Raw genomic sequence first — 144,179 nt, 5'->3', positions numbered from 1 at the left:
GGAGCAAATTACCCTCTGAAAATCCTTAACAAGGGCTAGTGTAAACCACTAGTGCAAGAACACCAAAAAGATTTCTCTCTTGTCTATAAATTATCCCTGTTTTGTAAGGCAGTTTCAGTGTCTGCATGGGCACATCTGCATCTTTCCCCTTTGAAAAGCTGTTGAACTCCTTTGCCAAAAAAGCCAAATATCTCAAAGTTACCAGCATTTTTAAAAGTCCCATGAAAATAATTAGCCAAACAGAAGAGAGCCAAACAGAAACACAAGCTCTACAAGCACTCAGGCTGAAAGTGGAGCTGTGGTATGAACCTTCATGTTATCATGTCCCCTGACACCCACTGTAGGGGTAAGAAGCTTTGACACTTCAGTAGGGAGAATGGCTTCAACACCACTTTGTGCTCACCTGTTAAACAAATCCACAAAGTTTCAGTAGTCCCGATGTTTGAAGGATTCCTTGCGGACATTAAGGGCATGGTCATTTTCAGGGCATGTGGCTACACCTGTGGCTTTGCTGGGGGCCTCTCAGCTTCACCCCATTGAGTCAGCAGCCACCTAATCACTCTCTACTGACTCCCTGACCTCAAACAACCACTGTCAATCCCACCAGGCAACTGCAGGCAGAAGATATGTGGAGGTCACCCAAGTGTTGGGCTGGTGAGAGGGGCTAAAAAGTAAGAAAAGTGCAGAAGAGGGAAGGGCAGCAGCATAAACAAGGCAGAAGAGAAGGTGGGGGGATGCAGAAGGACAAAACTTTGGTCTCACTCTGCAAAACTTGTAAGAACTTCTTGGTGTCGAGTCATACGAAGGGAAAGTGGGTGGCTCTAGAGACACAGTTAAAATGAGATTAACTCACCTACTAAATTCTCAGTCATCCTCCTCTTCTAACCACTGCCAGGAAGTATGAATAACAATCTAAATTTAAATAGAACAAAAAAGAAAATACTATACAGCATGACTAGTCCACAAAGAAACCATGAATTTGCTCTTTTAATAATTAAAAGTGATCCAACAAGTTTTCCAAAGCAATCATCTCTTGTTCATGAAATAAAAGACTATCTTCACTGCCTGTGTATGCCAAGTGTGCTGCATTATCTGCCCAGATAATTGCATTATTTTGCCCATTTGGAAGAAATTACATTTTGTGAGAGTGACAAAGCAATTCCCCAAGTGCCAGTTATTTCTCTGCTTAGAAAATACCATGTCAAATTATTCCATTCATGGAAGAATTTAAATGTTTTAACTACCTACTTGCTCATATTTTGTAAATTATGGGAAGAAAAAAATGTTCATTGCCACTACCAGCATGAGATGAATGTTTTACTGCATATGACCAGGCTTGACAAAATTTCCACTCCAAGCCCATGAGAGTTCAACTTGGGACATGCCTTACAGACTCTTTTTTTTTTTCACTTTTCACTGTGCAGAATCAGTATACTCCTACAGCTCAGCTAATGCTCAACATGCTTTGACCTTCAAGACCATATTTCTAGATTATCTTCACTCTTGTATCTTCCTAATGTGTTTACTTCACTGAATATTACAAATATCATTAATATCTGTGTCTGAAAAGCTCTTCACATGATACTGTCTGAAATGCAGCTCTCTCCAGGACAGGCACTTCATTTTTAATCCCTTTCAGCACAACTTCTTCACACAAGTCAGTGAATGTAAATACTATGAAAAATAAGTAAAGGTGGTAGGAGTGAGTTTGCAGACAAAACCCTCCATGAGTCAAACTGTGCCCCAGCTTCCACATTAAATCGCACTGATAGAGGTGAGACTGCGTGAATGCCACGGAGAGGGCTTTGGCTCATTAACATCTGAGAGAGGTTTTCTCAGACACGAGAAAAAGATCTGAAGTCCATTAGAGCCTTTCAAACACTTTGGACTTGGCTTTAAGAAAGAAGGGCAGTTGCTGGTGTTGAGTTTGACTGTGTGTATTGAAACAACCCAAGTCACTGAATGCTCAGTGCTGCTGCAATGGAAACAAAGGAGGAAGCAGAGCTGACGGGACTTCTGAGAAACATCGCAAAACAGTTAACCTGACAGGAATTGAACAACCTACCAAGCCATATGGAAAGAGGCTCATTTCTAGAGATATGCCGCCTACAGCCATCTTATCTTTCAGTGCTCCAGTAATCAGATCCATACATATGGATTATGCTACTGGGCAAGAAAAAATATATCCTTTAACAATGTCCATAAATTACAAGCAAGAAAAAATATATCCTTTAACAATGTCCATAAATTACAGACATAATCAAAGTTTAAAAATGCATCTGTTTCTCTACCACTAAGCACAGCAGCTCTTGAGTAAAACTTCATAGTGTATTGCTTATTGTGCATCATACTGAGCCTCAACAAGTCTAATTTCATGTTAAAATCATGAGCTTTTGCCTTTTATCAGAGAGAAAAAAGGGAAATTAGCACTCTCTTTTTCATGTTTCAGAACAAAAGTATAAGCTTTGAACTGCTACATTTGTGAAAGAAACAATCATAGCCTGTTAAAACAAGTTTTCGGTACTGAAAAGGTTAACTAATTTGGTTTCCCCGATAAGTTTATCTATGATCAGAACTGAGTCATACAGAAAACTCCTACAAGATTTGACCTTTTACTTGTATCCCACACTGAGATAATATTATACTTAAAATGGATATCAATAAGAACTTTGTTTTAAAAAGTATATTTAAAATAAATTACTTTTAAATAACAGAAACTGTTTTCAATTAGCCCTGTTAAAGGAAATCAACTAGAAAGTTATGTATGCTTTTTTATTTTCTTTATATAAATTATACCCAGGAGTCCTATGATAGCAGCACTGTACAAACTATGCACTACCTTTATATTTATTTCTTATCAAAATAAACTTAACAAATTAGATTTGTTTTTACAGCACTTTATATCCAATAATGACAATGTTGTATTGGTCCCAGGACAAAAACAATGAAAGTAGCAGCTGAATGGTATTTTTATTAAGAGTTAACAAAAATGTCTTGTGCAAACAGAGAATATAAAGAAAATTAATTCCATAATTCCTCATGATGAAGGCGTCCTTCTCTTTTTTCTTTTTTTTTTTTCTCACAATATCAATCTCATTTGGAAAGATCATTTTGAGGGGAAAACTTTAAATTTTAGCATATCTTACTCAGCAAAATGATATGGCTGAACTTAAACACTGCTGACTGCTAGGATTTAATATTAGAACCTGGCAAATGTTTTGATAACTTAATACTTTTTAAAAGAAAACTCGTTTGTTAATGAAGATTTTGGGAGTTCAGAAGAAATATAATCTAAAAAATAACAGAGTTAAAGATCAAAGAGATGTTTCTTCTTTTTCCCATTTTTTCCATTTCCTCTACCTTAAATGGGTTCCTCCATGCTAGCATTTTAGAGGCCTTTTTATTGCTAGTAGATTCAAATATCTCCGAGATATTCACCGTACAGCTCAGCAAGAGTCCAGGTTTTCCTCCAGCAGTGGAAAAATGGCAGGGCTAATAGTCTGGGATTTGTTACTAAAAATGAGTCCTTATTAAAAAAAAAAAAAATTAGAACATTGTTTAGAGCATGTGGTTTGCTGCTATTAAGTTAACAGTGGAAAATCTCATTACTTTTAAAGTTAATTTTATTTGTGGTGGGATTGTTCTCTAGGCTGAAGCAGATTTTCTCTTAAGTGGAGCCTCTAATCCTACCTTACAACCTCATAGTCTTCTGTTCAGCAAGTCACTCTCTGCATAGCTTGGCTAGATGCATGTTTTAAGTCAAGCGTTATATTAAAAGGAAAAGAAGGAAGACAAATAACTTTTGCCTGCATGTGCCTCTGGGGCTGCCAGCAGGCACCCATGTGCCATCTTCTCCAGCTCTTGCTCTGACTAGTGGAGTTTTCCAATAGAGGTCTTGGGTTAAAGATGTTAGCAGTGCTAACAACGTTTCTGCTTCTAATGAAAGATTAGATGCTGCTGAGTGCTCTGACAGGACAAATTAGAGGTTGGGCAAATGCTACAAACCAGCTCCATGCAGGAAGCACCGTGGAGAAGTAGGGGTGAAAGATGCGTGTAACATGACCTGGTGGCCCAAGGGCTCTGAAAATCAAAGTGGCCAAACAGAGAAGAAGAAAACAGAAGAGTGTTCAGCTTTCTAGTTCAGGTTTCTTTTCAAATTTTGGAAGCAATTAATCTGACTTCTGACTTTTCATTGAGGCTACTTCATGAATTACAGCAACAGAGAACCAAATCTTCAATTTGAGGGGAAAATAACACCAAAACAGAAGCCTTGCTTATAGCTCGCATGCTATATATGCATATATATATATATCCTACTTACAAGTTAAGATGACTCAAATCTAAACTCTCATGGTTTAAAATACCAAGTGAGATTCAGAGTCACATAATATTTGTGTTCCAGCAACAGCCCAACATATGCTCACACCACATAAAATTCACTCTTGTGCAAAAGTGAGCCATTATATTGTAAATTCCACTCATAATAATTCTCGTGTAACTTGTGTGAATCAGTCTACGAGCTGTAGTTCAACATACCCTTAGAACTACAACCTCAGCCATTCCCCTTGCACTTTTACCAGTTCACCATGAAAAGTTGATATGTGAATAACCAAAATACATATGCACAAGATCACTGATTATTTGACATCTTGTTATGAAATATCACTTTGGCCAGTTTGGGTTACCTGTCCTGGCTATGATCCCTCCCAGCTTCTTATGCACCTACTCACCGGCAGAGCATGAGACAGTGAAAAGTCTTTGATTCAGAGTAAACACTTCTTAGCAACAACTAAGACATCAGTGAGTTATCAACATTACTCTCATACTAAATCCAAACACGGCACTGTATCAGCTACTAAAAAAAAAAAAAAATTAATTGTATCCCAGATGCCACCAGGACAATCTCACTGCAGTTCATCACTTTGTTTCAAGCCTGTTACACTAAAATTTTACAAAACCTGAAAGCAGAGCAGAGGACTGTTCACCACCCCACTGTGAATAAGAGCACATTGGAATGAGGGGCCTGATCTTCACAGGCACATGAGCTCCTGCAGCTCCCACACCAGGTAGGAAGAGCAGTAGGTGTTCAGCACCTCTGAAATACCAGGTTTTGAACTTAAAACACATGAATGACCTCCAAATGATGAAATGATTCCTGTCATTTTGGAACTTGCAGCCATGTAGAGCATTGTTAGAGATTTGGGAAATGAGTTCTCAGTGCTGGATACGACTGTAAAAACATACAGACTGGAATTTGGGTCTTACCTCAAATCCCTTGTTTTACAAATGAATAAAAGGTAAATGTAACTAACCTGGGCTGAGAAAATTTTATCTCTTGCATATGTCTTAAGTATCAGCCAAACACAGAATGAAGACAAGAACAGAGGGTGAAGCCTTAGAGCTGTGGCACTCATCTGTGCCACGGGGTTGTGAAACCAACTCATTTTTGACATCTCACACACGTGCAATTGGAAAGTGAATTTGCAGAAAGGGGTTATTTCAAGAGCTGAGTGAAACTAGCTTGCTCAGTTTGCAGAGGTTTTGTGTTAACTTTCTTATATTTTGCTGCATACAATTCTACACTCCAGGACTTTTGCTTTGAGTTTTAGCTTCAAACAAAGCAAAACTGATTGTAAACCACTGTATTTTGAAGTTTCATATTGAAACTATATCTCACATGGAAAGTTTCAGAAGCCAGAGTGCAGAGTACTGGTAGCCTGGGGTAGTTCAGCTCAGTTTTCAAGCCAGAGACAAGATCTCCCTACACGTAGTGATATTGATACCTAGATTTTCTGTGCAGTACCATGTCTGTATGAAATACTCAAACCCACCTAATTTTATGTAGTTTTACTCCAGGAATAATAGACAAAGCTATCCCAGAGCTGTCAGAGTAAACTAATGTGAAATAGTAGCAAATTAGTAATTGTTATTTTTAATAGATTTGCTTCTAGCTAGATCCTGTAAGATTATTATAAATGCTTGTTTAAACAGAAATCTAGAGATACAGATAACACTATTTTCTGCTAAATTAATTCTGGTTGCTTACCTGTATCTTATCAAATATGATTTGCCAGAAGCAGCATGGTAGTGTCCAGAAACACCTTCCTGAAGGAAGTTTTCCTTTATTTTATTCACTTTCCACATTTATTTTCTTAGCAGCCCTTCAGCCCACTGGTTAACACTGGTTAACACATTGGATTATTCTTAATGGACTCGGAAAATCATTTCTGTCTGATTATCAGACAGCACTTATTATCATGTTTCCATGATCATCATTTAACTTTCCACTACATTAATAACCACGACTGATTTTACCTAGCAAGCAATCTAAAACCTCTAACTTGACAAAAATATCCTGTGCTTATTTCTTTTTCTAACCATCAAGGAAGGTCACTATGACAACTCTGGGTATCGGCATTTCTCCTGTGTGATTCACTTACACCAAGCAAACCCTCCAGACCTACATTTTCCCTTTTTTGAATTTCTGCTTAACCAATAGGATTAACAGGTCCCCTTCTCTGTGGGTGGTGATAATGTCAGTACACCACTGCCCAAATAACCTTTCTCTATAGGGAAATGCTAACATTTAATTCTTCAAATTTAAACCACATGTATTTTGGCCTCATAACAGTGCTCTGTATTACTGCTTTTTGTTATTAATTTGTATCACTAAAAATCTTAATGAAACCAGTTATTGGAAATTTTAAGTGCAGTTGACATCTAAAATTTGCATATGAGCTAAAATATTTAAATGGTGGCTAAATATTTTACCTAATCATTGTAAACACATTTTCAGGATTACTAATCACACAACTCTGTGTATGTTCAGTGTAAAGCTGTGTCTCAGAAGGGCTGTTCTTTTCAGCCCGTTTCAGAGGACATAAGCAATGGCTTTCAAATGGTTTTTAATCTCTTACCGTCACCTCATCCAGAAATAAAAAGTGTCATTTAAGTGCTGTCTACATGAGACCTCCACCAAGAAGAGCAAATTATGTGTGCATTGGCCACATTCAGTTTCCCTCCTGGTATTCTCTGGAAGAGGCACTGCCACTGTATATAGTCTTTGCATATGTTGCCATTGGGTGACCACAAATATACAGCTGCCAGTGTACTAAAAATGTTGGTATTTGGGACAAATACTAAGGGACATCTTGTTCAAACAACATGAACCACAGATTCAACGGTTTCCCCAAACTGTTCCCCAGTAAAATTTGACACAACTGCAAATATTAAAAAACTAATAGACAGGTTAACTCTAAACCTGCAATTATATTAAAAACTAGGGGAGAGGGGAGTGTAGAAAAATTTATAAAATTTTAAAGTGTTTTCTGTAACCTCTAGAAATGAAACAGTTTATGTAATGTTTATACACATGATTTAGGTAATAATTACATAGTTACATACTTATTGTTTTAATTAAACTTTTCATGTTTTATCATACAGATGCATTATTTAATACATATAAAACTGTAAACCTTTATGTTGCAAATAACAGAGTTTAGATACAATAGTTTTTAAAACATATACCAACCTACAGGTACAAATTTCCACTGCCTTTTTTTTTTTTAATTTGAATTCTGTAGCAAATTCAACTATATTGTTCACTGCCTGAAATATACTCGAGTCCTCTGGACTAATATTAATAAAAGGAACGTATTTTCCCAGTCTGAGGAGGGCTACAGGGCCTGGCAAATTATATTAAAAAAAAAAAAACAGGTATCCGAGATGTTTCCATCAACTCCAGAGATATTCTAGGTGCTTAGGTTGTAGCTCTTCAAGGCTTCCCATAATGTGCATTCTTTCCCATTTCATGATCTTTCAATTAATTCTCAATCCATAAGCTTTTATCACATGTCCTGGTATTTGGTGAAAGCATTAAAAATGCCATTACATCCTCCTTAAGGGACAAACCACTCCCAGTTCTCTGTAGGAGTTTTCTTCCACCTTCATTCAAGCTCAGACTCCCAGTGATCAGTGAAATGAATGACACCAAGAGGGTATCTATTTCTTGTTTCAAACAACCACTGCAGCCATGCTTTGGGAGTTTATCCTGAAAAAGATTGATAAACACTTAAAAAAAAAAAAGTACATGAAAACAGTTCTACTTCACTTGCAAATTATACAATTAGTACTGTACATTACTAAATCAGATTTTACAATTGCTTACTAAGTCACCCTCTATCATGACCTTTTCTGTAACCATTTCATTTTTTTTAACTTCTGTAAAAGTAGTCCAAATTCCTATTGATCAGAATGCTAGTAAGTGATTTTAAAAAGCTCATAAGAAAGTGTTCTCTGTCTATGCAATCCTAATTAATGCCTATGGTGAATTTTATGCAGAATTTTCTACCTTCCAATAGCTTTAATTTTAATTTAAGATTATTTATGTATTTCATACATATACAATATATAATTTTAATATATTATATACAATTAATTGCCCTTGTCATAAAATAACAATTCAGAAATGTTCAACCCCATGTTGTACAACTCATATATAACTACACTAACTAATATATTCAAGGTTTTTAACTTCCCTCTGACCACCAAAACTGGACCTGATTAACATAAGTTTCTAATTGTGTATGTAATCAGTGCAAGTATTTCTTTTTAATGCAAGTATTTATTTTATTCCTTCTATCCAAGTGCCCTGGTACCTGAAATCATTGCTTTCTTCAGCACAATTAGCTTCCTGCATCATGCCCAAAACTGAAGAATCAAGCTTCATTTTGGCAGACTCCCTACAGTCCTGATGAGAAGCCCCAGGACCTTTCATGGTGCATAGTCTCAACAATGGCAACTCCCAATTCACACAGAGATTCAGCTCAGCCACCGTAATTCAAAACAGACTCTTGATAGCATCCTGTTGAACACAGTAACTCTGTACTTGTTAGATATGAAATTACTTTCCTGCCTCTACATCCTGTTAAACTGAAACCAAACACGTTAGATGGAATTACCTTCACAGATGTAGCATCTTTAATTCTGTTAAGGATTTGTAGAGGCATATTAACTTTTACAGCAGTTTTCTAAAGGAGAAATTCAGGTGCCTAAAAGAAGGTGCCTAATGCCTGCTAGAATACCCTGGAGCATCCAGGATATCTGTGCAGGGCTGGCATGATGTGGGACCTACAGGACTTTTGACCTTTGACAAAAGACTACACCTTTAAACTGGCAGTGAGAGACCGGGGGGGGGGTCCCCAGGGGCTCTAAAATGGCACAGGAGGTCTACGTTTAGGCACGCACATTTTTTCTAAAATTAGTAAAATAAAACACTAAAATTAAAACCCAAAAGAGACTAAAAAGAATTTTATATTATTTCACTTAGCTAAAACATAGGAAAAAATGAGTAAAAAGAAATTGTTGTCTAAATCTCATCCTTTACTGTGCAAAAACATGCTGGAGGTCATCAGTGCTTGTTATCTAGATCATATAAAATCCATAAAGAACTAGTCACATTTACAATACTTTTATACTTTCTGACTTGAAATTTTAGAATACCACTACATTTCAAAGTTAAATACTCAAAAAGTCAGAAAACAGTAATACAGGCCTCATGCAAATCCAAGAATACAGCTTTTAGCTATTTTAGAGTGAAGTTTTTTTTCCCCTTCAGCAACTGCGTGCTTGATACTGTTCACAGGAAAAGTATTGTGACATTCATAGTTAAATAGCATCTTGGAAAAGACATGGCTGCCTGCAGTACCATAATTTTACATCACTTTGTTGCAAATACAAATTCTACAAATGTAAAATTGATTCCCACTTCTATGTGCTCCTTGCAGCCAAGCCTCGGAAGTTGTTCTCATATTTTCTGTCAAGCAAATTTCCCTTTGATTCCATGAAGGGTTTTGGTGGAGTATCACATCATAGCAGCAAACCATCTTTTGTAGTAACACTTCTAGAAATGGCTAAGGAAAAGATAAACCTGGCTGAACTAGTCAAATGGAAGATGATTGTGATGAATTTACCAGAAAGAAATCAGATACAGGGCTAAGACCTATCAGGTGAAGTATTTCTAGTAGGGTGTGGAAGTTGTTGCATGAATGTTGTATACAAGGCAACAATGAAGGATGCACACTTCTGCTTGCCTGTTTAAAGTAGATAATTTAACTTAAAGTAATGTCAGGGAATGGAAAATGAGTTTCTGGAAGCAAACTATGCAAACTGTGTTTGTTCAGTTTAGGGTGCTTGGGCCCAAACCTCTCAACTACATGCTGATGCAAATGGTAGGGGAAAAAAAACTAATGCAAAAGGACAGTATAGATACAAGGGATCTGGATAAATTTAAAAGAGAGAAAGACAGTAAAATATTTATAATCATGGGAGCTGTGATGTGTTGGAACAACTTCTAGTAGCCTGTAGGGTGGGCAAGGCACCTCCTGCATGGATTTCACAGTAAGTTTGGTTTTAACAGCCGGAAGACTAGACTTGGTAGATCAGGAGCCCTCAGCAGTGAACCAGCAGGGTCTTGGTTCTTTACAAATCAGCCATAGCTCTCTCACTGTGATTAAGAGAAATCAAAGAGTCTCTACATATTAAAGGAGGTTGCAGCTAATACCCAGATGACCACTTAAAGGAAAGCATAAATGTTATAAGAGACATTAAAGTTATTATGAGATTATTTTCTGCTTGAGGCTCATTTACAGAGAAGAAAGTTAACTTTTGGTTACTTCATACTAAATTCCAAGTATTTCTACTGATTTCAGTTGCTTCAATGAGATTACTTCAAGTTTACATTGAAGTAAATGAGATCTGAATTCAACATCTAATTCTTTATTTCCTCTGGGAAGATTGATGAATATCACTGATTTTATAGTCATGGGGGGGAAGTAAGCAGTGTTAAATATGCCACAGAGAACAATAAAAGCAGAAGATAGCTTTAAGCAGACATTGGTTTGCCTTACCAATTGTCTGCCCTTTGTTACTTATAGGTCAGGATAACTCATTGCACATAGGTTATTAAAAAATGCAGATGAACCAGCTTTCTCTGGGTTTTAATTTGGAATAAAGTGTCCTTCAAAAGCCATATTTTAAGTAAACTTTTTTTCTTTTTTGTCACAGCCAAATTCTCCAGTTCAGGAATTTACAATATTTTCCCTTTTCCAGAATGACACCTGCTGGTGGGAGAAGCATGGATGAATTGCAGACACTTTATGGGTTTGATTGCAGCTAACCTGACATATTCTCTGACAATGCTAATCACCTGTGTCCAGGCCAACTACTGAAAACAAAGATTTGAAAACTAAAGGTCCTATAAGGAGTATGTTGTAGAAGTAACATATTTTTCCAATCTGATTTAATATTTGCTCTTAATAAACCACAAAGCTACTTACTACTAAGACAATACTTCCATGGTGTTTCAGTGTTGGACACTAGCCCTATTTTGGGAAGCCCACAGCAGTAAAATGTTAGACTGAGGTGAAAGCCAGAAGGAAACACTCCCTATTCGATGCAAAAAGCTGCTGTGCTGCTTCAAACCCTCGACTGCAAGTAAAACCAGCTGCTAATGCAACTATTGGTGCTTAACATCCCAAAAGATTAGCATCTCAAAAAGAAGTATTGTGCACATATTCCTGACTCAGTATAGGAGGACACAGCCACAAGAGACAGAAAGCAAGTTGTACCTTTGCCAAATCTGTCAGATACTGCTCAATACATCAGGCAGCCTTAGGCTCTGTAATGGGCTTCCATATTCATAGCTCCTTTGCTGCCTGGGTCTATTGCCATAGTCTCCCCTACAGCTAAATTAGAGTCAGACCCCAGCTTTTGGTGCTTCCAACACACACCAATATTTCTAAAAGTGATTTCCAATGCTAAGAACAATATACAATCTCTTTTCCTTTTTCTGAGCTGCAAACTATCTACTGTCTTCTATTAAGGCCAGCTGAAGTGTAAGATGCTCCGAACCCTGAAGAAGATGCTAAAGTTGGACTCTAAACTGTATGTTTTAAACATGACTTCTGAAGAAATTGTTGTGAAAAAAATGCCCATCTATTATATATGTGTGTGTGTGTGTGTGTGTATATATATATATACACATTTTAAATTCAGAATTAGAATTCAAAGAAATCTTTTTAATTATTCACAAGAACACAGGTAACTATACATGCTCAAATGTGTTCACCTTGGGTAAATTATTAATTTATAGGTATTACTATGGCATAACCTGTAAATAATATATATAGATATTGCCATAACATTAAAAGTCAAACCTGCTTGTTGATTACATTGGCTTGCTGATGGTGTTAGGCTGCAACTTGGGAGACTCACCTTTTATTCCTGGATTCATCATTGGCCTCCTTTACGGCTTTGAGCAGGTAACTTCACAAATCTCTTCCTTCAGTTGTCCCATCTGTGAAAAGAAGATAACATTGCATTATTTTGAAGGTTAAAAGATTGATTTCCAAAAATAGTTTTTATTTTGGTAAATGCAAACACATGAAAAGTTTGGGGTTTTTTTTGTAAACTCTGTAAACTCAATATAAGACACATGAGACTGTTTCAAAAGATAGTTTAGATCTGGAGAGTTTTCTTAAACATACTTACTGCAAAGCTGATGAGAGTTTCAGTCCTACCTGTGGTTGTACATACTTCTGTTTATAGTGTCCATGTTTGTCCCACATATAATTGTGACTATCAAAACCTGGAAACATCATAACTGCGGTTTATCCTCCTTAACCTTCTTAACAAAGCAATGACTTCATGAAGAGCCCAGCTGCCTCCCAATGCCTTCCGAGTAGTCCAGCGTAAGCACATTGCTGTGAACAGCAGCAGGATGGAAGCAGAAAGACTGACCTAACCCCCAAATCTGTGCTAACCTGGACATCCCAAGGTTTGAGCTAGCAGAAAAGCTAAGAGTATATTGCAGAAAAAATACTTCTGCAAATATATTCCTACTTTTTTGTGGTGGAGCCTGAGGAGCTTTACAGAAACATGTTTTCTAGCTGCTTCCATTTAGCTCAAGGAGTGTCTCCTTGAGCACATCATTACCAATAATTGACTACAACTGTCTCAGTTCTGTGCTAGAATCCAGCAAAGAGACACTTCTAATCCCAAAGCGATAGCATTGCTTTTCTTGTAAGATTAGAGGTCAGCTTGAGTTTTGATCTCAGGTTACTGCCCATCCTTAAGCAGTCATTCCAGTTTTTAATGTTATAAATGGTGGAGGAAATGCACGCATGGGATAGAAACAGCCTGGGATTCAAATAAACCTCTGCAAGGATCAGAGCTCTGAATTTGGTCACGTTTTTCTGCTCTCTCACTCTACTTATTGAACTCATATTGCATGGAATAAACTTGGAGTTGGGAATACTTTTCATGCCCCATTCTTTTTATCTCACCTGGGACGTTCTTAACTTCAACGGTTTAAGCCTTGCTTTCTGAATCGTGAGATGTGTGTGATTGCCATAGACCCATCCCACTTCTTATCCAACAGCTATTAGGAAACTGCTTTGGACAACAGCACTGCAGCTGCAATGCTTCTATGTGCTTTCATCACTTCTGGTGATGTGTTTCCAGCAGAATTTCCCATAGAAGTCCTCCCATCCCTTCCCCCACCAAGAAGCATATGTGCCTTGACGAGTCACAGCTCACGCAGACTCCCTTAGTTGCTAAACCACACCATGACCAAGAAGCTCTTCCTCAAAGGCATTCTGGCTTCAGCTGACCTCCTCAGGGACAGCCACGGGCCATGCAGAAGTGACCTCTAACATCAAAGTTAAACATTACTTTTAACTGATCCACACAGAAGAAGAAATAACCATAAATGATACCACGGCTTAATTTTCTCAATAGTTTTGCACGTGTAGCTGTTCTTCCTCCTGTAACCAACTTCCTCCAACTTTAGTTGATTCTGTACTTCTAAAAGTACTTTCTTCACATCAAAATGTAGGTCTTTACCTTCCTCTCTTTGTCTCGTGCTTTCTTTATTTGTCTTACATACTTAACTTCTGTATTTGTAAGGGACTTTATCAGCATGTACCTTTTTATTTGTTACTCTCAGAGGCAAACAGAGAAATTAATTTCCTTCCAGTCATAGTCCTTTGCAGTCAAGTCAGAGGGAACTGATTATCCCTTAGGACACAGAAACTTCTTTGGGATGCACAGACACCATTCAGCCACTTCTCAGTGACCAAGTATTTGTCCCACAAGGATGAATACCAGGTAACTTACATAACTTTGGGGAATGTCACTTACTCTGTATTGGCCTGAAGAGGTCTGGAAGATTTCGATTTACAACTGGGAAGTGTGTCCATTTCTTCAGAGTACTAAAGGCCAGTGAGTGCTGGGAGTCTCCAGTGTGCAAGGGGAGGACATCCAGGGGCAACACTCAGAAGTGAATGCTGTGTAGGGAACCAGAGTTTGGGGAAACCTGAACCAACCCATCAGTCTGCACTTCTGTTTGTGGGACAGATGTGATCACAGACACGAGTACGTGCTACCCTCACCACCCCTGCTGAAAGCTCACTGTGTTCTTTCCTGAGCAGAGTCTCCCTGTCCAGACCACAGGGCAGCAGAGGAGGTGTACACTGCTATTTTCTTCCCCTTGGGAATTGCTAGTGCTATATGGGAGTTTGACTGCCAAAAGTGATACAGACACAGAACCACAACAGTTCCCCTGTGTGGTGGAAGTAAGAAGGTTCCTGAGTGTTGCATATTTTTGTATTTCTACTTTCTGCATTGTCTTTTTTTAGCTTTCCATACTGTTTCCCTTTGTCCAAGTTGCTTGTTATTTTACAGTCCTACCCTGAACACCAGAATGACACTTACAGTTCTCCACTTAAAGACATATACTTCCAGTAAAAATGCCACATATTTTAAACTGTGGTAAGAGTAAAGTAAGAGAAAATCCACACTGTGAGTGCCTTCTGCATCTGCACAGGACTGGTAAACACCATGGATCACACTGGACATAATGTCAGTCCATGTGGAAAAAAAGCATAATTATCTGACCCAAATTAGCAAGTAAACTTGATTAAAGAATTGCTGCTTTGCAACTTTTCTCCTTCTTACATTTCCCTTACTTCTAAATGTGTTTCCTCCTTTTCAGAGAAATGTATTTTCTGGGGATATATCAAATATGTTGCTGTATGGCAGCACACTTTTCACTGAGATCCAGAAAGGTTAGCTGCCACAAGTTGTCACTTTTCCAGCTAATCAAAGTACCAGATTTGCATACCATATACAAGGTGGGAGCTTTTTTTAAATTAATCCCCCCTCATTCCCATTTACTACATAGAAATTGCTTTCCTTCAAGATCTCTTTTAAAGCTTTGAACCCCTGAGGTCAGAATAATAGGCCTGCTGCTCTTGTTCACGTGGATCTTTCCTCCCTTCTTACACAGAGAAACCGTGTTCTTGTCAAATGATCCCTTTATTATTTATGAGATAGTCACACATATGGTTTCGTATACCTGTTTTGTCTGAACTTTGGAATACAGTTATCCTACTCCCCTGAACTGCACCCATGAGTTGTCCTAAGCTTCTTTCTGCCTTTGGCTGTTGATCTGCCATTTCCATACCCACTGTAAGCCTCCAGACTTTACTCTGTTGCTAGATCATTGTTAGTTTATCCACGATATAGTTCCTCTTCACAGCACAAGGATTTTTTCTAGATAAGGAACCTTTTATTATTTTTCTCAAGCTCCTTTCATTTGTTTTTACTTTATTCCTACATATCCTGCCTTCCGAGACACAACTTTTTTTTCTGATCCCTCTTTTTCTTCTGTCCTTGAATTATCTACCAGCATCTTTTCTGTGATGATTACCCATCAAATTAAATATGATGCTTTTCCCAAATGTCTTTTTCTTTTGTTTGGGATATAAGTTCTAGGTAGTTTTCACATCTGAAACTAAAAACTCTACACCTCCTCCACATTTCAACCCCATGACTCCTCAATCTGGGATGACTTGAGTAATTAATTCATAAATTTTCCACTTCAAAATCAGGAACCTTTATTACAGTTCTACTTCTATTTATTCTTATACTTCTTGTAAACATAGTAGACTTGTGAGTACTTGTTTTGAAGTTTCTTTTATTTTTATTCTTCCATAGAAGCCATGCTGGTCCTCAAAACTAAGTCTGAAACAGGATTGGCTGAGAAGTCATTTGGTTAAGAAGTATTTCATCTACCATGTTTATAGCAACCTTGAGAAATAGGTCTCTACTTTTGCACACCTTCCCCAACCTACCTCTAGCAAGTCTCAGTCTCACATAGACATATAATTTCCAGTAGGTATTTATTTCTCTAATTATACTACAGAGATCTCTGTCCATGTCTAGACCATAAAGATGAACTAAGGGCTACAGCAGCCATCTGGAATGATTTCTACAGGTTCTCTTTTACTAACTCTTCAAAGTATTTTTGACACATACAGATTTTTTCTTAGGCCAGCAATAAGTATTAATAATCTTTTTTTTTTTTTTCTGAGAAAGAATTTATGACACACTGGGGTTTTTTTGAGAAAGACAGTATACAATATTTTCAGGCCACTCCCAAAGCAATTGCATCACTGGACAGCACAAACCCCGGGGTTGCTGGATTCCTGGCTGTCCTACCACTGGGATACTTTAAAAAAAGCAGTCTCCTGTGAAGCCTGGAGGAAAGATAACCTGAAGGGGCAGCAGCCTGATGACTCAGTAGACTTGGGGAGGCAGACCAGAAAGGTCTGACCCTCCACCAGGAAGTCAGAGAGCTGCTATCCTACTGCAGGGACAAGGTGGGAGCTGGCTATGCTGGGGCAGGGGAGACTTGGGGGTGGGAGGGAATAGAATTTACTCCCTTCTAACTTTGGTGGTGTAGCTTTTGTCCACCTTAAGATGTGACTTTATCCATTTCATTATTTATTACCACACTGGGAGTCTTATCAGCCCAGCAGAGACCCAAGGGCTGAAAGCCTCACTGCTGGGAGCAGTGAGGGCAGAGCAGCAGTCCCTCAACTCAGCTCCCTCTGAGACCTCAGTGAAGCTGATGCACCCCAGGGACAGCATTTCCACCTGACACAAGTAGCATTTTCCAACTGAGCACGGCCCCAACCAAAAACTTGTGGCAAACTCTTGTCTGCAGCTCTACGAACTCCAGTTACCAACAAAATATTTAAATCTTTCACAAGCATTAAAAGTGTGAAGCAAGACTGGTATTTCAACCACCAAATGAGTAATATCTGAAGCACACTCAACAAGAAACTTGTGGGAATTTTTGTCTAGCATTATTTACTACTTCAAATTAGTTACCAGATCAAGCTTATTCAGACAGCTGTGCACGTTACACTAACAGGAAAAAAAAGCTGAATTCTGGGAGTCTCTTTTTTTGTTGTAGTGTACTGTCACTCACTTTCACTAACACAATATGAAAATGATGCCTGGGATTACAATAGCACGATGGAAACTTTCTACTAGACTTCAGCAAACCTAAGGGAAAACATGTACATATGTGCTACAGATATTACGTGCACTTCCAGGAAAGCTGTCAAAATTGATGACATCAAAAAAACAAGACAATTAGGAAGAAAACTGCTTCATCAAGTTCTTCCATTACTCATACCATGGGGCAGATGTAAGATCAAAACCAAAAGCATAATTTTTGGAAACCTTTTGAAAATTTGGCTGGATTTCCTACCTTGTCACCTTCATGAGCCATGGAAAGAATGAGTAGTCTGTGATCTTTTAAGAAGGAAAACACAACCTAAAGTATCGATGGGGTTCAGGATTAGGTGCAGACACAGAATTGTTTAATTCAACAGCAAACCACATTGTACTTTTCTTATGCATCTGCAAAGAGAATAGGATATGATGAAACAGAAAATTCTCCTTGTGGTTTTGTGCGTATCATCCTTGCCACTTTCATAATTAGAGGACATAGACTACCATTAAAGTCAATTGCAAAGTTCCCATTGACTTCAGTAGATGTAAACCAGGCTTTAATATTATGCTTTTCAGTTTTCTTGAGGTTTAAACACCTCATAAAATAAATTTACAGATGAACTAGTAAATGTACACTTACAAAGAAACCTCCTAAGGAGTCCCTGAAGCCATATTTTTAAATGCTGCTATTCATTCAGTTTATGTCAGACAGATTAAGGGACTGTCAAACGTGGGGGTATATATCAAGAACAGCAATAAGAAATGCTGAAAACCTATACCAGAAATATAAAATTTCAAAAATACCATTTGATACATTTGACAAAACAGACTTAGAAGAGTGTTTTATATGAAGCTCACAAAACCGTATCTATTTATTTATCTGCCTATCCATTTCACTGATCTGTAAATGAAAACATGTACAGTATTTGCAGCAAGGTTTTTTTTCCAAGAACCCTTTCAAAATCACTGACATAAAAATGTAAGAAAAGCTAATTGAGAAAGAGAAAAAGTGTGTAGGGAGAGAGAGTCTGACAGAAGGGAAGTCAGTAATACTACCATCCAGAACTGACGTTTTCTTCTATAGTGCAATGTGCCCATTGGGTATAATTTTTGATCTCACAGACTTTCCACATGTAAAACTCCAATTGACTTCACTGCAAATGAATGAACTGTAGAATCTAATTAAGCCTGCTGAGGTTTGAAAAACAATCTCATATGCTGCCTGAACATTTCAATGAAGAGGCAAGGATACTGTCCAGCTCTCCAGAGCAGGCTTCAACTATTCAAACCTAGAGATCCTGTTGTTTTTTTCTACCATGCCCTGCCTCATTCAGAAAATACCTTGCATCTTCTCAACAACTGCAGTTAGCATCCACCAATCCTTCTCAGTGCTGCTTTATCTCCAGAACAGATCCATGTTAGATATAGGGAAGAGAGAAAACACAGTGCAGTCAAAAAACTAGAGCCAGTGTTTCAATGCAAATATATGTTGCAAGAATACCGAGGCTGAAGGGATCATTCTGCTAATCTTAATTTTAGTATACTTGTCTATGCAGCTTGAATATTATCTTAATGAGGTGTTGTGAATATACTTGTTTTTAAAAATAAACTAATAAAGACTACTTTCATTTTGTGCGTCATACCCACAGAAACCTATCAGCTAGGATGGTGCCTTCAGGCCTACACACACTAACAGAGAAATGGAGAGTAAAGCATCACAGAACCATGGACCTACTTAGGTTGGGAAGGACCTCAGGAGACCGTGTGGTCCCACCCCTGCTCAAAGTAGGACTAACTTCACCATTAGATGTGGTTGCACAGTGCCTTGTTGAGGTTGTCCAACTCTCTGTGTGCATTCAGGCTGGTGGTGAAAAGGAACTGTGCTGGAGGATTGCCAACAGCATACAGACTAAAACTTGGGAACCCTATAATGCATTCCAGCTCAGAAGGGACAGGCTCCCTACTCCTGGTTCCACTGCATAGCGTCACTGCAGCTCAAAGTAATACCCAGGGGCAATACTACAGGGATTGCCTCTGTTTTGGCCCCTGGTGCACCCAGCTGGTGACTGCTCAGTCATTCTGTGAGGACAGTGTATGGAAAAGTCCGATCACGGGAAGGAGCTGTGCAAGGCGGAGAAGATGAAATCTCTGGAAATATTTGCTGTTAGGCTTTAGTAAATCCCTATGGAATATTTGGTAACTGTGGTTTTTTCCATGTCTTGAAACAGTTGACCAAACTTGAAAGGCTTTGTGAGAATGGCAAAAGGCGCATACCTGACTCAAAGGCAGAGAAATGTCTGCCTTTGCTCAAAAAATACAGGGGTCAGACTAATTTTTTTATGTAAGCAGAAAATCTAGTTCAATCACTTTTCAATTCAAAAATTTTAAAACCTAGAGACTGACATTGGATAAAAATAATTTTAGCCCAAATACATTAACATTGGTAAAGCCCTGGAAAAAAAAAACAAAGAAAAATATTATAACAGGAAGAACTAGAAGACCTTCATCATGGCCAGAGCTGCCCATACTGCCTGAAATATTGTTTGTTAAGCACTTTGGAATCCTTAGAAGTGAACAGAACCACATCACTGAAGTTGATGGACTGCATTTCTCTGCTCCCCACTTCTGCTGCAGTATCTTACTGTTAATTATTGTTGTTATAAACCACAGCTGGGTGGTGGGAGCACCAGTCAAGTATGTTTTCCTCTGGAACTAAACTCCAGGAAAATAAAAAATTCTGAATATGCATTGCATCAGGATTAAAGACAAATTTTGAAGTTTGCTTCCAGAGAAAATGCTTGTGCATTCAAACCATATTAATGTAGAGGGAGGGAGTGCCAAAGAACGAGAGCACTCCACAAATACAGCTGCAATTCCTTGAAGTCAGAGCAAGCAGCTCTTTGCCCACAAGATGAGGTAAGTAAGGGATGTAGTGTAACAGCCTGCATAACACAAACGGATCTTGCAGCTCTAACTATCTGGGCTCTGAGGCCCCAAAACTAACAATATTAAACACATCATACATACAGTTTTTGTATTCAGCTTGGATTTTATTTGACAGTCCTAAATCCTGATTTTCTTTAACAGTATTCTTTCTATCATTATTATTAAGGAGGTGATTTTTTCTGAGCTTCCAGTATGCAATGTCACTAGCTTGTAAGGGATCACTCATGGACTCTCCATCCTATCATACTCAGCAGAAAGTTTGCTACTGATTTCAGAGAAGCAAGATTTCATTCCACAGGAAATCAAGGTAAATGGGAAATAATACTCATTTCATTCAATTAAATAGTAGAGCTCACACATTTTCAGGATCTCAGTCCACAGACATTTCCTTTTTCTGTTAGAAAAATACAGTTGGGATGATATGTAACATAAAGTACAGAAAAAGATGCTGTAACACAGACTGAGACAACGGGGCCAAAGCCATAAATTCCTTCCATCAGCATGGTAATCTGTATTTGTAAAAGGCCAATATTGAGCAGGCAGTGAAAACAGAAATGCGTAACCACATCACATCATTCCAGTGCCAGAAACATTCATACTAATTTCCACCATCAAACACACAGTATGATTACTTAAAGGTTTTTTTAACCAATCCTACTTATAAAAACAAAATCCTCAAGATGCTATAACTTCATATTTTCATATTCTCTAACATGAATATATATCAAATTGGCAACAATCTGTACCTTGTGTACAAGTCTCCTTCAGGGTTATTAACGTGGAATCAACTCCTTGCAGTAAGTAAACACTTATTTTTCTTGGGGTTTATGTTAAAAATTGTAAATTAATCTTTCAAGTCATTTTGAACCAGCAAAACAGTATTGACAAAGCAAGCACTGTAGTATGATATCTTTTATTAGGCCAACTTAAAGTTCGAAGTATGCAAGCCTCCTTGACCACACACAAGTTCATGCATGCAGAACACCAGGCTGGACCCATAAAATGTATTAAACTACTTGCTTTGTCACTACAGATATATATATATATTTGAAGTATGTATATACAATGTGTGTATGTATAGCATATATGTATAATGCATATATACACACATTTGAAAAGCTTCAGAATAAACTGTTCATTCATACAGGTTTAAAATAACAACTCTGAAGTATTTCTGTGGGTTAGCATGTAAGTTTGCTGTATATTAATAGGTTTAATAAAGAAAATTTAGCAACACACAAGAAAAATCCTGCTTCTGATTTCTAATGAGGTCTAATTCCCATGAAAAAAAAGTCATGGTAATAGTGTTAGCAACCATACATTCTTTGCTGTTTGTAATAATAACAATGAGAATACCTGGCAAAGATATAGCATGCTGTATCACATCAAGTGCTTTACAAGGAGTAATACAGAGGGTCACTAACCCTGTAATAGCTATGATATTTCAGGATGCTTTATGCAGGTAAGGCCCATTCTAAATGGATATGTCTCTTCTGCATAAGAATTTAAATGTTTCTAACATTGTTATGTGTTCCAGCATGGTGTGTGCATAACCTGCTCACTTCTGCTTGTCATCCCACAAGCATGTAAACAGATCACCACCCACTTTTTCAGTGGCTCTCAGTCCAAGTGACAAGCCTTCCTTCCCCAGAACAGAAGGACCAGTTGTGGGAGCTACAGACCAAGAACATATCAGAGAACTGTGATGGAGGCAACCTCTCTTCTTTCTTTGAGTTCTGGCACTTGTGAAACTCTTTTTGGGTGTTTCATCAGGAGTGCAGTTGCACCAGTAAATGCAAGCTGTTCATTGGAACAGAGACTGAAGAACTGGTGACCTTCAAACCTTTGGGCTACCAGCATATGTAGAGCTTCCTAAATGTGAGTATCAATGACTCCATGGTGTCTCTACACCTCTCATCTACTGAAACTCTACCGGCACATGCTGTGGCAGTACCTTGTGCTCTAGTTGTATATGCCTTGGGATGGGTTGGTGGATCTAATCTGGTGGCATCAAATGTGGCTCTGATAAAATCTGTTAACTCATTTTGAACAAATTTGAAGTTGATGCTACATCTTCTTAGATTTGATCCTGAACAACAAAGGCTGTTTGAGACCAAAGAACATCACAGATTTGCATAAGAGCTTTGCCTAGATATAGCAGTACACTCACAAAGGATCAACATTTTGATTCTTCTACTGGTGAACTGGGTCATGGGAAAAAAATACTGGTAAGTGGAAACACTGATTAATATGAAATCTGAAACCACCTTTAGAATAAACTTGAGATGTGGCCTCCGTGTTACACTATCCACCTGAAAATAATATGGAGGATTAGACATAAAAGCTAGAACTTCATTTACCCCTGAGCTGAGGTAATGGCTACTAAAAATGTGGATTTCATTGACAGATGATTTAGTGAACATGATGACAGATGCTCAAACATGGCTCCATTAAAGATAAAAGCAACATTCTTAAATCTCATGAGGAGGGATTTTTTCCTATTGGTAGAGAATGTATGTCAAGACCTTTAGAAACCTAGGAACCACATAATGAGAAAATAACAAAGAATCAGCACTCATAAGTGTCTGGCTGAAGTTTCCACTAAATGGGCTTTGATAGATCATTTTTTCCTGACAACAAAGGCACCAGAGGGATTGTCTGGATTGCAGTTCTTCACTACAACCTATGATGAAAAATACTTCCTGTGGCCAAATTGCAAGACAAGAAGAACACTTTCTCCCTAGAAATGTGGGCTTGTTTGCTCCTCCAAAGTGAATCTAGTCCAGAGATCTCATCTGAGAACATCAATACCAGGGTCAAAGGGGAGACTGAGATGTAACAAGGTCTCAATCTTTGGGACATCATGTTCTTCGAAGCTGAGAGTTTTATCAGTGACTGAAAAGGTACTGAAAAACTAAAAACTAAAATTAGTTATTCTTTTGCTTTTGAGAGTTCAAACTCCACTGCCAGCTGCAACGCATTGGCTCAGTCAGCCTCAGTGTTTTGTGTCCTCTTCATGTTTGGTATCAATGAGGGTGACTGAAAGGTCAGCCAAGAGCTGTCCTCCCCTTTCTCTCTGGGCCTCGGTGACAGCTGAATGATGCTACAGTACTGGTCTTCTGGAAACACTGGTCTTGGGTGCACTTGATGAGGTGGCCTCAGCCCTCTCATTAACAGGACACTAGAAGAGAGAAACAAGCAATTCTAACATGTGGTTCTTCTCACCATAAAGAAAATGTCAAAACCCGGTAAGATGAATAATTCCCCAGGATTACCTACTCCTCTCCATTTGCCAGAAATTTTACCTAAGATATGCTTAGACACAAACATTCATATTGCACACATCTACAATTAGATTAGAAAAATCCCACCATAAACATAAGAGGAAAACATTGGTGCCTTATGGCACAGATGCACCTAAGAGGTGATAATATTATCATAGTCTTACACATCACAAGCACTAAAATCTGACTCCCAAGTCTTCTCTGGGCATTCACAAAGAACGTCAAATGCACATTTGGAAGGAATCTAGACTATTTCTCAAGAGGAGAACATAGATTATGTCCATCATGTCATACATCTTTCACATATGGGTGGCTCAAAGCCTGAGAATTTCATAAAACTGACCATTAAAATAAATTGCACTTCTATTAACTATTATTTTACTTATTTGCCAACAGAAAAACACCTATGCTGACAAAAAACACAGTAACTATGAAGTACAGTAATAACAAAATATCCCAAATTAATATATCCAAGCAAACACTAGGACAGATCTACTACTTTGCAGGGAAACAAAAGGTAGATAACTGTAAAGTTTGGGACTGCTTTTCACCTTGGATAGAGTCCTGTGCTGAGAAAGTATACATTTTGTGATTTAACAGATTCAAAGAAAAATAAGCTCTTTATCTTGCTTTGTAACAAGATTTCTCCATAATATTTTCATAATTAAAAAATAATAGTAGGTAGGTGAGAGGCAGAGCTGTTCCATGTGAACAGAGATGAGAGAGAAAGGCATAATTGGGGCTCCTACCTGCAGTTTCTACTGCACAAGCTATAAAATTGCTGTAATGTCTTTCTCAGAGAGCTTTACTAATGGCATATTTTCATACTGCCTTCCAATCTAGAGCACACCTAACGGCCTCCTTTGACATGTTTACACTGAATTAATATTAATTAATGATGAAGGGTGTAAGGAATGATCTGTTGAGCTGACTAAATGTAGACAACTAAGTAAGAGTGAGATGAATTGTCTCTAAGCTTCATTGGTTGTATTGAATATTTTCACTAACTCAGGGGAGATTCAGGCTGGATATTAGGAAAAATTTCTTCACCGAAAGAATGGTTAAGAATTGCAACAGGATGCCCAGGGAAGTGGTGAGTCACCATCCTTGGAAATGTTCAAGTTGACATGGCACTTCACAATATGGTTTAATGAGCATGGTTCCATTAGGTCAAAGGTTGGAGTTGAGGATCTTGCAAGTTTTTCCTAACCTTAATGATTCTATGATCTATGACTGTTGGTGCATTTAGACACCCAACTCACATGTGGACATCTACAATTACCTGAAAGACAGGCATCTAAAATCTCTCCCAGGTCCCACGACCCTGACTGACAGGTAAATATTCCAGACTAGTTTAGTGATGAAAGAAATTATCTTAAAAAATAAAATTAGAAATGGTTTGAAAATAGGAGACAATTGTACTGAGACAAGATTAAAACTCTATACTTGGGTAGCGCATGAAGGATGATAAGCTTAGGAACAGTTGTGAGAAAAAAATTATTAAACTGAAGATTAATCCACAATGTCAATCGGTAATAAAAACACCAAAAAACAAAAAAACATTCCATAATATGATGGAATGTAGACCTGACAGGAAATACGAAGGAATCCTTTATTCTGTTTGGCAGAGGTTACATTGCATGCAGTTTTGGGCACTGCACATCAGGAAAGATGGAAAATAAAAGCAAAGCTACAAAAATGGTTGGAGGTCAAGAAAATGAAGTTATTCTAAAGACATTTCAAATCAAGATCCAGAAAAAGTAGCGATGGGCTTACCTTGCAGCAAAAGAGATTTGGATTGCAGATCAGACTTGTACACGTAAGTTGCACATTCCAAAAAGGACAGTTTTCTAAAATGATTAAACCCCAGAGTTAATCAGTAAATCAGTTTGAGAGGTTCTGCAATCTCCATCCTTAGAGGTCTTAGAAAGCAGGTTAGTCAAGTATCTGTTACAGAGAACATAAGGATATTTAATCTGCCATAACAGAGGGAAGGAGTACACGACCTCATCTGCTCTAGCACTGTTTTCCTAATTCTGTGATAAAAAATCACTTTAGAGACTTGCCTTTTACTACGACAGTGTAGCATATCCAGAATTAGGACCCCCAGACTTTTCTCATTCTTTTAAAAACACCAGCCGGTAATATTGACCTATTCTTAGGACAAAAATAAAATAGATAATAGAATAACACAACAGTTTGGACTAGAAGGGATCTTTAAGGACCATCTAGTCCAATCGCCCTGTCATGGACAGGGACGTCTTTTACTAGATCAGGTTGCTCAAAGCCCCATACAACATGACCTTAAACATGACTTCCAATGATAGTGCATCCACAGCTTCTCAGGGAAACATGTGCCAGTGTCTTACCACCCTCATAAAAAATTTCTTCCTTACATCCAATCTAAACTTGCCCTCTGTCAATTTAAACCCATTCCCCCTTCTCCTTGCCACTACAGTCTCTCTGTCTTCCTTACTATACTTACTCCCCTTTCTATACTGAAAGGCCACAATAAGGTTCTTCCAGAGCCTTCTTTCCTTCAGACTCAACAACCCCAACTCTCTCAGTCTTCCGTCACTAGGAGAGGTGTTCCATCTCTCTGATCATTTTTGTCACCCTCCTCTGGACCCGCTCTAACAGGTCTTGTCTTGTACTGGGAGTCCAGAACTTAATGCAGTACTCCAGGTGGAATCTCACCAGAGATGAGCAGAGGGTCAGAATCACCTCCCTCAAACTTGGCTATGCTTCTTTTGATCTAGCTCAGGATACAACTGGATTTCTGGGTTGCAAGAACACATTGCCAGCTCATTCCAATTTTTCATTGACAAGTACCCCAAAGTGCTTCTCCACAGAGCTGCTCTCCATTCATTCATCCCCCAGCCTATACTGATACCAGTGATTGTCCCGACTCCAGTGCAGGACCCTGCACTTGGCCTTGCTGAACTTTACAAGGTTCCCATGTGGCCAGTCCTCAAGCCTGTTAAGGTCCCTATGGATGGCATCCTTACCCTATAGCAAATGAACTGCACCACTTAGCTTGGTGTCATCTGAAAATTTGCTGAGGGTGCACTCAATCCTACTATCTGTCCTTGATGAAGACATTAAACAGTATTGGTCCCAGTATGGACCCTTCAGAGACACCACTCATTGCTGGTTTCCACATGAACATTGAGCATTGACTGTAACTCCTTGGAAGCAGACATCAACCAATTTCTTATCCACCTAACACTCCATCCATCAAACCCATATTTCTCCAATTTAGAGATAAGAATGTTGTAGGGGATTGTACCAAAGTCCCTTGGGACTCTGGGATGCATCTCAACAGGTCCCATAGACTTAGATTCAGGTTCTCAAGTGGTCTTGAACCTGCTCTTCGCTTACCATGGGAGGGATTTTTCTCCCCCACTCACTGTCTTCAAGTTCAGGAGTTTGAGAGATGTGAGAAGGGACATAACCATTGAAAACCGAGCCAAAATAACTAAGATCAGTAACTCAGACTTCTTCATGTCATCTGTCACTAGTCTTCCTATTTATCAGGGCAAGGAGTGGTGGTGTACTCCTTGTGAATTTGTAAAAAGTGCATAACTACATTATTGTTGAATCTTTAAATACAAACTGAGCAATTTCATCATTTTTATGTCTAAAAATCACACTTCCATTTACAGCCAAATAAATTGCATAGCACAGTAAATACACCACGTAGTAGATACAAAACTGTGCATGCAATTTCATGCAGTACTTTTGCATCTTTTTAAGTTGCCTGTAAAATCCCAGAAACAAAGACACCAAAGAAAACCCTGACGTCTCTGTCATACATAAATATCACTTGCTTTTTCTTCAGTGACTTTCCTGCAGAATAATGTTATCACAAACTCAGAAATATGATCTCATTCTTTGACCTTTTCAAAACACATGGGATGGGGAATCACCATGAAAATTGCAACTTCATAATCTTCTAACATAACTGTTAAAACTCTGTACCTATTCAGAAACAAGTAGAGACCATTTGCACTGAGTTAAGGCAATTTTGTGGTATTATATTTCAATGACATTGTGCCCAGGGTTGAAAAAATAATTTGTAATTTGTTCTAGATGGACCAGGCACATACCCACCACTTCTCTGAGGTCCTACGGCAATACTACAGAGCCGTTCAGCAAAGTGATGTTCAGGAGGAGGAGAAGTATGAAAATGGCAATTAGTACTTAAAAGCCAAGTGCTCTTTTATATTTGTGGCTTCACCTGCCTATGCTTCTTCCTTCCTGAAATGAATTATCATGTTACTGTTATCTGTTTCTTAGGAGTTTTTATCAAGCTTTAGAATTTAATTGAATTTCCCAATTCAGTTTCAAGACAAACATTCTTATTTGCATCACAGAACTCTGGGGGAAAAGCCAAGCATATGTGGTGTCTCATGTTCTGCATACTCCTGTAGTTAGATACATACAATGGTGCTTCTCTGTGCCTTGGCAAAACCACCTTAAAAATTGTTGTTCAGCATTCTGGGCTTTTATATGCTGTGGTAGTTTTAATCTAGGTCTTCCTTGGTGACCAGTTTGTAACCAAGGAAGGGGCAGTGTCCCCAGTATTCCATACGATTTTTACGTAAATTGGGGTATAAATAAGAAAGGAGGAAAGGCCTTCGCTCTCTTGTCTTCCGGCGAGGTTCGGGAACAGTGGGTCCTTGCGTTGGTCTTGCTTGTCTAAGGCTGAGGCCTGCAATGTCCACTGATATGCCACGTGGAGATTTAGAGAGTGCTGGCCATGTCTGCCAATCTTGCTTTTCTAAGGGACATGGTGAGATTTGTTTTACTAGTTATTTTGCTAGTTCTCAGGTTTGATTGTGTATATCTGTTCAGTGTCCCTTTTTGTCCCCTTTTGTCCCTTTTCCCCTTTCCCTATCCCTTTGGGGGGTGTTTAGATTCCCTTTTGCTGTGTACATAGCATCTTAACTGTATATAACTGTAATATACATAAAAATATATATTTTTATATAACTAACTTAATTTCGGGTTCTTCAATTTGCATAGTTTTTTTCTTCCTTTGCCCTAAGGGAAGAAGGATGGGGGAAGGAAATTACTCCTGTGAGTTTGGGCATTTGGCAGGGAGCCAGGTCCAAACCATCACATATGCCAAGCTTAAAAGAGTAAAAAACATGCTACCAGATTTTAATACTGTGACCCTCTATATTAACAAGGTCATCAAATCTATCAGATTACAATAAAATTCAAATGTCATTTTTTTGCTTCTATAACCCCCCAAACAGCAATGTAGAAGCTGGTGGTTCTGGGACAGGCACTGTCTTTTGGAACTCCATCAGTGCCACCTGCCACCCAGGCCCACAGATACCGTAAGCACAGACAATTTAGCTCTGTTATCAGGTCAAAGACATGCTCAGGATTTGTCTAGACAAGGCGCATTGAGAAACTAATCTGGATCAACCAAATGAAGTGAACTATAATATTGGATTTACACTCTGACTAAGTATCTGCACAGGTGTTTAATACTATTTAGTAAATCTGCATTAGAAATCCATTGAGATTAACTCGCATGTCTCACAGACGAGTGTTTTGTGCTCAGTGACAGTGGCAGTTTCTTAACAGAAACTCCTTAATGAGCAGCTCCATCTAAACCTGCAGTTCTTAACCAGGCAACTAGAGAAATGATGGCATCTACAAGAGAAGTGATCTACCAAGCAGATTAGCAGCTTATGCTTATATTTGGTGTTATAATTGGAGCATTAAGATATTGTATATTTAAATAGTGCCCTGTTGGTATCAAGCTTTCCTAAAATTCATATTAATGGTGTGTTCCAAGTGTGGAGATATTGCCCCTTTTCCATAAGAATTGAGAGAACAGAAGTGATTTGCAATGTACGTGACAAAAATAAAAGAAAAAAATGCATTATTTAACATTAGACACATAAAATAAAGATGTCTACATCAACCTGTCAGATCATGCTCTACACAAGTCGGTATTTATGGGTCCATCTCCTCTCTAAAACAGACTATATGAATTATGTACTCAAAGTACCTACTTCTCTCTACCAACCATAAAGAAATGTGATGTCACATGGTACAGGTTATACACTTCTAAAAATAAATTACACTAATGTGTATCAAGTTTTCCCTAATATTTGTTTCATCTTGTCATGCCCTACTAAGGATGATTAAGTTAATGACTGTAAGTTTCAGATCTATGGCTTCAATCTGTGATGACCTGTTCCTGTGCAGGTCATCTGTGCATTTTCATTATACACCTGAATGAAAGTCATATTTTATTGGTTTATTTTTCTTTTGCTACACGTAGCACCTGAATGTCACTTGGCTCAAACACCACTGTCTCAAAACACCAGACTCACCCATAGAAAAGACAGATGGAAAATGCTCTGGGGCAGTGTCTCACATCAGATTGCTCGAGCAATCCTTCTGCTGAGACTGTAACACCACATTAACCCTGGCAGATGTACTTCAGCCTGTGAGCCCCACTTCTCCGGTTTTATTTTAGATTGGTGCATTCCCTCATAGGCCCAGCCTTCACTTGAAGCCACAGTTTGGGAACTGGTGGTCCAGGCCTCATAAAGGTTTGAACTGAGCATATATGCATATATGGTATTTTCTGGATAAGATTAGGTGGTGATGTACTAATCTAGTTTCCTTCTGCAGCAGGATAACAGATGGGAGAAGCAGAAGGTGTCATATCTTGACCGTATATTACATTGACAGGTATTATTCTTCTACCTAGGACAGAGAAACACAGTCTACAGGAACGAGCATAGGAAAAGTGCAAACTGGCTGGGAAGTCATTCACTAGAAGCATTTATCAATGGTTAGTTATTGAAATGGAAGAATGTACAGAGTGGGAATCCTCAGGAATACATGAGAAATTTGGGCCTCTCAGTATTTCCATTAACAACCTGAATGAGGGAAGATAAAATAAGTTTATTCATTACTGCAGATAATCCCACAGAGACTGCCAGCTGACTGGAAAATAGAACTGAGATTATCTTGAAAAGTTGGAGAAAATAGTTGTAAAAATAGGTGGCAAACCTTTGTAAGGACATACGTAAAGTCCTGTCCTTTCACACAGCACAAATACAGGCTAGGCAAGAAGGGGTAGGACAGCAGCCTCATAGAAAGGAGCTAGGGGAGCACAGACAGAATAGAATCAACTGTGCTGCTGTAATTAAAAAAATTATAATCAAAAAAAGTAAACGCCACAGTGGGATACATTAAGACAGCCTTTAGGAGACTTAAGTTGTGGCAAGGTCATAGCTGGGATACTGAGTTTAATTTGAGATATGGCAAAAGAGAAATTTGACAGAGTTCAGAAAAGAGAGAGGAGAATTGTCAGAGGTCAAAAAAAATTACACCTGGCATAGTTTAGTCTACAGATGACTTGAAGACACGCCAAGAAAATACTTTCAACAGATTGCATGAGGGGTGTGTGAAATCTCAGTCCCTGGATGTCTTTAGGAAGAGGTTACACATGGAAAAGACAGAGGTCATCAGGGCCTGCTGAACAGGGACAGGTTCAGCGATCTCTGAGGTCTCTTCTACCACTGTTTTCTAGGATACAATCATTCTGCATCTTCTAAACATTGTGTTGTAAGTAGTTGTGTTTAGAGTAATTGTGCAAAGACCAGCATTTCTCATTCAGCATCCTTGGAGCTGAATGAACCTGAGCTTTTTACTTGTTATAAATTCAGTAAGTCCGCTACTTCTCAGAGTTCACTGCACTAAAGCTAAGGCAGTTAGACAGCCTGCTTTTATAATGCTTTCATTGAATAAATTTGCACAGCTGCTACCTAGAGTCTACATTATTGCTCAGCACCACTTTGTTAATTTGGAATCCAGATCTGGTGACTGATTTAGGAAAACAGTTCAGCTAATCCCTAGTGAATAGAAATCCTCAGCCTAAGATTGTATGGCTCACCAGATTCCCACAAGTGCAGATGCAGCAGCTGCCTTGCAAAGGGAAGTTAAAATATCAAGCACAAACTTCAGGGGGTTTTCATATGACATGCTTATTTTCCTTCCTCAGAGATCTAGGGCTCCAAAAGGAAGGAGTAGAGACAATCACAAACTTTCCCAGTAGACAACCTCTGCAGTAAGGTGGGAAGAGCACGTACGTATTCTAGAAAGCTCTTTGAGGGCAATGACCCTGGCAGGAGAACATTCAGGACTAGTGTGAAAAAAAAACCAAATTCTGCTAAGTAACCTTGTCTTATTTCTTCAATCAGCCAATACAATTACCTTGCACACCCACGTGATCTCTATAACTCCTATATTTTAAACTATCTCCATGTAATTGCCTTCTGCATGATAAAATGCATTCAGGCAGAGTTCTATGAATTACAATTCCTCAGTGAGAGTTTCTGGGAAGGCATTCATTGTTATCCTGTGCAGATTGCTTCCTGCCTGATAGGAAGCCCTTTACCAACCCACAATCTGCTGAGCTTTGGGAGACCACACAAGGCCCGTTTCTTCACTCAAACTTGGCATGAGATGGGCAAGCACCTGGGATGTGGAGATAGGCCAATCAGTCAGACATACGTTACATACCATACCTGCTCCTGCAGTAGCCACCCAAATTCAGAAATAAATTAATAAATGTAATGAAAAAAACTATTTTACTTACAACAATGAAAAGTCATTTCTTCCTTGAAATTATTATCATAAAGACGTAATAACAGCTCTCAGATAAGTCATTCTGAGTGGCACTGCATTAGTGAACGGTTCTACTGCAGCTGAAACTGGTTTCTATTAAAGACAAGAAAAAAACTTCCACCTATCCACACGTAGGATAATATTCCTCAACTACGATTCCTTCTATTGTCATATTTATGAGTTTTGAGAGCATTATGTAAGTTGCCTGGTTATATATTGATTTATATATGACCCTGGATATCTAAGACCTGCTTCACTCTTCTCATCCTTTCTGTGCTCTTCCACCACTCTTATTTTCACTTTCCCCACATACTTTCTTCCACTGTTTCTGAGATTTCTTCTTTTTCCTTCCAAATGAAGCTCTATGGAATTAAATCTTAGAGGTTACTTTTCAATAGACTTGCAATAGAGTTTCCTGGCGGCGCTTGTTGACAGAGTTTTAAACTAGCTTGGAAGGGGGAACTGAACAAAACCAGGCTCGCCAGTGTTGAGCAATGGCATGGTGTGCCAAAACTAGAGGAAATGAGCACTTATGGGATCCCTCAATCTGCTTCACAAGGTGAAGCAACGTACCACACCTGAAATGTTTCTACACCAATGTGTGCAGCATGAGGAACAAATGAGAGGAGCTTGAAGCTTTGGTCCAGTCCCAGAGATTTGATACCACTGGCACAAGTGAAACCTGGTGGAATGAGTCCTGTGATTGGAGTGCCCTGTTGGATAGTTACAGGCACTGCAGGAGGGATAGGCAGGGCAGAAGAGGTGCAGAAGTGGCGCTGTGTGTAATAGAAGGATTAGAATGTACGGAGCTCACAGTTGGCAATGGCACAGTTGAGAGCATCTGGGTAAGAATCAAGGAGTGAATAAATAATATGGATGTCATTGTGGGAGTTTGCTACAGACCTCCCAGCCAGGACGATGCCAACAAACTATTCTTTGAGGAACTAAGGGACACTTCTAAGTCAACTGCCCTTGTCCCTGTGGGGGACTTCAACTTGCCAGAAATCAACTGGGAGCATCACACAGCTGGTACAACCCAGCCAGGAGGGCCAACCATGTCCGGGGGGGCATCAGGCAAGGCATCACCAGCCAGTCAAGGGAGGTGATTGTCCTACTCTGCTCTGCACTGGTGCGGCCTCACCATGAATATTGTGTGCAGTTTTGGGCACTACAATATAGGAAAGATATTAAGCTGTTAGAGAGTGTCCAAAGGAGGGCAATGAGTATGGTGAAGGGCCTTGAGGGGAAGCTGTGTGAGGAGCAGATGAGGTCACTCCATCTGTTCAGCCTGGAAAGGAGGAGACTTGAGGGGAGACCTCATTGCAGTCCATAGCTTCCTCGTGAGGGGAAGAGTAGGGGTAGACCCTAACAGTGAACAGTGACAGAACGCAAGGGAATGGCCTGAAGTTGTGTCAGGGGAGGTTTAGGTAAGATATTAGCAAAGGTTCTTCACCCAGAGGGTGGTTGGGTACTGGAACAGGCTCCCCAGCAAAGTCGTTCCTGCACCAAGCCTGACAGAGTTCAAGAAGCATTTGGATGATACTCTCAGGCCCATGGTGTGACTCTTGGAAATGGACCAGTGCAGAGCCAGGAGTTGGACTCGATGATCCTTGTGGGTCCCTTCCAACTCAGCATATTCTGTGATATTTGGGGACGCAGGCCTATGGTCCCATCTGAGCTACCCAAGTCCCAAATAATTCAAGATGGTCCCAGGTGGATGAGAGCTTCATGTGGAAAAACTTTGCCAGAGTTTCTGACTTAAACATACTTCTGGGTGGCGAACTACGTGTTGTGGGTCTGTCTTCTAAAATCTGTATCAGACATAGCCAATGGGTACTAGAAATATGTGTGTAATTTGTGAAAAGCATGGGCCTCTACAAAGATGTGTTGGCAGTTTAAACCTATAGTTTTTGTAGTGTTACACATAGATGAGCCACTCTGTGGCTCTTTCTGAAGTGTAAAAAAAAAAGAAAAAAAAAAGAAAAAAAAAGAAAAAAAAAGCCAAGCTGTATTTACTAAAATAATGTAACTAGTTTTTTATACTTTCTAAATAGCAAATACTTTCTGAATATCATTTTACACTGACAAGACTTCCTTTTCATATAATATTTTATAATTTTTACCTTTAGCTAGATACTGTCATATCCAGACTTCAGGAATCTAGACTTTAAGGTAGTATACAAAGTTCCAAATCAAGGGCTTCAATTCGCTGTGAAATACATGAGAAAATCTGGACTCTCAGAAGAGTGACAAACACATAGTTGCAAACTATATGTACTATACATGTGCTAACATTAAACTAGGTAGTGTTAGGTAATACAACAGGCCAGGCATGTGGAGCTTCTGGAATCTCATTTCTCTCTGGAGCTTGCATATCTTGAAGCAACAATTCAAAACTGGTTTGAATTTTAGGCCAGACGCTAGCATCTCCTGAAGCGCTGAGCATTGCTGGCATGAGTGAGCACTTCAGCAGGAGCAGTACTATTACAGCTGCACATTGCAAATCTGCCCAGCCGCAAGCACACACATTTCATTACCCAAACTACTTTCAGTTCTATCTATGCAGATGTACCTCACAGATATTGAAAGTTTCTTTACACACTAGCCATGTAATACACTAATCATGATGGTTACTCTTCCTTCAGTTCCCTCAAGAGCACTTACTAATTTATGACTGAAAAGTAGTATTAATTAATCTATTAAGAAGAGGAAATACACATTCAGATGCATGCAGAGAAACACTTTTTCTCTGTTTACTCTTAATTTACATCTTGATGAGTCAAATCCCCACTGCTACACTGCCAAGTCAAATAAAATCTCACTGTCGATTAAAGCTCGAAAAAGTCCCATGGGATTGTTCAAAACGCACATCTTTAATGCATTTTGTCCGCTAAATGTACACGGCCAAGAACTGCATTCTATATCTCTAAGCAAAAGTAATGAAGACGACATTTTTTCCAGAGCCACTGGCACTTGAGAGCGCAAATCATCTGTAATTTCAATAGATGAGTACCGGTGGAGTAGCCCCACCGAGCTGGAGCGGGGATCGCCGGCGGTGCCGCTCCGGGTGACCCGCATGGGCGGCCCTGCGGAGATGACGGGGAGGGGCAGGCGGCGGCCAGGGGTCTCCAAGGGGTGGGGGGGAGGAGGGGGGAAGAAAAACCGAAAGAGGGGGGAAACCACAAGTTGTATTGGGTAAAGCTGTACAGAAGGTAGAAGGGGTTGATGTTAATCAGCCGCCTTTTCGAGCTCTTGGCTACCGATCAATTTTTACATGGAAGAGATGAGGGATGCGAGCACTCCTTGAACGCCGCAGCCCGGCAGCCCCGTGTTACCAGAAAGCCCGTGGAGAGGCGGCGGCCAGCTATAAGGAGCCTTAGGAGAGGTGTGCGGAGAGCAGACCAGGGTCTGCAGACCAGTCCTTCCCCGCACGGACCCTTCGCAGCGGCTGCAGAGAGGTCGGGCCGGGGCTGGGGCCGCGAGTGTCCCGGTGCGCTCTCCGCTGGCAGCGGGAGAAACCGAAGCTGAGGTTCGGTCCCTCCGCGTCCTGGCCCAGGTGCGGCGGCGGTGGCGATGTCACAGGCAGCTCCCCCCTCCCCGAGCCCTGCCCGGCTCGGCCTCCTCCCGGCACTGCTTCCTCCCCAGCCTGTCCGGCACTGCTCCAGCTGTCCCGGCGCCGTCGCGGCACTGGGCCAGGAGGTCCCAGCACTGTCCTAACTGTTTCAGCGCTATTCCAGCCCTATCCTACTCTGTGGCAGAACAGTCCCAGCACCATCCTAACTGTCCTAAGACACTTCCAGCACTGTCTCAGATCTTCCAGCACTGTCCCGAGACAGTGACAGGGCAGTTCAGCCTGCCCCAGCTTTGTCCCAGCACAGTCCCAGGATGTCCCAGAACTATCCTAACTGTTCCAAGGCACTACCCGACTGTCTTAGCATGGCCCCAACTGTTCCAGCACTGCCCGAACACAGTCACAGACTGTCCCAGTGCTGTCACAGACTTTCCCAGCAGAGTCGTGGACTGTCCCAGCATAGTGCCAGCTCTGTCCCGGCACTGCCACAGCTCCTCCCGTGGGTAACCATCCCACGAGTCACCGGAGTGCCTTAGGGCGAGGTTCGTCCCCCGTGCACCAACCAGGAGGCACGAAACTGAAGGACTCGGCGAGTGCAGCCCTCGGTGACAGCCCCAGGGTCACAGGAAGGGTTAATCGTGCCCTGGGACAGCTCATGGCCACTATCATAGAGACAAGCACGGGAAAAGGAGCCGGAATCTCGGAATCTCTGCCGATGGGACCCACAAGTTGCTTTGTCGCCCGGCTGTGGTGTTTGCAGTAACTGTGCGCAGGGGAAGACCAGTAATGCCTCAGCTCCTCCACGGAAGTCCGAGCACAGACAAACCCCCAGCTCGGGGTGTCAAAATTGCAGAAAATGGCCGAAGACACTTTTTTTTTTTTTTTTTTTTTTTTAACATTTTCTGCTAGGAAAGAAAAACAATAAGCTGAGCCTGGGAGATAAACATCTGTCTGATGGCAAATACTGACCAGCAGCAGCAACTGCAGCCGAATCACCAACACTGCCAGCATGTTAACGGTAGTGTTTAGAGAAGAGAGGGAGAAAGGCGAGATCTCCGGGCTGCGTAACTGCCTTCACACCCACTGCTTTCAGAGGCTCGAGTATCTGCGAGAAAAAAGATAAGAGGTTGGTGCAGAGAAATAATAATTGAAAAAATATTTTAAAAAAGCAAATGACTTGACAATAGCTGCAGAACCACCGGCCCCGTCCGGAGAGCGCAGGGCGGGTGACAGCGGATGACAGTGGAGGTGGAGCAACCAGCCGTCCCCTTGTCCCTCTGTCCTGCACAGGGCGGCCAAGGGGTTAGAGAGGGAGCGGGGAAAACGAATCCTGGCGGCAGGGAGACCCCGTTACCCCGCCGGTAAACCTGCAGAAAATGGAGACAGAGTGCCGGCGGTAGTATGGACGGCAGGACAGGTGGTGCTGAAGGAGGACTTCCCTGATGGAAAAGGAAAGACTGAAATTCCCCAAAACACACACGTTTGAGTTTCGGCGGAGCGATATGGAAATGACTGTCATTCACTACCAGGTCCTGAAGGTTTATCTGGCTTTTCGGGGAGTCAGAAGTTACGTTTCAAAGCGGTGTCATTGTTGTTTCTGTCTTTACATATTTCCAACACACTGGAAAGTTTCCATCCGAGCAATCTGAACATTTTGCAGTAACCACTCTTTTCCCCGGAAGCCTAAATCAGCCTGGGAAGCAAATCTGCAGAGAGCTAGCAGCTGCTCTTCTCCTCGCCTCGTCTGACCAAGACTAGAGAGTAGGGACGGCTGCAGTGCCAGGACCATCCCCCTCGGCCCTGCCCCCGCCTCAGTGGGAACTGCGTCGGCATCAGAATCGGGCCCCCCAGCAGCTCGGCATCTTTCCCGGACGAGTAAATAACCCAGAAGTAGCAGCTAACTTAAGTCTAAAAGGTTACAGTTAGAGAGGAAAAAAAAAAAGAAAGAAAAAAAAAAGAAGAAAAAAAACATAACCACAAAACCCAAAAGAGTTGTTGCTGCTTTTTTTTTTTTTTTTTAATAGTGGTATTCCAACTTTTCACAGCTTTCTGTACTTCTTTGCTTAATTGTACCTTTTGACCTTCTGCTAAAAGAGGTGATTCTTTGCTTCTTTCTGTATGTTAAATAACTTCTTATGTACCAGGAGAAATAAAAGTACTATCGTCAAAGAAATAAAGGTGCTGAGTATTTGCATTTGGTATTTTTAACGACGATATTTAAATTGGCATAATTTAAAAGCCAAACAGAAAGATAACATAGTCGTCTGTAGAACTCAAAGTACCTAAACTTACACCCAAATCTACATGAAGTTTGACAAGAGACGAAACCCCGCCCCAATGCCACTAGGGTCGGAGAGGGACAAAGGGACACATAAAAATATGGGCTTGGGGACCTTTCCGAGGACAAGGTTGTCCGAAAACAGAACGTTGAGAAAGCTGTCATCGAGGGGATGAGCTGGATGTTGAGCCTGGCACGAAAGCGAGACGTCACACAGAGATTTTGTTATTATCAGTGAAATCTTTGGACTGGTGAACGACTGAGAGAGAAACTTAATATTTGCGGATGGAGAGAAGCGAGCTCCCCATGCCCATGGTCCCAGTGCCCGGCAGCACCTCTCCGGCCAGAGACGCTCGGTAGCCACGGAGGGGCATTTATGAAACGACACCCCCTGCTCTTGGTCACAGCTCTGAAATAAAGGAAGTAAAAAAAAAAAAAAAAAAAAAGAAAAAAAAAAAAAAAAAGAAGAAAAGATAAGTCCTCGCTGTGACACTGCTTATCCAAACCCAGGTTACTGTATTTCTTTCGCCAAGGGTCGTAATTATTTGCTGTATATATCCTGTCGCCAGTCAATCGTGACGAGATGGTTTTGAAACCCTCACTAATTTACAAAGAACAAAGGCACTTAGCAGCTACACTAGGAAAGAAAGAGAAGACGGGAGAAAAAAACAAAACAAAACAAAACAAAACAAAACAAACAAACCTCGACTCAATTGAAAATAACGATTTTGTTCTTGGACGGCTACCAGGATTTTCCTCTTACCGTCCCGGGACATTGATTTAACCTCTGTAACATCTCCTGAAAGGCTACAATCCCTCTGCATACACTGCACCGTACCTTTTCGGTCCTACAATAGAGAGCAGTACCGAGCTGATCGCAGGCTCCCCAGAAAGCTACTTTGTTCGGTAAACGAAACGTGATGAGGCAGACGGGGTTAAACTAAACCTTGCAGAGATCCAGTTGCTATGAGTAAAAATCACCCAGTCTTTAACAACCTGGTCGCATACGCTGGATATAGACAACGGTGTCTGAAAAAATAATTACGAAATTACGCTGCTCTAGACACACCCAAAAAAAGTTTCCAGACCGGAAAAAAAAAAAAAAAAAAAAAAAAGAAGAAGAAAAAAAAAAAGCCCCAAAAATCTCAGTAGAAGTGTAGAAGTGACCGGTGTTAACTGAGGCTGCTGATCCTTCAGCTTCGGTTTGACAGGCAGATCACGTCCATTCTCTCCACAGGTTTCCCAAAATCTCGCTTTTAGAACCATTCTGTGGGCTTGACCGCACGGAGAGCGATCTGGGGGAGTGGAGGGGACTCCGCCGCCCGCTCTCGCACCGCTCCGGGGCTGCCCAAGCCCTCTGGAAGCGTTTGAGAGAAGGGCAAGGGCAGGTCAGCTGGTCCTGGGGCTGCCTCGCAGAGCCCGGGGAGCGCAGCCCGGGAGAAACAGCGGGGCTCCCGCAGAACTCCCAAGAAAACAGCCGAGGAAGAGAGCGGGATGCCGGAGTCCCTCCCGCTCTGCTGGAAGTGCAGACGCACCGTGTCAACCATAGCACAGCTAAAACGCTTCTCACCCCCTCTTTCCTCACACCCCTCTCCTCCTCAGCTATATCTGGGGGTGTTATTGTTAAGATTGTTTTCTGTTGGGTTCTGGTTGTTTTCAGGGTTTTTTTTCTTCTTCCTCTTACTTTTTCTTTCAAGCACAAACGTCTTCTCTCCCCTGCCCTTGACATCTGGGGCTTGTGAGCAAGCAGAGCTCTGAAGTGGAGGTTACCACCTCTCTCTTTCCGTGACACCAGGGGGAATTTTATGGGTTCTTTGAAAAATAAAAAATCAGGCAGGCGAAGGCGTTGACTTTATTTGGTGGTGGTTGGCAGCACCCGCCGAACTCAGAGCCGGAGGTGGCTGCGCGACCGTGGCTCATCCCCACGGTGAGGCAGCAGGGACGTACCTCCGTGTCCATCAGCAAACCCAGCTGGTGGGAAACTGGTGTGGCTTGGGGAAGTGCCACCACCCACCGAGAAACAACTCTTCCCCGACACCCAACATCAGAGGCAGCGTTTTCTTGCCCCCCTCCCTGCTTAGGGTCACGGGGAGATGCTTTCAATCGCTGTCTCCACATTTTGCTGGTTTCTTAAGAAGGGAGACCGAACTGTCATTGTTGCAGGAAACTCACAGCTGCTAAAAGTTGTCGGTAAAGAGCATCGAATCAACTAACTCCCCACCACCCCTGTGAAATTTTCTTTACAAAAAACAAAGGAAAGGAAATTCGATTTTTCTGTCTCATTATTAAACGCAGTGAGTTGCCGTACTTGGCGCATAAAATCCTCCAAAAAAGTTTGTATAAATACACCAGTAATAATGACAATGATATCAGGAGCAGCGCTCGGAGAGGTGCGCAAACACCGTAAACGCCTGACCGGAAAATCCAGGCGTTTAGCACTGTTTTGTCGTTTCAGTTCTCCTGCTGATGGCAACGGAGTGTCGACAAACAAGAAGTGAGAAGTGAGGGGGAGCGGCGGGGGGCAAGGCAGAGGCGGCCAGCGCTGCTTTCCAAAGGCGGAGTTTTCTGAGGTCATTTCATCTCGACTCTTTCGTCATTCTGACCATCAAAGAAAGCTGACTGGATGATTTTCCCAGTCCCTCGCCTGGCCGGGGTGATGCGGTACCTTGGCGCACAGATTACTTTAATTAAGATGTTAAAATACTCTGAATTCTTCCCATAGCGCTGACTGTGCGTTTAATAAACGGTCAGTGTAACCGTCCAAGCTCGCTGCAAACTGGATTAAACTATGAGGCTTGACAGTGTGAACATCTGGAGCTTAATCGCTGCTACTTTTATATTACATTACAGAAGAAATATGGAAAGTTGTTTAGTAAGCTTTTGACTGGAACTTCAGAGTTTCCCTCTCTATCGTAAAAGCAAAGCAATGTACAACATGTAGTAACTTTCCCCGATAAGGCATCTATTGTCCAGTGCAGGAAACAATCGTTATCCCTTCAGAAAATAAAGTATAGCTCTTAAAAACTTGGGGGAAAGACCTTGTCTTCCGCTTAAACCAGCACTGAGGCAGGCAGTCTGCTCGATCCGCAAACCTGGGAGAGGAGGGAGAGAAAAAAAAAAAAAAAAAAAAAAAAAGAGGCAGCGGAGGCATTCCTGACGGCAGAAGTGAAACCGTCTCGATCCAGGCGAGTTTGTTTGTAAACCCGGGAAGCAGCAGCGAGCCCGGGCGGCGGCGGGGGGGGCGGCTCCGCCCGCGGGGTGCGCGGCGGCGGCGGCGGGACCCGCCGGGGCTAGGGCTGCAGCTGCTGACTCAGAACAGCAATGTAGGTCATAACGAGTTTCCTTAAGTTACCTAAGTTCCAACAATTCAGCTTTTCTTTAGAGACTTCCAAAGTGCTGTTGCAACATTTCTGAACGCCGTGACTTTTGCTGAAGCTCAGCCGCCGGCTCCGAGCCACCGGGCTGCGGTGGGGCAGCGCCCGGGGCGGGCATACCCGCTTCGGCATTCACGCCTTTCACATCTCGCTTTTCTCATATCTCGCTCATTTCCACCACAACCCTATTTTTTCTTCTTTTTACTCTTTTCTCTCAGAGTGCTTAAAAAAAAAAAAAAAAAAAAGTGCCAACGCGTCGCACTTCCATTTTCTTCTAAATTTTCAGAACAGAAGCAAGCTAATTGACTACCTACTCTCTACTTAGTTCAGTTCTTTCCAGGAAGGCTTATTCACGGTTCACAGTATGAGTCTATTCTTTTATTACCATTATTTACTACTTTCCACCACCAGTCAATTTTTACACCATCAGTTAAAAGGCTATTAAAAGAGCTTAATTTTGCCACGAGTTTTGTATGCAAAAGACGGATCCGTCTTTTGAGTGACACTCAACACTGTACGTCTTTGAAATAGGTAATTTTCGTTATTTTTTTTATTATTTCCTTTTTTCTCTCTGTCTCTGTTTTGGTTTGTTGTTTTGTTGTTTTGTTTTGTGGGGGTTTTTTTCCCCAACCACCAGAGAGGGGAAAGAATAACCGCAGTCCCCACGGAGAGCCCACAGATGATGAGCAAGCGTCGTGTTCAGTCGCAAGAGCAGCGAAGTGGGACGGAGATCTGGTGACGAAGTTGTAGAGGACAGGTAAGCCCGGCACCAAGGGACACTTCAATAGAGTAACCGCACTAAAGGAATTTATTTTATTCACTCGGAGCTTTCCTCAGGCATTACCTGCGCTTCCCGCTCCTCAGGGACCTCCCGAGCAAGCAGGGGCCGTGCGTGGGCTGGGGCGGGGCGGGAAGGGGAGATTTCCGAGGGACTCGCACTCTCCCCCAGAAAATCATCATCGCGAAGGCATCCGTTGTCCCGAAGTATAAGAGGGGAACTCATCCACCCACAGACCTCACGAAAACAAGGAGCAGGGGAAAAAAATCCAAACCTCGCCCGATCCGACGGCTGTATTTCTCCTGGGTGCACGCATCACCCACGAGTCCATCACGGGTGCTTTTAGGGCGATCACACAACCAGTGTCACGGTCACGCATGCCTCCAGCCTTCCTCCTTCCCTCCAGCTCCTCTCTAACCCCGCAGTGACACCCCACTGGCCTGGGTGCTAGCAAGGGAGGATTTCCCCATCTAAACACGGAAGGATTTACCAACCGAGCAGGAATCCCGTGGATGTTTCCCCGAGCATGTTGCAAGTAGCAGCACCAGCAGACCCACGGAGCCCCGAGGCCGGAGCCGGGAGCGCTCGGCAAGTTCGGGCAAGCCCGTTCCCGGCCTCCGCCCGCCCGGGGCACGGCGGCTCTGCCTCCTGGGGCGGAAAGGACGAGCCCTCGCACTCCAAGAGAAAAAAAAAAAAAAAAAAAAAAAAAAAAAAAAAAAAAAAAAAAAAAAAAAAAAAAAAAAAGTTGAAAGGGAAAAGAAAAAGAACATTCCCCCCCTCCCCCCAGGTTTGCTACCCTGCGCCGTCCCCGCCAGCGGAAAGTTCCCCCCGTACCGCAGCACTCGAGGGCGGTGGCCGAGGTGACCGTGAGCGCTCAGGACCGGGAGGGAAACGAGGGGTCGGCAAAGCTCGGCACCCCTTTGGGAACACGTTCCCCCAGCCTTGGAGGCAGTGGAAGGCCCTCCTCTAGTGTTTGCAGTTTTCTTTGTTTACATTCAATTTAGAAATACTGGCCTTCGGCCAGCAAAGCGATGGTTCCCTTCCTCCCTCTCCCGCTCCTTCTCCGGTGGCGGAGAAGAGACTTCTGAGTTTCACGACCCCCAAGTTTTAAAATGTTTTCCTCTCGGCTCCCCAGATTAACCCTTTGGGGCCGCACCGTAGAGAAAACGGAGCCGGGCCGTGCGTGCACCTGCCCTCCGGAGCTCCAAGCCGAGGGAGTTCGCAACAGGTTCTGCCGGGAGATGGAGATGGAGGGTACCGGCGAGCAGGCGAGCACCGAACCGAGCGGCGGGGCCCTCGCCGTGGCCGCTCCGCCCGGCTCGGTGCTCCTCGCCTCGCCGCCCGCGGGGCGGTGCTGTGCGGCGGCAGCCGGGCGGGGAAGCGCCGCGGTTCTCCCGCCGCCGCTGCCGCTGCTGCGCCGCCCGGTTCCCCCCGTGGTCGCGGCGGCGGAGGCAGCGGTGCCGGGTGGGGAAGAGCCCTGAAGTCGCTTGTACTCGCTGGGCTTGTATGTCCCCCCGCTGCCCCGCCCCGCCCCTCCACCCCGATATCTTCCCCCCACCAGCCCTCGGCGAGGAGTTAAGTGCCACCGCTCCGCCTTCTCCTTTTCGCAATGTTGACGCAATCTATAAATAGTGGAACAAAAGGACCAACTTCCTCGCAGCTTTGCTGAAACTGCACAAAAAAGGCAACCGGGGGGAACACACGGTTATTTTTGATTTTATTTTCTCCGGTTAAAGGCGAATCCTCCCCTCCTTCCTCCCTCCCCTCCCCCGCTACTGGAAGATTTTTTTTTTTTTTTCCCTCGCTGTCTCCTATGCTGGCAACGTCCTGCGAGTGGCTGTTTTGCTTTCGCACTGAGAGAAGAGCTTTCCCCCTCACCCTCTCTGCTGACAGTAAGTGCCATTTAGCGACCGCCTTTTCGGGGGTTTGGGGGCTGCCTGCTCGCCTACCTGCCTGCTGCTCCAGAGAGCGGGCAGCAGGGACCGGGAGCTCCAGGAAGGGGGGGAGGTTCGGAGGCGCTTAGTGCGGCGAGGGGACAGCGCCACGGAGCGAGTGGGGATGCGCGCAGTGGGGACGGGGCGTGGGGGCCCCGCGGATTTGACCGGGGAGGGCGACTGGTGAAATAAGGTGATCGGGAGAGGGGACGGCTGCCGCTGCCCGCCGAACAAAAGCTGACGCTGATATTAAACGGGCTTTTGTTAAGGGGAAGTGTGTGTGCGTGCGTGTATGCGGGGGGGGGACACCCCGCCCGCTGCAAGTTGCCGTGCGGCGGGAGGGCACCTTAGACTTGTTTACCGCTCGGCGCGGCGCTCACTGGTGTGTTTACCCTTCATACACGGCGCGGGGCTCCCCTCCTCCCCCACAACCCCATCCCTCCTCCGTGCCCCGCGGAGGGGAGGGATGAGCGGAGCGGGGTTTAAAGAGGGGGGCGGGGGGGTGCGCGGTCAGGAGATGTTGATACGATCACGCGTAAAACAACCACCCCCCTCCGGTTTGCAAGTAGGATCGGTGCAAGCGCAGGCAGTCACTGGCCGGAGGGAGAATTACATCATCCCCTGCTCCAGTGATGCTACCTTTCGTGCCGCTACCATGCGCGCAGGGAAACAACTGGGGGCGCGACTCACACCCACCCCACCCCCCCCCGCGCCGGCTCGGTGCCACACTGGGGTGGGGGGGGATCGAGGGGTGGGGAGGCGCTCCCCCGCGTCATTCACACACACACACACACACACACACACACACGCCCGCCCGAGTGTTTACAGCGCTCACACAGCCGTATTGTGACGTCGCCTGAGTGACAGCCCGCCGCGCCAACGGGGGGGGGGCGCGGCCCCCCGACGCCGCGGCAGAACAGGGGCGCCCCGCCCGCTCCTACCCCCGCTCCGCGCCCCGCGGGCACCGCGGCCGTGCGCGGCACCCCGGGGGGGAGGGGGGAGGCGGGCAGAGCCCCGTCGAGCCCGACACTAAACACTTTAAAAGTTAAATCCAACTCACACGCCCCAGCACCAGCGTGGTTTACACGATGCCGATTAGTTTGCGTTTATGACGGTTTATGACGTTTTAAGAGGTTACTGTACACTCGAGAAGTGGTCTCTCGTGGGAGAGACGAGGTGTGTTTGTAAGCGTGGTGTGTCTGAGAAGTTACACCGCTGACTTGAGTCCGGGACACCCCTCTGAGAGCGAACCGGGACGGGGGGCCCGTCTCTTGCCGGGAAACATGCTCCTCAAGTGACTTTGGCACAGGGAAATCGTCGGCGTAGAAGCTGTCATATTGATGGCCCTGGACACTCCATTGTCCAGACTGGATAATAAAATTTTTTGTTGTTGTTGTTTTTGTTTAAAGGGATATACAGATTTAAGCACCGAGGACAAAACCTAAATTCCACACATCGTATGCTTTCCCCAGCGTTACAAGTGTAATGTTATAGGGCTAGAAACTTGTTGCAATGTGCTACTGTGTTGGGAAAAAGTGTCTGTAGGGTTTACTCAGTTTGTGAAAATATTGAAAGCAGTACTTACCCACTGTAAAGTCAATAAAATTGTATCACACTAAAAACAGCAGAAAGTGCTTTACAAACTGGTGTTTCTCAAGAATTGTCTGCCAGAATGCAGCAGTGTAAAAATTATTAATAAAACATTAGCCTTTACTTGTTGCAAAATTCAAGTAACCATGAAGCCCTGTTTAATAGTACACACAGTTTTTAATGTGTTAATGGTTTGGGTTTCTTCAAAGCGTACTACTTTTTGAAGTCTGGGTGTTTCTATTTGTGCAGAAAATAGACTCAGAAGCTTTGAGCTCCTACTGTTACAAAAGTTAAAAGGAAACAAAGTTGAGCTGCTAAGTCGGCAGTCTGGAATGAGTCAATAGTATCTCCTTTGTCCTGCTAGCTTTCTCTGCTGTGGTGTATCTTTGCTCTATTTCCTCTGCACAAGCAAATGAGGATTTCTACCCTCAGCATATTTAATAGCCTTTATAGAACTCCTGGCTTCTAAATATTCTTACCTTCCAGTAATATTCATTCAAATGTCTGCCTTTCCCAGCTGTATACAACAGTCGTGATACCATCAGTGACAGTATGCTCACTTCTTTAACCACGTAGATACTGCCACATTTTCCATTATCTATAATTAATGGAGCAAATTATTCTTGCTTTATTGTAGTAAGCCTTCATATAAGAAGTGATTATGCCTTTTTAAAGTATTTTATCATCTTGGTTTTATGTATTTTTTTTTAAAAGTTTGGGCCGGAGACATGGAGATGTAGATAACTCCCCTCCCCCGCCTCTTACTTGGGGATTCCCTGGAAGTCTCAAAGGGCAAGGAGGTAACATAGCTGGCTTTTACAACAGGATGACAGGTCCTGACACAGGGTCACAGAGAATCTATGCTTGGCTAGCCCTGTGCTCCAGTTTTGTTTAGCTGGTAGCTAGTCCCTTGAGGGATCAGTGTCAGCTTAAGCATGCTAACTTCTACAGGCAAGGGGTTGGCCAGTGCCCGAGAGCTGTGCCTGGCTCCTGCAGGCTCCCTACTTCTGCTGCACTTGGACCTTGAACCTGTTGCTGCCAGGCTGCCTTTGTGGCTCTGGAGCTTGTCACAGACAGAAATCAAAGTAGCATCAGTAGAAAGCAAGCCCCAACACTGCCTGTTTTCTGAAAACAAAAGGTGGGTAGATGTACTAGGTGGATTGACAAAGCAGTTTGGGCAGGGATGCGGCTTAATTGACTGAGGCACAGAAACTGGAGCCAACTCTCATCACCATGAGCTAAGTTTCTGTGTGCTTCAAACCCACTTTGCCCTCAAATTCTGGCCTTGAATTGATATTAGTTGTTCCACAGATCTGTCACACTCCCAGAGATGATAAACAAATGTCAATTCAACATCCCACATGTAAAAGTATTAGTGTTCAGCAATTAAAATATCAGTATACTTTCTCTGTATTACATATCTTAAATTAACCTATTAAGGATCAAGGTATGTATATATATATGTGTGTGTGTATAAATCTATGCACACATTCATACACACCTTCTCATATTGATAACTCTTTCTAATTTAACTATCAAAAAGCATTGGAGATTAGATCTGGGATGCTAGAGTTCAAAGAAAAGTGAATTTGTATTAACTCACTGGGAAGTTGAAACCTGTATGTTAATATATACAGTATGTAGTTTTTCTTTAATTTTATGTTACAGTATGGAAGCTTTTTAGGTCTGCAAGATCAAGACAATATTTTTTTGTTTGTTTATAAAAGTAAGACTTGCTTATGATTAATTTATCTAAGTATGCTTTTCTTTTGATACTTGAAGTACATAAATGAGTAATTTAGCACATGATTATCTGAATGACCATTCCTTTCCTCTTTCACACATGAAAAAGATTATCAGTCAGCTCCTGCTGTAGTATTGTATCTGTGACCACTCTGACTGTACCCTTTTGTGTCTGATACTTTTTAATTTTTTTTGCAACCTAATGTTGCAGTATGCTTTTGGTGTATAAGTCTGTACTTCACCCACATGTTCTTTTAAAAAAATGCAGCCCCATAATTCCCAATGATAACAAGCAGTTTTCTCTGGTGACCATAAGGGCCTGCCTGTGCTACAGATTTCTACAGCTTTCATTTAAAACTCTAAACACATTTATATCTTTTCATTTGTGAAGGGTGTTACTAACTTGCATTTGGAAATTTGACTGATTCAGACAGCATAGTTTTCCTGGTTCTGCAAGCAGGCAGTTCCAGTGTTTCAGCTTTTGCACAGTAGCACTTTAACAAGCAGCAGCCATGCATAACTAACAAGACTGCAAGTCCAGTTACTGCTTTTTAGAAGCTCCTACCCAGCTCTTACGTTATCCAAAGTGTCCATTTTATGTTGTTGCAGCCATATGACAATACTATTAACAGCAGGAAAGTGCAGTAGTTATTTACAATGAATAAGATACCAGGGGGAGGAAAAAAGTTTAAAAAAATGGAGCCTGAGGCACAGGAAGAAAGCAGCAGAGTTCCAGCTATCCTTTTATAGTAACTGGTGTTTTATGGAAAGTGGTTAAGAAAAGAAAACTCTCTCTTCCTTTCCAGCAGTTAGCCAGTGATGGCATGATCCTTCTAGCTGAAGACTGATCACATTCTTGGATAAACCTTTATGCAGGTTTCATTTTTAGTTATTTGGAAATGAGCAGTATTACTTTCCTCACTCTCTTCTCTTAAACCTACTTCTGGATTCTGAGTCTAATCCTCTAGCTATATTGACAGATGTGTAATAGAACAGTTTCAAATTGGGCAATAATGGTTCATAAAAATCAATATATATTTACGAATATTTTTAAGCACTATAGTAGTTTTCATTCATATTTCTACATGTACAGCTAACATTCTGAGTAAGTATAGATATTGTCTAAGCAGGGTATTACTACAAAATGTGTACCCAATATACACTTAGCATGGATGATGAAAGTGCTCTCAGAATGGATTACAGGTACAAACAAATATTTTTTAAAACGGGAATGGAAATTAGGAAATCAGTAGTAGCTCATCAGATGAGAAATATGCCTTTAGACTGCATGAAGAAGTAAAAAATAAATATGCTGAAAACTAGGCAACACTAGCTACCGAAACAGAATATTGAGACCACTGTACTTTTTCAGGACTCCTAGTATCCTCATTTCTGGCTGAATGTGGTATTTGCATCAAAATCCTTTCTTATAAAACAGTAAATTTCACAAAGATTCCACTGTATGACAGTGTACTGATTGGTTGTCACAACTACTGACTAAATATTAATTTTGGTAGTCTTTCCAAGTTAAATCTATAAACTCCTATATCTGGATAACTTTTAAAACCCTACCCAAAAGTGAAACTCTCAACAAAACAATTTCCTGACTTGTACATTGTCCATCCTCATTTTAAATGATTTGTTTAGCACTTTCTTTAGTTTGTCAATTTTACTTTTATTAGTTGGACAGAGAAATATTAGATAGTCTCTTTTGATTTGAAGTGCATTTCATCTTAGTTTTACAACACTAAGCAAAAGTGACAAACACTGCAGACTAACTAACTACATTAGTGCAATCACTTTGGTTTCGTAACTCCTACAAATTTTAATCCCTTACAAGCAATGATTTACATACCAGTGAGGGAAAATGAAAATGAGGGGGAAGCTCATTATGACACTGTAAAGTGTATTTAGTTTCTCCTAACACAGACTAGATTAAACCTGGCCTATGTCACAAGAAATGTGAAGCGTGAGAGCAGAGGGTACCTTCTCATAATGGTCATGCTCAGTTAATGCTCTCTTCACTCAACAGAGAAAACCAGACCCAAAAGGGGAAGAAGGATCTGGGCTACTATTCTTTCACCCCTGCTCCCCACCCCCATCCCTTGAGCTGTAAAGAAAGGATCAGGTTGCACTATTTTAAAAGCTGGTGCAGTACGCACACTTCCTCAGTATATTGGCAAGCACTGGGAGAAAATCTCTTTCAGAGCTCCCTGCAGGAGCTCATAGTGCTTCATAACATCCTTTAGTCAGCACCGTGACTTATCAACAAAGCTGAGCCTTCAAGTGAGCGATGAAAACTTCTCCCATAAATACACAATATTTTTAGGGACATATATGAGCAACAATATTATTGAAATAACTTACCTTTGACACATGGCTTTGAAAGCTTCACACTTGATGCAAGTCATAAAAAACAAACTATCACAATAGGTCAGCACTACAGGTAAAGTAGACCTGTAAACAAATTAAAAAAGAAATTAAGCAACTTAGGATAATTTCCTGAACATGCTTAAATAAACTGGATTGATTAACACATTATAGAATATAATCGCTCTCTCTTTTATGCTACTATCGGAGCACAGATTGCTATTTTAAGGTCCTTTAGACACTTCAAGTTAAATCATACTGCTGATGTTAAATCTACATCAAGGTGGAAGATGTATGGTGTTTTGGCCAAGGTTTGGAATGGGAGTTTAAACAAGCGCCATAATCCTGTCCTCAACTCAGAATTTCACCACGGCCTTTTTTATTCTAAGATAGGGACAATCAAAACTGTTCTACATCTCATTGAATCTAAGAGACAAAATAATGCTTATAGGATGCACTAATGCTACACATCCCAGGGTTATAAAATGTCTCAAATAGGTAAGATCTGAAATAAGTGTTTAGCAATATTTTGTTTACCTGTACTTGTCCTTTTCAAAATATAAAAGTCACAGTTCCTGAGGCAAGATACCTAGTTAGCAGTGACCACTGAATGTCAAAAGGTTAATTCAGTCACAAAGATCTCTCTTAAAGGAGTTCTCATGCTGTATCACATCTCTACATACCAGTCTTCCACACTCTTCACATTAGATATGAAGACCTGAACTGGGAAAGGGCACTTAAAGCCTCATATCTCACCAGGGATCGTCCTGGAGGAACTGTGGAAGGAAGCCATGAGCCTCCTCCTGTTGGAATAGGGGAAGTTTTGGATGCAGTGGAAGAGTCTGCACAAAGCACTGCATAAATGCTGGGCTGAGGCAGTGGCACTTGGAGGCTAGAAGAGCTGTATTATCTGTCAAGAGGCCCAGCAGTGAGAAGGTATAAATCCTGTTTAATCTTGCCTCAGTCACTTCTACCTGAGCTCTGAGAGTTTTACAAGGAGCAAAATCTCATTCAAGGCTTAAAAGAAGCTTGAGGTCTATAGATAAAAAGCTTTATATTACACCTAGGTATTACAATTTTAGTTGTTAATAATACACAGTTTCAACACATAGACTGGCAGATTTGCTTTCATTTGAAAGCAAGAATTAAAATCATGATAGGTTGTGTTATATGACAACAAATTTACAAGTAGTAGCAAATCTCTCCTTTTCTCATGCATAAGAGTCATCCTTCTAAAGGGAGAGTCTGCTGGAAATATGAAGCACGTGAAAATGGAGGGAAAGATAAGATGTTTAATGGAAGATGTTGAATTGGATGACTGAAGTCTTCATCAAATAAGAAAGCAGTCTCCTATTTACTTTCTGATGCTGTGTAAATGAATGAATCAAAGCCCACACATTCTCTTGCAAATCATGTCACAAGGATTCTACATGTCTATGCCCCTGAGGTCATGAGTGACCATGTACTGACCTCTGACAGACTCCTGCCGCCTTTCCTTTAATACAGCGAGCATACACCTCTCTAACCACATGAGGTTATATTGCATATATTACAATATATGCTATACACTGCATCCTGCCTACCCTTCCTTTCTTTTATACTAGCAATCTATACCCCCCAAAATTTCTTATAGTCTTGTGTGTTTCTCTACAGCCTTTCTTGAACTGAGAAGTTTCTTGATACTTAAGCAGACGTGTTAAGGAATAAGAAATGCAAAAAAAGATAAGATTATTACAGGGACAGTCCCAGCAACTTTTCAGAAAAAGGAATACTTTATTTTGAATAAAATAAAATTGTGTTCAACTGAAAGAGGCTCATGTTCATGTTATCACTAAAACTTCTGCTGAAAGGGGAGGAAACAGTAACTGTAGGCAGTAGTTAAAGAGGAAGTTCTGTTACAGTATAGACAAAAAATTTAAGTTCTTACAGTGTATAAAATACGTAATTAATGCTGAACTTCTGCATATGCCTTAAATACTGAGCTGTGAGTGTGGACTGCTCTTTAATGTATCCCACAGCCTTACTGCTGAAATCTATACGAGGAAATAATTATTACAATAGCATTCTTGAAGCACAAAACTGAGATATTCTTTCACTGAAACTTCTGCAGCTCTAACAAAGACAGTATTCAAAAAAAAAAAAAAAGCATTCCAAAGACCACTGTAGATGCTGGATATAGACCGATTCTTGAGTTAAAGACAGACACTTGCCAGCCAAAAAGAATAACTCAAACAAAGCAGAGACTTTCAAGTTTCAGAGTTTCAAGTTTGAGACCTCTAGTTTGAACTTATCTGTTTTCACACATCAGTAGGTGCAGTGGAGTTAGAAATATCCAGTATGTGTAATGAAAACAATCTCTACCAGTGGATACAGCATGAACAGGATAACATATGTTTTCCAAGCCTAGAGCAATTGTCAAGCAATTACTATTTGTCAAGGCAACACACTTGATAGTCAGGGTCATCTAATCCTAGGTCATCTCCTTCTACCTTATTCTGAGGCAGGTCTCAGTAACTCAGCTGCCCAGCTTTCTTTGATTTGCTCTCAACGTAATTTGCAGATGCAGGTTTCTCTCCCTACACGCAGTGAGGAAACCGAGGGAGGAGGCGGCAGCGGCAGCAAAGGGTTCCACTTTCTGCACCACGATGGCTCATATAAGCAACAGCTGCTGGGGTTTTGTTCCAAGACGAAGGAGGGCCTGTGCGGGTCAGAGGGGACTCCTGGACAACTGATTATTAACCAGGACTTTCTAAAGCACTTGCAAGGCCCATATTGTGTTTGTTTAGGACCCAGAACTACAAGTGCATGTTATCAGCAGACTGGATGAATTGGTTTGTGTCCCTGAGTTCAATTATCAATTCTAGTTACCTTTTAAAACAGAAAGGATAAGAGCTTTGTCTTAGTCAGCCTATTTTGGTCTGGTTTTACATTTCTTTTTTTTTTTAAATTTTTTAAAGTATTATTATTTTAAAGGCCCTTATTCAACTAAATATACCTGTTTTGCAAAATACGATCTTTTTTGCTATCCAGATTGTGATTTCATGCCTGTACAATTTTTATTCCACCATCCATATAAGGAACTTCTGATTCTTCATTTTTACATTTTATAATAGAAAAATAATGGCTTCTCTTTACCATGACTTAGTCTTCCAATTATAATTTATAAAAGCATGTGTGTAGATGGACAATGGAATTCAATCAAAATGTAGTAAACAGCCCTTCATTTTCTATCAGTTAAATTAAATAACCATGAATGTACATAACAGTTAAGAAAAAAAGTTATCAGAACGTACCACATTGAAAATGGATTAATTCAGCAAGAACTAATCACTGCTAGTTGGTGAACTTAAATGATTGTTTCTGGCTAGCATGACCTTCAAGACTTTAGAAATTAGTACATCTCATCCTCTTACAGATTTCATTCATGGACCTGAAGAGAACAAATGACATTACCTGCTTTTTCATCTCCCAGTGGATTTTTCAACTTTGAACATAGTAGTCATTAATATAAACTGGATGAGTACATTAAAAGAGAAAAGGAAAAGCTATCAGAAACAGGTTCTACATTCTGCAGGTTATAGTTCCAACTGCTCCACCAGTGACTTCCACCCCTTCAGCGGTTTGCCTTAATCTAAAACTTCATCATAAAAAATGTGCAACACAGTATTTTTATTGTGTTATTTTAAAATAATACAGTAAATTTAACCTTAATACTGGCTGCCCTACTTTCATAATAAGGCGGTCATGTTAAAAAGCAAACATTTAATTTAAATAAAGTGTACCTATAGAATTCATTAAACACATATTAATCATTCCAGAGGCCACACAAGTAACAGAAAATGTGAATTCCTTCCTTTCATTTTTGTCAGCCGTTTGCACTACAGTATGTTCAAACCAGAATGGGTTCCTACTGTGCCTGTTGGTATACATATAAAGTTAGAGACAGAGCCCTGGCACAGAGGTTTGCCTTCATTTCCTCAATACCTGAGGTGGTAGAAGTAAGAAAACAAACAGGATAGGCTTTTTCTTTAATACACTGGCTATTCAGGCGCAGATTTACCAGAAGCAGGATGCAAAGGCTAAGAGAATACTATGATGAGCTCTAGATCCTTCCTATTCCTCCACCCGCTCTTCCCCTCCCCAAGCTCTAGCTGCACCTATGCCTATCTACTGAAAATTGGAAGGATTTCTGGTTAACCAGGGAACTGAACATAAGCATTGACCACCTTAATCTCTGCTAAAAATAGAGACTTCCCATTAAATTTCCTTGTCCTTACTAAGTGTCTTAGGAGGATAAGCTTACTGTCAGGACAACTTCCCAAGTTTAAGGAAGAGAAGGGAAGTTATTTCTGAGAATGTCCAAAGGCTGTGATCCCAGCTTGCTGTATTTTGGAACATGACTTACAGATTTGGTATCACAGATCTGTGGATTTGATTTATTCACTTTACAAGGATCAGAATGAAATTCCTCCTCCCAAATTACTGTGATGGAAACAACACTATCCCACAGTATTTTCTACTGATTTTCTTGCTGTTCTCTTCGGCAGGCTCAAAGATTTCCTCTGTAATAAAGAGAATCTGAAGGCCAGCATAAGGAACGAGAGAAGTCACTACTCAGAATTACAATGGTAGCAACAAGTTTCTAGAGAGACGAAAATGAATAAATTTTAGTTTAGGTGAAGGCAAAATTAAGTGAGGAAAAAGAGGAGAAGTAGAAGCATTTCATTAACATATATTATAAAATCCTTGAAATACTACAGACCATGAAGATAGCAAAGCTGAGATTGCAGTAAAAGGAACGAGACTGACTGAGATTGACAATAGTTGATCGAATTTTAAAGAGGGAAAGGTCCTAAAAGTATTTTGTTTCATTTTTGCAAAGACTGTGAGAAGGTTAGGATGCATAAATAAACTTTACTTTAAGAATACTAGAGAGGTCAGACTAGTTCAGGACAGGCATACACTTGGCCCATTTACCTATCTACAACAGCTCTCATAAGCCAATTCTTATCCAAATATTCTCTCAGTGAACAGCAGGCTCAGGACAAGCACATTTGATAATGCCCATAGGTTCCAGCATCCAACTTTATTTCAGCTTGGATGGTTTCCTGAACCTGATGTCTAGTCAGTGACCTTCACTAGATCTCTCTGCCAGGGTCTCGGGCAGTGTCTCCTTAGACCAATGAGAACTTCTTTAAACCATACTGTCTTTAGTTAAATAATGTTGTGAGTATATTACCCATGAACATGTAAGCCAATATAATTTATTGTATTATTTGCTTTGAACGTGCCTAGTGCTAGGGTCCTCTGATGCACCCTCATTTATTTATTGATAGGGAAGGTGAAAAGCTGATTCCTGTCCATCCTTTTTGTCTGTGATTTTAAAACATTTATTGCTGTTTTGAAGAGGCAAATTTTGGGGTTTGTTAGAGGGCTGCTGTAATTACAGTCTGAAGAAGATTCCATTGCCCCTGGGCTGGTAATCTATTTCTTCTTAGGTTTGCCAATCAACCACCAGTTTACCTGCTTTCTGTGGCAGACGTTGAAGCTGCTATTACACAGAAGCCCTTCCAAGATCTTGGGGAACTGGAAGCTTAGATGAGCACATTCTGACAGAGCCATTCTTTTCCACTGTTAGGGAAGATGCATTAGAGGAAAAGATGCAGTCATGCATATTGTGTTCTTAAAACCCTGCTGGTCTTTCTGCAAGCAGAATCTAAAAAAATAGTAGGGAGTGGAAATAAAGATAAGAAAATTTGCCAATCCACAGAAATCATCCCCATTCAAAGCAAATTACTTGCTAATAACTAAAGCTCAAGGAATCAGTGTAAACTCTATCTAAAATATAAGGAGAAAACTGAAGATAAACTAGTTCAAGCCTCCTCTAAAGGAGAAGGACATTACTTTTTGAGTTTGGCAGGAGACCTTAAGTGGGCACAGTTAACATCATAATAAAAACAGCAGAAGCTTTTGATAGTTTCCTATTATTTCAATAGGAGAGTCATAACCCATGCAGTATACTCCCATTTTCCCTACTATGTGTTTTACAAGGCACAGAAATATTTCTCAAGCAGATAAGAAAGCCCAGTTTCTATTAGTAAAGAATTATACAGATAGGTAAGAGAGGTCTCTGTTAGAGAGGTAACGAGAGGTAAAAGTAAAAAACCAGCCTTTTAGAAATCTTACTACAAGGTAAGGTATACTGTACCGCTGTACAGAAGATAAGCTGCTATTGCAGAAAAAATGAACTTTTAGAGAAAATATGTAAACTGCACTTAGTGTCAAAGCTGTTGAACAGTCCCATATTACTGAAGCAGAAGAGGTTAAAGGATACTGATGATGCCAGATATTCAAACAGAAAGCCTTTTCATTTAGGTTTGTGACTAAGTCTAGTTAAAGTGACTCTATTTGACAGAAAATGTTGCAAAATAGTTTCTGTCAGTAGATTTCACCTAAGCAACGCCCAGTCTATCAGCTATAATCCTACTGGGTTTGGCTGCAGGATCTGATTATTATTTCAGAAGAGTATGTCTGGCTAAGCGGGTAAAGAGAATGTACTGAAAGTTTCACAAGACACAAAGAAAGGTAAAAAAACAAAAACAAAAAAAAGGCACACAAAGCCCATATTATTACACAGGTAAACAAAATATTCTGTCAGGAGCTCTCAGCATCCCTCTAGTTAGAACAGACACCTATTTGTATCTGTTATGAACAAGCACACGTTTAAAAGTCCCCATTTGAAAAACGTAACTCTGGAAGACAGGTCAGTGCTGTCGACTCCCTGCTATGATAGTTAGATATGCTGAAGGTTAGAAAGGCTCAAGAGCCTCTAACATTATCGGCTCTAACCCCAAATGTTGCCTGGTTCTGACTGGTTTAACTCAGAGCCATAAGTCACATGAAAGTTCTTGCCCCTCAAAGGCTTGTTGACAAATAGATAATTAATTATCGCATTGACTATCAGCACTTGTTTGGGAAGTCCCTGAAAAACAAACCCAAATTTACTTTCTCTTCAAGGCAGAGGGTACTGATTCCAAAATAATTATATGGAGAGAAAGCATCTCCTGGACATCACAGAGATTTTGAATGGGAGCAAATCCCTCTCTCTGTCACCCAGACTCTTAGTACTTTGAGGTATGAAGGCAACACTGTAATAAGTGTCATTTGTTCAAAGTTTAATGAGGAAAGGACTTCTTTATGTATCACAGACATCTGATGCAGCATGTACCAGGTCATTGCAAAGCTGTGCTTTTAATCAATTTTGTCCACAATGTAGATAAAGTACAAAATGTTTTGGGAGAGACTATAATTACTGAGATGTTTTCACTGATCTTAAAAGATGACCTAGAAGTTGATTTAATGGACCTGTTGCTGTTTAGGATCTCTCCTCTGGGAAGTAAAAAGCTCTTGATAATATGATGTATAACAGCAAAACCATAACCAAGTGTTTTAAATCAATGTTGCTTTTGTAAGTCTGAGAACTGTTGATCATAGAGTTTTAGACTTGTGTGAACTGAATCAGTGATCTGTTGTGGTACTACACCTCAACCCTTTATCTTCTGAGGCAGGTTGTGATGATGGTTACTTTTTCTGGGAGGAGGCAGAGCAAAGACAAAGTCAAAAGAAAATTCCTGCTTATTTCACAACAAAGACTGAATAGTAGCACTCTGTAATGTAATCCAGAGTTCCTATGAGGAATCCAAGGTCTTTTCTCTGCAGCATGGATCCCTATGTAAAAATAGACATCTTGCAGGCTGGCAGTTCAAAATCCCTGCGGATTAGTGATTGGTTAGGAGATTATGGATACTACTCCAGTCTGAATTTGAAAGAGCAAATGAAATTGCTGAGGCACTGATAGTTGACACTGAACTACCAGCCCCCTCACCCTTTTGGCAAAGTTGTACAGACAGAAGGCTCTGTCACTGATTTGTAATGGTACATTTGCTTCTGCAATCAGTCGTAGAAGGGAACTTCTTTCTGGTGTTTATTGTTTCTAATAACCTGGATAACTTGTTATAGAATAAGAGGGAGAGAAAAGCCACGAGGCCAACAAGTCACTCAGCACTATGTATGACACGGTACTGAAATACAAAGACAATCACTTTTATCAGGGCTATAAATACATAAAGCACTTAACACAAAGCCAGTCACTATCAAGGCCTCTGCAGGGAATGCAAGGGTATGCAAGTAATAAAATCAGTCTTTTTAGGACCTGGACTTTAAAATACACAAATCAAAGACGTGCCATATTGCTGATGAATCTTTCATCCCTTGCTACATGCACGGGCAGCAACTTGTGCTGAGAATCACTTTCCTCTTGCCTCCATCAGACTTCCTTGCCAATACAAGTGGACCCTGCTACTGGATATGTCCCAGAAGATCAGAATCATAGCTCTTAGGACACTGAACAAGACAGACTGTCTTAAATCATAACTATAGCTTTACCTGTGGAATTGAGCAACAAATTGTTTTCTGTTTAAGAGACAGTTTAAGAGACTGTTTAAAAAGGAGGTCTCTCCCTCCCCTGCTCTATGTTTCTTCTTAGAAAGAGGAAACACTACTATGGGGTATGTTGCTCTCCAAAGAATCATATTAGGGAAAATCTTAAACCCCGGTAACCTAAGACTCCTTTATCCATATATAAAGAGATATACCTAGTATGTTAACTCAAACTGTGTTTTGCTAATGCTCATAAGGGGACTTAATTTATTCCTTGAAATTAATTATACTATCACAAATAAATTTAAGTAAATCACACAGTACATGTACTGCATTATTTCCATCTCTGTGGTATGATTAAAATAATGAAATCATCAATGTTTGTACTCATGTGGCTATTTAATGCCCTGAGGACAGTGGACATGAAGGTGCCTCAAGCAGTAGTCTGCTGATACCATTTAATGGACTCTGCTTATCCAAATAATTTGTTCTCGCACTCCAGGGGGACATGCCCACCAGCAATGGAATCCATCTACACCATCACTCAAAGAAGCATCCAGAAGCATCCCAGATGAGTTATTCATGTTCTTTAAAAAAACTGGTCAATTAAAATAACTTTCTGTGCTTAGGCCAGCTTGGGTGGAAAACTGGGCTATACAAAGTAACACACAACTGCATTAATAAAGTAACTACTTCTTTATACTGTTGCTGTAGCTTACACTGTTAGTCTGTAGAGCCCAAAACCTCAATCAATGCAATTTCTACTTTTCCAAATAAAATATTTTCATAATGCTGACATTTTCTTATTTATTTCTCAAAACTGGACAAAAATTATCCACACTCCTAAACACTAACGTTTACGCTTTCCAACCTATATCTTTCTGGTTTAGAGTTTGTACTACTTTGTTCAGTCCAATTGCGGTTCCATTAAATATGGGGATCACATTACATTATTAAATCTGCTAAAACAGAATAGCTCAGAATAACTGCACACCATGTTTTCCCAATTCTACCTCCAATCATATATTCTCCTGCCAAGCTAAATAAATATTATATCATTCCACTTTCCTTATATGTGCTGTTTACCACACTTAATCGAAGTGCATATATTTTTTCTTCCTAACCACCCTTTAATTATTGTGTTTCTGAATGTCCTTATTTAATCTGTAATAATATTTTTTAAATTATTAAATTATAATTTAATTAACACCTTTGAAAATGATCCTTCTGTATTATTAACTCTGTATGTTTCTGAGTATTCATACTACCCCAAACAGATACAGGCACCTTGCTAGAGATTGATTTCTGTAGTAGTTGTGCTGGGCCTCTGAAGATATGCAGAAAAAACTAAATTTCTCATCATAATAAATCTGCTCTGATTAAGTAAATACTCTCTGTAGTCAGCACGTTTTTTAAAAAACTGTTCAATAAAATATTAAATTGGAAAGATTAAGCTATACTTTGCATTTGCAACTGTAAAAATCAATGTTTGTTTACAGTAACTATTAAATTAATATACATATTGAGAAGCAAGTTCTCACAAGTAAAACCAGACAACCAGAGGTTTCAGTTTTAAGTAAAAGGAGCCTTACTATTTTTTTTTTTTTCATTTTTCTCAATTTGTTCATTTGATCTAGGCATCTTGCAATTTAGAACCTTTATTCTTTCTTCATGAAACATCTTAGATTGTAAGTTACTTCTTTGACTGTCATGAGAAGTCAAGTCACATAACTTTCAGAGGCATTTTTAAAGCAGTATTCACTTCTATCCAGGAATTACATTTTCCTATCCTTGTAAAAAGTGTGAGTTAAACATTCTTAAGTTATTTGCTGGACACATTCCTCCAAAAACTTCTCTCACCTATACTGTTTTTCTTCTATATAAACTGCATTAATACAAAGATGTGAGTCATATTCCTGAATAATTCTATTCAAGTTGACAACAATCGTTTCCAGATCGGCTTGTACTATAAAAGTTATAAGACTTTGGAGGTCCCTTTGTAAGTTAATTCTCAAATACCATAAGCAGATCTTCCTACTTTAAAATAACACACAAACAAAAAACCCCACCAAAAACCCCAAAAACAAACAAACCAAAAAACCAAACAAACAAAACCCCAAGAACAAACCATAAACCAAAGCCAGGTAAATCTAAATGATTCAAGTGTAGTATTAAACAGAAAAGTTATACTCGAACCCCTTGGTTCCTTATCAAGTTAACAAGACATAACAAGCTACAAAATGAAGGTGTGCTACTTTTTTAATCTTCCTCTCTGGGATGTTAACTGAGTGAAAGCTACTTGATTCTCTGTACACAATTCACATTTTTAATACAGCTGCTTCTAATAATTGAAATGTTTCTAACACAATTTGAGGGATGAGGGTACAATAAAATGTCCATTTGTGAATGTTCACAGCCTTTCCTGTCACAGACACAATACAAGAGAAACCACTGGAAGATAAACACTTTAATTTGAAGACTTTAATTACTGTTTGATATGAACACGTAAGTCCTTAAGCACCTAACAGATTACCACAGTAATAATTATAAACAGTTGTATCATCATCCTTCAAGTGGAGTTTCTTAGAAAGCACAGACATGCTAGCCAGTATTCTGAACAGGCTGAGTTCTGTCAGTATTCTGAATAGTCAAATGATCCTCATTCCTTTAATAATCTTGCTCTTATGTCATATATTTTATACTCTAACAAAAGCATATACATGGATTATTCCTGTTTTAATCAAGGCAATGAATGTTGGTAACATGAACCATACATTTTCTTTAATGTTGTTTTTTAGTACAGGAAAAAAACTTGAGGTTTGGAGCAAAAATGCAAATGATGCTTTCTAATATCACTAACTAATTTCACTTTAGGGTTCCATTATCACAGCATAGACACTAGGTTTCATTTTTATTACTAACAGACTTCATTTACCACTGTAAAAATAGTCTGTTAACCACAGAAAGTAAAATTCACCATCAGAGTTCTGGTTTTAGGAATCCAACTTTTTCAGATATTCTGTCAAATAATAAACCGTAGTCATCTATACCTGACTTAAAAGAAACTACATGTGTTTTGAATTCAAAATATGTCCCTGTAATATCTACAAAGGTATACACACCTGAGGAGTGTGTGCTAGATAGAATTAGAAGCCAAGAAAAAGAGGTATTGACCATGCTGAAACCAGCTTCCTGACCAGAGAACCAAGCAGTGTAAGCAGAACAATAGCACTGCTTGCATGAACAGGTAACATGCTTTATCCTTACTGATGAACTGTAAATAGAAACTATATGTATATTAACTTTAACATTTAAATAACTAAAAATTAAAATATACAAAGGCATACAAAATTCAAGAATACATATTTCAGAAAAAAAAAAGATACCTGTATTTATGATGATTTATCTGATTTATCATGCGTTCGGACTATCTGATTTCATCTCCACATTCCAAACTTATTTTTCAAATTACTTCTTAATATTCCGGATTATTTATTGTGTGGAGCCAACAGTTATAAAAGAAGATAGATATAAGAGCATTTTGATGACAGAAACTTTGTCTAATCCATTCTAAATTGCCAGTGAGGAAGATGCTGCATCATCGACAAGATAGGTTGGTTCCAGTCTTTAACTGTCCTTGTACTTAGAAGGATTTTCCAAATATGTAGCCTGTTATTTTTGACTGCAAATTAAGCTAATTTTTTTTGTCCTTCCACAACTAGGTACAAAAGAAATTGATGACCATCTTTTTCACGATTCTTTTTCAGATTCATGATGATCTTCAGATGTCATATTATTTTCCCCAGTTCTCTCTTGACTAAGCAAGTACAACTCTTTTGGAACATGCCTTCTAAATCTTGCTTTCCAACAATGTTTTCATTCATGTTCTCCTATGCATTCTCCTTTACCTGAACATTGAAATAATCTTCCTTTTTCAGACTTTATTTTCGCACAAATAAAACAATTTTATTCACTGACTTTTATTTTGGCTATTTTGCAGGAGTGTTCTTTGGTTTTGTTTCATCTGTATATGGAGGTACCAGATTACTTGAAATTTTACAGTACTGTAGAGAAGTAGGCCCCACAGACCCTTTTAAAAAATACATCTCTATATCTCTCAGTAACTTTTCTGGAAATCAGTAATTACAATTTTCTTTGAATCTAGAGTAAGTCACTTTTTCTTACTTTTTCCTTTTCTTCAAAGAACTGGATGAAACAGGGATTTTGTATATCTTCTTAGTTTTACAGTGAATAGCTAAAACAAGAATTATGCTATTCTTCATAAATAAGCAGACAGATGGACAGACAGGCATTAATCTAGTTTTTTATTGAGAATCAAGCAAAACAGAAGGGAGATTTGACTCAAAGCCTGTATCTCTCTCTATTGTCTCAAAAAAGGTAATGTCTGCTGAAATAGAGTTAGAAGGTTGTTGTTAGTTGAAGTATGCTATGGAGTCTCTCTTTGATGATTACACAGTTACTAATTTGTGATAAAGGTATGTCACGCTTTACATTGTTTTCAATGAGTTTTGCCTAAATAAAGAAGAAATATTCTGGACCAAGAAAAGGAAAACAAAGGATGCACGATAATAACAGATCAATTCTGAAGTGGCGATCTGTCTTCACATTTATTACCAAATGCCTGCCTTTAGAGAATCCAATTTCTTTACTTTTTTAACCACAGATAGTTTATCTCAGGAATCTTCAAATTATTTTCTTGGAAAGAAGGGGGAAATAAAAGAAAGTGATAAACTTCACAGTAGTTTATGACATTTAGCCCGGATTTTCTGCTTCTTTGCTCTACTTCACTTGTGCAGACCAGGCAACTGTATCATAGTCACATATGAAAGTTCTTCTCAGAAGTGGTTTCTACAGTTTGGTTTTGCTTTTTAATATTCATGCAATTTAGTCATAGGGAACTTTCACAATGAATTCCTGAAATTTAGTAGTTGTTCTTTGTAATCTAGTTAATCCATCCATCTGCAAAATGTGCATGATACCTAGGTGTACTCTCAATAGACTGAGTAAATAGGCTGAAGGGATCCCAGTAGCATTACACTCCTGCTCAGAGACACCCAATCTCCATCTCCAGAAATGCATCTACCCTTCAGCCAAACTTCTGAATGCAGTTATTTTCTCCTTCCCATACTCCAACTTAGCTTCCAGCAGCTTGTACAAACTATGTCCCCCCACTTCCTCAGGAAACATAGAGAGGCAATCCCCCAGCAAGTGATGACTTAAGCAGGAGTGATGGACACAGCATGTATTCACCACGAAGAGAGAAGCAGTCTATGAAAACTTCTCTAGCAGACAGTTGTACCTGCACTATCTGCCATAAGATTTTGTAGAATGTCTTTTTGCAGAAGTCTTCAAACTACTCTTTTCCTCAAAACAGGAACTACCAGTTCTGGTAGTTCAGACATTAGGTTTAGAATATGTAACGTACTCAGAAAGAAGTGGATAACTTCAAGTATTTTGTTTGGAAAGTTCATGTAATTTTCTAAAACTAAACTATGGGGCATCCCAGTATTATAACTTTATATAATTCACTTGCATTTCCAAATTACAAGGTCATTGTAAGAAAAAATACTTTTTTTCAACTAGGTATGTAATATATATGACAGATTTGCTCTATGTTATTCTTCATCTATGTGTATATAATTCTACTTTCTTATATTCTTCATTGATATTCTCTTGCTTTTTCAAATGCAGTTTCTATTACTGGCAAAAGTATAATCCTAGTGATGTCAAAACAAGCCAAAAGTACAGAATTGTACATTCAAACTAGAGAAGTGATTTTTCCTAGCATAGGTCCCTACTGTGTGTCGCACATCTGATTGATGGCAATACGGTAAAGCCAGAATAGCCATTTAGTTCCTCCAGAAAAGCTGCCTGCTTCTCCAGATACTAAATCAACAGGCAAATTTATGCTGAATACTTGTTAGGATGGTCTATTTTCTTACCAGTATTCCATTAAGAATAATTTCCTATTAAAATCTAGTTCCAAACACCTACTTTCAATCTTACTTCTCAAACTCTGGCTATTTTCCTTTGATTTATAGCATCCTAAAATTTTGTCCGATTTATTTCATTTATGTCCTTTATGTCCTCAGCACCCACCAGAGGAGCTGATATCTTTTCAGAATCTGCATGTTGTTTTTATGTGAGCAGTTTATTTCCTCTCTTTACCTCTGAGTGACTTAAAAGATAATACTCAACTGAACCCTAACAGATAATATTCCAATATTGTCTGACTGGCCACATTTTCCTTTCTTTTTTTATTTTCTGTCTTCAGATTACAGATGTTAATCCCAGGCCACAAAGTAGTCTATAAATGTAACCTTATTTTATCTTTTTGTGCAGTTTTTTCTGCACATAGTTTTCCACAACCTACAAAGTCAGAAATTATAATGAAAATAACTAGTCAAAATATGACCTGCAACCTAATATTAATTATATCACATACTGAAAAACTGCCCAGGTAGTACAGAGATTACGCTAATCCCAAGACATTACTGCAAATACTTTTTTTGAAAACTGCATAAATATTCAGTGGAGTCCTTACCCCATTATGTGCATGATGAGGTGACTATTTTATATTGAAGCATGTCCACTTCAGCATTATATCCTTCTTGAAAGTCTCAGAATAAAATGCTAAAGCATTAATGTATTATATTTCAGGTTTTTATCCTATGAGGGGGTCCACACAGGTGGGACCCAAAATGCATTTTAATAATGAAGTAAATCCATTTACTCAAATGGTCCTATAATGACTTCTTTATTGTAACCTTGCTTATCTTGAAAAGAATATTCACTCACCCAGCTGGCTTTACAGTTTCAATTTTAAAATACTTTCACATCAGCTAAGAACTGTTTTCCTTTTTATTGTCCTCCTCTGACTTTCTTAATTTAACAGATTTTAATATATTAGATTTTTTATGCTTTCTTCCCTTTTAATTGTCACACATTATACCCAAACTTAAAATACATTAATTGACATTTCTGGTCTGAAAGATACCTATAGATTACCAGTTTTCATGTAATTGCATTTTTTATTTAAAGCAGGCTAGTACAGTTGTAATAATTGCCAACTGGATGTAGTGCATAAGGTTACATCTGTGTTACTGAGCTAAACCTGGCTCAGGCACATGCTTGAGCTCTACCATGTGATAATCCATGCCATTTAACTGCTAGCATGCTCTTTGGTACGCTTCTCACCTAGGCCAGCAAGCACTTAGGTAAGACACTGAAGGATACGGGGAACAGCATGGGTTAGGGAGTCTTCTTACAGGCAGTATGAACAAGGCCACCCTGGCCCAGGAGAGCAAATGGGTTAGCCAGACAAATGTGAGCTGTAATTTGTTAATGACTCTTGACTGGGTTGTGGAGCATTTTGTTTTCTAGTACAGATGTGATCTAAGAAATTAAATGCCATCAAAAACAGGTAGAGTGCCTTCTTATGATCCTGTTACCAGACTTATGCAAAGGATTTGAGCTGCTGGCATGGGAGAAGGGTAGACAAGGGTTGACTGTGACTTTCCCATGGCAGGCAAATTCTCAGCCTATGAGTAGGAGTGGATCTTGGCTACCTTGTGCTACCTCAAGTGGGCAGAACGGGGTACAGAATCTGGACCTCTTCGTGTCTTCAGGTACTTTTCTACACTTTCCAGTACTGTTTCTGTTAGCTGCCTCTTCAACTATCTTTTCAAATAAATGTTCCGATTTGTAGACGGTCTTAGATTTCCTTTTTTTCAATACTATTCTCCTGGAAACAAAGAAAAAATTAAACACTCAAGAAACTTGAAAAAAATCTGCTTTCTAGTGTTTCTTTAAATGTCTGACACATTTTCAGAATATATTACCCAAATGGTACTAAGTCAATAATTAGGCTCTCTTAGACAGCATCATATGACCCAAGCTGTCCTTCCATTTTATCTTTGCATGACGGCGAGCTTAAAGTTCCCATTTCCACTTCTGGTTTTGCCTACTTTATACTTCACTAAACATTTATTTACAGCAGAATCTTCCTCTTAGTCTATTCCAGTGTTACTGCTGAACCAGCTTTCTGCTATTACTCTTCAAACCCATTACCTTCCCGTCAGTAATTTTCACGATATGTTTGTTTTTTTCTGTTCTTTCTATGAAACCAGAAGATTTGTACAGTCATAAGATCTTAATTTTGGATCTAGTATCTCTTTTTTACCTGATCACTATCAGATCCAGGATTGAATTAAGTCTTACTACTTCTTCCAATTATTTTAAGTACTATACAAAAATATTCTTCTGTAACCTACTTTGAAACACCTCTTGCATGTAACTCAAATCCTTCTTTTACAACTTTTCATATATTTTCATACACATAGCAACATATCTATATATAACATACATACGTCTGTATACATATATGATGATCATAGAGACCCTCATAAACCTAGAGAAAGGTAAATGAATCATTCAACAAAATCTTCATGGATTTTGCATATTCTATTTTCATTTGTGAAATTATTTCTGTGTCTGCCAGCCATGTGAATTGCAAGACCTGCCAGCAGAGTGGTTGTTTTATAAATTATGCTTTCTCTCACCTTATATGCCTTATATAGCAACTGATAGTTATATTCTATTTATGTCTCAGCCAGACTTGTTAGTAATGCGATCAAAGAACATTTCTTGGAATTTGTAGTGGTACTGCACCTCTCAAGACCACCTGTAACTAAGCTGTGTTTATGAACAGAAAGACTTATTCTTTCATGATTATTTCCTGCAGGATTTTTTAGATGAAATATGTTTTCACATCTTGATGTAGCAATTCACTCAACTTTATTCTCCTCTTGCAGATGTTTCCCTGTGGTTACACTTACTCATTTGCTGAAAAATCATTCCTGTTTTGTTAGTATTTCCACTTAAGCTTTCCTCATTGTTCCTAATATATCTAAAAATAGAGACTTTTTAACTGATTGTTTTAACTGAGACATTATCACCGAAAATTGCAAATCAAAAATATACCAAGTATATCATTATCTTCAAACTACAAGTCTAAATTTTAGATTAGTAGTACTATTAAGCAAGTAATACTAATTAAACAAGTACTGTAAAACAACAGTTTTGTAACTTAACAAGTTATATCAATACAGTACTCCCAAAACTAATTTTCTAAAACTACACTAATTTAAGTCAGTTTCATGTACTTCCTTCTAACAATAATACACCATTGTTAGAATTGTATTATTTCTCATGATGAGTAAGGCCTCATTCCATAACTAGTCTGCTGTAAAATGAATACGACTATTAAGTAACAGACTATTTCAGGATTTGTATTGCATTATATAGTTAATAAAAAGGACAAATCTTCAGTAAGGAGTAGTGACTTAACTGTATGCATGCCAATTTATACCATTTGAGGATATACCCCAGAAAGGCCTATCAGGTTTTACATAGTTTTTAATATTCTTTCTTTCTCTATGGATGATTTCATATAGTGGGGTTTTTTTTTCAAAAATCATTACAGTTTATGCAACTTCTGGCAAAAATCTTCCTGCTACTATTGTTCAACACAAACTCTATCCTTGGTGTAACTGTTTTAGAGATCCCAAATTGCCTCTGTTTTCTAATCCTTGTCTGTACTGTCATCCTCATGCTCAGTAAACAAATCTGGCAAAGAAGGTGCTTTTTTAATGGCCTCAAAATTATGCAAAGTCCTGCTTGTAACTACATTAATTAAAAACTTGTAGGCACCATAAATTACATTCTCAGTCACATCTCCAATCATTTTCTAGCATATTGCTATTATTACTGCTATTATTATTACTGCAAATTACTGTAAGTATCAGAAGAGGCTTCAGAGTCATTTTACCCACCTAAAGCCAAATTTTTGAACTGTACAATGACAAACACTATGTTTTATCATGGTATTCCTTCTATTGCAATCCAAAGAATTTACATTATCTAAAGGACATTTAGTATAGCTAATAAAATATGTAGGTAGCTACTCCATAGAAAAAAATAACTTGTATTTAATATTTCTGCTATAACAGGGTGTGATTTTCAAAACTTTTGCTGATTTTATGGATCTATATCTTTTAGTTGTCTTTTTTTAAACTCCTTATATTAATATCAATACAAAGCACTCCTTCCACCAGCATTTTCCTTTATCTGCAAATAAAAATCCAAAAACTCCTGCCATATTATTTATGAACACAGGATGTTTGCTTTTATTCAGATGCTCTTTTTAAGTTAGCATTCCTATATTGAACAAGTACCATAAGTCTTTATTTTTACAGGAATGTTTATCTCTATTCATAACTATTATTCCATGGATGTAAGAAGCATGGTACTTTGATCTTCTGAAGGCACATTTACCATAAAGAACTTTAAATGCTGTCTCTGAATTGTAAAGTTTCTTCTTTTCCTTACTGGAAGTCCTAAAATAGCAGATCCATCCAGTGTTTAGAAGTATATATATTCTTGAGTATATGGGATCATGCTCAAGGCAATATTTTAGGCAAATGAATGTAAACATACTCAAGAACAAAGGTACCAGTATTGAACCAAAAGAGTTAGGAGAGTCCAGTGTAGAAAGGAATCAGAAACTTAGTTTAAGAGAAGGAACCAAAACAAAAGAGAAGGGGAGAAGACAGAGAACTCAAGAGAAGGATATAAATCAAGAAAATATCACCATAGGGAGAAAGAAAATAATTTCATCTTTTACAAAGGCACACTTTACCAGTACCCAACTTTGTAAAACTCCCCCACTTTCTGCAAGTGAGACATGTAGGAATCAATTGTTAAAATAAAGACTAATGCTGTATTTTATTAAATCTATATGTCTTTAATATGGATTTTATACTCTTCACATTGATTTTACATTTCTACAAACATCTTTAAATCACAATTACATTAGGAAACCAGCACATTTTATATGATGGCAGAAGAACAATATTTTTTGACTCTTCAAAACCATTAAAAATTAATGAGTGCCATATTCTTCTTTTTCTATGTCTTCACTACAGTACTATCAGTCCCAGAAAATACTGGTATCAGCATCAAAGGAAGGGCCAGCAATCTTTCACGTCAGAAGTTAGGACAATACTTTCAACATGGATTGTCAGAGAGGTAGCAAGTGAAAAGCTTCAGAAGGCATGGTAGCTAAAAGGAGTCAGGAAAAGAAAAAAAAAACAGGGAAAGATAAGATAATAAGATCAAAAAGGACAGGAAAAACAAAATACACAGAAAATGGCAACCGTAACAATTGTGTTTATTCATATTAGAAACAGCACAAGAACACCGACAGAAAAGATGAGGAATAAGGCAGCCAGTCTTAAAGAGATCCAGAGAAAAGACCTAGTACAGTATGAAATGCTCAGTTATTCCTCAATTAAGGTGACTGCCCACTCACTTAACTTTAGTTTGAGCTAGTCAGTTCAGAGCAGGATTCCTGGGAAGTCAGTAGACTGAAATGGGCACCTCCAGAGGGCGATTCATCCCATCCTAAGGTCTGAATATTGGACCCTGAATCACATAGTTGAAATGTAATTAATTTTGTGAAGTTCACTAGGTATTTACAAACCTAGCAACATATCTTCAAGCTGAATACTTACGGCAACAGCATCTGGATCAAAATGAGATACAGCACATTTTCAACTTCCTTTAATCCTGAACAAGGAAAATTTACAAGTGACTTTCATCCACACAGACCATGTAATAGGTTTGTGCTGCATAATATTTTGCTACTGAACACTACTTGTGTGCATTACACTGTGCATAAAAATGAAGACTGACCCTAACAAAATAAAGGAAGTTTGTTTTTCTGTTAGAACTAATTAAGTACTTCTTGGGCTTTATGTTTATCCACTGCAAATAAAAATTAAAGCTTGATATCACTGGGATTCTATATTTGCAGGACAACATTCACAACATAGCAGTAAGGGTTGAGTATAAAATACAGCATGAATTCTCTTATTTAGAACTTCTAGAAGTTTTATGAATGAACATGAATAGTACAGTTATGTCAGTTTTTCAGTATTCAGATCTTCACTGGGTGCCCTTAAAAACTGCTTCCCAGTGACACAGACGTGGCACAGGAACAGGAAACCTATTGCACAGCAATTCATAGAACAGTTCTTATGTAGACCTATCTCTATCAGCAGAAATTAATATACTACATTCCAAAAAGTAGATGTTACCATTCAAAAATTAATTGTGAGCTGGCACCATAAGGCCTCTCCTTGCTCCACCCATTTTCCACTCTCTGACTCCAGTCAGCAATGGGGCAGTTTTAGAGGGGATGTACATTTACTGCTGTACATCTGCTCAGACCTCAGTTACACTAAAGTGTTGTTCAGGTGGACAGTTAAGGTATTTTATGCATAACCCTGAGTGAATGTAAGAAAATGGGAGGTTCTTATCTTTGTAGTTAAAAAATAAACAGGTTTTTGCATGGTAAATCATGAAGACCAGTTATAGTCACTGTGTGAATAATAGTTAATTGCTCAGTTAAAAATACAACATTTCCCCAAACATTTATTCTACTATAATACCATATATACTCAGAGGAATAATGCAGTAACTAACCACATAAATGAACAAATTACAGAATTAAACCTTTTTTGGTAATTTCCTAATTTATTTTATTTTATTACAGCTTATGGATGAAATCCACATACTGATGTCTAACCTGTAACAAATGCCAATGTAAGTAATCCATTGTTCTACAACTTCATTTGATTATGAATGGATTAACTTTGCCTAGTTCTGCTGAACAATGATTAATTAGCACTTTCTATTTTCAGTTTCAGCATTATTACAATTAGGTTTTACATACAAATTTTGCCATTCCTAACTGTTATTGCCTGTCTGCCTGCACTCTTTCCCAAATGCTAGAATAGAATTAACTGAAATACATACTAAAAAATGGCTTTGATTTTGTCATGTCTAATAATGGCGTTTTTAAGAGCTAACCTGGGAACATAGAACATTGAAGCAGTCATCATTTTTCAGTAGAATAATGCATTTTGTGATTCTGGTTGGCCCTGAAAGTCAATTTAAAACCTTTCTTAGAAGAGACCATGTTAAAATAAAAATGCACAGTGACTAGAAGTACAACTCAGCACAGCAGTTAGTCAGAACACTGAAGTCTTACTCTGGTTTTTCCATGCAAGCACAAAGCATAACATATCTGAGCACTAAATACAAAATATTAGTGCAAACACTTACCTGACTCCTCCCTTTTACCCTATTATTTCTACTATGCTCATTAAGTTTTTCTAATCTTTCCTTCTGTAAGGGAAAATAATTTCCCCCTCTCCATTTCAGTTTCTTCCTTTGCTTTTTCCTGCTCACCTGCACAATTTCTGAAATTTCAAATTTTAAAATGGCTATGAATCCAATCCTGGGGTGAAATACCAAGTTCTGAAAGGTTTTAGCATGGCTGAAGATCAGTGGCTTAAATTTTGAGTGTTTGTGTTCTCTCATTTCCAACAAATACATAAAATCATCAGAATAAAGTTTAGCAATGAAAATCTATTTAGATAACTGTAGTTGTAGAATGAAATCATCATTCTGTGAAGAGCTCTGCTCATACAGCAAAACATAATGATGATCTTTATTGATTTGAACTATATCATTATCTCTGATACCTTATTTTTATGCTTGGTTGTTAAGAAAAGTGCACGTCCACTTCTCTCCTTTAGTAGCCATTCTAAATGATGCACTGCATGTTTCAATGAATGAAATTATTTATGCCTTTAAACACTTTATAACCACCCTATTATATTTAAAAGGAGATAAAAATAGCTAGTGTTAAGACTAGCATATTGTACACAAATGTAAATATTTTCTCTCCTGTAACAATTCCTAAACAACATTTATTACCTGCATCCACTACATATATTTTTAGATCTCAGTTCCTCTAAACACAAAATCCATCGTTAGAATATTTTTTCAAGTTGCTTAAAAGCCATAATATCAAATGCTGTTTCGCAGATAGTATCAACATTTGATGTTTCACTGACATGGTAACAGGAAGTCAGCTCAGTGTAAGCTACTTTGTAGAAGATAGTGCCAGAACTTCAAGGTGTTACCTCTCAGGAATCATGAACTCCTGCAGTCTTTAAAGATAAAATGACACATGACAAGCAACGAGAGTAATGCCAATTTTTTGGGACCAACACTGACTAACTAAAAGAATGATCTCTATATGCATATAGAAATCTGCCCAAGAAAGAAACACCGGAATAGTCTTCTATTAAAATAATGTACCCTCTAACAAAAAGAAAAAAAAGTATGCTTTATTTTACTATTGTTACGGTCATCTTGGTACATAATCTATTCGTTTGGTCACATGCTGAAAGGACAATTAATTTCTGAATTTGAAACTTGAGCAGAAATCATGCATCTTATTAGCTAAGTTTAGTCATAGACATAAATATGCAATCATAATCAATATTAAAAGCAAAACTGTTAAATAAAAGCTTAAAACTGACTAAAATATCTGTGACCAAAAAACCCTACTGCATTTAAAAAAAAGCCTTGCATTTAAGGGAATGCTCTAGGACATTGCTTTCAATATTTTTGCTGACTCTTTAGTCTTCACGAACAACTTTCTAGGAATCAGCAAAGTAATAATTAAGAAAAGTAACCATACTGTTTGTAAGCTTCAACCTATCTCCAGTAAGTGCAATAATCCATTGAAATTAGTTATTTATTTTCAGGAAGGTCATAGATCACTGAAAAATGTAAATCAAATGGACCAGGGTTTAGAAACCTGAGATTTTTTTTCTGCTGTCTAGTAAAACAAACATCTAAAAGTCATAACTCACCATGTGGAAAAAACCCCCATCACATTCTTATGAGTGTTACATGAAGCAGACAAAAGGAACAAATTAATTAATGTATGATCAGCAGATTTCAAATGATGGGACACGTCCCAGTTGAAGAAGGTGCAAACTGTATGTTGGAAAGTAGAAGCATTATTATTTTTGTACCCAGCACTTCCACAGCATCTCACTTGGATCCCTTTGTATTCACTGGTGAGGCCACACCACTAATATTGTGTTTGAGGCTCCTTGCTACAAGACAAACATTGAGGTGTTGGAGCTCTAGAGAAGGGCAATGAAGCTGGTGAAGGGTCTGAAGCACAAATCTGATGAGGAGTGGCTGAGGAAATTGGGATTGTTTAGCCTGGAGGAGGCTCAGGGGAGCCCTTATCACTCTCTACAACTACCTGAAAGGAGGTTGTAGCCAGGTGTCTCTTCTCCCAGGTGACAAGCAACAGGATGAGAGGAAATTGCCTCAAGTTGTGCTAGGGGAGGTTTAGATTTGATATTAGGAAAAATTTCCTTACTGAAAGAGTTGTCCAGCACTAGAACAGGCTGCCTGGGGAATTTAAAAGATGTGTAGACATGGCTCTTAGAGAGATGGTTTAGTGGTAGACTTTGTGCTGTTAGGTTTATAGTTAACTTGATGATCTAAAGGGCCTTTTCCAACCTAAACGATTCTATGATTCTGTTCTAAGATTCGTCTGTCTGTTTGCATCTGCAGTGTGGAACCCCATACACAGGAGGCAGAAGTATAGCAGGACAGAAGAGAAGCTTTAGATAAGAGAGATTCATAGGACCATTTGTACCTTTGCGTGTAATGTTCCTGGAGCAAGCAGAAAAGTAGGTTTTCCATTCAAAAGGGTCATGTGCAGGAACTGGAAAAGAAAGTGAAGTTCCAGAAGACATGGGGAAGGGTGTAGCTAGGGCAGGTGTGGAATGAGCAAGAGTCAGTTAGAGAGCTGTAGCCACGTTTAGTAGTAAAGTGACTTCCAACTGATCCCAGTATATTTATCCAACTGTGATCCTTCCACCTCTTGGAAAAATGCCTTTTCTGATACCTATTCCAAATTCTTCATTCACATACACTCATCCCCAGACCTACCTATGTACCCCATCACTGCTTCTGTACCCATACGCCTTGTCTAGTCTCATGAATCCCTCTCTCTTGTCACTCACAGATGACAGCAGGAAACCACTATTTTCTACACTATAACAGAAGTCACTCTCTCCTCCCTTACGTGTTCCTTTCTGGTACAAGACAAAAATTCCCCTCTCCTAGTAGCTCAAGCCTGAGCAAAAACAACTTCAGAATCATGTAAGTTAGCAACAGTTATTTAGCAAGATAATACAAAACATGCACAAATCCCCTCATTTTCCATATATGTATCAATACATGAGTAAGAAACACACTATAATAATTTTAGATAAAACAAATTATTTCTTCAAGATAAACATATTTATACCATTTGAATACAGCTTATAATTTGGTGTGTCTAAAATTTGACACTACCATAATTCCTAACATAAATATGCACAGTATGTTGGAAAAGTTAACATCTCTACAAATTACTTATGGATGTGCTTGTATGACGCTCAGGACAATAGGAAGTAAGGTATGTCAAGGGCAATTAAATACAAATATTTTATGACGCTGGAAAATTTTCAATAGCAGAAAAAAAGTAGTAAGAGACATGATACGAAGACAAAAAGCTTTTTACAATGTAAGATTACCATTCAGGGTAATTAGAAGAAGTTGGTCAAATACAAGACATGCTAATACTCATACGGAAAGTTTATGTCTGTTAATAATGACAGAATAGAAAATTTTAAAATCTGTTTTTCTGCATTGAGAAACCAAATATTAATCCAAAGATGAAGCTATATTCTAATCTAGTGGAGTGGACAAGTTTAATCTTTGTCTGATGAGGATCCAAGACTTGCAAAATTATACTCACTTCTCAGGAAACTAAATCTACTAGTCAGTAGTAGACAGGAAACGTCAGGCTAGTGAAGAATTTTAAGGGATACTCAGGAACAACACAAAGATTAAGAACTCCACAGTTCTGTTACTAGGGAATGTGTGATGGGGCCAGAAGGATTAATGCTACCAGACTGCTCTTCTTGGCTCCTTTCTGGGAACCTCTTGCTGTTGTTTCTGGTGGAGAGGCATGCAACCAGTCTAAAGCTGAGAAAGCAGGGCATGCTCTCTAATTTTTCATACACCCCAGTACAGCAGTTCCCACCTTCTTTGGAACAACAGATCGTTATCAGTCCTTAGCATTTTTCAAAAACTACCACACACCCACCTCATCAAACTTTTAATTGGAAACCCTATTTAAAGCACTGTTAACTATGGGTTATCCAAACAGGTGTTCAACTCACCACAAACTTGGAGTCTAGGAGGGGTTTGCAGACAACAGCTTGGAAACCATTCCAGCTGTTCCAAAGGTACAATGATGTCTTCTACTCCATCCCTCTGGACCTTCTGCTTGCTGCTTGAAACACTTCTGCTTCTTTATCTGATTTCCCACGGGACTAATTTTAGGGCCTGCTACTGCTTTTAATTTGTGAAGTAGCAGCAAACTGGTATTTTCCATTGCCCATAGGTTTGTAAAAAGAAGTAAAACTGATCTGCCCATCTGTAATATTGCTACTGCCAGATAAAGGAACAGACAGACAATAAAAAACATCTATGGATTTAAGATAATGAGACTTATTTAGAGATTTACTTATTTAGAGATAAGCTATAATTCTGCACAGGTTAGATTTTTACCACAACTGGTTCGCGACAAGTGGAGCTTTCAAGACCAGGAAACTGCTGGGTTTTGTGCACTTGAAAACATGTATCCACAAAACTATGGCAGATAAAACTCTTATGCAGCCTTTTGTCATCTTAAAGACCACCTAAATGAAACAACACAGTCACCAAAGGCCTTTTGTTTTTCTCTTATGAGAAACTAGGAGTTACAGTTCCCTGTTAAAAAGAGATTTATAGTCCCCCTTCCATATATTCATGGTTTTAGAGACCTTTTTCACATTACCTACTCCTCAGTCAACATTCTTCCAAACTGAGGAATCCTGATCCATTTATTGTCCCTGCAGCAGAGTTATTCCATACCTCTTAGTCATTCTTTTCTGTATCATATACAGTTCTCATCAGTGCTCAAACCTGACCAGCACGTCATTTGAAACCTCTGTTTCAAATACTATTTTGTCACTTTTTGCTAGCATCAATTTTATACAGAATGATTTTAGAAAATTATCTGGAGCTGCTAAAATGCAAACCCCATTAAGGTGGTTTGAGAGCCCTGGCATCTCACGGCAGCAAGATACTGCCGATCAGCAAGAGTGATATTCCAACACCGTGGCAGGCAGGACTCCAGGTTCAAAACCTGTACTTTAGCCTCATTGAGGCTGTGAAACCCTAAGAAACAGAGAGAAAGAATCTTCTCTTCAATTTGCAGCTCCTGCTGTTAGAAAGAGCAGCTACAAGTCCCTGCCTTCCTGAGTGGCAGAACTGGTCACAGCCTGCTGAGCTCACAGTTTACGGTGTGATGGCTGCTGTAATCCAACAGCCACTGCCTCTCTCTGATGATAGATATGACTGAACAGTGGGGTCAGCAATATCTGGCCACTCTGACAGCCAAGGCTCCTGGATCACCACAGGTCCTGCTGTGAGATCCTTCTGCAGCTCTTCAGGGTCAACAATAGGTCTCACTCCAACTGTGAATATTTTCCTTTTATCACCTGCAATCTATATCACTTTTTCAGACTGTTTAGGAACAGGTGGACCAGAAAAACTGCCAGTACAAACCTTTGTGAGGTGGCAGTGTGAAAACTGCTCATTAGTCACTATACTGTTCCTTATCTTCTAACACTTTACTAATCCACAAAGAATTTTAAGTGACTCTACACTTCATTTTGTTAACAGTCTTTGGTTACAGAACTTCTTAAAAAACTTTCTCAGTCTTTCCTGTGAATCTGTTGATTCCTTCAAATAACTTGCAAAGCTCTAAGACAAAAGTACTTCTGGAAAAGCCAAGACAATGATCACCTGTTACACCTATCCACATTCTTATTAATGGTATTCTTTATCACATTTACCGGCATTTTGTCTGTCATGGTAGCCAGATTTTTTAGTTCCATTAGTTCATGACCATCTCTAGAGCCCTTTTTAAAACTAGGATCAAATTCATTATTTTCCATTCCTCTGTTATCAAGGCTAATTTAAGTGACAGATTACAAAACACAATGCATGGCTCACCAATTTAATTTCTGAATTTTTCTAGGACTACTGAATGAACATGTTATTTGGCAATTTATTAATGTTTATTCAATCAATTTGATAAAAAATCTTTTATTGCTATTTCAAATATGAACTATTTCTTATAAAAAATTATTTCTATGTGGGGATGTCCCTAATCTCCATCATAAATCTTGCCAGTGCAATGAGTTCAGTTGTTTCTTTCTCTGATGGCTTTGTCTTCAATATTCTCCTTAACAACAATTATCTCTTAAACTTACCTCCTTACTAGCAAAATTTACACCTGAAAAAAATAGGGTTTGGCTTTTAGAATTTTAGCCCATTGCATTTCAAAATCTTTTTGTTCTGCCTTACAATAGGTCTACATTTAACTTGCCAGAATTGTGCTCTTTTCTGCTTTGCTTGCTTGGATTTTAACTTTTTTAAAAAGCTCTCATAATTTCTAGTATTTTCCTTTATTGTTGAATTGTGTAAGATAATTCTCATTCAACTGGGTTGGACTCAGAAAACAGAGCCCCTGTGAATTTTTTAATATTTATTTAAACTGTATCTTCATTAGTATGCAACTCTTTTTCACACAACACTGGGCCTTTTTTTTCATTTTATTTTAATCTTTTCTCTCCTACAAGTGTGATAAACTTGAATATGATATCTCACTACTGAATGGTTCTTCTATTTGTTGTATGCTGATCTTGACCAAACCAAGGGCTGTCCTCCTCTTCTGGATTCTCTACTTCATTTGCCCAAAAAGTAGTTCTTGATGATACCTAAATACACAGCCTGTGCAAGATGGCGCAATGTAGTAGAATGTAAAGTTTATCCAGACTATACTTATATTACCAAGGACTCTTGCTACAATCAAGCTTTCAGGTTGTACAGCCTCTCCAGTCTCCCACAGTATTTCACAGAAACTGTCTCCATCCCATAAACTTATTAAACCCTTATTAAACTTCTCCTATTCAGCTACAGAACCACTTGTAATTACATTTTTTTGTTTATTCTGATAAAATTATTCGACTATAATTTCTTTGGTACATACAGTACCATTTGTCTGCATAGTCTAATCTACCATCTCTGTATCAGCCAGGCACTAAATATCTCATCATCTCTCTATGACCTATACACTGACATTTCATTGTCCCTTTGAAAGAAAGTAAAGGGTTACATGCAGACTCTCTTACACAAAGAGGGTGACATACCTGGGGAATTTCTAATGGAATTCATCCTTAACACTCTTCTGAAGAATCATTACCCTCAGGACACAATGGAAACAGAGCACTGTGAGATAGCAATGTGCCAAGATACCAAATAAAAACTAGTCTAAGTTCCTTCTCAACAGAAATCAAACAGTATTTGAAAAAAAGACTGATAAATGGCACAGTTGTGGTTATTCAAGATTTCTGCACCAAGAGATGCAGAAGGTGTGTCAGGAAGGGAATGAACTAAGGATGCTATGGAAGTACAAAAAGTCCTTTAACCTTCTGCACACACTGCAGAACTTTGTGATATTTGCATTTACTTCCTTATATGAGAAGGGAGAATCTGTTCTTACAGCTATGGAGAAAAGAAGAGAAGAGAGGGATGCTTTCAGGATATAATGTCAGTAGCTACTGACTTGAGTTTGACAGCTGAGAAGGCCTCTGGGGCTAGCATTTTTTCTGTTGGCTGCAACTCACTTCTTTCCCTTTTGTGAGGCCCCTAGTTGGAGAACCTTCTTTCTGCATTAAATATGACGTGACAGTAGGCACAACAGAATCCAACAGCTATACTACAGCATCCAGCAGGTATTCATTATTATTTATCTGTATTACCATAAATCTTGGAAGGCCTCACCCTGGACCACTTCACATTATGCTGGACCATGAATAAACACAAAACAAAATATAGATGTGCCTAAATTCTACGTAAAGAGACAACAGAGAAATTATGGCAGAGTACAAATGCAGTGACACAGTACTACTGTGATATGTGTTGGCATTAATATACCTGCAATATATCTGTTGTCTAGTGAGATTGTTTTAAGGTTCACAATACATAAAACTTTTAAGAAGAAATTTAAAGGAAGACAGTGAACACTTCTGTTTATGAAGAAGTCAACCAATACACGAGAGGCAGCCGAGGAGAAAATATCCAGTGTGGTCTGAAAATGTAATGACTGAATGATGGAAGCTGGCATCCTATGTTGATCAAAACCAGAGTCAAACTCTTGATACTGAAGGAGAGGTATCAGGTAGAAGTAGTCTTGATGGGCCTTGAAAATAAAGACACATATCTTATCTTTATTGCTTTAAACTGAAGGAGGAAAACGAAAATACCAAAGGAGTAAGTTTGGAAAACTATATTTACAGTAGCGTAGCACTCAGACTAGCTAACAAACATGGCAAGGCTGCAATTTGTCAAGGCAAAAGTAAGAGATTTTCCAAGAAAGACATGATCCATGAAAAACCTGGCTGAAAAAATAAAATTATCTGATGGAGAAGAATGACCATCCTTAAAGAATTGGAAGAAGATTCCCAAATGCAGATTTACAGATTTACTAGATTTGATGACAAAACAAATGATAGCATGACAGTGTCTTTCATAGAGGATGCAGAGAGGTTTTCTGAGGGCATCAACCTAAATATGAAAAAAACTACTAACAGAAGACCAATAGTTCTAACTGAAAAAAAAGAACTGAGAGCACTGCTGAGGAAAATTTCCATACATTACATCTTATTAGGACTGGAAAACAAGAGGTATATGAAACACAAAACATTGTTTTTCCCATAAATACTGTGAAATGAGAAAATTCTTTCCTATCGCATTTATTACTAACTTATTACAGATATCTATGCTGCCATGTTTTGACTTTCAAGGGTTGAAGAAAAACAATGTTCATGAAGTTAGAATATGAGGAGGGCCTCATTCGACACAAAGACATGCTACAATCCAGTTTGAAGACAGGACAGTGATGATACAAGCCAAACAGCATTAGAGAAAAAGATCTCACAAACTTACAAGTAAAATGCTTAATGTTCAGGCACATTCCTTTGCTCTTTCTTCTCAGTGCACAGAAGGAAACTTACTCTTTGCTGTAGTACAGCATTTCAGCTCTTGAGGTATTCTCAAGCCCACGCAATGTGTAGCTGTGCAGCAAATGCCCACTCCCTACATTCCGAAACATCATCTCCTTCTCTTGTTATCTGATTTCTTGCTTTTTTCCTGGTTTCAGTCTTTTACAGCATTACAGCATATGTTAAACCAAAGAAGCAATCAGATCAGGTGCTCAACAACAGAGGTTAACAGCACGGAGTAGTTGAGAGCTGGTACAGCTCCTCCTGTAGCAGGAGACAATTCAGAGTTCCTTTTCTTCCAAGCATTTGTAGCAGCACTACTGCAGGCAGAACAGAGCTGTGCCTCAACACTATCTCCCTCAAAGTACTGGGAAGCTGCCATTATGGGAAGGAGAAGCAGTCACACTCAGGTGATCTGCCTATCAGTGGTGATGAGTGAAAAATATCAGATACAGATGAAACATCCAGAGGACTCCTCATACCTCACTCACTGGCATGTCACTTTCCTTCCTTTTCTCCTCTGGAACTAGATCTGTTCTGAAGCACTTCTTTTGGTCTAGAGCACAGCTAAAGAGCTGTGTTTAGGTTGGTTTGGGGTTTTTTTGCAATCACCTAATCTCCCTCTGCTTTTCTTTCTTTTACTCAGTTTAATGCAAGTAAGAATATATGGCAAATAGGATCAAAAGGTAAAATCAGTAAACCAATAGCTCTAAACATTTTTTTTTAAATTATGCCAATCAAGACTTTTTTTTTTTGCAAAATGAAACATCCAATGTTCTCAAATCAGAATTTTATTGCATATCGAGAAATCTGCATTTCATTTTATATTGCAAAATCTCAAAAGAATCACTATCAAAATTTTTAAACTAGAACTCCGAAAATTCCCCTTCTGTAATGAACATAAAATTGTGGTTTGAGTGCTGTAGAAGATGATGCATTTCAAAATCATTAAGTTCTGTGTTTGAACAAGAAATTACAGCTTCTGCTTAGCACTAATTTTATTTAGCAACCCAGTGTCCTCTGTTCTTAGTTGTAACTGTCACCTTGAATCCCCAGTTTATACAGGTAATTCACAACTAGTCAATGCATCTTCTTCAAAACTTCAAAGCCCTTATTCTTCCCTCCAACAGAAAAGGAAATAAAAACCAAAACAAAAAACTTGTAGAAAAGCAGTTACCAAACGTTTTAAACTTAAATCTATCATATATTCAGTGCAATGAAAAATACCAATAGCTATGCATTTAATTCTCCTTTCAGGTGTATTTTTGCCATTCAATTTCTGGGTTTTTTTGTTTTCTTTGGGGTTTTGTTTTTGTTTTCTTTTTTTAATTGGAGTCTTTAGTCTGCTTCTGATCCAAGTCTGATTTCTTCTTTGGTCATGCTCGTTCTTCAAATTACTTTCCTTTCATTCTGCTCTTGTGCCAAGCAATAAAAGTAAGCCGGTCCTCCTTAAACCTTCGCTCATCAATTACTATCTGTGTCCTTGCTCCATGAGAAAGAATCCCTAATTGTCCTTACACACAACTCCTCTAGATGTTTACAGCCCCTTGATAATTATTCACAAATTCAGTAACATTTCCAGTTTTTCCATTTTTATGACACTAAGACAATTGAAAACATTCTTAAATTTGAATACCAGAAAGCAAATACAACATCATAAAAAAGGACATAATTTACAATACTCCTTTTGTTATACAGGGAAACCCCTACATATAGTTTTTGCTCATTTGTATATAAAAATAGGAGTCAAAGCAATGACTGTACCCATAGCTACAGGAAAAGAACTTCCTCCTTAATCCAAGCATAGATATTTATAGTTATTTTTGGGTGAATCCACTGATATATGATATGGGTAATATGTAGTTCCTGCCTAAAACTTAGCTGATCAGCATGTATGATCAAATTCACTCATAATGCCAGCTCAGTTAAATTTAACCAAGTTACACTGACAGGAGTATAAGTGTATATTTATTAAAATGTCAATGTTCAACCCAACAAGACAATTATCTCAGTAAATAAGTTTGCAATATTTACACAACTATTAGTGATATAAAAGGTTGTATAGAGCTATACATTTCAGAATGTTTATGGGTGAAAACACAGAGCAAGTCAGAGACACACTATTCTGAAAATAAAGAAAATAAACATATTAAAACTCTTTACCTAATTGCAGTATAGAAGGACTTGAGGTTTCCATGTTGAGTTACCCAAGAATAATGAAATCCTTAACGAGTATACTTTATACATTTTCTAAAATGAACTGAAGTAATTTGACATCAGTCAAACCTCTTGATTCACTTTTTATCATCATAAGATTGTCAACATCAGTAAAGACTAACTATTGAAAAAGTCAATCATTTCAATGTACTTACAGCTGAATTTTCTCATGTGACCAACTATCCACAAAGCCTCAGTGCCATTAAGAAGTTTTGAGGAATATAGTATTTGGTACTGCCAAAAAAACATAATTAAAAGAATGCATGTAAATTATAATCATTTTATAATTAGAAATGTTTTATGATTACTTCATGTCTAAAATACATACATTATCCCAAAAGGCAGGGTCCAGCACAGTCAATGATACACTGACAGAATTCACAGTTAGAAGTCACAGTGGGGTCCTGATCTTGCAACTGAACTTTCACAAAAAGAACCCCGCACTACTGCAGAATCTCCTGAATTTCAATAGGGCCCTACCCACACATAATCAATTACAGTCTGCCTATGTGGGAGTAACAACAGCGAGAACAGGACCTGTTCCTCCACACACCTGCAAAAATACCAAGATTAAAAAAAAATAAAATTAGTAATGTGCAGCAAACCCTATCGATAGCCTGTTTTATCACAGCATTTAACACATAATAAAGGAGTTCCATACATCTCTAAGTTGCATATTATTTATAGGAATTTTCAGCTCATTCTTCAAAGAATGTTGGCTTAAAATTGCTTATGGATTTTACATGTAGTGGCAGCACATTATGGGAGCTTTTACTGATACACACTTGAAATATAAATTTTTAATTATTATTTTCTAAAACTTAATCATCTTAGTTTCTTTGGTCTATTACGCAAGTCATTTTTTAGTGCTTAAGCCTTCTTAAAATCTGTCCCACAACACCCATTTTAGGGACATAGGATAGGTCTGTGAATTTATTGAGGTGTGCATAATTGTGAGAGTATCTGACCACACAGAGAAGCATCCAAGACCAAAGTCTTTGAAAATACATAATGAAAAGCAGTTTAGTGTTAGTCATTTTTAGACTAAAAAGGAGTAACTTTTTGAAACAAAAAACCTCATGAAAATCAGTAATAATTAATTGTTTGCTAGGTTTAAGCACTTAGCAAACAGTGTTTAAAACATAGGAAGCACCCAACATAATGTTAAACAAGAATATACCACCATTTTGCTGCTCATACGAAACTTAACATTCATGATTTGGCCCTACTCTTCTTATTAAAAACACATCCATATTGATGTTTAAAAGGAAAACACTTTAAGTTACAATGTTTTTATATATTATAAACCATTTAAAAGCAGATTAGCCCTAGGTTCCATTAAATAATATTTAACTGGTGACACTGCAAGACTACTGGTAATAAGGGTTATAAGAATGACCAATAGATCCTAGAAACATGCAGAAAACATTTCTTCATTCCTTTTAATACAGATAGCATTTGGGAAACAATGATGTTAAAAAAAAAAAAAATCTAGGACCAAATGAAAAGATTTGAGAATCTAACAGAAGAACCAAAATTTTCATAAAACAGAATGCAGGTTTGGTTTGGGGTTTTTTGGGGTTTTTTTGGTGATGATGAGTTGGTCTCCTCTCGGCTTTGATTTCATGAAAAAAACAACAGTAAAATTAGCAGAAAAAGGAAAAGAGTATCACAGGTTTTTGTTCCTTGCTGCTAGGTTGAAAACTGGGCAGGAGGACAAACAAAAAGTTGAAATTTCGGGATGGTTACCTTACAATAATGAGTGTTCCTTCTCATGTTATTACTGCTTTTAAATTTTACATTTCATATGCATGACTCTTAGGCTTCTGTTACTCTGAGAAATTCAATTGTTTCTAGAGAATACACTACAGCACTAAGTTCTGTTTAAAAAGTGTAATATCTTGACCCCTGTCTAACATTGCACAGAAAGTTTAAAAGTATCAGACATGTGCCAAATTAGTGCGCCTACACAGTGAGTGAAGCAGTACCTCTGGCAAGTGTAATCCCATTTCTCACTGACTGAGATGAATGGACAGACTAGACCTTTCAGGACAATTGTGACAAAATCATGCAGCTACAGATTTAGCATTTCCCAATTTGCAATGCAATGTGGTAACCTGATGCAGCTTGATCCCAATTTCTATCCCTGTATCTAGCTCCACATCTTTCTTCACAATGGAAGTTAATTGGAATACAATGCGTATTTTCTGCACTGTTTCAAGAGTGTAGGTTGTAGGATGGGTCAGGGACAGATAGCAGCAGTCTAAATTACAGTCAGTTTCTGGAGAGAGCTGAAAACAGTTTTACAATTTTGACGGCCTAAGAGTAGCTCAGAGGTAACATCCAAACAGTCAAAGAAATGAAATACTGGAATTGTCTAAACAGTTCCCTTCTCCGACATGGACAGGAAAAACATGTTTCTAGTCCAGGTATAGAAACTAGCATAGAATGGAATGATTCTCAAGTGGTTTGGGAGACTAGAAGGCCCTGGCAAACCCAAGTTTTTTTCATGACTAGCAGAACTAATGAAGTCTAGTTACCTATCAGCATGCTTGTAGGTGCCACCAACATACTTCTTCAGTAACCCTGGCCTGAACCTAGCCTGGCTGTTTTCACATTCCCTTCTTAACAGATTTCTTCAGATTACAGCTTCTGACATTTAGGAGAACAAGAGGCAGCTCACAATGTGGCTAGGTCTGAACTACACATGTGTTGACTGGCAGACCAACCAAGCATGCCGACCTGCAAGTCAACAAGTTGAACAGAACAGAAAATCTCTGAGTCCGTGCTGCAGCTTTTTCTACCCTGGGGGCACTAATTTGAGTCCCTTCTCTACTCACAGCTGCTAAGTTTCATTCAAATTGCAGAAACTTGACTTTGTGACCTCTAACTCTATATCAAATAGAACTGAAATTAAGCAGTGAGATTCAAAAATTATTAGGAGATAATGTGATCCTATATATCTTGTTTTATTCAGAAACTAGGCATGAAAACACTGTAGCATAATCACTGGGAAAATAACTAATGATTCTTATGTCACTTACTGTTTTCATTGAGGAGTTACACCACAGTCAGCTATAACAAAACACAGATTTTTATGTGGTGATAGCATAAATGAATCCAGAGAATGTAGAGACTGTTTCAATAAAACTGGCTTTGTTTCACCACAGCGAACAGGGCCCTAAATACAGGTTGCTTCATAAAAGTGAAAATTTAATAGAAATACAATTTTTATTTTTTTTTAACTTACCAGGAGTATAACTGACTGCCCTTCACAGAGATCTCTGCTTCTCTTCCAACTCCATGCTGTCTTTCCTAAGGCTTAAGAAAAGTTCAGTGATACATATTTCAATAAAGCAGTGACATAAAGTCTAATTCAGTGTACCTGGACTATTCAGTCTATTCAGTATATCTGGGCTTTTGTAGAGTTTCTGGTTGGTGTGGTTTGTGTGGGCTTGCTTTGTTTTGGTTTAGTTTTTGGTTTTTTTAAATAAATATAGTGATTTTTAAAGCATCACCTTGAAATTCTGATCTCACTGCTTGGATGCAGATACTGGCGTTCCAAATTAAGGAATAATTTTTAATAAGCAAATCCCAGTTCCCTTCTCTATACATGGCATCCACAGTGCTCTGCTTACCCTTTCTATTGATACAGCACTAAATTTTGACTTGTATGTTTCTCACCAAAAAGACATACTTGAAATCAGAAGGTTTCATTTGTAGCTGGATTCCAGGAACTGATGAAAGAAGGAAAGAAAATGAAAAAGTATAATGACCCTCCTAAAACTCCAGTAAAAAGAAGAGAGGCAAAGAATAATCAGTGTGGAAAAGTTAATAGAAAACTGGACATTAGAGGAAAGGTTAGTAGGACTGAATGGGTATAAGAACAGTCAGGGAAGTGAAAGTGATTCAACCAAAAGTGAATGGAATAAAAGAAACAAAATTATAATCTTAGCAGAGTAATGAAAATGAGCTTTTCAAAACTGTTTTGAGATTGGCCCATCTCTTCTTCTACTGCAGTAAAAGAACCACATCAATTCAAAAAATGCTTTAGGAAAACCTTAAAGCCACTTACCTTGAACCATTTAACTTTAAGCATTTGGAGTATCTAAACTCTGCTCAGCTAAACAACTAAAGTGCTTAAATTTGAAAACAAATGTAATGATATTGTAATCATTGACTGTGTCAGTCCTATTGAGCATACATTCAAACCTGAGCCCCAACTCCTTACCCAAATAACATGCAGACTCACCCTTTGGCACTAGTCTGGATTCAGCCTACTGGTTACCAGACAGGCAAAGTCAAGTACAAGATGTAAAAGACTACTGTAGATTCAGATTTATCTCTCAAAAGCCATACTCATGCAAGTATTTAAACTTAATATAAGATTAATTGTTTGATGCAGCAGAATGTAAACAGTTAAGTGCTTAAAGTTAATTCAAGAATCAGCCCCCTAAAAGAAAACTACAGAAAATGTGGCTGAGAAAGAACAAAGAAATGGATTGTTGAATCTGTATTAAAAATAAATGACCTCTGGGTTACATCTCAATGCACTGTGCCTGAAAACTGCTGCTACTTTCTGGCTTAAGTATTAAACCTTGTTTTTAAAACATGTAATGGTAAAGAACCCCATCAAAGGTTAAATTAGTTCAGTAGTTGATAACAGTACTGAAGTAATTCTTAACACAGAGTGTAGTTCAGATATTGGTATAAAGGGTTCACCACTTCTCCTGACTATTTAAACACACTGGCATTTCCAAGCTCAGTTTGGTAAACAGCTGGAACAGGGTTAATAACCCATATTCTAACAGGAAAAACTGGAAATCATAAGCCACTAACAGGGTTCTGTCCCTTTTACTTCTTACTCTACAATAGTTACTAAAGGGAAACAGATATTGAGCCATTTGTTGAAATACCATAAAAGGCCTGGGGCTTCTCTCAGCATCTTCTGTGAAGTTCTGATCACTGTAATCTGTCTCCTGAACTGCATTGTGTGCACTCGTATTTTAAACTGTCACCTATCTAAATTATCACAAAGCCCAAATCAACGCTCAACAACTATATTCTCACATGCAAGCCCCTGCTACTACTATTCCATCCTTTATCTGTAGCTGGAAAAAAAAAGGAAACTCCCTGTTTTTATTATATATGTTTAATAAATCCATACATATAAAAATCATTACTTAATGATTATTAAGAAGAAGATTAAAGATGTGATAAGGCAGTAAATTAGAGAGAGAATGAGTTCCTCTGTGGATTCAGTTACCTTTTCTTAAAATGGCTAAATAAAATAATGTTTTGTTCTCAGAAGAATTATGAGCACTACCAAAATTTTATAGATGTTGTGAAGCTCAGAGTTCAAAATTTCCCAGAAACTGGGAAACTAGAGAAGCAAATGAACAACTTTCATCAAGTTGTCTTATAAGAAATAAATTGAACAGCAAAAGAGCAACCAAATTAGTACTAGCATTTTCAGATCCTTCACTCCTCCCTTCATTTCAGTAGCATTTCATTTATATGCAGGCATACATATCTGCAGAGTTTAAGCTTCAGTCTTTCAAACAGCTTCATATATCTAAACTTCACTCTTCTAAGTAGTGCTGCTGATAAAACTACTCATGTGAACAGAGTCAAGCACCTGCACAGGACTAAGGTTAAAGAAAGTAATAAAGAAATGAGCTAATGAATGCAGGGTATCACTAACAATTATTTCTGAAAAGGCAAGGACAGCAAGGAAGAAAGCAAAGCTTGAAAAATTAACAGCTGAAATATGAGGGGTGGAGGAGAAATTAGGTTATGGTCCCAGAAATTACCCTACAAAAATTTAACTTCAATACCTTTAAAATAACAGAATCAATGCTAAGCAGAAAAAAATAATAGAGCATCCCTAACTTAACAGTCATGACAACCACGCTATTTTCTCACCATTTGATGAGTCCTCTTCAGTTCAAGGCTGAAGTTCATGGGTACTGTGGAGAAGATCACTTGGCAACTGCTCTGCTGTAATTAATCCATGAATAAAGAATAGGCTTCAGTTTTCACAGATACACTTTTCATAACCATTAAATCCAGAAAAATACTAAAACATTTCGAAGTTACAGTTAGGCCATTTTAGCAAAATTTTGCCACAGAACCTAAGTTTAATACCAAATCCTTCCTTAAATCCTCAAGGACATCTCTGTTATTATGAGTCAGGCCTACAGGTAAGTTGGAGTCAATATTAAAAGATGTGAACAAAATATAGTAAATTCAACCTTTTGACAACTACATCATAAGTTTTTATGCAACATTCAGCACTTTAGTGGCTGAAAAAAAAAAGCTAAATGGAAAGTGAGCTATTGAAAAATCAGGAGGTAAAAAAACAAAAAAAACCCCAATTTTATTTTCGATCTGCAAGTTCACAGGAAGTCTAATAAGCTATATGCAGGTTCTAAGCCAGCACATACTTCTTGCAGTCCTTACAGTCTATAGAAGCATCCCTAGATCAGGTCTATTCTGGCAAATTCAAAACTCTGTTTTCATTGTACAATGGTCAATTACGTCCACTTCAGTCCTTTCTAGATTACAAAGTCTACCACTGATAGCAGACTGAAATTGCAGTCCCAAATCCTTTATTTGTCAGGGCAAATCAGAAACTGAAGGACTACAGAAGGAAGTAGAACACTCACAGATGAAAGAGGATGTCCAACTACAGTTAATAGGTTATTAAACTGAAACTTTAAACTTCAAGTGATACAAAATTTACAGAGGAGGCCTGAAGGGAGGCTTAGGTGAACCTATAACAGGTATCTAGAAGGCTGGATGAAAATCAGGGGCAAGGAAGGGCTCAACTTAGAAAAATAAATAGAAAAAAATTCAAACTCCCACTGGCTGTATGCCCACATACAATACAAACACAGAAATATACACCAAAATAATATGTAGGTGTGCAATTATTATAATTATGTGGGTGCATCTTAGTGCCCCCAAACTTATCTAACTTACCTAGGAACTGATCCAGATGAAATGGAATAATGTGCAAGAACCCAAGCAAGCCAAAGAATCTAGCTAAAAAGTTACATGGTAATGACACAATGCCAGTTTTCATTACAACAAATTCCTCTAATCCTCAGAGTTGTAAAATAAATCTTAGAAACACATAGCAAGGTAATTTGTAAAGCAATGCATGCCTGAGTCAGAAGACAGCCTGCAGCTTTCTAACCACTCCTAGCTGTGAGCTTCTGTTCTTTCAGCAGATAAGTACCTTGCTTTGGTTTTGCCGCCTCTCAGCTGGACTAGATAATTCAGTATATACAAGCACAAAGTCTGCTGCATATAGGAAACTCCAAGTACAGGAAGCTGTGGGGATGTCAACTCAGCAACATAGGTTATATTATAAGCTGCTCTCTCTAATGATTTTCTCTAGACTTTTTATTTACAAATTCAGGGTCTCAAGATCCTCCAGGGCCTAAATCCAGGATTCCTAAAGAAGGGCCTAGCCTACTGGGTCTCTAGACTGGATCCAGGTGTCAACAGTTTCCCTCATCCAACACAAGAGAACCTATGAAACGAATGGGAAAAAAAGCTCTCATTTCCAGAGACAAAACTTTCAAAGGGCTGGTGCAAGATTAAAGAATGAAAGTGCCTAGAAACTAAGGGCCATCAGAAACCTAACTGCACCTTGCCTGAAAAACAAAACATGTTATTTCAGCCTTGCCTCACTAACATAAAGACATTATGTTATGTATGTGGGAGAAAAGACAGATAAAATAAACTGAAAACATTCAACTGCACATGCTCCTTCCCCTGGCAACAAGAGAATAGCTAATATGACCAGCTAACGCTGGTCATGTCACTTATTATAGTATGAGGAGATTCTCTGACAATTTAATGGCACTCTCTGAGGAGAAGAACTGAAACATAGGACAGACACTACTAGGAGGTGTTCAGATAGGCCTGTAATGAAAACTGCATTAGGAAAGGAGTCCATTATAGAAACTGCAGCTTAACCTCATATTTGCTACCACAGCAGAGAAGACTCTAATAAGCCCAAGTGGTTTGGAATGGAAATTTGATCTAAAGAATTGACATCACTTTTGATGAGGCTCAAAATCCCTTTCTCTCCCTTCTGTCTTCAGCTGTGCTCCTGCTGTGACTTTTTGGCTTCAGTAGTCACTGAGGAAACAAACTGATCATCTTCTCCCAGATGCTACAGCCAGGAAATGAAAAACCCACCTCGTATTACATGGATTTTTACACTATAGCAATTGCTTTTCTCACTTGTTCTGATTTTCAGTTAAATATTTACCCATTCTGATCCTTAAATTATTGTAATTGTGCATTATTTAAGTTAAGAGATATGCACGGAAGACATAAACCAAGACTATTAAATTAGGTTTATGTTTTGGGCAGTCCTAAGTAATTCTGAGAACAATGATTATGTAATATCACTATTAGCTACTTAAATCCAAAATACAAAAGCATAATAATGAAGAGAACTACTCAGTGTGCTTACACATAATAATATACATTTCAGTCTGTATAGGATTGGGGCCTATGTGCACTAAGTATGGAATCTCAGAGCAAGAACTAGATATTAGAGGATGCAAAAATTTCAATTTCATTAAAAATCTTAACGAAATGACATCTGAAAGGACAATAGTGTGAGTCATATTAGAGAATACCATGTATCACAGAAACAGTGTATCATAGAATATTGACATACTATCTTCTACACCTTATTTCTATACTACGGTTGGAAAAATGGGTGAAAAATAATAGCTAGAATTATTTTAGGGCAAAACTATACCTCATCTAAGTAAAGAGAAGTGGTATCACCAGCATAATGATTTTTTTTTTTTTTTTACTGTTCTCACTGCTATTTCTAGTGCAAAGTTTTCTTTCACAAGAATATAACCTTCAGGAAAAAAAATTAAAAAAAATATTTCTTTTCAGCTGAAAGGCAAACTTTGAAAATTTTGCTCAGGGTAATTTTATTAAAAGAAGAGCAAAAATGTAAATACACTGCAAATCATTTGTATTTCCTCCTTATTAATTGAATGGCTTCACGAACTGAAGTTTTTTCATCTGGCTCATTTTCACTGAGAACCTGGTTTAAAATATTAGGAATCTGTTTCTTTAGCAACACCAAACTTCAAATCCGAGAAAAATATAATAACAAATGCCTAATATTAGTTATGTGATTACTTACATGTTGCCTTGCACTACTTTTGTCACTAAGGAGCTCCAAAATTATATACTTTCTGAGTAGCAGTAGTTTTCGTAGCCATGATGGTCTAAGTTCTTTGAGCCCAAAGGCTTGGCGTTTTCTACTGTGGCAGTTAGTTAAAAAAAAAAAAAAAAAAAAAAAAAAAGAGACATTACCTCTCCCTTTCAAAAACTTGTTCTGCTTATACTTTTGTCAGTGCAGCTCTAGCAGGGAGCAGTGGAATCATGAAAAGCATTAGGCCCTGAGCCTGCTAACGCTCGTCTGCCAGCAGTCAACCGAGTTCAAGATGACTCGCTCACAGACGTGAAGGGAAGATTTTGAAAGTCAGTGGGAGCAGAGCTCCCAGACGCTCATTATGTACTTTTGAAAAATCTTCCCCGAAGTCATGGGAACAACAGTTTGCAGGTCTCAGGCCTCTGCTTTCTTTTCCCTTTTTTAAAAAGCGCATGAGACTAAAAAAAAGCAAAACCACAAAACAGAACAAAACACTGAAGTCAGAAAGCCCGAGGAGCGGCTGGCAGGGATGCGCTGGATCTCCCTGCCGAGGCAGGGTCCGCGGAGCTCCCAGGGAAAGACTCTCAGCAGGCACAGGTCAAGTGCAGACAGCGAGTGGCTCGCGCGGCACCGCAGCCTGCCTTGCCCCCGCTGCTTTCGGCAGCTCCCTAACCTCCATCTCGGCTTCCCTATCCCTGAGCGGGGCTGGGACCACTAACCCGGCCACCAGGTACCTTACGCTCAGTCACAGCTCGGGCCGGAGGGGAGCGTGGGGGAGGATGCGGCGTGAAAATGAAAGTTCGCGTTTTCCCCGAGCGCTCCGTGCGCAGCCGAGGCGGGAGCGCTTGCCCGAGTTGAACCTCGCTCCGTCAAGTTCCTCCGAGAGAGCTTTCTTTTTTTTTTTTCTTGGTGTGGGTTTTTTTTTTTCTTTCCTTTTTGTGTTTTTTGGTTCTTGGTTGTTTTGTTTTGTTTTGCTTTGCTTAATTTCAAATGACCAGTGTAGGGCACTCGGGGCCCGCTGTGCCCTGCGATGCGCCCACACAGCCCCGCTCCGCCGTTCGGGGGCTGTTGGCCAGCCCTGGCTGGGGGCGGCCGGGGGGACTGCCCCGGGGCGCTGCCGCCGCGCAGCCGGTGCGGCGGCGGGAGGGGGATGGGGAGCGGCGGCTGCCAGGCGGGATCGGGATCGGGCCCGCGCGCTGCGGGCAAGCGCCGAGCGCTTCCAACCCTCCTCCGGCTGCAGCGGGGTGCGCGGCGATGGGGGAACACGGGGGGGACAAGGGGGGGGTCACGCTGCAACCTGAGCGCCGCGGGAGCCACGGGGGTCCTTGGAGGCGCAGGGGGGTAAGGGGGACAACGTGGGAGAGGCGCTGTTCATATTTTCCTCAGGTCCTCTTGGCGCATCCCCCTCCCCCGCCGGGCTTCCTTTCCCTACCTTCCCAAAACCCTTTCCCTACCTTCCCCAAACCCGCTGTCGTCTCCCCCACCCCGCTATCCACCACCCCCGTATCCCCACCGGCGCCTTTACCTTGACAAGTTCGCGGGGCCGGCGGAGGTCTCGCTCCCCCTCTCTCTCTCTCTCTCTCTCTCTCTCTCTCTCTCTCTCTCGCTCTCCCACACACATCTCTAACGCGCCACCTCTCCCCACGCGGGCCCAGGCTACGGGTGACATTTCTCTCTCCCTCTTTCTCCCTCCCTCCTTCCCTCTCCCCAACCCCCTTTCCCCATTAGCGGCGGTTGGGTTGGGAGCGCGCGCCGCGCGGGAGGGCGTGAGATGCGCGGCGGGCGGGCGGGCGGGCGGCGGGCGCGGGGGCGGGGAGGGGCGGCATTGACAGCGAGCGCCGTGTCCGTGCGGCGCTGCCGCCTCAGCCCCCGCGCGCGCCCCCCGTTCCCGGCATGCCCCGGGGCGGCGGGGCTGGCGCTAACGAATTTGAATGAAGAGCCCTCCGCTCTTTCGGCGCCATTTTCGAGTGATGCCCGATCGCATCGCTGCGGCCGCCGCCGCGGGGGAGGCGCGGGGCGCGGGGGCCGCCCGCCCGCCCCGACAAACTCGCCCCCCTCTACCCTGCGTTACCCCCCGCTTACACCCTCGCCGCCGCGCTTCGGAGCGGGTGCCGCCGCCGGCGGCACAGGCGGTAAGAGCCGGAGGAGCGGGCGCGGCTGGGGCAGAGGGAGCTGGGCGGGCGGGCGGGAGGAAGCGCGTCTTCGGAAAACGGGGGCAACCTGCGCCCCGCCGCCGGGAAAAGTCACCTCAGGAGCCCGGTGGGCAGCAGGCGGGAGGCTTCCGGAGTGGCGGCAGGTCCTGGGCGGATCTGTCACTCGCTTCCCTCAGCCCCAGCAGCGGGCGGGAGCGGCCGTCTCCTCGGGCAGGTAACCCCGCTCACCCCCGCGGGGCGGCACCGCGCCCGGGCGGGGATCCCGGCAGCTCCGCTCGCACCCGGCCCGGCCCGGAGACAGAGGCGCGGAGGCGGGCGGGGGGCCCGGGAGCCGCGGGACAGTCCGAGCTCCGGAGGGTGCCCCTGCCCCGCGCTCCCGGGACATGACAGGACAGGCTTCCCCTCATCTCCCCCCACCCCCGCTCCCCAGCACCCCTCCCCAGTGGATCCTTCCCTCCCGCCTTCTCCCCCCGCTTCTCCGCCGTGGAAATTTCGGGGCAGCGCTCGGGACACGGAGGCTTCTGCTTCCCTGCTCTGCAGCAGCAGCAGCCAGGATGACTTCCCCACTTACATGCACATCTCCTTTCTCGCCCGCCGCCCCCCCGCCTCCTTCTTCCTCTCTCCCCGTGTTTTCGTAAGCTGGATTAATGCCCCTTCGCTCTTTCTCTTCCCCGTCCCTTCTCTCCCCGCCACCCCCTCCCCCCCCCCAAAAAAAAATAAGAGGACAACCTTCGGGGTTTTTTTTCTCCGTTTGTTTCCTCTCCATGTTAGCAGATTAACTTCTCCGTTTAAGCGCTTTCTCCACCTCCCACTCAAGCGCTTAATTTCCCATGTCGCGATACGGAGCCGCCTTTTGCAGGAACCTGGGTGACGGTCGTGCTGCCACATGCTGTCACATTTATCGTCTCTGTCCCTTTGGGTATTAACGAAGGACCAAAGTGCTATTGCACAGGGCTATTTTCCCCCCTCTTAGCGTTAAAACGCGAGTTTCCTTCCTGCACTAGAGGGGGGAAACATAATCCGAGACCATGTGAATCGTGCCAGCTATTTCTAGGTGTTTTTCCTGTCCTCCCACACACCCCAAAAACGAGTAAATACCCTCCCCATAGATAGCCCAGCCTAATACTGTGATCAGAGCTGGCCATTCACCTCCTCTTCTCCGCCTACAAAATTCTCTGTCTCTGTCACCCGGGTCGCTATTTGTCATTGGCTTAGCTATTTTTTGGTGGCTGTTTCTATGTCATTTCTCGGTGGCCAGCAGCTCTCGATCTCTCGTAGCTGTATGAACGCGATCGTGCTTATTGTGATAGGCGCCGAGATCTCTCGCAGCCTGTGCGCTGGGCGATTCCCCCGCCGCGCACATACACACATAATATGTGACACGGTGCCTTTTCCTCCACGACGTCGTTTAACCCCCTCGGGGCCGGGTTTGGCGTGGGTGCTCGCGTTTCGGAGTTGCGCACACAGGCTCACAAGGCATCTTTTTGTGGCGGGAGCGCCGGCGGGGACAGCACCGTGCGGTGGGGCAGGGAGGAAGCTCGGACGCTGCCAGGCCAGCGGGCTCCTTCACAGCCATAATTTCTAAGCGTTACTTTTTATTCCTCTTCCTACTTCCCTCTTCACTTTCGGCCGCCTGACCTTTTCTTTTTCTTTTCTTTTTTTAATTATTATTTTAATTTTTTTTTAATTATTATTTTGACCGGGGGAAGGAAGGCGTATGGATATTTTTCCCGATACCGTGTGAGCGGCAGGCGCCCGGGGCTGCCGTCGAGCTGGCGGGCGCTCAGGATGCGCAGCTAACGCGGCATCGGGCCCCCCGTTAAGGCGCCCGTTCAGCGGAGGCTGGACCGGCTGCTGCCCCCCCGGTTGCCTGCGGGGACGCGGGGCTGGGAGGTTGGACCGGGTCACAGCCTTTCCCCGCTCCTCTTTCCCCCCCTCCCACTGCCCCCTCCGTCCCCCGTTTACCCCCCCGCGCATCCCTCCGCGGCGTTCAAAGCCAGAAGCGGCCGCCTTGCGCTTTGCACCCTGGCCACCGAAAATAACGAGTTAACCGAGGGACGTAGGAGGGACGTAGAGAAGAGTTGGGGTGCAGAAGTGCTGTACAAAAGATTTCTGTGTACATGGCTGAGAGCGTGTAGTCTTAAAGTGAAATGCAAAAACTTAGCGTTTCCAGCATGGCAACTAGATTGTGATTCAAGGTATTTTCTGTGTGATGCAGAAATGCAATAGTTCAAGGAGGTTTTTCTGCCTCGAATCCTTAGTTTCCCTGGATTCTTTTAACCCAGTACACAAATTATACTTTTTCAGTCATTTTTTTTCCTGGGAATAGCTTCTTATTTTGTCTCCACAATTCATACCTTTATGCCTTGATAGAAAATTCAGCTTAATCCTTGAAATTGCGATACTAGTAAGATCTTATTGAGATTTAGCACTGATTTCTTTAGATTTGCATGATTACTTTCAGAGTGTTTTCATAAACGTTTTTAGCAGTCAGTATGGGAATGTGCACAGGGCTGTTTCATTGTAGCTCTGTATGCTTTGAAATACCAGGATTTGAAGAGATTTACACTATTCAGCTGTGGAAGAGCACTCACAAACACTGACTTTCACTTTCAATGAAATAACTGTCCTGACTCATAGCTGATTTGGGAAAAAACCTCTATAATTCAGTATTATACAGGTGCATATGCATTTTTTCCCACTATTCGATAGTCATGTTCAATAGAATGCAATTTATATCTATTTTTCATCTTATTTAAAATCTCTGCTTAGCACATATTTGACTACATGAAACAACTGTTATTTTAAGCATTTTTATTTCTCAGCTGCACCATTCCCATATTTTACAATTACATAAAGGTGGGTGTGGCTAAAATGAAAGCAGTGAGCAATCTAATATCAATATATAGTGTATGTTAAGTAGGTTTTCCTTTTTATATTTGATGTACTCCTTATTTTGAAATATTTTGGGGTAAAAAAATCATGTAGCTTAAATAGACCCTTGTAGAGCTGCCTGCATTTTTTACCTTAGTTAAAATGTCAAACATTAACTGGGATTACTTGGCCCTGGAAAACTTACATTTAGAGGAAATATCAATTGAACTTAAAGATCTAAACCTATATAGTTATACTGATCGGTGAAAGTTGAAGTTTTATGCTTAATAAAACCTTGCTTAGATACACCACATAGCATAGTATATGTATTAATTTTTTTTCTTTGTTTCTTTTCAACTATCTTGATTCTTAGGAAAAACATCCAAATAAGCTTCAGTTGGTTGGGGTTTGGTGTTTTTTTTTTTTTTTCCCTCCCTCTAAGTTGTACTGAGAGTTTCCAAGAAAGTTTCTTTCATTTTATAGATATAAATCTACTGAAACTTGGAATAACTCTTGAGATTTTTTTTTTTTAATTTTCAGAAATAACAGTAATTTGAAAGTGTTACTGTGTACCTATGTGACTTTTTAATGTGTTAGGTTAGTATTTGATAGGAAGCTTAATGTAGTAACATTTTAAAGGGAGACTATATATACGATACCAAGGTATCATGGGGTTCTTTTTCTGTTTGGCTCGTTGTTTTTTTTTTTTTTTTATCCTTAGCTTCTGGAATTCTGAACATCTTACTATTCCATCTTAAATGTAATGTCATAGAAGGAAAAAAAAATTTGGAGTCTTTAATTCCTTAATTATTTTTATGACTAATAAGTCAAATTCTTAGTGAAGTACAACTGGAACTGCATACAGACTACCTCGCTCTGTACACCTTGCCTGTGAACACTGTATGAAGGTGCACATCTCATCCATCTTGAATGTCAAAAAACATCCTAACAGGTGTATCTACACTTTTTTGTCACACTTTTGCACATGTACAAGCACATGACCTTTCTTTACAGAAAAAGTAGCCACATAACAGTTAGTATTTCTTTTATAGGACCTTTATAGGTTTTGTTATTTTCACTGGGAAGCAATTAACTACTGAATATGTAAGGGAGAACCAAGAAGCTTATCATTGTGTTCTACGAATGTGCTGCAGGTATTCTGTTTTGTAGATGCAGTCATCCACCCACACCCAAAGGCCTGTTGCAAGTCGTTCCAGTAATTTACATTAATTACAAACTGTCAAAGGTAGAGCGCGTCTTGGACTAGTTTTGATTGTGTATGAAAGAAATAGGGAATTAAATTGCAGGCTTTTGTGTACAAACAGGAAAATGTTTTTATCAGAAGGTTTTTAAAACTAACTTTATGTACATCAATAAGTGTTCTCCACAGATTTTTTTTTTTTTTTTTTTTATACCTACATATTATTACAAGTTCTAAACACTTAGTATCTAACACTGGAACCTGCTCTCAAAAAATTATGATATTTTCTATTATCAGGAAAGTTTGTTGGTTTTTTTTTTTTTTTAAACAAGCTACCCAAATTATTGTTGTACATAGTCCCCTGTCACAGCCATGTATTTTTTAATAGAACTAGTAAAGTATTTTAAAGATAGAAAAAAATTGCTATACCCCTCAAACAGAAAGGGGACATGAGATAGAATGGAGAGGTGTAGCCATAGATTTCCAGTAACCCCTTTTTAGGTAGTGAAAATGTTGCTTTGCAATTTTTTTTGTGTGTGTGTGTGCATTATTGACAGGAGTTATGTAGAATTTTCAGGTTACTGATGTATGAATATATAACAAGCTGCTTAAGTTGGGTTTCAAAAGAAATCTTTATTGAAAAATATTTTCATTGTGGATACTGGACAATTTCAGAAATTGTTAGAGTAAAGTAGGTATAAAAATTTCTACCCATATGATATAAGGCAATGTCTGTAGTGATTTTTTTTTTTTAACCCTTTATTGTAAGTTTTTAAAACACTCCTTCTAATAAAGAATCTTTGGGATACATCTATTCATTGGACAGTTGATAGTAGCACAACTGAGGAAGAGTTTTGATCTTAGCTTTGTATGCTGTATGAGAAATCCAGCAGGTTTGCAGGAATATTAGAGGAGGGTAGCAGACTTGAGCTCTAGTGCAGCTAACACTTAAAGTTGGGCAATTTTTTACTCTAATATTTGCATCTAATAATATTTTTAGCGTATCATTAAAACAAAAAAAAAAGTTCTCCTTACAGAGAATACTAATCTTTTTAAATTTATGTAACTCTAAAAACTTTTCCATATCTCGGTAATGAACAGTTACTAGTGTATAAGGATGACCTCGCATACACACACACTACCACATGCACACAATAGTAGAAAATGTAATTTATGAACATTTAGCTTTTATTTTGTTAAAGGTTTCCCAAGATGTGTTCTAAAACCGAAGGTGATGTTGTTATATTGCACAAAACTGAAAGATAGGAGTGACTTTCAGTGATCGTTATTAATGTCTAAAGGAAACCACTCTTAGAAATAGGACCCCCCCCGCCCCGTGACTATTTAGTTTGTTTTCAGACACTGCAATGAGTGTATCCACAGTAAATAGATTATTAATAAACTTCTTAACATTGAATCTGGTTACAACTAATTATTTTATTTAGCATGAACTGAAATTCACTTGAAGATTTGGTTTCAGAAGAAGATAATTACACATCGAATGGCTTAGGCTTGTATTTTCGTTTTAAATACCTTTTGTAAGTCCGGTTTCAATATTATCTTCAAGTATGTTAAATCTCAGTGTAAGCGCAGGGGGGACCACAACTTTTGTGGTTTTGGTTTAAGAACAGAAACTTTTTTTTTAAAGGTAAAATAGATAATATGTGGAATACATGAAAATACAGACAAACACTTTTGTCTTGTTAAAGCAGGGTGCTTATTATAGTTCCATAGCTATAAGGGGGGGGTTAGTATTTTCTAGAATACTCTTAAAGAATAAAGAACAGATTTATGGAAATATTTGTAAGCAGGTGACTTGACCCAGGCATCAGCTACTCATTTATTAGGCCTATGATGCATCTTGTCATAGTACCTACAGTAAAAAAGTCCAAATAAAGTCAAAATATATTTAAGATTTTGTCTGTCTGAATGGGATGTTTCCTCCAGTAGCTATTTGACTATAGTTGCTGCCTCTGTGAAGTTATACTTTGTTCTTACCTGATCATGGTTACTTTTTTTTTTTTATTATTTTTTTTATTTAGTGTCTCAGAGTGTATTATATGACAGTAATTCTTCCAGTATATGTTTTAAAGTAGCTAATATTTGTAGGCTACATTGTCCTAAAGGCAATAATGCTACTAGCTTGAAGAGCAAAAAAAATTAGAACTCCTTAAAGAGAAACATAAGAATTTAAATACTTAACAGTCAATAGCATATTTTAGGAAATATGACAGCAATAATCACACATCCATTAAGTAGCTTACTTACTTAAAAACTTCTTTGCTTGTTTGAGGGTGGAGGGAGAGATTGGTAGTGGGTAGGAAGGGAGAACAACACCCCTTACTCCCTTTTTTTTTTTTTTCCCTTCTTCATCTTACTTTCATCTTAAAATGCTGCAGGAAGAATGAAAGCAGAAACATGCTAATCTGATTTGTTTCAGGAGGCTTCTGATAATAAAGAGGCATATCACAGGTGTTCCTAATCAAGTCAGTTTGGTTTAAAAAAAAAAAAGTATTTTTAAAATTAGGATTTCCTGTAACATAGACAATGCGAGGGTCAAGCTGATGACCTACGTCTATGTTTGGGGATCAACCATGAAACTCTGGGTGTTGGAAATATGTTATAATACATGACATTTTTATTGCAGGTTTTGACCTTTCAATAGAGAGCTGATTTTGGAGAACGGCTTACTCCTGTGACTGAAAAACTCTCTGGAAGGTTGATGGAGCATGAGCTTGGTATATATTATATTAACATTTCTCTTATTTCATATGTTCTATATTTTAAAAAATGTATATACTAATATAACTTATTTAGATTATTCAAAATAGGCCAGTTCTGCTGGGTTTGTTCAAGAATTTATTATTTGTTAAAATAATTCTTCTTTACACTCCTCCTGTAAAATTATAAAAGACTAAGTAAAAGTTTTTACACAAGCTGTACTCAAAAGGAAATGAAGTGACCAAAAGTATAAAAAGCTGAGTTTGCAACAGCCTTGATCCATTTGAGTTATATAAATTCTCCATACAGTATTGTTCTCATATTCATGTCTTGGGAATTATTCCAACTAAAATGTTGCTAATCCAAAAACAAAGTATGGATGACATTAAAAAAAATTATTTTTCAATAACTTTGGTTTTTTGTTGGGAGGATGTGTTAAAGAATAGAATAGAGAGGTAGTTGAGTGCATTTCCATGTAGTGTGTAAAGTTTGTTTTTTAAAGTGTTAATAAGCTAGCTACTTGACAAGCAAAGAAGCAGAAAAGAGAAAAAAAGTGGTCTTCAGAGCTCTCCACCTGTACCAGAATAGTTAGAAATTTTATTTCTTTAATCTATTTGTCGGTAAACAGATATTATGTAGTAAAACAGTGAACATATCAAAGTAATTAATACGGACTATGCTACACTCATATTACAAGTCCTGCTTTGCACTAAAAGTACTAATTTGGCTGAAACTGAGAAATCCATTCAGAGTAATCATAACCTATCTGCTCATATACAAATAGTCTTAACTAACCATTTACACAGACAACTGAAATTAGAATAGTAACTGGTCTTGGATTGAGTAAATTTGTTTAAATACAAAAAGGAGTAGTAAAAACTGTAAGACTCTATCTTCAGCAGAATATATTCTAGTACAACAAAGTCTATGAACATGTTGTGACTTTTGCAATTCCAACTTTCAGCTCGAATTCAGTTTTTACCCTTAATCAATTCTGTTTGTCTTCAAGAGCACATTTTTTGTAGGAATTAATTGTACCATAAAATAGAAGCTTTTTTTAAAAAAAGCAAAATTTCAGATTATCCCAGTAACTGCTAATTTCTATCAAGCAAATCCAGTGAAGTGTAAATTACATTTTTCCTCACTGTTGTAACTAAGGGCTAGTAGAACTGAAGAATTGCTGGCATTTACCAGTAATACACCTCCTGTTATAGAAGTATTGGAGGCAGACATATTCTGAATATATTTTTAATAAAATACCATGATTTTAGAGTAGTTAAGACCACCTACAGAAAATTATCAGTTGAGTAATAAAATTTTGAATACAGAAAGTATAGGAAGTGAAAAAAGATTGTCTATAAGCTTTGAAGTTTGTGATTAGTGATTAGGTAATTCTTTATTTTCTAATCCTTTCTTTATGTGATTAAACACAGTGAAAGTACTTTTATTAGTGCTATAACTGTGTTTGGGTAACATGCCTAATGTGCTCCCAAATAAAATAAATATTTCAGTCTGTCCAGAAACTGCTCTGAATGTACTGCATTTCTGTTGGGTTTTTTCTTTTTTTTTTTCCTCTATTTTTCTCGTGGTTCTCTTAGGAAAATAAGGATTTCACTTAACAGTTTGAATTTGTTCTTTTTTTTTTTTTTTTTTTTTGTACAAAAGCAGTTACATTCTTGTTAATGAAAATCAGGATTATATTGCAAGGCAAAGGTATCTAAGGCTCCCTTGTGAGAAATTTAAAAGGTGAAAGTTTGATGGAGTGTTCCTTGGTCTGACACAAGTTCAGAGTATTTCTCATAGATTCTTATTTAGCAAAAAAGGTGGTTTCTGGTTCACAACTGTAAATCAAAGGGATTTTAAATTTAGGGCCTAATCCTTCAAACTTTAAAATACACAACTAGTCCTAATGACTCACTACTATGAATAAGGATTTGCAGAATCATATTCTCATTAGATGCACACTTTATTTCCTTTAATAAATCTAATATATATTAAAGTATTTTGAACTTTGGACAAGTCTAAATGATTTTTATAAGGTGCAAAGTGTTTTTCAGTAATATAGTAATTACTCATTTATGAGGTCAAATATCTTGTAAGACTGCTGCAGTTGTCAGTTATCATTAGAACACACTTTTTAAATGTTGATTTTCTCTAGAACACTTTTGTGCTGAAATTTAGCCCATAATAAATTTTTTTTTTTCTAGAGCTGTTTTGTACTTGGTAGTCAGCATGACTGTTCTTTGACCCAAAGAGTAGGTGAAACTTTTAAGAAAGATGATGGGGTGTGTTTTCTTTTGTTTTTCAACTCTTACCCTCTGCTATTACAGTTCTTATTTAGCAAAACTGCCATTGATTTGGTTGGAAGTTCAGCCTGAAATAAGGGCTGCACTGCTTGCCCCTTAAAAATTGCTGGTGTGGCTATTACAAATTGTGTGCTTGACTTTGTAAATTGTTTTGCAATTTACAACTTCATTACAATTAGAAACTGTAATGAAGTTGAAAAGATAGAAATGTACAGACTTCTCTGTTGAAGTGCTTCAGACGTGGAACTTCGTGTGGCCACTTTTACTGTTCCTGGTGTAGGTAAAACATTGAGGCTCTACAAACCTTGTTGACTGAATCATAATTTGAAAGCTGACAATGCATGCTTATTGCTCATCCAAAAGAAACTACAGATTACTTTGACAACTCATTTCTGCTTTGCTGAAGTACTTCTCTTGCTTTTCAAAGGCAACTTAAATAATTTTCCTGGAGGAGATATGTAGCTATAAATGCAATCCATACCTAGTTATTACAACAGATGTAAAATCAACCATTGTTTAAAACCCTGTGATATCTTAGGCATGACTGTTTTAAGTTTTGAAATCCTAAGCAACTGAATTTTCTGGATTTTGTTAGTTTAAACTAAATCCAGCCCTAACATTATTTTAAAATGAAGTCTATATACTATTAGATTTAAATAGATGTTAACTTTTATTATTACATCAGGCATTTAATGAAACATGTATATAAGAAGAATTTAAGACTGGCACACATGCACATCATTTTTCATTGTCTCTTGATAACATGGACTTGCAAGGCAAGGAAAAGAAAAGCAAATTATATGCAAATTCTTTAGGGAAAATAGTTAAAATATGCTAACTGGAATATTTAAATGCTTTTTTTTCCTCAAATGCAAACATATAATTAAGCAAGGTGTTTCCCCTCCCCCTTTTTTTATTTATTTATTTTTTTAAATTTCAACAGAAACCTAAGTAGAAATTTATGTAGACCTGTACATTTAAGCTTTGGGTGGGGGAATGAGAAATGTAATCAGAGTTCTTGTGAATGTTCAACTGCTGTATTGATGGCTTGTGTATCTACCTTGGTTTAGACTGCTATTTGCATACTAACATGAAAAAGGGCATGTATGAAGACGCTACTGCTCAATGAGTAGTGTGTTTGAATAAAACAGTGTTTCTAACTTTGTTAATTTTGAATTTATTTCAAACAGAGGGATATTCATGGTAAATTTTTTTCTGAGTTTGGGGCATTTTTTTTTCTTTCTGAAAACAATTGTTTTGTTATTATTCTAAATTTTTACAGCACTATTATGAAAAAATTAGTGCTTTTTATCAAAAGATACTACCGAGATAATCTACTCAAAGCAAGAAATCAGCAATATTTGTTTTTTAATTTGTGCAGTACTTAAAAATTTTAGTAATATGCAAGTACCTCGAAAGAGTTTACACCTTTCCTTTAACACAATAAATTTTAAAAACTTGCTTTTTGTTTCCTGTCAGTGTCCTATGGGGTTGTTGTTTGGGGTGGTTTTTTTGCTTGTTTTGAGGGTTTTATTGAGGTTGTTTGTTTGGGTTTTTTTATGCTTTCATGTCAAATATTTTCTTGATTTTATGTGTCCACTTCCTAGTTGACATGAAGAGCAATTTAAAGAAATGTTTTTTAAATTTCCCTTTCTCCCCACTGAAGGAAATAGGTTTAAGTATTCATATGAAAGTTAACATAAACATTTTGGAAGTATTGTGATTATGGACATGATTATGATCTTCCCAACTTTAGCTGATAACTTTCTACTTCAACATGGATGTAGTATCATATAAGTAATTTTTAGATTTAGACAGGAGTTCCAGTGGTTCTGATAAATGAAATAATTTGCTTTATAATTTCTGTATTCTTTTGGAGCAAAATTTTCTTTCAGTAGAATGGATAGATACTGTGGTCTTCTTAAGCATGTTATCACTTTAGTAATTCTGAAAGCACTTTACTTTCTCTTGTTGCAAGTTAGTCCATATTTTAGTCAAGTTCAAGAATTAGACAAGGAAGATGCTCCATCTGTTGTGAAACATTGCAATGACTCTTACAAGGAAGTTTTTTGCAGACAAAGTTTTCTTCTGATACTGTAACACTTATGTCAGTATTTTGCACAGGCAAAAAGAACTCCTGGTCAAAAGAATGGTTATGTACTGATTACCCTGTCCCTAAAACCAAAATGTTTTTTCCAGGCTCTCAGGAGAGGGGATAATGATGCTTTTAATGCCAAGCATGGGAGTTATAGAAGCAGCAGTCAAATCTGTACTTTTCTTCATCTGTGTTATCACCTAAAATCTAAAAATATTTTTTTATCTCCCAGTCAGTCAGTATTAGTCAGGGATTTTAGTTCTGTATGACCAGACTATTTTTTTAAACAAAATCTTTCATTCTTTGTATGTGGAAATAGTCTATATGATATACAAGTTTTATTAATATGTTCACTATCCTTCTTAAGGTCCCAAATTCGTGTCCTCCCTAATCAATTCAAGAGTAGAGAAAATATGGTTTGAAATAAACTCTCAGGAAAATGTTTGTCTTTCTCTCTAGAATTACCAGGTTTAAAATCTGGATCTTCGTCTAGGTTTGGGGTGTAACTAGGAGATTCTTGAATTAGCAGTCAGAAAATAATTCTTTCCAGGGTATAGTACTGCTAGACTGTGTTCTGTTTTGACACCAGCAACTCTTCTGTTTTCATTAAGGCTTTGATCCCAGCTCTATCATCATAATTACAGTGAATTTGGCTGTGAATATTGAGCGTTTACTTCAGAAATTGATATTTTTGTGAAACTGCGTAAGAAGCTAAGGGAAATATAAAATACAAGAATGTTCATGGGTTATCTCTTAAATTTATTGTCCTTGGTTATTTTTTTTTCCATTTAGATATACAAACTTCTTGCATTTTGGTGTGCAGTACTTAATTTGTCAGCCTCACAGCCTTCTGATCTGAAAATGAATTTGAAATGCTGTTCAGGGTTTTTTTGTTTTATTTTTTCAGAGGAATATAACTTATGTTGCTGACCCACTTTCCATTATTAAAAACCTGAACAGAATTTGTCATTGAGGTAGGAATTAATGAAGGCTAACACTAGAGGGCAATTCAAAGCAACAGCTTACTCCAGAACAGTTTCGGGTGCCTGTGGCCCTGAGCTGAAAAAGAGGGAGCCTGTGGAGATTTTCCCAGGGTCTCCCCAGGCAAAAGCTGGTCTTTGTGATTACCCTCCTAAATCGTTTATTTAACTCATTTTTCATATCTTGGAGTGCTCCACTGAATAAGGAGGAAGTTAAACTGGTTCTTATGCTTTGCTGAATTACAAGTTAAGAAACATCTTCCAGAGAGTCTTACCTCACTCACTCATGCCACTGTCAAAAAGGCATAACTTATTCAGTGGTGGGTTTTGTTCGTTTGGAATTTGCTGTCATGTGCTACAGCAAACCCTTTGAAAAATACTAGGGTTTGCAGGGTAAGATAACATTGCACAGAAATTTAAATGTCTTTTGTTAAATGCTAAGGAAAATGGAATACATGCTGAGTAAAATGTTTTCTTACAAAATACTGTAAAGTTATTCAAATTAATAAGGCAGTATGAATAATTAATTCCATATCAATAAGAAAAAATAAACCACCTGACAACCAGGATAAGGCATCAGATGGGTACTTTGTGTCCATAATTTTATTAAAGAAAATATATTATATTGAATGTAACAAAAAAAAATTTAGTTGAAGATGAGTAATCAGGTGCTGTATTTAATATTTAACCAAGTAGGAGGGATCATCTGTGTGTATTGTGCACAATTTAAACAATTTATATAACAGTGCATTACATAATAAATTACAGTTTTCACAGTTGCAATGTTCATTATAGATTTACAGAACATCTTGAATACTTGTAAATAATAACCTGTAATGCAAATGATGATGTTATGGTTCTTGAAAAGGACTCAAGTATTCTTATTTTAGCAATGCAAATTTTCTCATTTTATTGAAATGTATGCACCCAGCCGTGTAAATGCTTGTGGCACAGTACAAATTTCAAAACAAAGAGCATTTTATAAGTGAGTGTGAGTTTATACCTGTCCCTTTATCTCATTTTATGTGGATGAATATAATATGTTATTATATATTTTATGTGTACTTATATATGAAAAATCTGTGATTAAAATAGCATGTTTGTTCCTACACTCTGTCAGTTTGTCACGTTCTATTATCTTTGCATTCTTTTGCACAACTTACTATAAATGTCCTGAACTTGCTTTAACTGCTTTCAAGGCTTTTTTTATAAAGAATACTTACTTAAAATTTGTGGCACTCTGGCAGTGCCACAATCAATAGAAAAACTACAATTCATTGTTTCAGTAAATGTTTACACCTATTTTCTGCAGGTCTGCTCAGCAACTCCAGTGCAAACTGAAAATGTGTAATCTGCTGGCAATGATGTGCCCAACCTTAATTGATGCTGGAGCCTCTGAAAGAGAGATTGTGTCATCACACAGTATATATAGTCCAACAATGACTGACCTTGATCGATCTGTGAAAGGAGAAAATAGCTTTCTTGGTTCTTAATTTGCAAAATGCACAACAGGAAAAAAAAAAAAGGAGCATGTGAAATTTAACCCACAGAAGTTCTTAGGTTCTCTGGTGTTTCGGGGAGACTTGGTTTTGCTGGGGAGATGGGTTTGAGGGATTAGTTGACAATCATGCACAGTGATAAAGAGGTCTTAATCACACACATGAACTCCTGGTTTTGAGAACGTATTTCTACCAAATCCGTCTGATTCTAGGTGATTAAAGCAAGCGTACATGTAAGCTTTTAAGGAACTGAATCCTTAGTCTTTTGCAGGTAAGACACTACCAATTTAAGAATAAGCATTTTCATGCCAACAGGACTTGTCTTTTTTTTTTTTTTTTCTTTTACCAGCTTGGTTTTTGGCCCTAAATCAAAGAAATAAGTTCTGTCTTTAACATTAAAGCTGTCTTCAGAGTTTTGTTTATTTTAACAAAGCAAGAACAAATGTGTAAGTACCGGCAATGTGCAGACCAATATTGCAATACTGGTCTATTCTGTCTTTAAGCAGGTGGTTTCATGTGGCAGGCTGGAAGAGAGACTTTTTTTCTTCCAGCTTTTGACAAAAAGATGACGCATATGACTCAGAATTAGAAGGGGAAATCTGCCAGTTTGCATCAGTTCCTTAACTTGTGGGCTGCTATTCACCACAAGGAAAATCGGTATTCTCGCACCAGTGCTTCTTGAGAGATGAGGAGTAATCCTTTCCTTCAGAAAGTGTAGGATGATTAGAGTAGGCCTTTCATATGTTACACTAGGCTTTTCCTATATTAAGATAATTTTCACTTGTATTAAATTTTTAGAAAGAAAAAAGCACAGATTTTCTTCAATGCTACATTTAATAATTAATACAGGAATCAGATATTCTAACAATGCAGATTAAAAGCAAAGGAATCTGTTACATAAAACTTCTCGTTTGTTGGCACTGAAACTCATCTGTTTTACATCTCCACAGTAAATAGGTAAGGTTTTTTTTTTATATTTTTTAACTTAATTCCACATATCTGAATCTCCAGTTTGAGCTTCTAAATAAGTTAGTAGGACTGAAAAAAATAAAAATAGTAACTTTGAAGGCAGAAGCCCTCTGTTTTGAAGGGGAAAATAATTATTTGAAGTCTGAGTTTTCAAAATGTTTTGCTTTAGACCTGCTAAAAAAGATAATGCAGAACTTAGTGATAATTCCAATTATTCTTTCATATGGGTTTGGATTATGATGGAAAGATACTTCTTGCAATATTGATACTTGCTCAAGGAATGTACTGACAAGTATACTCTTACTTAAAAAAAAGTCAGATGCTAATTTTCAGAGATTAATATTGTCTTTTTGGTTGTTGGATATTTATTAGACAGTTTGATAGGGCTAAGAATGCGACTTTAGTTTGGGGGCTTTTCTCTTTTTAGCTATTTGTGTGTTTTAAATATTTTTTAAATTTGTGGATTATAAGTCTTTTTTCTTAATATACTCTAGTTAATTCAGCATGGTTTTACTTGAAGATTGTTAGTGAAATATTGAAAATCTAGCTTAATATAAAACTGTAAGAAGCACCCAGCATCCTTATCCTTTTTCTTTTTTCCCCAATGGATAAAGTTCCTTTAATCTGAAAGAACTGTTGTTGTTTTGAAAAAGCATATCCAAAGTGAAGTTCATTTTCTAGTTGGAAAAATTAAATTCACTGCTTATCAAGCTGTGTCAGCCTCAGAAAGCACCATTTTATTTTGTATTAGCTCAGTTCTGTGAGTAGTGATTCTCATTGATGGGAAATAGGGAACCAAACCATGAATGTTTTTGAAAGAGTGTATACAGATATGGGTGTTAAATGGTATCTGTTAATATTTGTATTATTCTATTCATATTTCATGGGGAGGTGGGGAAAAGATTGCTGCTCCTGCCTATTTCCTCAGCTACCATCGAATAAACAATAATCTAAGTAAATAATATGACTAGGAATCTGTACCCCAAAGGTGTTAAAGACACTTGAAACTTCTGCTGAAGTGACTAATTAAATAATGCAGTTGTATAAATACAACTAACAACTGGAAAAGTTATAGAAGTTATTGGGAGGTTCTTCTGCTGTTAACTAGGGGATTCCCCTTAACAGTTAAATTGATTTTGTCTAACAGGTCAGCCTCACCTTTCAAAAGTCATACTGTTGTCTGGCATTTCATAGAAGTCATGTAGGGATGATGTTAAGAAAAAGACAAATTTACTGTCTGAGTCAGAAGGCAGGCTTACAAAAAAGCAACTCTTTCAGGACACGAAAAGCTCTTTGTTCTGTGGCCTTGGTCTTTTTGTGCTTTGACCCTTATTTTATAGCATTGTCACTCTGACCCTAAATCTTTGAAAGCGGACATGTAGCAAATTTAGCCCTTTACCAGTGGGGTTTCATTCTGAGCTATGGGCCTGGTTTTTATCTTTAAGCATTATAGTCCCATACAATACTGAGATGTAACAAAATCTAAATTAAAGATTTGTGGTTTGGCGGAGTATAAATAGTTATTATTTGCATATAAGGCCAATTTTAAAAAAAATATATTGCTCCATTACCATCCTATAATTTATTGCTATTTACCAATTTCAGATAAGGCAGCAATTAGGTAGGCAGTCTAGTTAACACTGACGAATGTATTTTCCACTTTCCCCGAAATACTTTGGAAATTGATCCTGTGCACAGACCACCAGGGTTCCTGCAAAATCTACTTGAATAATCTGTTGAGGACAAGAAATGCTTTGCAGTACATTATGGAGTTAGAAGATTTAAACATGACCATCTTTCATAAAAGACAGTGACAGCTTAGGAGAGCACAGAATTTTGCACTAGGCCTGTGACTGCTTCCTGGGCTAAATCAGCAAGTCATCTGGGAATTTAATAAAACTAATTTTTTTTTTTTTTAAGAAAGCTTGAAATTAATACAAAACTAATAGCTGATATAATTTTAATGTTTTTTTAAAGAATCTAATATGTTTAAGAGGAGAACCTGTTTCCCTTTTTCAATAACTTCATATTTTTAGATGGTTTGTATTGTACAGTTATTGTTGTTTGGAGAAGGATTGTTACATTTTCTCTTTTACCAGCAATGATTCTATATACTTCAGGTTTTGTAAATTTGAACTATAATAGGATACCTTTTCTGAAGGTAATAGTCTAAGGATATGTTTATTGGAGACCATGAAAAACACATATCTTGGTTTTGGGGGGTTTTTTTGTTTTGATTTGTTTTCTTTTTTTTTTTTCATCTGAAGAGGTGCTAGAAATTTTTTTCAAATACTAATACAGAAACTGAAGATATATTTAAAGAGTGATCTGGCTTTCTTTCTGGTAGATCTACTATATGTAGTTTTAATATTTTTTGTGGTAAAATTGAGGGCTAAGTAACATTTTAATTACTAGTGTGATGAAATATAAAACTTACTTTGTAGAACTTAGAAAATAGCTTCTTCGTTTTTCTTAATTTTGTATGTGTCCTTTCAAGCAGAAAGAATGCTGGTACAGATTGAAAGTGTTCACACAGTTTTCTTCCTGTGTGCTTGCCAAAGGTGCAGGGAAGACAGATTTTTAAAAGTTGTGTGCTAGCTATACCAGTACAGCAAGAGGGATCTGGAAAGCTTTTATGAAATGTAACTTTTACAAACTCTGTTAGAACTTGGAGATTGATACACTTTACAAGTTTCCTTTAAAGTATTTCATAGAGCAATCTAGTAAATGCATCAGCATCTGACAAAACGCTTTTTAGAAGCCAGGAAAAGAGGTGGGAGGGGTTAGTCTTATACAATTTTATTTTTAAGCTAGAATTTATTCTAAAATATACTTATAATATACCAAAATATACATTAATAGTTTTTGTGTGCTATATCAGCTTCCTGTAGTTCTGCTTTTTTTTTTTTTTTTAACCAACCAGCTATAAAAATTGACATACTGTACTTGTTCAACTCAGAACTGACTACCTTTAGTTTCTTGCCTTGCACTGCATTCTCTTTGCTCTTCATCACTCCAATAGAAGCATCAATATTGCAGAACCAAGTGACTGTCTTCACTTTGGTTTGGTTTCCTGACTGCAATGGGGGGAGGAGAGTGCACTTCATACAAACAAATGCGAGCCAGCCTAGTCTTAGGACTAGGAGTCTTAGATTAAGTAAAAAGGGTGTAAGGCAGGATTTGATGCTGAGAGTCCTTAACTGCACTTCTAAGTTTCCAGGTATTTTTATACTTCTGAATTTCTCAATGGTTTTACTTCCTGGTTTTTATTTTTAGCTGGCTTTGTTATTTCATGTTTATCTTACGCAGTAGTTCTCCAGCTAGTCTAAATCTGTTTGTTCGTGATCCTTGGAGAGATGGCTGGACACATGATATAGATTCTCCAAATTTAGTAGCAGTAAATTTCAGTAATCAGTAGTCATCTGCCTCACTTTCATTATTAATACTTTATATTGCAAACAATGTAGTTCTCCTGGGCTTTTGCCATGATTATATGGGGGATATGTTTGATATCATCAGGAAATAGTTAACAGAGAATCTTTTTCTTTTTTCTTTTTTTTTTTTGTCCAAGTTTGTACCAACCAACAAAATCAGTGTTAGCTATCTCTGTTTAAATATATATCTTTGTGTTCAGAAGATCATCTAAAGCATTAATTGTGATTTTTTTTAAATACAACTTTGTAATAGTCTTAGAAATATTCAACTACTTGGTAGAAGATATAGAGAGTGTATAAGCTTGGTCCTGAGTGTTCCTTTTTGAGATGAAGTGAGGCAAATTTATTGCTGGATTACCGTCACTTAATTACGAACAAATAAAAAAACCCCACCAACAAAAAAAACAACCAAAAAAACCCCCACATACAACCCTAGCAAAGAATTTATTTCTTTTTTTTTTTTTTTTTAGAACTACAGTCTTAAACATGAATTCAGAATTTCACTGTTACTTCAGGAGAGGAACAATCAAGGTATATAGTTTATTCTCTTAATTTTTCTTTCTTTGACTACAAAGTAACCTCAATTAAGTTGAGCGAATTAACTGAATATGCCTGAAGCTAATAATAATAATAATGTAATAGTAGCCAAAAGTACACTGATACCTTTAAAGTAATGTTTTGAAATATTTCGATTTAATCTTTTCTCCTTTTAAAAAGTACATGTATATCACTTTGAAGGCTGCTAACACTACGAATTAGGAAGAAAAGATGGTTCCTTAGCAAAACAACAAGGAGACAGGAGTAAAAATATATAGTTCTAAATCTAACATGAGAATGAGCAAGAGTTGTAAACTCTGCTGTGTTTGCAGTATTGAGTAAGCATATGACAAATATAAAATAAAATGAAACTATTATTTAAACTGGAAGGGAGGGGTGTAAATAGTGTATTAGAAAGATACAACTACATACACTTTTAGATCTTACAGTCTTAAATTTTGAGAATGGAACTGTTCAGATTTCTTGATTGTGAAGAGTAAGATCTCTAATTCTGTCTTTTGCCCAGATTAATTTAATAAAAAATCAAAAGCATTTCCAGCAAGAGTTGAACTGTCAGTGTGTTTATTCATATTGAGTGCTGTATTAGTGTCACTGAACTGCGAGAGGAAAGCTTGGCAAATTCACCAGCAGTTGTCCAAAAAGCTACACTGCAAAATGTCCTGTCTAACACGAGTAACTTACTCTCTGCATGGAACACACAGAGCAGGACACACTTGTCAAAGATGCTTGGCTTCATGCTGTGCCATCTCAGTGTAAACCCTGTCTCATTTCTAGTTTAAACTTAGGTAAACTGGGAAAACTGAGATACAGAGATGTAATTTCTAGTGTCAGTGTTATGAAGGAGACTAGCACTACTGGACAAATAATATGATGCTTTAGACTGTGCAACACCAAGAGTCTTTCATGTTCAGATTTCTAATTTCAAACTGAAATAAGATTGGGAAAGGGTCAAAATAAAAAGTGAAGCAATAGCCTTGCTTTCATAGTGAATCTGTGTGGCTTTGCATTAATGAGTAAGTAACAAAAGCAGTGGAATATAGTTGTGTGCAAATGGTGTTAAACACTACCAGTGAGGAAAATGTTTTGGCCAAGAAGTATCAGGAGAGTGTTTTTATTGTATAAGCAAAAGAGGTGAGGTAAATTTTCAGTCTTATGTCATGTTGGGCATTTGAGACAACATACAGTATTTAATACAAAGGCCTTTATATGTTTTAATCCAAATCACTGACCTCTCTGTCAGATTGCAGGCCTAGTAGTAGCTTTTTGGATATAATATGTTATACAGAGATTTAAGAAGCTTATTAGTAGTTATAGTAGCATTTAAAGAGCTTATTAGTAGCTACAGAAGCCAGAAATTCACTTGTAGCTGGTTTTCATAGTGTCAGAAAGAGATTGAGATTGGCTTGGTGTTGTCATAAACTCTTTAATGTAAACAACAAAAACTGAAAATTATATTTTATGTTGGGCTTGGTCTTTGATAAATCAAATAAGAAATACTGAAATCAAGGAAAAGCTCCTTCCTTGGGAACACTCGAGTTGTTAAAAAAAGCACAAGCACACACACACTTTTTTTTTGTCCTCTTTTTTTCTTTTTTTTTTTTTTTTAACAGTTTCTGTTGTTTTTCCAAATGGCATTCCTGACTTCTGTGTAGGTGTGGAGAGCCTGCCCCTATGGAATTTCAGTTGTGCATCTTCAAAATCCTTCTTTAGCAGAGCTCTTGCTTTCAGGGGTTTGATCTAATGGAGCTGCCTGCATACATGATTCCCAGCTTTCACTGGTCTTCTTTGTCTGTCTGTCTCTCATCCACAGACCTCCATCTTAAGACACAAGGGTGGAGGTAGGAGAAGCACTCTCAATACCATGACTGTATTAGCTTTATGACCAAAACATACACAGCTTTGTGCAGATACTCCTGGATTTCAGTAGATTTCTAGCTTAGCTGCCAGTATACTTCTTATCTTAGACTTCCTCCTTTCATCCTTTTTGTGCTCCTCAACCACTTTTCTCACATATACTGCCTTCAATTTTATGTGAAAATTTTCTTATTTTCCTTATAGATAAAGTGTATTTTAATAGCAGTGTAGAAAATATATAGTCGTGTTAGATTTTTACTTGGTTGGTTGGTTGGTTTGGTGGCATTTTGTAGTAAAGTTAAAAAACAAACAAACAAACAAACAAAACCCACCCCCCAAAACCCTAAAAGAACCCCTCCAACCTAGAATCCTGTAATTCATGTAAGGTTTTGTGTTCATGTTTTGTCATCATCATCATGGCTAGGCTTCGCGAACGAAGATTTGAAAGGGCTCCACCCACGCTTGCTACAAGCGCGCTGATGGCTAAAAAGGCCAATGCGAGATAGACAAGTCCGGTTGCAGAAGGTCATGTTTTGTATGGGTGGGTGGAATTACCTGCATGTTTTCTTACTAATGTACTTACTGTAGAAAATACTATAATAGTTCTGCCAAATCTTCATTTTATGGTGAGTACAGTTTAATTTTAGAGGGATTTACTTATCCAACAGAAAAAAAACCCTCCATGCTTAAGCTAGAAGCTGAAAACAAATAGGCAATTGAAAGAACAGCATCTAGTTAAACACACAGTTTGCAAATGAAGAATTTGGCCTGAATGCACAAATGAGAAACATACTTCCAAAGGTATTGAATGTTGCAGCTGTCACATTTAAATAATTTTCTTTCAATCTTTTAAGGTAAATCTACAAGTACAAAGCAGTATTTTCTCTTGCTGGAGAACATTTTTCATATTCTTTTCCCATAAAAGTTGAAATAAATCTCTTACTTCTAGCTAGCATGTTTGCTCACATCTATCTTTACTTTCCAAATTATCTATATGTGGTGGAGATTTTGTCTTTACCTCTTCCTTTCTTGGCTTATGCCTAGCACAGTTTCTTCATGGGGGAGACCAACTGTCACAGCATTTACAGTTAGATTTATTTTGACTTTGCACTCTGGTTTTAAATCACCATGGTACTGAGTAAGTTGGGCCTTAATTCAATCTAGTTAGCCTGTTTTATCTGTCTGATTTAAATATCAAATAGGTAGTAAGTGGGGGGAGGGGAGGAAGTGTAAGTGTAAATATAGCTGCAGGTGTAAAAAATATACTGGAAATGGCTCTTTTATACAGTTCCTAAAGTTAGCATTCCTACCTGGATAGCTATATAAAAACAGTCTTGCTGCAGCTACCTGTAAGTTTACACTGGCACTCTCACTCCAATTGGCACAGTTGTGGCCATGCACTCCTCTAACAGATATTAATTATCCTGCTGTATTATTGCAGGAGCAAAAATAAAAAAGGAGAGAAGAAAAACTCACTAATCTTTCCCCCATGTGGCCTGCCAAACCTTTTTTGTGCTTACGGATAGCCCTGTTAATTTGCAGAAGTTGTTTATCATGAACTGACTAGAAGGCTTATTGCAGTGAAGTGGAGTGCTTGGGTCCATGCTGAGTAAGTAGCTTTTGTCTTAATAGATTGGTATAAAAACTTTAAAGAAAGCATAATTCATGTTATCTAGGGAACCAGTAGAAGTATTGCACACCCTTAAATCTCTGGCATACTTTAGCCTAAGAAAATGATACCTGGCAGGCATGTGAACTCCAAGTCTCTTGCTTACTTCTTCAAGTAAAAGTAGCATGGTCATTCTAGACCTCGGGACCAATGAACCCCTGCTCCTAATAAGAGATAAGTTACTATTCTTGCTAACAATCTGTTGTGGATTTTTTTAAATGTATTTTTCCCCTAAAATTAATTAAGAAGCACTTGTAAATCTGTCCAAAAATTGCAGTAAGAGTAAATGGCAGAGGTAACAAATGTCTTGAGGACTGATACAGTAGTTGATAGAAGCTAATTTTGAAATTGTCTCTTATTCTGTTATATATATGAAAGTTGTTGGGGTTTTTGTTTCACATCCATCTCCAGATGACCAAAAGTTAGATTAGAAAATAACTCAGACTTTTTTGGGGGGTTTTTTGTGAGGTAAACATCTGTATAATCTTTAGTTCCTCTAATCAGACACACAATTGTCCAGTTACTGGTTCATGTCCCATTAAGGTATTATGCACGTTGGCAGTAAAGTCTAGAGGACTGTAAATAAACAGCCAACTTGGCAATGGACAGATGTTTTATAAACATTTTGCAGTTTATTAATACAGCTGATGTTACTACATGGAAGCTAACATTCAATAAGAAAATTCTGCATTAAGCTCTCAGTGTGTTTCTATTTCCTTGAAGCATGGTAGACACCTTGGCATAACGTAGCAGCACATAATGGTTTGTGGGTTTTGAAAAGGTGCAGGCCATATTGTGCTGCCTCAAAAATACAAGGATTTCATCACCCTGAAGAGACATACCACTTAGGAATTAGTCAATCTGGTAATGCTGATGTCTGTCATACTTTAGCAGCACGTAAATATTGGTGTTAAGACTGTAAATATCTCCAGTATTAACTGTGCTGCTGAAGTAAGGCTTGCCACTTCTGCACGCGAGTCATGGAAAAGGACATTTCGTGTATATCATATGCCTTTTTGTTGCTGCAAATTTGTATAGTGTCTGTTTTATGAAGACTTTCTCGGCTTTTGTTTGTATTTTCATCTGTTCAGAAAATATTTAAACTTCATAGGGACTGATCGTAAATAAAGGAAAGACATATATAAGTTTGCTTTGGTTTACCTGAAAACTGAACTTTTTAAAGAAGCCATCTCAAGCTACACCTGTCTAACAATGCTTTGGTAAGTGTGGTTTTTTTATATATTTAAAAACTATAAAAATTATGTTACTTTAATTGTCAGTATTTTATTAATAAAACCCTTAAAACTGTGTATTCATTTTTACAGCATTTTTTAAATGAATGGAACTGGGAAATTTTTGGTCATGCTTTTAGCAAAGAGAACTCACAAAGCAAAAGTGTCTTCCAAATTTTTTAACAAAACCTATTAATCACTTCATTTCTGAATCTGCTATAGACACATAACAGTTTTATTGTTAGAAGTTTAAACTGTGGATCCGACTGAATTTACTAATTTTTTTCTCATCTTCCACTAAGATTTTTCTCTTGCAGGAGAATCTTTCATTGAGATTGAAATCACTGCAGTGAGAATGGAAATTACTTGGGCTCCTTTCCTTTTAAAAGCTGCATGCAAGAACTGTGTGGTGAGTCAAATGTAGACTAATGGTTATGTAAATGTCACTAATTTTAGATACAGATCTGAAAGTGTGTTTCCTTTTAAGATTTTATTTTCTTCACTATCATGACTCAGTATCACTTGCTAATCTAATTTTATTAGCCCTGTTGTATTTTACCATTTAAAATACGCATACCTTCTTCAATTAAGTGCTCACAGAGTCAAGTTTATATATCATATAGATGTTTTAAAAGGAGGAGAAAAGCTTATCTGCGCTGGGGATTTGTTTTCACTTCAGCCTTCACAAGCCTGCTACTGGTGCAGTTGCACAGGTACAAACATGATGTAGATGAATATGAATCCAAGTTTTTATAATTCATAAATTTGCATTATTTGACTGTATAGAATTTCAACCTGGTGTATGTGCTGCTAAAAATTACGCTTTTCTTGTCTGCTACTGCTACAGATTTGAACTGTTGAAACTACTGATGGCTAAAATTCTCAATTTAGTTCAGACCTGAGCAGTTCTCAGTAGCAAAGCTGTGCATAATTAGATAGCCTATGGCTTTTCGTAAAGAACACTTCCATGTGTACCCTTACCTTTTACAGGTCTCTTAAGATATGTGACCAAAAAGAGGTTGATTATTTAGAAAAAAATATGCTATCTGACTCAAAGTTTGGATAGCTTTCTCACTAAATTTCTTAAAGTAGCACTATGTTATTTTTGCTTATTTTTAACTACTTAATATTAAAGACCTGCACATACATTTCAACTGTTTTAAAACTTAAAACTGCTTGGCTGTACCAGGTTCTATGAGTTATAAAAGAAAAACGTGTTATTCTTCTACTATGCCACTTCCTTTAAAGGTCACTGATTTTTGTCAGCCAACTGTAGACTGCTGCTTGCAGAGGATCATCCATCCTGTTGCTCTTATAGATCTGGTGTTTTAATATATCCAGGATTTTTCCCAGGGACTTGTATGAGTAGATATGAATCTAAGGAGCTGATCAGAAAGACCTGAGAGCATGCAACAAGTAAGTCTATTTGCATGGCTTTGTCAAAGTCCAACGGCCAAACCATGTGTTCCTGACTACTTCATTGTGTCCATGTAGGCCTTCATGGGATCAGTGAAACAGGCTGTTTCCTTCTGCTTCTCAATGCAAACCCCTATCACTGGCACAAGGCAGGAGATGGCAGAGAAGGGGAAGAAGCAGAAGGGTGAAGGTTGGACCACCTTGTTTGTTGGCTGTAGCAACTTAAAACAGTTCAGTGACATGATGAAAATACAATCTGAGCATTTGCAGAACCAGAGTTCAACTGAGGAACTGAAGTTCCTGTCAGGATTAAGAAAATTACTTGAAGTGCTTATGAAGACCTACTCAAATGATTTGTATCCTAAACTTTTGGAAAGGATGTTGTATTTCTCACATGGTTCACAGGTGGCTTAAATAATATTAGTAGTTATATTTTCCAGAGGTTTGCCTGCATGGATGGTGCCACAGGCTGTGACCAAATCAAACTCTCTGCATTGCAACTCTGGGATCCTAAGGACTGTGCCTGATGTGAGAAAAGAAGACTCACTGTTTTCAGTTCAGGTGCTTATTTTCTGCTAGGCTTAGGAACTGCACAGGAAAAAGATGCCTAATTCATATAAAAGAGAAAGAAAGGTAGGCCTGCTTGAAAATAAACTGAGACTAGTAGCTGTATAGGTGTGAAAATGTCTAGTGAGAGGAGCATGTCTAAAAATCTAGTGTTGAAAGACTGGAGCTGAGAACTGATAGGGGAAAGACAGATCTGATAAACTGGAAAATCTGAAGGATTGAATTGGGTTGGGCAAAGATTTAGAGTTTGTTTCTTGAAATTGGAAGAAGCAGCAGCCTGACAGAAAGGATCTGGCTTGAGGCAAAGAGAACGAGTCAGGCCTGGGAGAAAGGGCTTGCACACTTCAGATCATTCCTAAAATTCACTAGGGTGTTCTGCACTTGAGATCCAGAAGGGAATGTAAACTGTTAAGTAGTAGCTTTTGCTGTCATCTGCAAAATGACTGTCAATTTCATTCCCCTCATCATATTCCACATAGAAAAGAGCAAGCTTATTAGTACCCTTGGTTGCTACTTTGTGGATTTTGTTCCTGAAAAGGAATCCCAAAATAAGAGTACTTAAGGTAGGAAAGGAACTCTGGAGATCATCTAATTCAAGCAGAGTCAGACAAAGCAGTTTCTTTAGGGCATTGTCCAATCAGGTTTTGTTTATCTTCAAGGATGGAGACTCCACAACCTATCCTGTTGAGACACAATTTCATGTAGTTAATTTTGTACCTGTTGCCTCCTGTCCTATCACTGGACACAATGGAGAAGAGTCTGCCTATCTCTTCTTTGCTACCCCTTACCTCCATCAGCAGGTGTTTAGAAACTTTGATAAGATCACACAAACACAAGCCTTCTCTTCTCCAGGCTGGAAGGACACACAAACACAGGTTTTTCTTCTCAGCTCTCTTGGCCTTTCTTTGTGTGGAAGATTGTTCAGGTCTCTCATTGTCTTTGTGGAAGTAAATAAAATGCTTCAACTAATAAGGGGAATTAAAATTCAAAGGGGGAAATGTTTTTGTGGGGGCAATAAACAGAACACACCCTGATAACTGTAAAAAGAACATGAAGATCACAAAATGAAGCTATAAGAAGTTAGAGAACTCCTGCTTTAAGGTTCTGCAATCTTCATTTGCCCCCTTGTGTCAGTGTATTATGAAGCAATCTTTGTGATCACACAGAATATTCAACCTAATGATAGGACTGGCCTGGTGCGGGTGCTGGGCCAGGGAAGATGTTTTTGGGCAGTGCCAACAAGAAGCTTAATGCTGAGGAAACACTGGCAGTTCACATTTGTAGGTGAGTTTCTTGGGAGTTGTCATTTGAATTAAAATACTCTGTAATGTTATGTCTGCCCACAAGTCTCCTATCTTGTTAAAGCATACCTTAAACTGTGGCATAGGTAGTTTCTACACCTCGATGTCACATTTAAAATAGGGATAATAGAAATTTCCCTTGAATTGCTGTTGGGGTTTTGTTTAAAAAAACAAACCACTTTTGTTTAGTAGCTGTACTAGAGTACATTTCCTCATGGAATTTTCTATGGCATTCGTCAGTTCTGATTTTGGAGCAAGAGGTGAGTATTGTGTATCTTTTAAAGATAAGATCTGCAATCAGCTTTCCTTGTTACCAGCTCAAGTTGAGAAGCAGAGTTTCCATATTGGTGATTCATGGTCTACTTGTGCAGTCCTGTGAACGCCCAAGTACTCTGATTTCTGTCCTGTCTTGTCACTGATTCATTTTGCAAATGTGACTCTTATTATTAAATACTTGTGCCATTTTTTAATGTCATTTCATGAGTAACATCTTCAACATTCTGTAAAATATTCTATTTACACTGAAGGTAATGTTCACATTTGAACTTCAGCATATTTGACAATAAATTTACCCACGAAGACCTATTTTGCAGAAAGAATGAGTGAGTTGTACAGTGGTAAGCAGTGCATTGTTAACATTGTAAAGTAACTCAAGACTTCTACAGGCTATTGTTCTTCAAATTTCAAAACCAGTTTTCTTGATACTTACTGCATATGGCACACTTTGCTGAGTGAGAGTGGTCTGCACTGGGTATTTAGATACAGAGATCTGAAAATGTTTCAGCTTTTCCCTTAATCATGGTATCTTGTTAAGTATTGAGGGAAGTCTGTCCTAGACAGCTAGCAATACTAACGGTAATGATGGAAATTTGAAATGTTTAGACTTCCTTTATCTTCTTCATCACAACCTGTCATAGAAATCACAAGAAATGATAGAAATATATCCAAAGTGGTGAGCTGCTATTTTTTTTTAAACAAAAAGTTTAAAATGTACTTGAGGGAAAACTTACATCTGAGATATATGTGAATCTCCTTTCTAAGGTGGAAGTTGTGTGTATCAGAATAAAATGTTTACCTATAAAGAGAAATAAGAAATAATTATGGAAAAAAATGCAGTGGCACAAGTGACAATGCTCATCTTTCTGTGAAGGGGATAATAATCTTTGGAGTATTTTTCACTTTACATAGTTTATTTCTGTTAGAAGTTATTTAATGGCTCTCAGGTGCAATTCTATTTCTTTCCACATTTTATTCACATATAATAACTGTATTTGTTAATAAATCAAATTTGATTTTATCTAATATTGCTTCTGTCTCTTAATGTAAAATTTGAACCTTATTTTTGAAAGTTCTGAAATTAACAAATTAATTATAGCAGCATTTATCCAGCTTGTAACTTCAGTCTAAAGTAAACAGTGCTGAGTAGCTAAAGGCTGACTTAGTTTCTGTTGAAAGACATGAATAATATATCCATATTGTTCTTTTATGCTGTTTATAGCCATAGGAGACAGATATGGATAGAAAGTTTCACATTTCCCTATGTTTCTGCAGGGCAAGCAAGTGGCTTTATTACCTATAAAGGAACCTTCTGTAAGCAGCTTTTACACTTTTAAGTGGTTTTAAAAGTAAAACATTTTGGAATCTCTCAACAAATACACAGAAAAACTTTTAGTGTTATAAAATTTGAAGTATATAAGGCAAAAATTATAGCATATAAAGTCTCAGATGTATACATTTTAAGCTTTTATTGAAAGAAAGGCAAATTAAAAGCTTCAGGGGTTACATTATTGGACCAGTTAGAACAGTCAACAATAATATATGACTGTGGTTCTACAGTCCTGTGATTCTCAAGCCAGACAAGTTTTGGGACTGAGAGCCTTCCTGTTTCCTTCAACATCGTATGGCTCTGATATTTCCATGGTGGTTTCACTGAATGACTTTAGGTTAGTTTTTGGTATGCTCAGCCAGCTGAATGTGCTTGCTACGTGAGCAACAATGCTGGCACCAAGAAAAGCACCCTCCACTCTCAAGAATGGCAATCCAGTTTAAATTTAAAGTTTAATTGCTTAAATCACTGTAAAGAATATTCAGGGCCTTATTCTTCCTTTCTTCATAGTCCTACAGAGAGGCTTTGCCTATCTGCTGTTTAAATCAGTATTAAAGAGACTAAAGACATCTTCATCTCCCTCTTTCCTTCTGCAGAAGATTGGTATCTACATAGAAAACCAACACAAAAATGCTTATATAGATATAGCTTCTTAGCATATGGAAACAGCTGCAACACACCTTTCCTGTCATGAAGACATTGTGAAAGTGTCCCTCTTTCCCAACAAGCGATATCTGGGTTTTTTTCAGACACATCAATAAATACATTAAAACTGTATTATCCATCTATGTATAATGGAACTTCTGACTCAAAAATAAGAAATTTTCAGTAACATGAGACAAAGGTGGACAAGAGCTCTAATGTTTTGCAGGTATGAAATCTGTTAAATGGCCTGTGTGACAACCAATTTTAGGAAGTGTCTGTGGATGGTAGGTGGTACAGTCAGAAAAAGGATTTCACTGCAGCTTCGATAACATCGTGTAGCCAGACAGCCCCCTGTTGGTTGTATTGTTATGGAGGTTCCAGAAGGGAATAGTGCTTGAATTCAGCTATTCATTGCTTTCAACAAGCTGGGGGCTTTTCATTTCCATATCACAAATAGAGAAAATGGAGGGGGAAAAAATGTATGTGCTTGTAAAAACTACCTTTGAATCAAGTTTTATCTCTTGTGTATAAGAGAAATGTTAAAGCCTGGTTAAATAGAGTATCTGCGCAGTTTCTTAATGCCTCTTAATGCCTCTATAGAAGCTTATTTTTAAAACGCTATAGTGAAAATGTAGAGCAGTACTTTGCCCTTGTGAAAGAACTTAAGACTAGCATACTTTAATATCACATTTACAGTCTTACTAATGCAAAGTATTTAGATAAACTGCTGTCAAGAATTAAAGTAATAGATTTTAAAACATAAAAGTTTGTAAGCTGGCAGTGAACTAGCCAGATACATGCTCCAGCTTTGTTTAATGGCTGAGACTCTCTTGTAGGCACATCTAAAAGAGCTTCTGCTATTTAACAAGTCAGTTTTACCAAGAGGCTTGGGTTTGGGTTTTTTTTTTATCTTGTTTCCTTTGCTTTAATCTGTTCTTTGTATGTGTTTTAAATTGCTACCAATGCAAGTAGCTGCATACTTCCAGTTTGTGTTTTCCCACAAGCTGAGAAACAAAAACCTTGTTCTTCAAGTGAAATAGGTATCTAACATATTGGGAAATTAAAGGACACAAATTAGGTATTTTGGCTTTTTTTTTTTTTTTTTTTTTTTTAACTAAAAGTGCTTGTAAAGAGAACCTGGGATCTCCCTTGTAATGGTTGTTGTATATCTGTGTGATAATGGAATGCTGTGGGTACTGTATGAGGTAGCCAGGAAAGTTTCCAGGAAAGACTCTGTCTCAGAGGCACAGGGTCTTGTGCTTTGACATAAACAATACAGAGGTGATCTCTTTCTGTATCAGATAAGGCCAAGGTTATAACAGCTCATTTTCATCTGAGGAACTGGAGTTGTGGCTGAAAATCCGCAGCTGCAACAGTGTTAGAGAAACTGATATAAGAGTTAATCTTCTACTACAGTACAGAAGACAGCATGATTCCAAGAAAGCCAAAGTGCTTAAGGTATCTTTCTCCTATTCAAAGCATGTTAAAAAAATCTATTGTAATCAGATATCTTTAAACTGTTGGCAGAAGCAACAGAGGGTGAGGATACATACTGTGATTGAAAAGGGGGAATGGGAAAGATGGGGTCAGACCAAAGAGCTGGTTTAAAATTGTCATGACTTGCTAAAATCCGTCAGAAGAGTTTAAGAAACTGGCTGAAACAAGGTGAGGGTACTCTTCCATGAAATAGAAAACCTGGTTTTCAGAAGCCCAAGGAGATTGAAGTTCACATCTCTTCTGAAAAAGGACCCAGTGGAAGTTGAAGTTGCCCACAGATGTTACCCATCTTTCTTGTTAAATCAAGGATATGTGCAAAACAGAAATCACAAAATGGTTTTGTTCAAAGATTGTTGGCAGTGATAGCTATTACTCTTAGCAGATGAAAGCAAGCTGCAGGTAGGATTTCAAAGGGTAGTGGAATTTGCTTTTATTGGACTAACTGTGCAGTGCCTTGCAATTCCATATTCTTTTCCTAAGATATTTCCTGAAGTAACAGTAAAATGAGCATACAATAAATATAAGTACCCATTAAAGCACACTAAAGGAATACCTTATGTTTTCAGTAGATGAACACTGAGATAACTAAGTATTTCTGAATTGCATCACAGATCTCTGTTATGCCAAAGTTCTGGTTTTTATTGCTAAAAAGAGCACCAGTAAAGGTGGCTTTAAACTGCTTTATGCTCCTACATTCTCTAAATCTGCTGAAGATGGAAAGCAGAGAGCAACTACATGTCTGTTCAACAGCCAGCAAAGGGATTCACCTCTTCCCTCCTGCCATCTACCTTCAAACTGTTTTCTTGTGTTTGAAGAAGTTTTTTGAGTTTCAGGGGAGTTTGTTTGTTTGTTTGTTTTACAAGAGAATTTACAATCCTCCTCACAAATTGGCAGCATAGGTAAGAGCCTGTTCTAGGTTGAAGAAGATTCAAATAACTTATCCTGCTCAGAAAAATTGCTACATTCTTCCTCTTATGAGGAGTGGTTACACACTCCATTTCCAAATCAGGATTAAACTTTAGGGTTTCCTCATGGTTCTTGGAGTATCTTTAATTTTTATTTTGTTTGAACAGTTTTAGTAGCTTAGGACACATAGGTAACTTGCAGAGCTCTTACATTGTGTCCCATTATTTTACGCTTACTCAGGCATAAAGCAGCCTGAGAAAGGCACTGCCTTCCTCTATGAATGTATCTCAGTTTCCTCTAGAACTGCAGCTTTTAGAGGCTGCAGTTTAGCTGTGAGCAGTTGTCCAGAGCAGTGGAGACATTTTTAATGGTAATTGACAAAATCCTAACTGTATCTCCATTTTTGGTTTTGTTGGGTTTGGGTTTTTTGTGTTGTTTTAGTGGGTTTTTTTCATATTTATTGTAGAGGTTTTTAAAAATAGCACCTGGTCCTGGTGATATGTAATGTTTTGAGTTTCTCAGGCTGGCAACAGGCTCTTCTTTTGAGACACTTAGGCCTGGGGAAATTACTCTGAATCCCCATAAGGCACATCCTTGAGATAGGAATTTCTTTGTCACCCTGTATGTTGAAAACAAATAATTTATATTGTGCTTCTTTACCTTTGTAATTTTCTTTCATCTGCCTCTTGGTATTACATAGACAAAACAAACAAACAAAAAAAAAACACCTTCCTGAATTCTATTATCTTTAAAAGTACTTGGAATTCTTGTGTGTGTGTGTGTGTGTGTGTGTGTGTGTATGTGTTATACATTGATATACAGGTGCTGCTTGCAACCATTGGTATCTGCATCTGGAACTCTTGAGTGGGACAATGTTGTTCAGCAGCACTTGTGAAAGCAACAACTGTTTCCTTGTGCAAGAGCGGTGTTAATCCTGCCACACCCTCATTTTTTTGACTACCAGTGTCTGCAAAGAGAGCTCTTCATTAGCCAATGATAGTAGCAATTTTCTTTTTCGCTAATCTTTATTTGTGTTTTCTTATTCACTAATTTATATTAACACTTAAATAGATATTAAGATGTGGTTTAGTTTAGAAACTGTAGCATTTCTGGTTTGTTCAGGGTTTTTTTCTCTTTGGTTGGAGAAACTGCATTAGCCTGTGAAGAATTCCATGTCAGTGCATACCCCACGAATGAGCACAACCTCCCTGGCGTTCAGACACTTAGTGTGTGATGTAGTGGTGTCATTAAAGACTATCTGCATAAGATACATTTTACTTGACTTGATGAGCATCACATGAATCTTCTGAGAAGGCTGAGCAAGCAGAACATCTTGCCTCAAGATGTCACAAGTGATACAGGCAGGCACCTGGCCTCTGGTTCTAGTTTGCCTGTGCAGAAACACTTGAGAAAGACCAGAACTTTTTTGGTTTTCCCACTTCTTGTCCTAGGCTGTCAGCAAGTCTCCTAACATGGCTAGACCTTGATTAGAGGGTGACAAGGAACAGAACATTTGCAAAACAGATCCCGATCTGTTTCTACATAAATCCTGAAGAAGTTAAGCATAGCTCAAACCTGGGAGCACCAGGCAGTCCAGTGATGCAGAATTGGAATTTTTCTGGTGTGTGGTCTACAGTTCTTGGATCCCTTGGCAGCCATGATTCTAGAGCAGAAATTATCAGTAACAATGACACCAAAATTAAATATGGCAAGGTCAAATCACTTTTGGATAGCAGTGTTATGAAAGTTCAGCAGGGCTGAACACTTGTTAACCACTTACAGGCTTTTTTGACTCAGCAAGTTAATCCTTCAACAGTTCTCCTTGCTTATTCTGCTATCCATTAGACAGGATAACTTTGGGGCTAGACAAGAAGAGTTCACAATCCTATGCCTTTGCATGCAGAAAATCCTGAATGTATAGCGTGCATTTCTTGCAGAGTCGAGGCGATGCAGCCTCTTTATGCACAAGACCAACCCCCACCTTGCTACAACCTCCTTTCAGGTAACTGTAGAGACCTTCTTTGTTGCCCCAGGCAGCCAGCAAGAGGACAACAGGAAATGGCCTCAGACTGTACCCAGGGAAGGTTTAGGTTGCACATAAGGAGGAATTTCTTCTCAGAAAGGGTAATTAGACATTGAAGTGGACTGCCCAGGGAGGTGGTGGAGTTACTGTCCCTGGAGGTGTTTAAGAGAAGACTGGATGAGGCACTCAGTGCTGTGGTCTACCCGACATGGTGGTGTTTGGTTGGTCATAGGTTGGACTTAATCTCAGAGGTCCTTTCCAACCAAATTCATTCTGTGAAAGCTGCCTCCAATAACAGCAAATACTGATACCTAGAGCAAAGAGAAGCTGAAGTTTTCTCTGCTGCAGAAGGAGCTGCCTTCTGAAAATGAGGGTCTCAAATAGTGTATTATTAATATTGCAAATACTAATTTAAAATGGTTAGAATTGCCACAGACATCTCGGGAGGAATTTAGACATGGTGCAGTAGAGAGCATTGATGGCAGTAACAACATTTCCAGAGACAGACATCTTTATAAAAACTATTTCCTTATGGGTTTTCTGAAGCACAGGCTTTGCATTCTCTTTGTATAGACAAGGTTGTTCTTAGATTCCCAAGACAAGTAAACACCAGTTTCCAAGCACAGGCATCACACAGCACAGGTTTTCCAACCATACAGACCTTCATGCCCTCCAGGAAAGCAGCACAAGACTTTGCCTCCAGTAGAAGACCTGCATGCTTGTCACCACTTGTTTCAGAAGAGCAAAAACCCACATGTGCATGCCCTGAACACTCCATAAGTGATTTAAGAACTGGCATTGGATTGTTCATTCATGGCTTTATCTTGGCGCTGAGGGTAGACAAGAAGATCATCTCTACAGAATAGGGATGATCCAAACCGTATCTGCCTGATATTCCACTAGCCTTGTATGACTTCACATGATCAGCTTTTCTGTTCAGTCTCAGAGCCTAACTCAGAAGCTCAGTGAGAGCATGGGTCATGAGTCAGAGGATAGTGAGGCACTGGGAGGGGTTGTCCAGAGAAACTGTGAATGCCCCTTCCCTGGAAGTGTTCAAGGGCAGGTTGGATGGAGTTTGAACCACCTGGTCTGGTGGAAGGTGTCCTTGCCCATGTCAGGGAGGCTGGAATTAGATGATCTCTAAGGTCTCTTCCAACCCAAACTACTCTATGATTCTGTGGGTCTGACTTTCAGTAGCCATCCACAAGACACTGCTACAGCACAGCTTATGAGTACAAACCGTAGCCAACAGAGAAGTCACACAAGTGTTCCTGTGCCTGTTAGTGCATTTTCCAGCCAAGTTCTGCAGGGAATCTCTGAAAGATGAGTCTTGCAAATGGATCACCTTTTGTCCATCCTTTTCCCAAATGTATCCATAGAGATACAGGGACTGCATATGGACACTAGGAAATTCTAGATTGCACTGTCACACTTCAAATGTCAAACTCTATAAAAGCAGAAAGCATCATTGGCCTAATCAAGATGGGAGAAATATCTCAGTTACGTTAAGAGCCATGCAGATACAATTTTTTATTTACATTTCTGACTTGGCCATAGTTAATCATTGAAGATATTAATGTGTTCCAGAGATCCACAGTTTACTGAGCCATCTTTGGAAGATAATGTTTTGAATGATCATAGGTAGCAAAGGAATATTATATGGCTTAAGGATCAAATTGCAAGTGGGGAAAACAATGTAAACCGGTCTGTTCCAGGAGATACATTTCCAGTTTATGGAAAATTAGGAATTTACTAATAGGGTTAGTGCTCACCATACTGCAACTGGAATTGAAACAAAGTCCACCAACAGGAAATATCCAGAAAGTATCCGGCAGGCTTGTCACCCCAGTGCTGCCAAAACAGTGCTGTTATTCTGATTTTCAGAGTTTGTCTATTTGACCTTTGAAAGCTTAGCTTCTCTTTGCAGATGTAAGGAATCAGCATGATTAATCCATCTGATGTCTGGATCCTGCAATGTCTCGCTTCACAGCATATATGCAGAAATTACCTCCTAGAGAAAAATTCTCTTCCTCAGGTATGCAAACTATCGATGTAAGATGTTCTGAAGATGCATTAACCTAACGCACTGGGGAAAAAAAAAGTCCCTATAGTCTCAAACATTTACGTCTCCTCTGTAGGTTGTTCTGTGCCATTTCCATGTTCATATAGCAGCTATCACCCACCCATTCATTCACCCCTGTGAGATCTGCTTTTCCTTATCCAGTGGAATTGACATTTCTGACAGCTCTGTTAACTGTCCTCCCTTCAATAAATTTAAATCTATTATTTAAATTTATGTCAATAAATTTACTGAAATAAGTTGTGTGTCTTTGGTCCCACAAAAGCCATGATTCTTTCCAGCCTAATTTTATTCCTTAACACCCTCTCTCTGTAATAGGAAAGAAGGGAGTTGGCCGCCTTCTGTGGATCTCTTCTGCCTGCCCTCATCACGTAGCCTTTTCCTCTGTTCCACCAGTACCAGGCTGAGGAGTGGGCTGAAGACGTATTAAAAACACAAAGATTAAAGGATAGAAGGATGAGCATGCCTTCTGTTTATTGTTGAATACAACATTGTAAATAAACCAGTATGTCAGCAATTATTTTATTACTCAGTTTAGATATCACTGGGGAACAAAAACAAAAACTGTAGACCAGTCTTTTCAGAAGGCCCTCAATGAAAGCTACCAACTGCCTTTGAAATTCAAAGAAAACTCAGGTCCTGACTCTAAAGTACTAGTAAAACCCCAGACTTGATGTTTCCAATCTATTGCCTTTTTTTTTTTTTTTTCCAGTGGAGAATCAGGATGGAACAATGTTGCAATGTTTAATTCTTCACAGTTTCAGCAAGCACTCAACTGACTGCTGTAACAGTAACTTGCTTAGAAAGCAAAGCCCTAAATTAATTTTCTTCAGCAGACTTGTACACATTACTGTTTCCAACCTTTAGGGCTACATTCATCATCCTTCTGACCAGAAAAAAAGCCACCAATTATTGAACCATTCCATTAGAATGAAAACAGAGTAGAAATGGAGGAAGGATTCTTGGAAAAATTTACACATCAGATCACACTTCAGGGTGTTATTTCAGTAGAAAATACATGATGGTCTAGAAAACTGACATTGCCTTTTTTTTTTCTTTTTTTTTTTAATAGAAGTCAGATTTATTTTTATTTTATATGATGACTAGTGATTTACATTTCACCCACCCATTTGAGAGTGTTCAGGGCTCCAGGCATATCTCCAGTCAGAACCAGACTATTCAAATCATTGTTGGTCCATCCATTTGCTAGTCACAACAAGGCCTTCTGTGACTAATTATGACCTGACGGCAGCAGGAGAGGCAGCTTCAAAGAATGGGAATCTTCAGACGCACTAGCAGTTCCCTTGGTTCCCAAATTTTTTATTTATGTGGATTACATTGAGTTGACAGATTTAACTGGGCTGTTGAAGATATGGTCAAAGAAGCAGAGTCACTCCCTTCCCTTTTATTGTTTTCTGAAGACATAACAGTCATATGCATCTGTCATTAAAGAGAGGAAGTTCTCCATCACTGGACTTCATTTGGGCTTTTATTTGCTGTTTCAGTAGCATCTGGGAGTAGATCAATATAATATTTGGTAGGGAGTTGTATTTCCTCGTGATGCACTGTAAATCTTTTATTGAAGGTACTCCCTCTGTTTATTGTTGAAAATCGATAAAAATAAACCTTGTAAAGTTAAAGCCTGGCAATGGTTCAGCACAAATCAGAGGGAAGAAGCAATGAGCCTCCCTCCTCCTCTTGGATAACTCCCAGCTTGTTTCTCAATGAATATTCAGTAACACTTTCCAGCAATCTGGGAACAAATTTTAAAAAAAAAAAAAAAAAAAATTCAAAGTCATGAATGCTTCGTTGTGAACTCAAACAGGGCTTCTGATCCACTTTGGTGGCTTTCTGGTACTGAATTGGAATATACCTTTAGACTTATCCACTCCAGAGACAGACAAAAGCACATCAGCCTTGTTCAGCTCAGATTAAAGGAGTTATTGCTGAGCATTGGAAAGCTGGGAAATAACCAAAATAGGTAGAAAGTAGGAAGAGCCCAATGTGCAGAAAAGTTTCTCCAAAGATAACAGAAGTAACTACCCCTGGGCATGATACAGTTACTCCAGCATCATTCTTTCACCCTATGGCTATTATTCCTCATATACAGCCTCTTAGGGAGCACTTTTCTACTATTTCCATGAAATTCAGTGGTTTGGAATTATTTAGTTGAGGGGGAAATTTCCCAGTACTGTGGCCAGAGCAAAGAGATCAGTCTTAATCTAAACAGTATCTCAGTCTATAGTATCAGTTTTAATAGCTTTATTTAAACTTCTATTCTTAATAAATTATACGTTCACATGAACACTGGCTGCAGAACCTGTAAGAATGCAGTGACTGCACTTCCCAAAGAAACAAAAACCCCCATGAACTGTCATACTGAAATCAATACTCAAAGAACAAGAAGGTATTTCACAACAGACTCTCTCCTTCCTGCTATCAGCAGATTACTGAACAATTTGGGTGGTAAATAAATTACATGTCCCCAGAAGAGATAAGAAGGACATGAGAACTTTCCACTGTGTGAAGAAGCAGTCATAAAGTTAGCTATAAGCACAAAAAATTACATCAATCACTACAAAAGGAAATCATCACAGTACAAGAATGGGAAGATGGGAAAAATGTGGTGCCTCTATCCCACTGGGATATCCAACAGGCACCAAAAGATTGTGCTGGTAAAGGCCTTGACAGGGCTTTACATAATAAGGAATAAATAAATAATATAGAAATACAGGCTGCAATCCAACTATAAAGGAGGGAAAGGTGATTAAAATACAAAAGAAAACGAGGTGTTGCCTTTCTCAGTCATCTGCTGTTTACAAATCCACCAAGCTATCACCTCTTCTTAGACGATCTACTGCTGCCATGCAAACTGCTGCCCGTGTGGGACAGGATGATGGTGTTATCTTACCTAGTGATCTGTTTACTGCTCTGGCAGTCTGCTTGCCTGCTACAAAGCCAAGGAGAGCTCACTGCTTGCTGTGAGTGAGAGAGAGGGCTGCCCCAGCACTGCAGCAGTCCCTTTCTAGCATCTAGGACAGTGGAGCAGTTTGCACATTTCTGCTGAATCCAGGGAATAATAAAAAGGTAAATACAGCAGTTAAATTTACTGAAATCAGCAAATTTTGCATCTTCCCAGGAAAAAGAAAGGAATTCTCTTGAGAAAGTTGGCAATGACGATGAAGTGGATCATGTCAGGGATAACAAATTTTGTCATTGGAAAAAGGAGTCTAAATGTGTCAAAATCCCATTCCTATTTAATCAAAAATAGAGCTAGATGTGAGCAATCAGAGCTTCTGGCTCTGTCACATGTAAAAGCATGACCAAGTCACCTACAATACATTGCTAGTCTAAGAGAGATTGTGCTGTGAGGTATCAGAGTTAACTTGCCTGCCAAGATCTGGGTGAAAGTACTCGGTTTAACACATAATCTGGTTTTGACCAAGCAGCTTTTTGAATCACTCAGACTTGTAGTCCCCATCAGCCAAGTTCACTTCTACTTGTACAGCTGTTCCCTTCCTCGCAAACGCACCCGTGTGAACCACTCTGCTGAGCACTTACCACATGGTCTGCTCTCCGCTGCATCCCTGTTTTGGGGGACCTCAGAACGGAAGGGGCAGTAACAACATTGGTCACTCCTAAATTCCTGCCCTGGTGCCTGCAGGTTACACTGCACACCTCTCCAAAGAGGGCACAGAAGAACTGTCATCCTGGCTCAGCGATGCTTTGCAGTAGCATAAATAACCATGCAAGGTGGAGGCCAGCTGAAGATCCTCCTAGTAAATCAACACTACTTTTATATTAACTTGTCTTCAAATGAACATAATTTTATCCCTTCTTCCATGATTATTGCGATTTAGTTGTAGCTTGAAGCTACACAACACCAGTAGCTCTACCATCCCTGCTTTCATTTTCTGTATCAAGAAATCCAGGAAGGTGCTTTCTGTTGAAGAAGCAGCTTCAATTAAATTTATTAATTCAATTAACCTTCAATTAACATCATTAGTTATCCTACTAGCCACAACACATTTCTATCAGGTTCTTCACACACACACACACTCTCAAACTTATTTAAGCAACTATCAGTTAAAAAAAAAAAAAAAACCAACAAAATGAAAGTGTTGTATAAGAGCCCAGTCATGTTCTCTGCAGGCACACAAGTGACAGAAGGTGACAATTCACAGTTCATTGCTAAGTAAGAGTAAATGCTAGAAGAACTCTGGGAATCCAAGCTTGCTGACAGTCATGTGTTTCGCTTCAAAAAGACATGTAGTCTCACAGTATGCCATTACCCAAGGTCAAGGTAAAGCATGTACAGTCCTTTACATGACAGGAAATTGCACTGGTATATTTTTCCAAATATAATGAGAGCCAAAATAATGCATTCATAGAACGATGTTGGTGCTGAATAAAAATTAATCCGTGAGGGGAACCAAAAAGTGTTCAGCATTAGCCCATCATAAGTTGTTACTGAAATGGTTGTACCAAATATTCATTTTGCGAAAGACGTGGACCATGGGTGATGCCATAGGTTAAAACTCCAGGGCTTTTTAAAGAAGGAAATATTTCATATTTTCTTTCACTTTATTTATAAAAAAAGTAATCCAAACTTCAATTTTCCAAGTGGCTGCTACAGCAAGGAAAATAAAGTCAGTATTCTTGTGGTAGATGAAATAGTGTAACTGTTACAATGAGAGGTTCTGAAACTAGTCTCACTTAGTTTACATCGCTATTATCATCGATCATTTAGGGCATGACGTCTAAATACAGCCTCAAGTCTATTTTTTTAACTTTTTCCATAAAAAGTGGTCACTTTTTGTCTTGCATTCTCATTATTATTGGCAAGTTTCTCCATCAACAGTATTCACAATCAACTCACTCAACACTCAACATTATTGTTTTCATACAAGCAGCGTAATCTCTGTAGTACAGCAACCTGTGGGGACAGGCACCCACACAGCTGTGTCACCTGAATGCTGCCATCAGAAGTCTGACCTCAAAGCCCACCATGACAGGCTTTCTGACACAGACCTTCAGAGAAGGTCTCCACAGATTCATAGAACAGGCCAGGCTGGAAGGGAACTCAAAAGATCATCTGTGAATGATGGTTCTCATGGTAAGAAATGTCTTACTTCAAGACAAATATGAACATAGTGACATGATTGACAAAAAAAAAAAAAAAAAATTGACGTGAAAGCATTCACTCTTACATTCCTCAAAATTTATTACATTATATATAACCTGTAAGCAGCTTAAGAGATGTAGTCCCATAATCACATTATTCTCAACACAAAAAGTTCTAGAACAAGCAAAGAGGAAAAGATATTAAGATGTTAGAGAGTGTCCAAAAGAGGGCAATGAAGATGGTGAAGGGCCTTTAGGGGAAGCCGTGTGAGGAGCAGTTGAGGTCATTTGGTCTGCTCAGCCTGGAAAAGAGGAGACTGAGGGGAGACCTCACTGCAGTTACAACTTCCTTGTGAGGGGAAGAGGAGGGGCAGGCACTGATCTCTTCTCTGTAGTGACCAAGGACAGGACCTGAAGGAATGGCCCAAAGTTGTGTCAAGGGAGTTAGGTTAAATATTAGGAAAAGGTTCTTCACCCAGAGGGTGGTTGGGCACTGGAACAGGCTCTCCAAGGCAGTGGTCACAGCATCAAGCCTGACAGAGTTCTGCAGGCAGAAGCATTTGGACAGTGCTGTCCAAATGGTGGGATACTTGGGGTGTCCTGCACAGTCCCAGGAGTTGAACTTGACAACCCTGACGGGTCCCTTCAAACTCAGCATATTCTATGATTCTATGGTCAGCCAAGAAGGCCCAAACAAGCTCTACTGGGTTGTTTGTAGTTCTGGAAAGATGGTGTTTTATCAACAACAAAAGCCAGATGCAAATAAGTGATCCCTGAAGTTATTGCTATCTTCTTTCCCTGCCTTGAAGGGAGGGCAAAAGATAATTTATAAAGTCTCGTTAACTTACCTCTCCCAGTACCTGAGCTAATTTTCGCATTTTTACAAACCTTTGTACAGGGCTAACATTCCCAAGGCTTTTTAAAAGCCACTGCTGCCAAGCCTTCCTTCTAACTGTGCTGCACTTAACAAGCATTAAGAAGTCCTTTGTACTATTTTGATTAAAACTGTACTAACTCTTCCATCTGAAGGACTGTTTGTCGCATTTTCATCCTTTTTATAGTTAAATCTCTAGAAATTAGCTGACCCTTTGCTCACAAAGACCTTTATCATTTAATTCTCAGCACTGAAGAACAGCTTAATGCCTTCAGAGTGGGAGGAGGACAGAGGAGTATTCTACAAGAGACAGTAATGTGTTATTTCACAGAGCCTGGTGATGGCTTCACAAAGCCACACAGCAGCACTGCTCCGGATCTTCCCGTTAGAGCAATTAGCTGCTCTCAGCTAACTGCAAGAGATTCAGTGAGAAGGAGAAGCAATCATCAATCGTTGAGGTTTGAATTCCTCCTCCAGCCACTTCTCCAAACTGTTGGGATGACAGTTGTGTCAAGCTGTTGTTTCTTCATGTATTACAATGTTTTTAAAATCTACTTACAGATTAGCACAGAGTATAAAAATGATTTTCCAGAAGAAATGGCTGATGCTTTGTGAGTCCCCATATAAATCTTAGCCACAGAGAAAAACAAAAACAACCCTTGAAAATGCTGGAATCTGGTCCACAAACCCAGCATTGAATCTGTGGTTCTTTTATTTAAAGTTGAAGAGGGTGGAGCAGTAAAAGGCAGGAAAGCAATTTTTTTCCAAGTACTTGGAAAAAAAAAAAATTGCTTGTTTGTTACTTCCCTCAATAGTTGCAGTTTCAAACAAGCCAACAAAAAAAGGCCACTAGTGCTGACACACCCCTCTTCCACCTTTAAAAGATGAAAGGAAAAGCCTTTATTTCCCTTTCTGCTTTTGGCCTCCCCTTGCCTTTGCTACCCCAGAGCTCCCCGAGGGTTGGTTCACCATGACAGTAAGGCCTGCTGGCCTCTTCATCCTTTCAAAACTGTAGCATTCAACCTTTTCTTCACTGGAGACTGTCCTGGCACTTATGAGGCGAAATCCATCTTTGAGTAAAGTGTCAAACAGCAGGCCTAGCACATTAGTACCATTAATCAGCTTCCTATTATCAGGCTTTATGGAAACATACCTAAAAATCAGAGAACAAAAAAAAGGCAGTTACAACACACGTTAACTGCTTCCTGATAGTGCAGGTCAGCACAGCAACCAAGGTTCTGGATATTTTTTAACTCATTAAGGACAACTGAACTCTTTCCTTCATTAACAGTAATACTCAGTTCATCCAGTTACATGTCAAGGAAGAAGCACTTCTCTTTCACACACCCCTCCTATCCTCCCCCAAAACTTACTTTCTTGAGAAAATAGCTGTGACAACCTCCATCTCGTTTCACTCAACGGAGGAGAGGGGAGTGGCAGGTTCTATTTAATGCTGCAACTGTTTTTCAGGTAAGAGTAAATGATGGTCAGTGAAGTTCCCATTCACCCCAAGAGCATCACTTGCCAGCACATGGGATTTCTCTCTACAAACAGTGACATTTATTGCAAAGTTACCTGGTACAGCAGGTCTTGTGGCAACAAGTATGAAAATCATTTTCACATTGCGTAAAATTCTACCTGATATAAAGTACAGTGTAAGAATCTACCCATACATTTTGAGGAACAGAAGTCAGGTAAAGATACTATTACAAAATATATAAGCTGACAAGGTGAAACTGTTTCACAGTTCACAGGGAAGTACAACAAATATTTGTGGAAAGCACAAAAAAAGGCAAAAGAATCCACGTCACCGCAAAGAATAAGACAGAAATTCAGCAGGCAACATAATCAAACTTGACTTGTTTCATTACTCAAGATAAGCTTTTCTATTGATCTGCAGAGGAAAATTTTTACCAAGTCTGAAGAAATAAAAGAAAGAATCAGAAGTATTTTCCTTACTATTTAAGTTGCCATAACCTACGCAACCAACTAAAATTAGTAATACATTACGAAGTTAAGGTTTGGCACACGAATATATGTTGCTTCATGAATGCAGAGTAGTTTTTCTTCTACTTGCTTAGCCAAAGAAAGCTAGAAGAAAGATAAAGTTTATTTTCTTTTATAAATAATCAAAAGACTGCTGTGTTGGTTCATATAGTCAGATAGAATAACCCTTTTGGAAATGTTTCAATGAAATTTCCATAAAATTCCAGATGTTCTAACAGCCACAGAGGACAAATTAGGTTACATTTTCATATACAGCAAGAGCATGCCTCCATACAGTAGAGACATCCAGCAAAAGCTTGTTTAAAAACGTAAGTTGTCATTAGAATACAATACTGCTATCACAAAAATTACTGATATACAGTAATCTTAATAAAAACAGAACCTGGCTCTGAATTCAAAGAAAACCCACTATGGAGCATATAGTTAATAATCTATCCCTTCTCCCTCCCCTCAATAAAAGGCTCTACAAAAGCTCTCCAGTCCCTGCAATGCTATCTTGGTTTCACTGGTGGTTTTAACCCTGTTTAGAAATTCTCTTTTTCCTCTTTTCTGTATGAAAGCCTTTTGGACCATGAGCTAGTGGAGATTTTAGGCTTTCCCCCAGTACTTCACTCCTTTATTTTGTCTCCTTTGCTTCATTTTACTCTGTTTTTCATGTCTTCTAAAAGGTCATTGATGCTGTGAAATTTTAAAGCAAGTGAGGAGTAAAGGTCAGACAGAAAGACCCAAAAGAACTCATACACAAACATCAACAATATTTTAGAAAGCTGAAGAACAGACAAATCGGTTGGGTGTTTCAGAACTAGAAAAAGATACCATTAAACTACCAGAAATAAGGAAACATAGTTCTTTTCTCTCAGACAGTTTCTTTAAAACGAGCTTTGCTAGCACACAGGGTGTGCTACCTGAGCTAGAAGTCACAAAGACATCTCCAAAACGAGAAGCCACACTAGGAGAGTACCTGGCCACAAACTGGTCCCCAGCAGAGTACTCAGTACCACACTGAAAAACCATGTCGTGATGAGAAGGTCTTTCCAAAGGAAGTGGAACGAGTGTTTGCTGAGAAGGAAAAGGGCTGCTCCAGCTCTGTCCTGGCTGCTGCCCTGTAAACACAGTGACCTGCTCAGCTAGTGCCTCCACAGTGGTACTGCAGGAACCAAAGACCCGGAAAAAGGCCTGCATTTCTTGGAGAGAAAAACGCACTTCCAAGATCTCCAGCCTCGGCTTCAGCAAGTGTTCCTGGCTCAAGAGGTCAGCCAGGGGGTGGAGTCCATAGAATTCTGCTTCTCTCCGCAGCCTCTGATAGTCTGAGAAATCAGTTGGTAAGGAGACCTGTAGAGTCCTCAAGAAGTCCATGATGTAACTAAACAAAGCTCCATCTCTGTCCACAAAAAATTCTCCATTCACCAGTTTGAATTCCGGCTCATCGTGGTTCAACATCCGTGCCAGCCTGGACTCAGGGAACTGCTGCAGTGTAGAAGCCCGGGTTACATATCTCACACCTCCCACGCTCAGAACGACCACCTCTTCATTACTCATCGCTGCCTCAGCCACTCAGGAATCATAACTCTTTGATCTACACGATTGTGACTTGATCTTCCCTAAACTGCAAGGCAGCTGCAGCTGCAAGAACCAGTGAGTGGTTTTTGCAAGTGTTTAGAGTGAGGTGTGGAGCAGCAACAGGATTCCCAGGCAACAAAAATGTAAATATCGTGTACAATAGTTTTGCTTGCTGGGTTTGTTTGGTTGCTTGGAAACTTTGATTCTTGGAATTTAATGTTTTATTTTTTTAATGAGCAGCTTGCAAGGACTACTGGAATACAGTGAATAGACCGTCACAACTTATTAAACCTTCAGAGAGGCAAATGACTATTCCCAAAGTATGGCACATGTTATGTTTGTTTTCTGGAAATGCCAACTCAATGGTTCATTCCATACACTGCTGTTCGTAAGACCACTGCAAAAAGAGGTTAGATGTGCTTCAAGCAAGACATTTCAGTAGTGTATGCTCCTAAAGAAGGGCACTTCAGAGAACTCAAGCTTAAGGTTCACTTTAAATCACTGTTATCCTAAGGCCAAGTCAATACACCCAGAAAATTCAATTAACTCCTGAAACAAGATACACAAAAATACAGTAACAGCAGAAGAACCCATATAAGTCCCGATGCTGAAGCACTTCAAAGATCAACAATATCCATACACCTGTTACATGACACAACCTGTTCAAGGAATCATCCAATCATTTTTCCTGGTTTTTGGAATTACGATCTGGGGAGACGGAGCGGGACAGGAGAGAAACTGCTCTACCTGCCACCTCTGCAGGGCTAAAGCTCAAGCTGCCCTCCTGTAGCAGACCCCTGTGTGTGCCTTTCTCTGCACTAAACTGTTTACGTTAAGGCCACTTTTTAAGAAAGTGGGGCTTCATAGAAACATGTATCTCACAAAACAGCTCAGCTACCCCAACAATTCCATGCTGGAAAAGTAAACTGCAAAGTACGTACTACCTGCAAAGTACACACTATCTTGCAGCTTGTTCTTATCAACTTCAACTGATTTCTTGTTACCTCTAGAATTTATGCTTGCCCTGAAGACACATTTTTGTGTAGAACGCATAATCTGAATGCACAAGGTAATTACAACATTTGCTTATACAAAAAAAACCCCACCAAACAGCTACTTCAGTGAGAAGTGAAATACATTGTCAGTCACAAAGCGGCTCCAGACTGTGAATGATGCACGCTGCATTTTGCAGAGGAAGGGCAGTCCTCAGCAAGCCTGGCAATACAGCAGTCACCTCGACCACAACTGCTCTTCCTCTTACCAAATGACCTTCCAGTTGGAAAAAAATATTTTTAAAACTAAGATCTTTTATCTTATTCTACAATTACATTAACATTAAACTAAGTACACAGTTCAGCCCTGTATTTTGGTAAGAAAAATGATTTATAGTGAATAATATTCCCATATTCACAACTGAAAGAAGAATCCAGAAGTTAAGTGTTTTCCAAAGCTCCATTTCATCTTAACCGGTTTATCAGTGCTCAAACTATGTGAACAGCGTGAATGTTTTGGCAACATTTTGAATCTTTGAATGTTTTTACCAGAAGTCTTAAAGGACCAATTAATTTTAAGAAGTTCTATGTTTTCTTCCCCAGATCTCTCTTAGTTCTTATATTTCAGCAGGGACTTCACAACAGTTTATATTTGCACACAAACTCCGCAACATTATCCAGTACAACCAACGTATAGTTTTTACACTTTTCTCTTAGAAGTGAAGCTCCATCTGCCATCTGTTCCCAGTAAAAGACTGCATGATCTGCTATCTCCACATTATCTGCCAAATAGGACAAGATAATTGTAAAGAAAATAAGACAGTTCAGTATAAATCTCCATGAAAAGACTGAGGAAATCTTGAATTTGCAAGTGTTGTTTTCCTGAGGCAAGGAGAGTTTGTCCACATCAACTAGTTTTATTCCATTCCACTGGCTGGTATCAAAGCTCTTCATTGTGGGGCTGATGTCCACAGTGGAACAAGGTAAAGGCGTTTCTTTGAGCACCTTGATTTTTTCCCTGAACTCCTGCATCTGTTGCAGAAATATAATGGGTTCAGACACATCTTTGAAGGCCTCTGCAATGTTAAAAGCCATCCGCTGCTCTTGCAGAATTGTGTTCAGTTTATTGATCTCCGGATCATAGGCCTGCATCACTGCAAGCTTCATGGTCTCAAAGTCAGAAAGAATCTCATTTCTCTTCTGCTCCAGCGTGTGCTGCAGCTTCTCAAAGAACTCTTTCACTTTGTCAGAATCTTTGGTCAGCATCTGCAGAGCTTTCCTCTTACTGGTTTCCAAGGTATCCAGCCGTGAGAGGGCATCTCCACAACGCCAAGTTTCAAAGCCCTGAAAGAGGGTTTCAAAAGCCCGCTTCTCCTGGGAATAAGCTTCTTCAATGGAACAGAAAACATGCTTTGTGTGGTCACCACGGGTGGCACAAACCCCACAGATCAGCTGCATGTCTGTCCGGCAAAAAATGTTAAGGGGTTGCCCACTGTGCACTTTGCACACAGGCATTTTTGGAGATACTTTGATTTTGTTGTACTTCTCCACAATACCTTTCAGGGAATAGTTGACCTGCAAGCTGTTGACTCCAGCAACAGGAGTCTCCTTCCTGCATGTGGGGCACTTGAAAGGAGATGGTCTCCAAAGCACGTTCCGCACATTTCCCTCGAGAATTCCTTCCAGACACTTCCTGCAGAAATTGTGTGAACAGGGCAGGACTCGAGGATCATCAAACAGGCTACAGCAAATGGGACAGGTGAGATCTTCCTCTAGGAGCTCCATCATATCCTAGGAAAGAGAAGAAAGATGGTAACAGAACTTACAAAACTTATTTCTCCCTCAGGGAGACTATGCAAAAACCGATCTCCATCTGAGACAAGCCTCGGTGAGAAAAGGATCTATTTTTTTTCCCTCCAGTACCCTTAAGACAGAGCCTCAGCTGGGATTTTGCAGACAGTCCCCCAGAGCTGTGGTATCAGGCCAGCAGATGGCAGGCACAAGAATGGTGTAGTGTTCAGGCAGAACCTTTTTTTTGGACTTTCAACTAAAAAAGCTGGAAAAAAAAAGGCTTGCCAATCCCAGCAGGGACTCTGAAAGAAAATAACTCACATACTCATAATAACAGTTCAAGACTTATATCTTTCCTCGCTGATGCAATACACAGAAACTGGATTTGCACAAAAGATACCCAGCCAATACGCCCTGCTAAGATTTGATTACTCTGTACTTGCTTAACTCATCCAAAGCTTCCAGTTTCAAACCCCATGCACTGCTACCATAGACAACACTAAAAGTGACTGAAAAAGTCCAGTTTCAGTATTTCTGCTGATAAAGAATGTGTTTCTTTGCTCTACTTGTAAGGCAAAAGGAGAGTCACCATTCACTTTAAAAATTAGGTTTTCTCTTGCTCTTGCAGCATCTTTAAATAGCCAAGTGAATGTGTTACTGTTAAGCTACTCAGCATGAAGTTAAAATACTTCAAATAACAGCTGCCCATAATCCTTGAAAATTCATCATGAAGCAAAACTGTTAACCATTTTTACTCGTCTGCAATCACTATTTCAAATTCCCTTCTCTCCACCACCAGCATCCATGCCTCAGCAATTTCCTTCTGTGGAGAGGACCTACAGGAAGGTTTATCATGTAATCCTTCCAACTGGAAAGTCTCAGTAAAGGGATCCAGTCCATACCCTGCCCTTGCCTCTAACCAAAGACAAGTTCTCAGACGCAGACACCTTGTAACTTACAGACGCTCTTAGAAAACAAAAAGTTAATAAAGGCCAAACTGGGTGATAGTTTGTACTAGCCAAAGCTCTGAAACACTTAGTCTTGAGCTATAATTAGAAAGATGCTTCTCTTGCATAAATTCCTTCCACATTATACAACATGTATTCATACATACGTAATAAAATTCCTTTTATAAATTGAAAGATGTATCACAAAAAAGTGCATCAAACACTGCTGTGATTACAAGGCATGTGAATGAGCTCTTAATTAGTTTTGATGTAAATACTAAAGTTTCTGTCCCCTCAAAGAAATATAAAATGGAAAATGTGGGAGCCAAGAGGAGAGCTGCAAGGGAAGATCCACGCTGCACAGGACAAGAAGAGCAATAAAATCAATACCACTGATCCAAGGAAAGTAAAGTTCACTACAGGGAAGAAAGGCGAGGTGAGTCCTGACTTTCACTAAAGGCCCAATAGTTCCAGTGAAGCTTCACAGTAAAAGGCATTCTTGAGAGGCATAAGCAAACCTCCCATGCTTTTGAAGTGAGAAGGAGGGGCTGTCACCATCCAGAAGCAGGCACGATCTTCATTATAAATTCTCGCTGGTCTGAACAAAGACACCAGTCCAGTGTCAGAGAACTCTGATCCTTTGTTATATAGCCACCTTAACTCCAACAACTAGCCCACTACGTAGTCACAGGAGTGTTAGCTAACAAGCTCTTAACTTTTACAACGAACTTTAACAAGCTCGCAGAAAACTTCTGTAGGGATTAAGGGGTAGGGTATGATTGCTGCACTTGCCAGGATATAACAAGAAAGGAGAGAATGAGGATGGAAAAGACAGAAAGTGAAGGGAAAAGATCCCACGTCGGTCCTGCCACCATAGATGGTCCAGATCCAGGGTCAACAGAAGCCAAGGGCCGATCCACTTCGTTTTACAGTTTCCCAAGCATGGGTCCCCTTACTTTTCGCGCCATGTGCTGCTGTTTGTGCATGCGCAGTGAACCCTGTCGAGTCCTCCAGGAAATGAGTGAGGAAATGAGGAACTGAGAGGCTGGGGGTCTGTGGTGGCCCAGGAGCCACCTTTAGTGAGACACCTGGGACTTGCCCCTTCTCCTGCCGCAGGCACACTGAGCCCAAGTCTCCAGGCTGACTTGCAAGCCTGGCAATGAAAGGGAAGTTGGCTCAGAGCAGTGCTGCCTTGCCTCCCTGGGACCCTCCCTTCCAATCGCTGTGACTTTCCTGTCACAGCACAACAGGCAGAATGTTTGAGACAAACATGCTTACATGCTTGTGCCTGGCCCTCCACAGGGGCATTCTCTGTGCTTGTTAGAAAAAGGAGACTTCGAAAAAATTGTCAGCTTTTCTACTCGGGAGTAAGGTCATCAGGCAGAAGAAGCCACCACTAGAGTGGGGGACA

The 144,179-nt window shown here is 39.0% G+C and overlaps 2 protein-coding genes and 2 long non-coding RNA genes across 25 annotated transcripts in view; 1 reads left to right on the top strand and 3 right to left on the bottom strand.

The window, feature by feature from the left end:
* The first annotated feature begins 44,030 nt into the window (after positions 1-44,030).
* On the top strand, positions 44,031-134,680 carry LOC126649363 (uncharacterized). Of its 4 annotated transcripts, XR_007631027.1 has the most exons (8): positions 44,038-44,154; positions 58,841-58,913; positions 60,755-60,843; positions 70,976-71,025; positions 100,763-100,853; positions 112,590-112,650; positions 115,973-116,140; positions 117,312-134,680. It is a non-coding gene; the product is annotated as an uncharacterized LOC126649363 (long non-coding RNA). The 4 variants fall into 4 exon arrangements; XR_007631026.1 differs by lacking the exons at positions 58,841-58,913; positions 60,755-60,843 and adding an exon at positions 65,888-65,987 and having other exon boundaries at positions 44,055-44,154; XR_007631025.1 differs by lacking the exons at positions 58,841-58,913; positions 60,755-60,843 and having other exon boundaries at positions 44,031-44,154.
* LOC126649362 (uncharacterized) lies at positions 68,539-95,212 on the bottom strand. Of its 11 annotated transcripts, none has more exons than XR_007631024.1 (7): positions 93,413-93,574; positions 91,876-91,996; positions 88,611-88,685; positions 85,936-86,006; positions 82,841-83,238; positions 69,731-79,666; positions 68,539-69,480 (listed from the first exon to the last, which is right to left on the bottom strand). It is a non-coding gene; the product is annotated as an uncharacterized LOC126649362 (long non-coding RNA). The 11 variants fall into 11 exon arrangements; XR_007631023.1 differs by having other exon boundaries at positions 68,539-69,843; positions 69,933-79,666; XR_007631021.1 differs by having other exon boundaries at positions 68,539-69,987; positions 71,293-79,666.
* Positions 130,977-139,021, bottom strand: KCNRG (potassium channel regulator). Of its 3 annotated transcripts, XR_007631013.1 has the most exons (3): positions 138,440-139,021; positions 136,845-137,015; positions 136,522-136,624 (listed from the first exon to the last, which is right to left on the bottom strand). XR_007631013.1 is itself a non-coding variant. In XM_050333442.1 (2 exons), the coding sequence occupies exons 1-2, from the start codon at positions 139,015-139,017 to the stop codon at positions 131,127-131,129; spliced, it is 678 nt and encodes a 225-aa protein (XP_050189399.1). In that variant the 5' UTR covers positions 139,018-139,021; the 3' UTR covers positions 130,977-131,126. The 3 variants fall into 3 exon arrangements, 2 of the variants coding, with proteins under 2 accessions (XP_050189399.1, XP_050189398.1); XM_050333442.1 differs by lacking the exons at positions 136,522-136,624; positions 136,845-137,015 and adding an exon at positions 130,977-131,226; XM_050333441.1 differs by lacking the exon at positions 136,845-137,015 and having other exon boundaries at positions 134,565-136,624.
* A 1,637-nt stretch (positions 139,022-140,658) lies between these two features.
* The window catches only part of TRIM13 (tripartite motif containing 13), a 6,019-nt gene continuing 2,498 nt past the window's right edge, over positions 140,659-144,179 (bottom strand). For all 7 annotated transcript variants that reach the window (XM_050333429.1, XM_050333436.1, XM_050333433.1 and 4 more), the window contains one exon: positions 140,659-141,821. In XM_050333429.1, the coding sequence (XP_050189386.1) occupies positions 140,667-141,821 (1,155 nt within the window). In that variant the 3' untranslated portion in view covers positions 140,659-140,666. The remainder of the gene's footprint in view (positions 141,822-144,179) is intronic.

This window comes from Myiozetetes cayanensis, unplaced genomic scaffold, assembly GCF_022539395.1.
Source record: "Myiozetetes cayanensis isolate MyiCay16 unplaced genomic scaffold, myiCay2020 scf5-8, whole genome shotgun sequence".
Taxonomy (NCBI): domain Eukaryota; kingdom Metazoa; phylum Chordata; class Aves; order Passeriformes; family Tyrannidae; genus Myiozetetes; species Myiozetetes cayanensis.
This window is presented reverse-complemented; position numbering and strand designations above follow the sequence as displayed.

Excerpts from the sequence above, each read along its gene's own strand:
- KCNRG (XM_050333441.1), bottom strand. The coding sequence starts at position 139,017 with ATGAGTAATGAAGAGGTGGTCGTTCTGAGCGTGGGAGGTGTGAGATAT. Across the intron at positions 136,625-138,439 it reads GGGGACCAGTTTGTGGCCAG|GTATGTTTCCATAAAGCCTG; the intron begins GTACTCTCCTAG and ends TCTGATTTTTAG.